Source organism: Oncorhynchus clarkii, chromosome 22 (genome assembly GCF_045791955.1).
Source record: "Oncorhynchus clarkii lewisi isolate Uvic-CL-2024 chromosome 22, UVic_Ocla_1.0, whole genome shotgun sequence".
In the NCBI taxonomy this organism is placed as follows: Eukaryota; Metazoa; Chordata; class Actinopteri; order Salmoniformes; family Salmonidae; genus Oncorhynchus; species Oncorhynchus clarkii.
In genome coordinates, this window is record NC_092168.1 from 19,817,003 (window position 1) to 19,961,181 (window position 144,179).

Sequence of the window (144,179 nt, forward strand, 5' to 3'; positions counted from 1 at the left end):
AAAACACATGAGAAACATACTGAACAAAAACACATGAGAAACATACTGAACAAAAACACATGAGAAACATACTGAACAAAAACACATGAGAAACATACTGAACAAAAACACATGAGAAACATACTGAACAAAAACACATGAGAAACACACTGAACAAAAACACATGAGAAACACACTGAACAAAAACACATGAGAAACACACTGAACAAAAACACATGAGAAACATACTGAACAAAAACACATGAGAAACATACTGAACAAAAACACATGAGAAACATACTGAACAAAAACACATGAGAAACATACTGAACAAAAACACATGAGAAACATACTGAACAAAAACACATGAGAAACATACTGAACAAAAACACATGAGAAACATACTGAACAAAAACACATGAGAAACATACTGAACAAAAACACATGAGAAACATACTGAACAAAAACACATGAGAAACATACTGAACAAAAACACATGAGAAACATACTGAACAAAAACACATGAGAAACATACTGAACAAAAACACATGAGAAACATACTGAACAAAAACACATGAGAAACATACTGAACAAAAACACATGAGAAACATACTGAACAAAAACACATGAGAAACACACTGAACAAAAACACATGAGAAACACACTGAACAAAAACACATGAGAAACATACTGAACAAAAACACATGAGAAACATACTGAACAAAAACACATGAGAAACATACTGAACAAAAACACATGAGAAACACACTGAACAAAAACACATGAGAAACACACTGAACAAAAACACATGAGAAACACACTGAACAAAAACACATGAGAAACACACTGAACAAAAACACATGAGAAACACACTGAACAAAAACACATGAGAAACACACTGAACAAAAACACATGAGAAACACACTGAACAAAAACACATGAGAAACATACTGAACAAAAACACATGAGAAACATACTGAACAAAAACACATGAGAAACATACTGAACAAAAACACATGAGAAACATACTGAACAAAAACACATGAGAAACATACTGAACAAAAACACATGAGAAACATACTGAACAAAAACACATGAGAAACATACTGAACAAAAACACATGAGAAACACACTGAACAAAAACACATGAGAAACACACTGAACAAAAACACATGAGAAACACACTGAACAAAAACACATGAGAAACACACTGAACAAAAACACATGAGAAACACACTGAACAAAAACACATGAGAAACATACTGAACAAAAACACATGAGAAACATACTGAACAAAAACACATGAGAAACATACTGAACAAAAACACATGAGAAACATACTGAACAAAAACACATGAGAAACATACTGAACAAAAACACATGAGAAACATACTGAACAAAAACACATGAGAAACATACTGAACAAAAACACATGAGAAACATACTGAACAAAAACACATGAGAAACATACTGAACAAAAACACATGAGAAACACACTGAACAAAAACACATGAGAAACACACTGAACAAAAACACATGAGAAACACACTGAACAAAAACACATGAGAAACACACTGAACAAAAACACATGAGAAACACACTGAACAAAAACACATGAGAAACACACTGAACAAAAACACATGAGAAACATACTGAACAAAAACACATGAGAAACATACTGAACAAAAACACATGAGAAACATACTGAACAAAAACACATGAGAAACATACTGAACAAAAACACATGAGAAACATACTGAACAAAAACACATGAGAAACATACTGAACAAAAACACATGAGAAACATACTGAACAAAAACACATGAGAAACATACTGAACAAAAACACATGAGAAACATACTGAACAAAAACACATGAGAAACACACTGAACAAAAACACATGAGAAACACACTGAACAAAAACACATGAGAAACACACTGAACAAAAACACATGAGAAACACACTGAACAAAAACACATGAACAAAAACACATGAGAAACACACTGAACAAAAACACATGAGAAACACACTGAACAAAAACACATGAGAAACACACTGAACAAAAACACATGAGAAACATACTGAACAAAAACACATGAGAAACATACTGAACAAAAACACATGAGAAACATACTGAACAAAAACACATGAGAAACATACTGAACAAAAACACATGAGAAACATACTGAACAAAAACACATGAGAAACATACTGAACAAAAACACATGAGAAACATACTGAACAAAAACACATGAGAAACATACTGAACAAAAACACATGAGAAACATACTGAACAAAAACACATGAGAAACATACTGAACAAAAACACATGAGAAACATACTGAACAAAAACACATGAGAAACATACTGAACAAAAACACATGAGAAACATACTGAACAAAAACACATGAGAAACATACTGAACAAAAACACATGAGAAACATACTGAACAAAAACACATGAGAAACATACTGAACAAAAACACATGAGAAACATACTGAACAAAAACACATGAGAAACATACTGAACAAAAACACATGAGAAACATACTGAACAAAAACACATGAGAAACATACTGAACAAAAACACATGAGAAACATACTGAACAAAAACACATGAGAAACATACTGAACAAAAACACATGAGAAACATACTGAACAAAAACACATGAGAAACATACTGAACAAAAACACATGAGAAACACACTGAACAAAAACACATGAGAAACACACTGAACAAAAACACATGAGAAACACACTGAACAAAAACACATGAGAAACACACTGAACAAAAACACATGAGAAACACACTGAACAAAAACACATGAGAAACACACTGAACAAAAACACATGAGAAACACACTGAACAAAAACACATGAGAAACATACTGAACAAAAACACATGAGAAACATACTGAACAAAAACACATGAGAAACATACTGAACAAAAACACATGAGAAACATACTGAACAAAAACACATGAGAAACATACTGAACAAAAACACATGAGAAACATACTGAACAAAAACACATGAGAAACATACTGAACAAAAACACATGAGAAACATACTGAACAAAAACACATGAGAAACATACTGAACAAAAACACATGAGAAACATACTGAACAAAAACACATGAGAAACATACTGAACAAAAACACATGAGAAACATACTGAACAAAAAAACATGAACAAAAACACATGAGAAACACTGAACAAAAACACATGAGAAACATACTGAACAAAAACACATGAGAAACATACTGAACAAAAACACATGAGAAACATACTGAACAAAAACACATGAGAAACATACTGAACAAAAACACATGAGAAACATACTGAACAAAAACACATGAGAAACATACTGAACAAAAACACATGAGAAACATACTGAACAAAAACACATGAGAAACATACTGAACAAAAACACATGAGAAACATACTGAACAAAAACACATGAGAAACATACTGAACAAAAACACATGAGAAACATACTGAACAAAAACACATGAGAAACATACTGAACAAAAACACATGAGAAACATACTGAACAAAAACACATGAGAAACATACTGAACAAAAACACATGAGAAACATACTGAACAAAAACACATGAGAAACATACTGAACAAAAACACATGAGAAACATACTGAACAAAAACACATGAGAAACATACTGAACAAAAACACATGAGAAACATACTGAACAAAAACACATGAGAAACATACTGAACAAAAACACATGAGAACAAAAACACATACTGAACAAAAACACATGAGAAACATACTGAACAAAAACACATGAGAAACATACTGAACAAAAACACATGAGAAACATACTGAACAAAAACACATGAGAAACATACTGAACAAAAACACATGAGAAACACACTGAACAAAAACACATGAGAAACACACTGAACAAAAACACATGAGAAACACACTGAACAAAAACACATGAGAAACACACTGAACAAAAACACATGACTGAACAAAAACACATGAGAAACATACTGAACAAAAACACATGAGAAACATACTGAACAAAAACACATGAGAAACATACTGAACAAAAACACATGAGAAACATACTGAACAAAAACACATGAGAAACATACTGAAACATACTGAACAAAAACACATGAGAAACATACTGAACAAAAACACATGAGAAACATACTGAACAAAAACACATGAGAAACATACTGAACAAAAACACATGAGAAACATACTGAACAAAAACACATGAGAAACATACTGAACAAAAACACATGAGAAACATACTGAACAAAAACACATGAGAAACATACTGAACAAAAACACATGAGAAACATACTGAACAAAAACACATGAGAAACATACTGAACAAAAACACATGAGAAACATACTGAACAAAAACACATGAGAAACATACTGAACAAAAACACATGAGAAACATACTGAACAAAAACACATGAGAAACATACTGAACAAAAACACATGAGAAACATACTGAACAAAAACACATGAGAAACATACTGAACAAAAACACATGAGAAACATACTGAACAAAAACACATGAGAAACATACTGAACAAAAACACATGAGAAACATACTGAACAAAAACACATGAGAAACACACTGAACAAAAACACATGAGAAACACACTGAACAAAAACACATGAGAAACACACTGAACAAAAACACATGAGAAACACACTGAACAAAAACACATGAGAAACATACTGAACAAAAACACATGAGAAACATACTGAACAAAAACACATGAGAAACATACTGAACAAAAACACATGAGAAACATACTGAACAAAAACACATGAGAAACATACTGAACAAAAACACATGAGAAACATACTGAACAAAAACACATGAGAAACATACTGAACAAAAACACATGAGAAACATACTGAACAAAAACACATGAGAAACATACTGAACAAAAACACATGAGAAACATACTGAACAAAAACACATGAGAAATATACTGAACAAAAACACATGAGAAACATACTGAACAAAAACACATGAGAAATATACTGAACAAAAACACAAATGCAACATGCAACAGTTTTAAATATGTTACTGAGTTACAGTTCATATGAGGAAATCAGTCAATTTAAATACATTCATTAGGCTCTAATCTATGGATTTCACATGATTTTCACTAACTTAGCTAGCAAATGCAGCTAGATAGTTTAGCCTACTGAAACACTCTGCTCAAACAAAGGGATGCTATGTTAGCTAGCTGGCTATGACTTTCCAACACAACACAACTCTTCCAAGTCAAGGTAAACTTTTGGTATTACGGATTTATTACCTCCGTTGCCCGCCGGTGTAACTAATTACACTAAGTACACTAACATTACTGCATAATTGTATGTAGTGGGTTTACTAACTTGTTAGTTCTATTAGCTATGCTGACTATGACTTTCCTTTAGCTAATTTAAGTGATAATGCCCGCTAAGCCGGTGTTTGGAGGATATATTGGCACGGGTGATGTTAGGCCCTAGATGAAGTCATGGGCCGGCAAACCGTGCCAATATGTCCTTCAAACACCATAGTCATAGATAACAGCTCTGACTCTTCTCCTATAATGCACAATGAGGTTGGAGAACACATGGCAAGGGATCTGAGAACATTCCTCCATAGATAATCTCGCCAGATCCTTCAGATTCTGAGGTCAACGCTTGTGCACTCTCCTCTTCAGCTCATTCCACAGGTGTTCTATGGGGTTTAGGTCAGGGGACTGGGATGGCCATGGCAAAACCTTGATTCTTTAGTCAGTGAACCATTTTTGTGTTGATTTTGGGGTGTGCTTTGGATCATTGTCCTGCAGGAAGATCCAACCACGGCCCAATTTAAGCTTCCTAGCAGAGGCAGTCCGATTTTGATTTAATATCTGCTGGTATTTGATGGAGTCCATGAAACCATGTATCCTAACAAGTTGTCCAGGGCCTTTGGATGAAAAACAGCCCCACAACATCAAAGATCCACCCCCATACTTCACAGTGGGGATGAGGTACTTTTCTGCACGACTATCTTTCTGTCTACGACAAACCCACCTCTGGTGTTTGTTTCCAAAAAGCTCTATTTTGGTCTCACCTGACCATAGAATCCAGTCCCATTGAAAGTTCCAGTAACGTTTGGCAAACTGCAGGCACTTGAGTTTGTTGTTTGATGACAGCAAAGGCTTTTTTTATGGCAACCCTCCCAAACAACTTGTGGTTATGTATGTGGCGTCTGATTGTAGTCTTGGAGACCTTCTGACCCCAAGACCCAACTAACATTTGCAATTCTCCAGCTGTGATCCTTGTAGATTTTTTGTCCACTCAAACCATCCTCCTCACTGTGCGTGGGGTCAATATAGACACACGTCCTCTTCCAGGCCGATTGTTAACATCTCCAGTTGCTTTAGACTTCTTAATTATTGCCCTGATAGTGGAAATGGGCATTTTCAACCGTAGAGCTATTTTCTTATAACCATTTTCTGATGTGTGCTGCTCAACAACCTTTTGCCGCACATCATTACTGTATTCTCGGGTCTTTCCCATAGTGATGGAAGACTATGTGAACTTGGCCTGTGTGTGACCTCATATTTATATCCCAGTGAAACAGGAAGTAATGGCTTACCACTTAAGTGTTCCTAATCACTCAGGTGAACTTAAAAACATAAAATATGAATGGGAATATACTTAAGTAAGATTTTACTCATAAGAATTTCTAGGGGTGCCACATATGTGGCACATATTTTTTGGAGAAAAATATTTATTTCATTTTTTTCACATACATTTTTTAATTAATTTTACTTCAATTAAATGTTTGATTTTTGTGAATATTTTGAATGAAAGACCAAGAGGATAAACAGCAAAGACATTGTTTTTGCCAAGGGTGCCAATATTAGTGGAGGGCACTGTGGCTGCGTTTGCTAGCTAAGTAAGTGAAAGTGAAAAAAATGATAATCTCTATCTCCCTATTTCTGTGTGCCAGATGTGTTGTTACCTACCCTTACCACCTGGGGGGCGGCCCGTCAGGAAGTCCAGAATCCAGTTGCAGAGGGAGGTGTTTAGTCCCAGGGTCCTTAGCTTAGTGATAAGCTTTGAGGGCACTACGGTGTAGAACGCTGAGCTGAAGTCAATGAATAGCATTCTCATGTAGGTGTTCCTTTTGTCCAGGTGGGAAAGGGCAGTGTGGAGTACAATAGAAATTGCGTAATCTGTGGATCTGTTGCGTTGGTCATTCAACATGCTGCAATAGAAATAAGGCCATGCTCATAAAAATGTCATGCTCATACATTTTTATCAAATAATCCTCCCACATCTTAAATGGCACTGAGTACCAAAAGTCCTCACAAGAATAGTAAACCAACTAAAATTCAGAAAAGTGAGGACATTTTGCAGGTTATTAAAAAGGCCATTTTAGGCTTAGGGGATAGGTTTAGGGTTAGAATGAGGGTTAGGGATCAGTGGGTAAGAGTTGGGTTTAGTTTCAGGGGTTAGGTTTAGAGTTAGAATTAGGGTTAGGGGTTAGTGGGTAAGAATTGGGTTTAGGGTTAGGGTTAGGGGTTAGATTTAGGGTTAGAGGTTAAGGAAAATAGGATTTTGAATGAGAATCAATTGTTGGTCCCCAAACATTCCTCACAAGTATAGTAAGACGTGTGTGTGTTTTTTTTGTGTGTGTATGTGTGTGTGTGTCCGTGCGTGTGGGAGGTCATGGGAGTCTTGGGATTGTGTGAAATCAGATTGGAGATGTGGGTGGGTTCCCTTCATTGGAGTATTCTCCATCTCATGCCATGCTGACTAATATCCATTCGTAGACAAATATGAGGTGAATCTTTGGCTAATTGTCCATTTTAGACAAAACATAGCAGTAGTTGTCTGCATCATCATTTCCTCATAGCAGAGTGAGTCATGATAGTCACACAGATGTCTTGTTAGGTCATAGGTCTGTCAAATTGACTTAAAATAACATGTCTTCATCATAATGAATGGGAAACTTGAGAAACTACACAGCAGGACACGGTAACTGAATAACTGTAGAAAGAACTGCTTTGCATTTGTAGAAATCTTGTTGCAGTTTTTTTTGATCGCATACAAGCACTACTTTGAGCAATGTTGTCGATTTTCAAAACAGTGTTCTCGAGACACAGAACTCTGTGGCCTTTTGCAAAACAGTAAATGCATTTTCAAAATGTAGTTGCCATTTCAAAACATAAATACATTCATCAACACTGTATGATACATTAATCACAAGAACACGGCTATCTGCAAAAAGATTAACACAAACATACATTTCTCTTGAGTCCAAGCAGGCAAAACAGAAAGTTCGATTTAACATTTTTTTTCCCAGTAGATCAATAGATTTTCTTTGCAGTCACTAAATCATGGTGATCAAAATTGGAAGTACAACTATCAAAAGGTGCAGAATTATGTGAAATTACTCTCATTTTATTCATTTTTCACCAAACAATTTCCTACAACAAATCAAATATAATTCCTGGTCAAAAGGAAAATGGAAAATAAACACATTGTGTGCAGGAATCATTCATCGGTATCATCACACTCCAATTCCATGTATTCATTACAAAGACTGGTCTTATAGGTTAGTAGAGATCACTCTGTCATGTTGATTGAGTTCGAGTAACAGACTGGAAGCTTCAAACGGAGGGTGGTGCTTGGAATCATTGTTCTTCCTTTGTCAACCATGGTTACCTGCAAGGAAACACGTGCCCGTCGTAATTGTGTTGCACAAAAAGGGCTTCACAGGCAAGAATATTGCCAGTAAGATTGCACCGAAATCAACCATTTATCGGATCATCATAAACTTCAAGGAGAGCAGTTCAATTGTTGTGAAGAAGGCTTCAGGGCGCCCAAGAAAGTCCAGCAAGTGCCAGGACCGTCTCCTAAAGTTGATTCAGCTGCGGGATCGGGGCACCACCGGTACAGAGCTTGCTCAGGAATGGCAGCAGGCAGGTGTGAGTGCATCTGCACGCACAATGAGGTGAAGACTTTTGGAGGATGGCCTGGTTTCAAGAAGGGCAGCAAAGAAGCCACTTCTCTCCAGGAAAAACATCAGGGACAGACTGATATTCTGCAAAAGGTGCAAGGATTGGACTGCTGAGGACTGGGGTAAAGTCGTTCCCTCTGATGAATCCCCTTTCCGATTGTTTGGGGCATCCGGAAAAAAGCTTGTCCGGAGAAGACAAGGTGAGCGCTACCATCAGTCCTGTGTCATGCCAACAGTAAAGCATCCTGAGACCATTCATGTGTGGGGTTACTTCTCAGCCAAGGGCTCACTCACAATTTTGCCTAAGAACACAGCCATGAATAAAGAATGGAACCAACACATCCTCCGAGAGCAACTTCTCCCAACCATCCAGGAACAGTTTGGTGACGAACAACGCCTTTTCCAGCATGATGGTGCATCTTGCTATAAGGCAAAAGTGATAACTAAGTGGCTCGGGGAACAAAACATCGATATTTTGGGTCCATAGCCAGGAAACCATGGCCAGACCTTAATCCCATTGAGCACTTGTGGTCAATCCTCAAGAGGCGGGTGGACAAACAAAAACCCACAAAATCTGACAAACTCCAAGCATTGATTATGCAAGAATCGGCTGCCATCAGTCAGGATGTGGCCCAGAAGTTAATTGACAGCATGCCAGGGCGGATTGCAGAGGTCTTGAAAAAGGAAGGGTCAACACTGCAAATATTGACTCTTTGCATCAACTTCATGTAATTGTCAATAAAAGCCTTCGACACTTATGAAATGCTTGTAATTATACTTCAGTATTCCATAGTAACATCTGACAAAATTATCTAAAGACACTGAAGCAGCAAACTTTGTGAAAATTAATATTTGTGTCATTCTCAAAACTTTTGGCCACGATTGTATACACCTCAATCCACACCAAAGGAAAGCTCTATAATGGAAGGTCACAATGTTGGATATGATGACTTAGAAGTAACCCAACTTCATTCTCTGCATCTCTGCATGCCCAAATGCTGTCAAAAATCATAAAGATTTGCCAGTCTCTGTTGCCTAGATCTTTCCCTATATTGTCCCTGATTGACTACAGATAAAGCTACTATATACAATTTTGAGTAGTATTATGTACTGATTACCGGAAGCATTGAACACATTTGCAACCTTTTCTCTTCTGATGAAAACAACATGTGTATGTGCGTGCATATTCATAGTGAAACATCTATGACCAAACTGGCTTTGACAGGTGCATTGAAAACTCTTTACCATTGCATGATCATAAGGTGAATGGTTTAGACTTCTCAGTTCAGTCCAAACCAGCTGACGCTTCCCCATGCATCATTGTAGAGAACTGTAAGAGTCCAAATATTGCCATCTCCTCCTCCAACCTATTTCACCACCATCCCCCATTGAATAATGTTCCGAGACCTCTACCCAACTAATACCCCTGCTTGCCCAACGTCCACACCCTGCCATCTACCCCACTGCCCCCTTACCTGATCCATGTCCCTCGTCTTTCCCACACTTCCAGCCCAGTGCCCCTGGATGCGGCTGGCATCTCTCTGGGATCTAGAGGCCGGGTCCACTGCCAACTGCCAAGCCCATGCAGCGCCATTCCCAACATGCTAGCAGTGCCAAAAAGACGCCCGGCGCTGCCGGCAGGGTGCGTTGTTTTAGAAGCCAAGAGACCATCGGGCCCCGAGGGATCATGTGTTGTGTCAACATGTCTACCCGAACCCAGTTTCTCCCTGGCACAGGACAATGCCAACAGGTGGACTGCGGCTGGGCTGTAGTGGGCCCTGCTTTGCCCTGTGCCAACTGTACTAAAGAAACAAAATGGAGGGTGGGTCTCTGCCAGCTTCCTGCTCCCATGGTTGCATTAACACAGACTGGCAGATATCTGGCTGCTTCAGTCACATGCAGATAGGGATGGTAGTCAGAGGAGAGTCTCCAAACTCTTTAACTCTGGTCTTTCGTGAGTCATTTGAAATGAAAACAAAATTAGCCAAAAGATCCCAGTAGAAAAAGGTGAACTCCTCATCATCGCTAGCTGTAATGTTACTGTGGAGCCGCTGGGGGGAAGTCTGTCTTTTCTCAACGACCTGTGACCCTGACCAATAGGACATCCCTTATAGACACCTCCTAACCCCACCTGCCATTCACCAACCTCAGTCTATAAATAGCCATAGTTTCATAACCACTGGCTTTGCTGAAGGGTTGAGTAATGATCACAAGAGCCCTGGGAATTGGAATGTCTATTTCAGTATGTCTGTCTACGCCCCACAGAGCTGTGTACAGAGCTGCACAGACACCAACAGCAGGTCACTGACTACCACTCATAGAAGTCATAGAGACAGGGACACAGAGGGACACAGTCCTTCAGTGCCAAGGCGGTGGCCAGTGACCAGCTGTCACTCAAACTCCACCCAATATAGCCCTGTTAAAAGGGAGACCAATAAAGCAAGCAGGAGGTAAAAACGAGAAGAGATATTTTAAAACAATATTTCATTTTAATATTCTCTGGTAGGCAATTGATATTAGTTGTATTCAATACATTTTGTTGCATTCCAGTTTTTCAGAGCTAATCCAGATTTTAGTTTGCATTCGTTAGAAATATCAAACATCTCAACTTCAGTCAACGTGTGCCAAACCTTAAACTTATCATATGCTTTTTAATACCAAGGTAATAGAATTTTAAACAATTATTATTTACACATAGATACAAAAATATATTTCACAAAAAAGTAGTATTGATACATTTACAATGACCATCTCTATACAATTACAAATATACTTATACTGTAAAAAGACATTTCTTAAATACTCTTCCAGCTCAAGTTATGTATAAAGGACGCACAGCCTGTCCCGTGTATGTGAGATGGTGTTTGTCTGTCTAACAGTGTCCCAATACTTTTACAAAGCTTCCTTTCCTTGTCTCCTTCTTAATCTCCTCCCCTAGTCTCCTCTCTTCCATGACTGCTAATAGTTTATAAACTGGGGCTGCGTACGAAATATCACTCTATGCCATATAGTGCAATAGAACATGAGGTTCCATTTCAGATTAGCCCATTCTTACCGTGCAAACCTAGAAAAAACAATCCAGTCCAATCAGCTCAGATCATGAGGGAAATGAGACGACGAGAAGGAAAGGAGACAAGGAGATGACGCTGTCTTATAATATTGGGACACAGACTTGAGATGAAGTTGCTCAGCAAGCCTGACGGTCACTGTGACTCTCCCTGTGCTATGTTCACAGCACTCCTGGTGTGTGTGTGTGTGTGTGTGTGTGTGTGTGTGTTCTGGGGTGCTGGACAGGGTGTCCCTTCCTCGCGATGGCTACTCTCCAAAAAAGGTCTCTGCCACTTCTCTTCTGCTCCGTGTCACATGCCTAAGGAGAGACGTTTGATTAGTAATGGACTGTAGACTCCTCTTCGTACCTCAGGACAGACGGATAGACAAATTCACACACACACACACACACACAGTGCTTAGCAATAGCCTCTCTGGCTCCTTGGCAGTCCAACACTATTCTTAGTTTGGAGGTGTGGGGCAGTTTTACTTGGCAGCCATCATTAACACTGTAGACCCTAATAAAAATGCCAGGCTCTGCTTAACCTGAATGACAAATAACTGACTGTCCCTTTACTTTACGTGACTTGCTGTCCCATCGCGTGGTGTGACTGAATGACTAACCGCCCCATTGGTTTGAATGAGGAACATTCAGTACTCTAACCGCCTGGCCTTCTCTGTTAAGAAAAGCATCATAACACTTCCATTGATAATTCCAATTCCGAAGCTGACATTTACAGTTGATATTCCACCCCAGGTTTTACGCTGGCACATTCCAATGTAACCGCCCTGATGCAAGTTCCAACACCCTGGACTACTGTAGTAAAGGATTGGTCCAAAACAAATAAACTGAGCTATGTTGGTCTGTACCCGCCACATAAACTAGGCTCTCTCTCTGGTTACATTCGTACATAGGCTGCTGCGTGTGTGTGTGTGTGTGTGTATGTGTGTGTGTGTGTGTATGTGTGTGAGTGTGTGTATGTGTGTGAGTGTGTGTGTGTGTGTGAGTGTGTGTGTGTGTGTGAGTGTGTGTATGTGTGTGAGTGTGTGTGTGTGTCAAGACATAATGACATGAGTGACAGCTGAAAGGGATATCTTCCCTTTCCCTCGAGGCCTTACATGGTCTATCCATACATCCTCATACATCCCCATACCCCAACCCTGTTTAGAGCTGACAGCTAAGAGCTTATTGTTTCGGAAAAACAGCAAGGCGTAACAATCATGTGGTGGTTAGCATATCTAACATAGTTAGCATAGAGAACACACACCCTTGACTGAGTAAATTGTAAAAAAATAATAATAATAATAATTTGTTCTAACATTTTGGTTTTGTGGAAACCCGTTGCCTAAAACCAACTCAAAGTATTTCAGTGTTCAATACTTAACGTAATAAAATCACATCATCACCGCCCATATTGTTATCTTTTTAAGTTGTAAATACTTAACTGTTTTGTGTTTTATGAGCTTCTTGGCATTAAATGGTGTTATGTAGTCTGAACTAGAACGCTTGAAGTTACTTGAACATGAGTATTTGTTGTAGTCAACATTCAAATGTAGGGTCTCTTTTACTTCAATGATTAACCTTCATTCCAATCATTTTCAAGGTTAAGTCGTAAGTAGTTCTGATTAGTCATTTTCAGTGATCGTGTCTTAATGTTTAACATTGCTTTATGTATCTGACGATTTGTCATTTTAACCCACCTTAGCGAGCATTGTTGAGCACAAGTACTCAGAGCAGTAACTGGATATAGAGCTGTAAGCATTACAGGATGATGCATTCGCCTCTGTCATTAAGACCGGCGCACATGACCTCGTTAATGGTGGGAATGGCTTGTCTCATTATTGAACCTCAATTTGTCCGACGGCTTTGATATCTGTTCATCATGATCAATTACATCTCGTAGCACAAAAAAAACTGCTTAATACTATATACTAGAAATATATTTGTCTTTCTTCGAACGTGCCTACAGCATTGTCTACAAGTATCATAAATCCTCTAAAAACAAAGCCGAGTGGCACTATGAAGTATTCATAACTTGCAAAAACGTAGTCATTCTATATCAGCACAACACAGATAAATCGTGTTTTTTACGCAAATATCAATGTGTCTGACTATTACTTTATTATTTGAAGTAAAGACGTAAAACATAATAGAATCAAGTAAGAACAACTTACAGTTTTGAATAAATGTTATATTGACTTTAAAATATTAAATCACGATAACTTCTAGAAATGGAATAACTAGATTAGCAGAACATAAATAAATGCAGTTATATTTTCTCAATCCCCTAATATTTGTTATCAGTTCTCAAAAACATGAAGTGATAACAAATCTTTTTGATATCTGAGTTTGTACTACTTTAATGATTTGAGTTCTACTGACCATTGGAGATGTTTGAGTTGCCACTACCTAATGTCTTTAATGAGTTAGGCAGTTACTTTTTACAGTGTACTGTGAATGGTGTAAGCTATTAGCGCTTACTTGCTAACGTCTTGTCAAGGTCAGCAATGAAGTCCTCCAGTTCTTTAGTGTCTCCCAGTTTGGCTGTAAACAACATAAAGAGAGGGTCAGATGATAGAGTAGAACAGAGTAGAACTGTATTGTCCACCTGCAATTGCATAACCTCAAATGAACATGCATCCTGTATTATGTGAATCGAGCATTACATGGCATTATCTACTACAAATATATACATACCTACTACAAAACTAAACAAGAAGAGTGAGTCACTTGAATGCTAATTAGTTTTGGAATAGCTGAGGATAGCTGAAGTGCTCTAAGCCTAAGGTAATAGGCCTGCCTATTGTAACATTGTCCTAAAACACACATCATGTTTAATCCTGCATCTATCCTTCTGTCTAAACAGGAGTGATACTGAGCTGCATTTTGGCAAATGTCTCCTGTTGTCAAACTGGGACAAGACTTTGCATACAGTATAGAAAAGTTGTAGGCAGAATGACGTGTGTGTGTAAAGGTGAGAATGCTGACGGTTGTGTGTGTGCACGCTTGCATTTTTGTGTGTGCGAGTGTGTGTGCGTGCATTCGTGTGTGTGTCGAGGCTCACCTTTGGGTGATGTGAGAGGTGGGGGGGAGGTGGGAGAGGGGGAAAAGACATTGGGAGAGTTCAGTCTCTCATCACTGAAACTGAAGCTGTTCCTGTTGAGCGACCCAGCGCCTGAGAGAGAGAAAGAGAGGAAGAGAGAGGAGGAGAGAGCGAGAGAGAAAGGGAGAGATTAAAAGACTGATCACCTTTCTGTATGCCCGAAGCAGCTGTAGGGCCTATTGCCACATCCATAAGTTTTACACACACACACACACACACACACACACAAGCAGACTGGGCTCCCTAACTCATAAGTTGACAGAAGTCATCTGGTTAGCGTGAAAGGGTCAGAGCAGGGACATGAGTAGAGGGTGGTGGGAAGTCAATGAGGGCCCCTCAAACAGGGACAAAACAAAATACCACTGTTTAACAGCTGGGCTCTCTCTCTGTCTCTCTCTTTCTCTGGCTCTCTCTATAACTATTGAGATGTAGCCCTAACCCTAACTCAGAGAGGGACATATTTCTCCTGGGTGATAAATAGTGTGTGCTTGATTTAACTCTGCCACGTCTAGTACACACACACACACACACACACACACACACACACACACACACACACACACACGTTACCACCCTCACTCCTGCATTCCCCCACAGTGGTAAAACTGGGTAAGTCAGGCTCTATGTGGTCAAAGCGTTGGCTGTGTGATTGCATAAGTGACATAATGAACACTTTGATTCCGCCAGTAGATATTTCAGCCGGCCACAGAACACGACAGATCTGTATCACTGTTTGTTTTTTTTCCAGGAAAGGAATGGTGCTGGGAGAAGGAGAGAGTAAGAGAACAGTTGTTTCTCCTCCGTACAGTATAGAAATGGGCAGTACCGTGGAATTCATTTCAATTCTACACAGCTGAGTTTTGTCCGACTATAAAGTATGTTATAAAGTCAGGGTGGGTACTGGAGATGGATGCACGTCCCAAAAACGAGTTGTTTTACTGTGGTACAATTCAAAGGTAATGGAACCCCTTTCTCAACTCCTGCTTAGATTGAGGTCTGCTGGTCTGCTACTTAATCCTTGTATTAACACTCTTGACAGGTCTGACTAGAAGTATGAGGCTAACTACTATAGCATAAGCAGCTTAACCTGCAAACCTCAAAATATATTTCTCTCTCTCTCTCTCTCTCTCTCTCTCTCTCTCTTTCTCTCCTCACTCAAGAGTTCCACTGGACCCTGACAGAGTGGCTCTGATGTACAGCACATACCTAGAGTAACCCCTGACCTCCACCTCTCAGCACCACATTCAAGTACACACACACACACACACACACACACACACACACACACACACACACACACACACACACACACAAAACCTTGATCTAGGTCCAGAGATCTTGGATTTAGATTGAGCTACTGCTGCATATTTGGCACACAAGCCCCCATATTCCAAGCCAGCCATGTCTCTGTGATAGCCTGTACGCGCTTAGATTTCATTGTCATAAGCAGCTATGAAGTCTCCCAGACGTCAAGCTGTGCATTAGCATACGGGGTGTTTGTGTGTGTGCGTGTCTGTGCTATGCCTCGGGCCCTAACCCAAATGTGATAACCTCACACAGTTACACATAGACAGAAATATGCTCCCGCTCCCCAAGTGAACATTGATTTAATTTCCCAACCACATGTGAGTGGGTTGGGATTTCTGTGGGAAGAGGTGAAAGGATAACTTCATGGTGCTCTGTAGTGTGTTCGACAAACTTCACGTCCTCAGGACGAGTTAGGAAGGGTAGTGTCCAGTTTTGCGTGTTTAAGACCGGGGCCTGGCATTCACAGAGAGAGTTCCTATTTCATTTCTCTGTTTTAGTAACAACTAAAAGACTACGTAATAATAGGTCGATTTAACGTTTTTACTTGAGTAATTACAGAATAACTATAGCATAACTACTGTACACAGATTTTGAGAGGAACCTAATGTGAAGGGTTACCAGAACATGTTATCTACAGACGAGTGTAAAAACATTAGGTCCAGGATTCCTGTGTGGGTCCTGTCCTCTCCATGGTAGTCCATTGACGAGTGACCTGTCTCATGCAGGGGAGAGCTATTGTGTGTAAGGACTGATGGATGGATGCATGGCTGAAAGAGAGCTGCACCCCAGAGTGGGCAACAATAGCAGAACTGTCAGTCTGTGATGTAGGTTAGTGAGAAGGCATTCTGAACATGAGGAGAGGCTGGCAGATACTCTGATCTGGGAAGAGAGAGAGCGAGAGAGCGAGAGAGAGAGAGAGAGCGAAAGAGCGAGAGAGAGAGAGTGAGAGAGAAAGAGAGAGAGCGAGACCACTCATTCAGTTGCACTGAGTGAGGATGGTTAGGGTTCAAATCAAATCAAATTTGATTTGATTTAGGGTTAGGGTTAGAGAAAGCATTTCCAAAGACAGAGGCATCCACGAGGCATGGTCTGTTTCAGAAATTGAAGGTTTCCAGTTCCAAGTCAAACATTGATGCTTATCAGGGAGTGTGTGGCTGTAGGGAGTGTGTGTGTGTGTGTCCCCGCCTGCTATAGGTTTTCAGCAGACCTGGAAGAGCACTTGTGGGACACATGACAATGTATAATCTAGCACGAATGGCAATTCTGTCAGGCACTATACGGAGTAAAAGGAATTGTGAGCCTCAAAGTGCAAACAGTAACATATCTAGGCTACTGATAGGTACTGTCACTACTTGAGAATGTGTGTACTGCTACTGTTGCCGCCCTGTAGGCTATGTAATTGTAGCCTCTGTTGGCCTTGTAGCTGCGAGGTCGTTGGTTCAAACCCTGTTGCAGGCATTCCAGCACAATTGCTACACTGTCTTTCGGGTATTAGGACAACTGTGTGTGTATGTTGGTGTGTGTCTGTGCGTGCAAGGTCCACTTACTTTCTGAGTCGCTGATGCCACTGTCACTGACGCTGGCACTGCTCCGTCTCTTCACGGTCTTCAGGTGCTCGTCGTACTGGAAGTGTCTCTTCTCCATCGGGGAAGTGAAATCCTCGATCACCGCGTCGAACTCACACAGCACGTCAGACAGATCATCCTCCTCAAGGAATTGAGCTGAAATAACGGAGGGAATAAGCATGTGTTACTATACTGGCTGGACTGGTATGCCTATCCCACAACCATTCTCAATCAAAATGTATTTTTCTTTACTTAATTTCAGTTAATAAAATAAATAGCTCTCTATTAATTTAGCCTATCCCATGCAACCTATGTTTTTGTGTCATTGAAATATGTGCAACACACATGTTACATTGGAACAATGTTACATTGTAACAGCTGGTGAATAAGAACCACACTTGCACGACTTCACATAACCTCACGGCTCCCTTTCTGAAAGGTCCAATAACGCCATGCCTGGTCAGTGTTCAGTGCATTGTCCAGTGGAAGTCGACAGAACAACAGATGAGATGGTCTAACTTACATTTGCCTTGAGACTTCAACTTTGGAGACTTCATTTTTCGTGTCTTGTGAATCTCAAAAGTATCCAGTATAATGAACTTGTTCGGGACGAAGTAAACTCCGCGGGTATCTCCAATAACAACGTGTTTGCACTCTGCGCGCTCTGTCCGCTACTAGTCCGCTAAAGCAAAGCGCTGTCCCTCTGACAAAGTGTCCGGCGTCTCAAGACTGGTTTTAAAGTCTCCCCGTCCCACAGCCGGGGCGGTGACTCGGAGGAGGCGGGAGAGAGAGAGGAGGGAGAGATAGGGAAAGGGAGAGAGAAATTCTTATTATTTTGGAATTTCTGTGAGTGTAATGTTTACTGTTCATTTTTATTGTTTATTTCACTTTTGTATATGATCTACTTCACTTGCTTTGGCAATATTAACATATGTTTCCCATGTCAATAAAGCACCTTGAATTGAATTGAGATAACGCACTGTGCATGATTTTACGGTAAAGGCCTATCATTGACCGTTTTCTATTCCTAGGATGATACTCCGCTGGTTGGCGTCATCCCCCCGGTAGCTATGTGTTTGTAAACAACTTGTGTGTGTCTCTAAGCGGTCAGAGATGTAATGCTTACCGGGCATACAGTACGTGTAATACTTTTACGTTTTATTTATATCCCTGACCCTGATATTTCCGTCTTCTATCACTGGGCAGTTTTTGAACAGAATGTGGTAAAACATTGTTAACTAATTAAACGAATTAACAATTCATTTAACTATGTATTATTTGAAATGTGGACAATGCCGATCTTCTTCAAGAATTGTTAATAGTCTCATTCATAAGTTAACAAAAAAAGTCTCTGTGCGATATCCCCTTTCAATATCTTTGTGTAGTCTATGTCAGAATGGACTGGAACTGGAATTACACATAAATCCGGCAACCTAATTGAGTTTCTGGTAGTAGGCTAATTCTAATTTGGAGCGACACCATGTGGTGTGAAGTAGAGTTGCAGCCCCTGGAGCTGGCTGATGTCTGCTGCCCCTCTAATAAAATACAGTACATCAAGAATCTGACCGAATATTCATATCCTATGGTATCTGATGTGAAATACGGTGTGATAAGCAGGATAAACAGTATTTCTGATATTCTGTTTTTGTTCTAGGGTAAGATTTCTTGCTCCTCATTTGTACTTAACCAAACTCCAATGATCTTTTTGTGTCATGATGATTTATTTACGGATCTTTAATGCAGTACAAAACACTTTTTTACATATCAAATCAATACATACGTCATAGCACTGTCAGTACACATTTTCAGATTGCTTATACACCACTGCGTCATAAAAATATGTGTCTTTAATAGGCTATATACTGTATAATTTAGATCACCCTTCATTGTATTGGCTTTTCACTTTGAAGTCTTTGCATGAGTGGCAGCAGCAAATATATCAGGTCTCAGAATGTGAAGATAGGCTCATTTGCTCGGCCACTTGGGCATCATTAGCATTGGAGAGCTGTGACAATGTCTGGGAGCCAGCCGCATTTCTCCTCCTTACACAAACGAAAATACTGAGTAGAATAATTATGGCCACCATGCCCAGTGGACCTGACTTGACATAAAGACTCACTCTGTCGATCCCAGACTCAGGTATCCAGCTGACATCCAGCTTGTTGTCCAGACTGAGGTGGGAGGTGGTGCAGGTGTAGTTGTGTCTCTCTCGCAGCTCCTCTGTGTTGACCTCCAGACTCTTTCTCAGCTGGTAGGTCCCGTCTCCATTGGGCAGTAACTGGCCCCCAGTCATGTCCTGTTCTACTATTGGCTGGCCATCTCTCAGCAGGGTCAGATTGATGTGGCGGGGGTAAAAACCATACGCCAGACAGCTCACACGGGCTCCTCCAGACATGGCTTTCTGTATGAGCCTGACTCTGGGACGCACTTTACGCATCACAAAGTTCTTCAATCTCTCCAGAAATTTCTTCAATGTTTTTATGCAAATGGGAAGGTAAATGGTCTGATAACGCCATTTTGCATATGTTTGATGCACCTCACTCCATGGCGACAGTAGGTTTCCGGAATTGTATGAATAATGTGTCATGTTGTAATATATTAAATCAGCTAAAATTGCATTGAAAGCATCTGTGGAGAGAATAAGGCCTGGTTCACCAGTATCCAACATCTCACAGCCAGCCATTCTCTGCTGAACATCTATAATCCCTGTGGAATTAAAGCGATACCTCAGGTCTGACAGTCGCCTTTTCATGCTGAGGAACATGTGTCCAAACACATTAGCTGCATCTTGGGCTACGTCAACCTCTGTTTCGTCTGGGGCGTAAGGTCCCTTGTGAATAAACTGCTCCGTGTTGGAGTCAAAGTAGCCAACTTGAATGTCATCCTGCATCAACACAACACTACACTCAGGGAAAGGTGCTTCTCCTGAGATACAAGTTGCGAATGCCAACAGAGAATGAGATCCTGAATGTGAGTGAAGGTGAAAACAAGATCAGTGAATATTTTTTACAATGTCTGAAAAGCTCCTAGAATCAATACTAAATGACATATGACAGAGAATAAAAAGTTCATCTTACCTGCGTTTATGATGGTGTATAATGAAAGAAAAAGCCAAAAGAAACACAGTTTTACCATGGTTCTGAATGTGTTCAATATTTTTCTGTACGCTCATATGCTTCTAGGGCAGCTCTCAAATAATTTGGCACACTTTCACTTTCACTAAGCCTTACAGACTTTCACTTTCTTGGCAAACGCCTAGTATATGCTGTCCTTGGAAAAACCTGCAATAAACTGTTTCTCAAACAGAATTCGGGATTTCAATTATGATAATGTAGGGGGAAAAAACATGTTCGGTCTGCCTATTAAAGTATTTTGTGTGTGCCAAGCTATTCTTCTGTTACATTAGGCTCTCATTTGACAAAAACTCTCCTTTGTGGTTTCTTATGTTTTGTATCACGGTTTGATTTGATCCTGTTTCCATTTCATGTCAAATGATTTCTGAGAGCTTGCCTAAGGAAATGATGTCACAATCTGGCCTTGTGTCCAGAGCCCAAGCCATGAAAACTAGACAGCTGTGCTATAGTAACTCCCTGTCATCTCCAGGCTGACCAGGGGCGGACTGCCATCTGGCATTTCGGGCAAATGCTAGATGGGCTGGTCGATTTCTAGCCCAGTGGGCCTGTCTTACTTGTATTTTTTTTGCAAAATGATAATTATCTGGCTAATAATGTGGGACTGAACAAATAACATTGGCTGGTGTGGGGGACCTGAGAAAAATATGGGCCATTGTGGGGCCTCAAGGAAATCAATTGTCCTGTGTAATAAAAATGCCAGAGCCGGTTTCTGGTCCCAGTCCGCCCCTGAGGCTTGTATATAGAATGACGCTGCAATGGATAGCTGCCGTTTTACGGGTTCCTGCTATTTTGTATATTTTTTTGCACTGATCCTAACTTTTTTTGTACATAATGTTCTACTTCACTGAGTCGGCAGCATAGGATACACTGCTCACAACAGACCAGGTCCTAATCGCCAAAACCCGTAAAAGGAAAACACGGCGTAAGAGAGGCCGACGTGTGGGCACCCTGACAAAATAACCTTTAGTTAATAAATAATCTGCCTCTACCCTCCACTCTATTGGCGTATGTAAAATCACTGGAGAACAATCTGGATGAGCTCCGTTCGAGACTATCCTATCAATGGGACCTGAAGAACTGTAATACGTTTTTCTGAGTCGTGGCTGAACAACAACATGGATAATGTACAGTTGAAGAAGGAAGTTTACATACACTTAGGTTGGAGTGATTAAAACTCGTTTTTCAACCACTCCACAAATTTCTTGTTAACCAACTATAGTTTTGGCAAGTCAGTTAGGACAACTACTTTGTGCATGACACAAGTCATTTTTCCAACAATTGTTCAGAGACAGATTACTTCACTTATAATTCACTGTATCACAATTCCAGTGGGTCAGAAGTTTACATACACTAAGTTGACTGTGCCTTTAAACAGCTTGGAAAATTCCAGAAAATTATTTAATGGCTTTAGAAGCTTCTTGACATAATTTGAGTCAACTGGAGGTGTACCTGTAGATGTATTTCAAGGCCTACCTTCAAACTCAGTGCCTCTTTGCTTGACATCATGGGAAAATCAAAATAAATCAGCCAAGACCTCAGGAAAAACATTGTAGACCTCCACAAGTCTGGTTCATCCTTGGGAGCAATTTTCAAATGCCTGAAGGTACCACGTTCATCTGTACAAACAATAGTACGCAAGTATAAACACCATGGGACCACGCAGCCGTCATATTATTGACTGTATGTTTGTTTTACTCCATGTGTAACTCTGTGTCGTTGTATGTGTCAAACTGCTTTGCTTTATCTTGGCCAGGTCGCAATTGTAAATGAGAACTTGTTCTCAACTTGCCTATCTGGTTAAATAAAGGTGAAATAAAATAAAATAAAAATATGGCTTAGGAAGGAGACGTGTTCTGTCTCCTAGAGATTAACGTACTTTGGTGCGAAAAGTGCAAATCAATCCCAGAACCACAGCAAAGGACCTTGTGAAGATGCTGGAGGAAACAGAAACAAAAGTATCTACATACACTGTAAAACAAGTCCTTTATCGACATAACCTGAAAGGCCGCTCAGCAAGAAAGAAGCCACTGCTCCAGTGGTGAGATGTTGCTTCATTTTATCTACATAATTTTCCTCCTCATGATTCCATCTATTTTGTGAAGTTCACCAGTCCCTCCTGCAGCAAAGCACCCCCACAACATGATGTTGCCACCGCCGTGCTTCACGGTTGGGATGGAGTTCTTCGGCTTGCAAGCCTCCACCTTTGACTGATTGAGATGTTGCTTCATTATATCTACATAATTTTCCTCCTCATGATTCCATCTATTTTGTGAAGTTCAAGCCTCCACCTTTTTCCTCCAAACATAACGATGGTCATTATGGCCAAACAGTTCTATTTTTGTTTCATCAGACCAGAGGACATTTCTCCAAAAAGTAAAATTGTTGCTTCATTATATCTACATAATGGTCGCAAATGGGTCTTCCAAATGGACAATGACCCCAAGGATGCTTCCAAAATTGTTGCAAAATGACTTAAGGACAACAAAGTCAAGGTATTGGAGTGACCATCACAAAGCGCTGACCTTAATCCTATAGAAAATTTGTGGGCAGAACTGAAAAAGGGTGTGCGAGCATGGAGGCCTACAAACCTGACTCGGTTCAGCTCTGTCAGGAGGAATCTGCCAAAATTCACCCAACTTAATGTGGGAAGCTTGTGGAAGGCTACCCGAAACGTTGGACCCAAGTTAAGCAATTTAAAGGCAATGCTAGCGAATACTAATCGAGTGTATGTAAACGTCTGACCCACTGGGATTGTGATTTTAGCACTAGCTGCTAAACAGAAGTGGGTGTGCGTTGAAGTTGGAGACTTTTATCTCCCTCACCAATTTTAAACATCTGCTATCTGAGCAGCTAACCGATCGCTGCAGCTGTACATAGTCTATCGGTAAATAGCCCACCCAATTTACCTACCTCTTCCCCATACTGATTTTATTTATTTACTTTTCTGCTCTTTTGCACACCAGTATCTCTACCTGCACATGACCATCTGATCATTTATCACTCCAGTGTTAATCTGCTAAATTGTAATTATTCACCTACCTCCTCATACCTTTTGCACACATTGTATATAGACTCCCCCTTTGTTTTCTACTGTGTTATTGACTTGTTTATTGTTTACTCCATGTGTAACTCTGTGTTGTCTGTTCACACTGCTATGCTTTATCTTGTCCAGGTCACAGTTGTAAATGAGAACTTGTTCTCAACTAGCCTATCTGGTTAAATAAAGGTGAAATAAAATAAAATAAAAATAAACAAATCTGGGTAGCCAGAAAGTAGAGAATTTCAGATGTCTAATTTAGAAGTGACAAAATCATAGATTTTCTGCATCATTTTTAGACAAAAAGTTTCAGAGTTTTGCAATGTTACAAAGATGGGAAAAGCTGTCCTTGAAATATTCTTGATATTTTCGTCAAAAGAGAAATCAGGGTCCAGAGTAAAGCCGAGGCCCTTCACAGTTTCATTTGAGACGACTATACAACCGTCAAGATTCATTGTCAGATCCAACAGAAGATCTCTTTGTTTCTTCGGACCTAGAACTAGTATCTCTGTTTTGTCCAAATTTAAAAGTAAAACATTTGCCACCATCCACTTCCTTATGTCTGGAACACGGGCAATTATGGGGCTTCACCCTGTTTCATCGAAATGTACAGCTGTGTATCATCCGAACAGCAGTGACGTTAACATTATATTTCCGAATGACATCACCAAGAGGTAAAATATATAGTGAAAACTTTATTTTGACTAATCTCTCATCATTGATTACATTGACTTATTTCAGAAATTTGAGTGTTTTTGGTCTAATGTTGTTGGGGCATATTATTCTGCTTTAATGTTACACCTGAATCACTACGATAAATATACTCGTTTTTCTTGAGTGTATTTTTAATAAAGCTGAGATGTGTAGGAATACAGCTGAAATTAGTCATTGACACAGACATGGTGGCGTAGCAGGACAATTTGACTGCAGTGAACCATGGAGTTGTGAGTTCAAATCCCAGGTAAGGACGTTGAATAATAATTACTGTATTAAAAAACATGCACAATGTAGTCAAATCTTTAAGTTGAAAACACTGTGTGTATCATAACAGATTTTTGTTCGCAGGGTATCATCTGTGAAATCTCATGCTTTAATCAACGTGAAACTTCATGTGAAATATCACATGAAGTATTCCAAAAACACACAGTTTCACATGATTTCACATGTGCAAAACATGTGGAATTTCTGTAAGGAATCACATCCTGTTAATTATCTATCCTGTTGCCTAGTCACTCTATTCCTAGTTATATGCACTGTACATATCTACCTCAATTACCTCGTACCCCTGCACATTGACTAGGTACTGGTACCCTGTGTATATAGCCGAGTTGTCATTACTCATTATGTATTTATTATTACTTTTATTATTATGGGTTATTACTTTTCTATTATTTCTCTACTTTCTTTCTCTGTGCGTTGTTGGGAAGGGCCTGTAAAGGAAGCATTTCACTGTTAGTCTACATCTGTTGTTTACGAAGCATGTGACTAATACAATTTGATTTGGACATTTCCAAAGCTCTCTCCTGTCGGGTTCTTTTGCAGACCCAGCTCTGAGACATTCACACCTCTGGTGTCTCTTTTAGCAGGCAGGCAAACGGACAAACAGGCCCTGTGTTTGCAGCTGCACTTGGCTGTTGACTCTGGGGCTCCGAGGTGTGACATACACCCCCACAGAGGGGATTATCAGAGGTGCAAAAGGTGACACCTTCACCCCACTGGGCTGGGAGATCTCTCCTGTTCACACGCCTACAATGACAGGGAGTCTCTACCATCCACCTTTTCTCTCTGTCTACTCACTCCCTCAGGGTCGGGGTCAATTCAGAATTTGACCAAATGATACTATGGTAGAATGTAGTATTTAGTATTATATAGGAGGTACTGTATGTTTTATGCTTCCACAGTTTCATACCACGTGCCACAATCCTAGAATGAGGCACAGTGACTGACAAAACATGCAATATTTATAATATGCAATAATAGATTTTTTATTGACAAAAACTAATTAAATACTCTGAGTACTACTTACATTATTTACATTACATTCATGTTCAATTATGATACAACATACAAAGTATAAAGACGACATAGTAAAATGCATATTGCTCTATCTGCTAAGCTTTAGGCTACTTTCTTATGTATAAAGCCGTATTATTGTCTGTATCCTATATGAGCTAAGAGCTGAATCCCAATCTGAGAAACGTGCACATAACTCATACTTCCCCCAAATTTCCCTCAAATTTCCCTTTGACATCAAATCATCATTTATGTGATGGTTTGAGTTACTGCACGCACCTGACGTTTGGATGTGCATGAAGATCTTCAAGTAGAAATGTGATTTGTGCATCTTGGATGGGTGTGTGTGTCCCTCATTCAAAGTCACAGCCCAGCAGTTCTATCCTGAGCGTGATGGAGGTCTTCCAGCTCTGAGGGATGACTCTGATAAAGCGAGAGAAGATTGGAGGATAAATGTAGTTCTTCACATGGCCATTGTTATCCGTGTTGCCGGGGAAAGTCTGCCGGGAGAGTGGAAGACAGACAGCATGTCAGTATTTTGAACTCTTCATGTAATAGTATTATCAGATGAATACTTATTAGCGATAGCTTGGGTAGAGAAGTAACAGCAGGACTGTAAAATAACCCTCAATACCATCGCTTAATACCATCGCTTAATACCATCGCTTAATACCATCGCTTAATACCATCGCATAACCCTTTTGCCTGACTTTTCCTACCTTTGACATGTTCTCATCATCGTCAGTGTACTTCATCCAGTGTAGTCCATCATCGCTGTACTCCAGAGTGTAGCAGATGACGTACATCTCTGTACCCAGGGACTTGGCCCCCTGCGTTATGATACCTGTGATCTTCTTTACCTGGGCCAGCTCCACCTGCAGCCACTGGTTCATGTTGTTATTCTGGGGAGAGACAGGCGGGACAGAGGGATGACTGACCTGGAATGGTGAGTGTGCCCACATTAGTTTATACATACATTGTGTGTGTGTGTGGTGTGTGGTGTGTGTGTGTGTGTGTGTGTGTGTGTGTGTGTGTGTGTGTGTGTGTGTGTGTGTGTGTGTGCCTACATGGATCTGTGTGTGTTATCGTACCTTGGCTTGCCATGCGTTGATGGTGCCCTGTGTGTTGAGTCGTGCCAGTGAGGCTTGCCAGGAACCAGAGAACCAGCTGGAGGCTGTAGAGCTGGCAGTGATACGATGGTCCTCTATCCGCCTGCTCTCCATACCCAGGGGCACTGAGCAACCTGATGGAGGGAATTAGAATACTTTCACTTTATTACACGTTTATTGGGAAATATTTGTGCTCGAACATAGGCTTGGATGCTAACATTACATTAAACAGTAGGAATGCTACCCATCATCATTATCATCATCATTATCATCATCACCATCAACAACATCCTAATCGCTCACCGTCCAGCTCACAGCCGTAGTACTCCATGCGGACCATGGGCGAGTTGTGGGAGTGGAGAGGGTGAAGTCTGATAAACCGACCAATCAGGGGAGGGAAGAGGGTGTTGACCTTCACCTGATGAGCTTCCTCGTTACCAGTGAACGTCTGGAGAATGGAAGAAAAACATTTGGATTAAAAAATATAGTCATATGTACTGTATCTCTGTATATTTAGCAGTCATAGCATTAAACAAATTCAAAAGTATCTATCAAAAGTATAATTTCAGATTACCAGAAGTATCTCTGATTTTTGACAATGTAAATATAATGCAGTGCATATAACTAGAATAAGAGCAATGTTAGAAAGTAAACACATAATCCCGTCACATGTGTTCCATTGCTCTCCAACCACGCTGTTCTATAATGTACTCCTCACCATCCTGAACTCGTTGCTGTCTCCCTTGTAGTAGATCCACTTCCTCTTGTCCGTGCTGTAGGATATGGTGTAGTTGACCATGTAGTGGGAGGAGAACATCTGCTTGGCGCCCTGTGTCGCGACCTGACTGATCACCACGGGCCTCTGAAAGTCTACCTACAGGTCAATGGTCACAGTAGGCATCACTACAGGTGTCACCAAATAGGTATCACCACCCAGGCTTAAGTTGAGACACATAAAACCTCACCTATCGAGTTTACAGTGTCAGGAAATACTCAGGACCAAGGCATGACACTCATGTCACCCCACATCAACAGAGTGTATCCTCACAAAGACGCTGTAATGATATGATTATGCTGCCACCTGTAGGAAACGTTGAGGATTGCAAGCTCACTGCTCACCAGCTACATAATATTGCAGACACCACATGTATTCCCTGGGAGGTGAGGTTATGTACCTGTATCCAGCTGCCTGTCTTGTCTGTACTCCATGCATTGTATTTGCCTTGGTTGTTCAGTCTGGCCAGATGGGGCTCCCAGTAGCCTGCATAAGGAGAAACAAGTTAGTTAGAGGGTGAAACCAGCGGAGGCTGGTGGGAGGAACTATTGGAGGAGGGGCTCATTGTAATGTCTGGAATTGAATAAATGGAACGGAGTCCAACATGTGGTTTCCATATGTTTGATGAGTTTGATACCGTTCCATTTATTCCATTCCAGCCATTACAGTGAGGCCGTCCTCCTATAGCTCCTCCTACCAGCCTCCTCTGGGTAAAACACTGCAACTGTTAAAGTGGCACTCCAGTCTCATTTTCACCTCATGTTGCCCTTTCCTGCAGTCAAATGACCTAGTGACCTCATGGGTGGAATGTTATTCATATTTTTCATAATTTCATCATTAGTAAACATAAAATTAAACCCAGAAAATCCGGTGTTTCTGTGTCAAACGGTTTTGTTACATTTCAGTCTTCTGTGATGTATATCAAGTGTAATATTGAGACGCAAACTCAAAATCTTACACCTTTCAACTCCATATCTAACATGGTACAGGTGTCTTCTTCGTTTTAAGCCCATAACCATGTGTGTGAGGTGTTCACTTTTGTTTCAAAGTAGATTTGTTTAAGACTACTAAGTGTGACCCTGATTAGCCCATTTACTAAACAAAAGGCACATCTCAATAGGTGGTCCAGGTATGTCATGGCACAAGTGGGGGATGGGCAATTCCTCTTTTGTGATCTATTGTTCCTCAAGCAAGCAGGGAGGCTGATGACATCATGGATTCAGACCAATTCCTTGAAGTGTCTAAAAAACACTATTTTGCTCAAAACACTTCAAAAAAAAAAATCCTTTAGTATTTATACTTGGAATGTTGCTTTTGCAACAGTAAAAGTTAAAACATCACTGAAGGACATCTAACTTGGAAGGCTAGATGTCAGTTGGTAGTATTATTTCTGATTAGGCACCCAACATCTAGAGGGCGGAGGGATACTGAGTGTAAGGATACCTCTTTTGTCGTTCGCTGTGATCTGGTTGTCTTTGACGCTCCCAGAAATCAGACCCAGTGGATGGTAACACTCTGGAAAACACAAATAGATTTTATTATGGGACTGATTCTTTGGGATACTAACCGTTGATATGACTTGGATTGAGTCAATTCACTCAATAAGCATTGACACTAGCAGTAAAAACGACTCTCTGGGAGTTGAGATGGACATCACACCTTTGCTGTTACATGTGGCATTGAGAAATTGGTACCATTAGCATAAGTGCTTTTGAGTGGGTCATACTATTATCTAGAACCAGGAAGAGGGTCTGCATCCCTCTCTGTTGGGAGAGTCCAACCTCTGACTCCAGCTGCCACAGCCCCGGCTTGGAAGGCAACATCTCCAGAGTTGCAAAGCCCCCTGGGAAACAAAACCAGAGCAGGTTAGTAGTGTTGAGGAAAACTCTTTCCAAGGATCAACTAGGGATAATTATCCAGTTATTAAGAGTTTATTCAAGCAATTGCAGACAAGATCACACTCGGAGAGGAACTCAAAGGATACAGAGTCACACAGTCATTATATACTCATACTTAGCTGCTTGCCTCTCCGAGGGGGAGGCAAGGTTACACGAGAGATAGCAGGACTTGGCTCCACTTCTTTCAAGCATTGTACAAACAAGAACAGGTTCTGAACAGAATCAGTTCTCACAGCCTACGCGACTAAGTGAAACAACAGTGTTTTCCCACTCAAATACACACAGTACATATAACACTTTTCAACTCAAGCATTTACATAGCATTAGAACCGTTTTGCCCTAAATGTGAAAAAATATGTCATCTATCCATCCAGTTAAGTTCTCACCAGGCAGCAGCGGGTAGACAGCCTGGGTGTGGTCCCTGGTCTGTTTGTGGATGAAGGTCTGGCCGTGGAAGTGGACACTGTGGAGGTCTCTGGGAGATCCCATGTTGAAGAGGTGCCAGCGGACCGTCTGGTTAGTGTACATCCTCAGACCCTTCAGACTGAAGATGATTCCGTTGATGGCTGCTCCCCCCCCACATACACACAACCCCCAACAAATTAACGATTAAACAATCTCTGTTTTGTAAATTTGTCTCTGTTGTTCATTACGCATATCATGATTTTACAACCAAAAATCCAAAATCAAGACTTGATCCAGGAGGGACCAGCCATGACCCACTAGTCAGTTATCCACCATTACCTTTCATTTAGTCAAAATGGTGTTAGATTAGAAGGTGCCTACCGCTGAATTTGAGGTTATCGCTGAAGTCATGGTCCATCACCCTGGCTCGTTTGTTCTTCCTCTCCATTATCTCATGGTTCTTCTCGTAGTACCAGCTCTTGGACTCATCGAAGGTCATGAAGAGGAGCATGAACTCCCTCATGTCCACTGCCTTCGTGCTCAGAGTGCCCTTACGACACACCAGCAATGGCCCAATCAGACCAGAGTTTATATCTTTCTCCTGGATGAGACGAGAGAAAACAAACAATCAAACACTAGATTATTGGAATATCCCTCAACAGATCACAAAGACACAACAGGTTAGTGTAGGAGATGCTTCAGAGGGTAAGACATCACACGTCAACACAAAGTTCAAAATCACATTAAATACCTCAGAAGCACAAAAGGGACTATACATAGAAAATAGTGATGTTGTATCAGCTACGTTAATTAACTAAACCATCAGAAGGTAAGTGTTTACTCACAGGGTTAACCCCAGAGTAGTAGGCCCAGGTGCGACAGTCTGACTCGTCTCCGGTGGGCCCGACATTGGCGTTGACCTTCCAGAGGTATGTGTATGTGGTGTTTGGCTGGACTTCGTTGTCATACTTGTACCAGTACTTGGACTCGTCCTCGTAGGACAACCCCTCTGTCTGCTTGGTGTAGGAAACCCCATTGGCGTGCAAGGAGTACGGGCGGCTGGCCAGGTTCCTGAAAAATACCTACAGACCAAGGACACACATTTCATTTCCTGAAAAATACCGTAATACCTACAGACCAAGGACACACATTTCATTTCCTGAAAAATACCGTAATACCTACATACCAGGAACATCAGTTTGATTACATGGTCCATTATTCATGATCATGGGCAAAACGCACCTACAGTAGATTCATGCAAAAGGTAGCCGTCAGGGTTTCCTGTCTTACCATTATGGTCTGCCCAACCTCTGCCTTGATGACTGGCCCCAGGATGCCCAGGTGTTCGTCCATCTCCCCCCGGATATCTGGCGTGCTGAACGTGCTGTCCAGGTAACCTCGGAACACTACCTTGGTGAATCTTGTGGACCTGTCGGCTTTCTGTGTCTTATCCATCCTCCTGTTGTGGAGAGACAATGGACAAAAGGTTTTATGGAACAAAAAAGAAGGTACGCATAAATCCAGTCAGAAAAAAATATCATTTGAGCACATAGAACAATAAACAAGGGACATTATGTTTTCCCAACACATCCCACACCTCAGCCCCATCCGCTCTTTTGTCCTTACTTCTGTCCATAGCCCCCGTAGTCCCACTGCACCTCCTCCGCAGTAATGAAGTATGTCCTCACGTTATCACCCGCCATTTTGAGGAAATATTTAGCATTCTCATCCAGAGTTAGGTCATGCATGTCCTCCTTCTCTTTGTATGGGTCAATGTAGTCGACGTACTCATACTCCTCTCTAGCGCTAACCGCTGCCATGTCTAGGACAGCATCCGGGTCATCACTGCCGTCACTCTGGACATAAATCTCATAGTCGCTGAAGTCGGGTCGTGGCACGCCAATCACAATGGCTTTGTTTGAGAAGTCCTCCTCGCTGGAAATGGGTCGGGTCCCTCTGGGGGTTTGACCGGTGATAGGAGGGGGTTTGAAACCCCTGGGGGAGAAACTGCGGCCTCTCGGAGGCTGGGGCTTGTACTCCTTCTTCTTCTTGGTTTTCATGGCATAGCCTTTACGGGGTCTTTGTCTGCGGTGGACGACCTTGATGTTGGGTTTCCGTATTTCCGGAGTTGGGCTTGGTTCCAGCGTATTTGGCGGCTCTGGGAGCTCGTTTCCAATATATTTTATCATGTGATCTGGCATCTCCATTGGGACCATCCCGTGTGTCCCCTCATAGCCCCAGTGCTCCCCCTGCAGGTCAACAGAGATGGTGCGGATGACCTCACTCCTGTTGTTTCTCAGGTAGATTACCACTTCCTCCTTGGAGCTCTCGGAACTCTGGGATAGAATCTCCTCCGAGCTGCTGTCTGGCTGCTGATTGGTTGACAGTGACAGATTGGCCGCAGCAGGATTAGCGTCAGTAGTCTCATTAGAGAATTCTGAGCTTTCTGAGGACAACTCTACAACGGCATCCGGCACAGCGGCGTTCTTTTCACTCTCAGAACTAGTCTCCTCTGATGAATTCCAGTGGTTCAAACCAGAAGTGTTTGCTGTGCCATTTTGTTTGGGCACTATGTCAGAGAATGTTTCAATGTCTGATGGTTGTGTGCCATTTTGTGGCACCACACTGCTGACGTTGCCAGGTGTGGATGTGGCGTCAGAGAAATAGGTACCATTTCCTTGCTCAGTGGTGGTGTTGGTGTCCAATGAACCGTTCACGGTTATGTTACCACTATCCTCAGTTTCAAGGTCAAAGTTGGTCATGTTGTGTTCTTCCACCAAGGTAAAAATGAACTCTGCAACTTCAGCACTCACCACACTCTCTGATTGGTTGGTTATATTCGGAGATGAATTTGAAGCTGTTCCGTTTTCATTGGATGGAGCGGTTGTAGACTCTCTGACCAGGAGTACAATATCGTTGCCGTCAATCCCCTTGTTCTCTTCTGTGGTGTTGGAAGAGGGGTCGGGAAGAGGCACAGAGTAAGAGAAGACATCGCCTCGTGTAATCCTTCCCTCTAACTCTCCCACTAATGCTTCAACTTTTGAGGTGCTATTCACAGTGGCCCAATCCCCTCTGATCTGCATCACTCTCTCACTCTCAGCCTTTGAGCTATTGTTGAACGGACCTGGTGAAGCTTTGGTTGCTGTAACTTCTGTACTATTGGTACTTACTGAAGTGATGTTGCTGTCGACAAATGATAAACTGTTGTTATGAGCTGTTATGTTCTTTGATTCAGTCTCAGCCATTGAAGAGCTGTTAAGATTTGAGTCTAACTGATCTGTGGTAAAGTTCAGCGCTTCTGTTGCATTCTCAATTATGCTCTTGTTCAACAAAGCCTTTGTCGTAAAGTTGCCCCCGTCAATCGTCTCCCTCTCGGCCAATGACGTGTTTGTAGGTGCATCGTAAGAGGATGAGGTGTGGTTTGCATTCGCGTCTCCGTCGGGATCAGGCACATCAGCGCTATCGTAGTCGTACGGAGAGAGATCCAACATCTCCACGTCCGTCTCATTCGTCTTTTTCTTGATTGACCTAAGATCCAGAAAATCGGCCCAGCCCGCTGTATAATCATCAACCTCCACCGTGTTCTTTTTCTCTTTCACCTCGTCCCTCTTCTCCTTATCTTTAGCCTCGTTAATGTCCATGGGTTTCCAGATGGAGAAGTCAGCGCTGACCTTCGGATCCGTCACTGTCGCCGCCACGGCCTCGTCTTCGTATTCATAGACGTAGTCTCGGAAGCACTCTACGTCTCTGAACTTCACACGCATTCCCTTGGTGGTCTCATGGGAGTTCATGGAAGCCAGCAGCCAAACACCTAACAAAAGAACAGACCATATTTAGTCCTTGAATCCTAACAAAAAGGAAACATTTTACATCATCTTAATCCTGTATTGTGCCTGCTGTAGAGTTGACGGTTGAAGACCCAAATGCATTTTCCACCACTAACCTATCTATTGCATCTTGTAGAACTACGGGTTAGAGGTTTGGAAGTTGAGTGTGCGGAGTGTATGGCCAGTTAACCCCGCTGACTCACCAATGTTATCCATGTTCATGGTGATGGTCTCTCCGGTCATGGGGAACAGGCTGAGGAAGTCCTCCGTCTGATCGTTCAAGTCGAAAGTGTGACCGTAGAAGGTTGCAGTCTGAATGTAGTCCTGCTCTCCAACACTGGACACGTGCCACGTCACGATCTCACCATTGCAGAAGCCCAGCAGCTGACCACTCTCGAACACGTAACCGTTAATCGCTGGGGGAGGAAATGATACCATTTAAGTCAATACAGGAAGTGGTCAGATTTGAGGAACATTATTATTCTGAATATGAAGCACAGTTTTTGACAGTGATAGGCAGTTGATTTTTATGAATGTGATTCTTCTATGTGGAGTGCATTCTAGATAGGAGGAAAGATTTAGTATGTGATACATTTTCTCAATTTCAATAATCTTCTGGCTGTCCCAGACCATTCCTGTCTCTAAAATGTATGAATTGTTTTGATGAAGGGAAGTGATACTCACTATGCATAACGTTTGATTTATAAAACTCTGGGTCTTCTTTCTTGACCTTTGCTGGTTCACTGTACGATACAATGTTGTCATCTAGATACCAGCTCTTATTCTCATCAAAAACAGTAAACATGGCGTGCTGTTCTTTGTCTGATTTCAGCTGCAGAGACAAAGCTTCATTTAACACTGTATATCCAAAATCTGTAAAAGTACATTGTATTAAATTCTGTTCTGGCATTAGTAGAGGAGAGAGGCCAGTTGCAGTACCTATGTAGTAGTAGTAAAATGTTATAGTAGTGCAGTAGTAGTAATGAAGTAGCAGTAGTATAGTACCTGCATGTTCCTTAGAAGTGATGTATTAGTAATTGAGTAGAAGTCGTACCTGCACATTCCTCTTGTTGAGGGACTGGCTCTTGCAGATGAGCAGAGGTCCAACTAGGCCTGAGGCGATGTCTCGGGGTGTGTTCACTGCACTGTGGTACATACGGGTCAGGCATTGCGAGTCGCCCGCCAAAGGTTCATCCTCTTCGATCACCTGCCACACATAGGTATGCGTCTCGCCAGGCTGAACCCCATGGGTCTGGTTACCTCCTGCCGGGTAGTTGGCCCCCTCTGCTACTTTGTCGATGGTCAGTCCGTGTGGGTAGATGCTGTACGGCCGTGTGGCCATGTTCTTAAAGACAATCTGTGAATGTGGGGAACAGTTGCTTGAGAAGGCACTGGCAAAAGACAATTGTGGACACAGTTTAGTGTTCATGCATGGAGAAGAAGGTAGAATACACATCTTAACAACTTAAGAATTTAAAAAAGTGGGCATTTGAAAATAGAACATTTTTATCTCACCTTGATGACATCATGGATCTGCGCCCTGATGACAGGGCCAATGATGCCCACCTCCATCTTCCTCTGTTTGTTTTCGGCCCTCTCAGTGAACTTGGCATCTTTGTACTGCGTGTACACTGCCTTCTTATATTTCTGGCCTATACGCTCTGGGCTTCGCTTCAAATACTTGAACTTGAAGTCTCTGAGAGAAACAGGAAGAGAAACGGATGTGATGTCACAGGAAGTCAGGTCACACTGAGATTAGTCAAGATCAATGGAGAATGGAGAATGGAGAATGTCAAAGTGGCGATCATGTCACAAATACAACGATGGTACTATCTATTACTGTATTAAGCTGAATTTGTTCCCAATTCTAAATTGGCTGAATTTAGTTTAGATAGATAAATCATTGTGGGCTAAAGTAAAGCGAAATGAGTAAGTCAATAAATATCTGTAAAGCTGTTCACCCGTCAATGTATTCTGGCATGTTTGGTGCGTAGTCCCAGACAACCTCCTCAGCTGCGATATAATAGGTCCACTCCTGGCTCTCTCGTTTCTGCTTGATGGTCAGCTTACGTTTGGGAGGGTTAAAGCCCTCGCAGCTCCTCACTTCTACAAAGCCATGCATACCAGCTGCAACAGCAGAGAAGTTAGTTTGTTCAGGAGGGTCATGTTGATTTAACATGTTGGGAATAGAACATTACACATTCAATCAATCAAACTTGATTCAAAGTGCATTTCAAAATGTCAATACACTACAATATATCTGAATAAACCTCAATCTGTTCTGTGGTCCATCACAGTAAATCTCACACCACACATATTCTCATAACCCATATGCAAATATAATACACACTTAGAATTTTTTTTTGCTATCTAGAACCTAAAATGGTTCTTCGGCTGAACTCTTTAAAATATGTATTTTTGGGTTCCAGGTAGAACTATTTTCGGTTATATGCAAAATCCTTTCCACAAAGGGTTCTACATGGATCCCAAAAGAGTTCTACCTGGAATCAAAAAGGGTTATTCTATGGGGACAGCCAAATAACTGTTTTGGCACCCTTTTTTCTAAGAGTGTAGCTCGGTTATATGAATGTCATCAAGCCATTAACACGCACCCTCCAGGTGCTTGCTGGTGTGTGAGGAGAGGAGCCAGCGGCCCGTGTTGACGGCGGTCATGTTGGCGCTGGTTGCAGTGCCAGCGATCAGGCCCACCGAGGAGACCCGATGGTCAGCCTGCTGCAGGACCTGCCCATTGATGTGCACCGAGAACAGCTCAGGCTCTGAACTCATGCCGACCAGGTGCAGGCTGACAGAGGTGTGGGCGCAGACAGTCAGACCTGGGGGGAAGGGAGGGACAGGAGGAGGAGATGGAGAGAAGACAGGGAGGGGGACAGACTTGAGGAAGGAATGAGCCCACTACACGCTCTATACCCATATAATCTGAGAAAGGTGGAAGCAATAGTTCCAAGCAACAACCAGCTGGGATGGAACAACTAAAGCAGACAACCTAAACTACCTAAAGCACAACAACCATTATCTGTAGATATCAGCAGAACTCAGAGTGATGAGAGAGGATCTGACTGACTGACCTGGCACTGATCCGTTGGTGTATCCATTGATTGTGTGTTTGATGTGGCTTTGAGTGGCAGTGGCACTGTCCATCTTTGGCTTATACCAGCTCTTACTCTCATCCAACACTCCCATGAGGAAGACGTATTCCTGGTGGAACAACACCTGTTCTCCAGACACGTCAAGACTACCTGGAGGGAGGTACAGAGGGTGGTTCAGTTCATTTATTTCTGGTTACTTACTGACATGGTTGTTTTGGTACTTATGCCACTGTGTCAGGAATAGGCCTCATACATTTCACATTTACATGTACATACCTGCTTTACAGATGAGCAGGGTGCCGATCAGTCCTGAGTTGTAGTCCTTGACAATGTCAAAGTGGGAGAGGTACGTGTAGGTGAGACAGGAGGGGTCTGCGGCCCGGGGGACAATGTCTGATGTCACCTCCCAGTAGTATGTGTGTTCACCTCCAGGGGGCACCGCATCGTCTTCCTTCTCAAATTGAGACGTGTTGTCAAAGTACAGGGAGCCTAAAGGGAGGGAGACATGTTTGGTTCATAATAATAAAATAAAGCAGAATGAGAAATAACTTAATTGCCATTTAATGATCAGAATTTGTCTTGATGTTGTACAAGGTTAAAACTTTGTCACCTGGCCTGATTCGCCTATACTCTAAATAAACATACAATTTACAGTGACCCCAGTTAACATTTAACAAATGGCTAATCTCCAAAATATGCAAACCATCTTCATAAAAAATGGTAGAATCTAGGAAAATCTGGGGAATTTAAGAGGTCTATTCACTGCCATCTTGTTACGATGTTACACAACCTTGCAATGGCACAATTAATTTTGAGTTAAGAATGAATTAAAGAGTAATAACACTACATCCTGTGCATTTACAAAACTCTTCTCTCAACCCCCCAAGGCTTTATTAGGGGAAATCATGGATTTCCACAGGTTTTTAGGGAGTATCCTTTGGACTTTAGGACTGGCTTATATGTTAATCTGTCTGTCCTGGTTAATATTAATGAAAAGGCCAAACACAGCTGCTTGTGTTGCACAACATGTGTACTTAACTGAATGAATAACATTCAAAATGCCCTAAGTCCCCCTTTTCCAACCACATCAATGACTGTCTAGGCCACAGGATGGGTGAATCTGTCTGGGATAGAATACCTCACTGTTTCCACATAGTTACCACAGTCATAATGACAACAACCATGGCTAGACTTGTAGATTGTTGGACATTTCCCGACAAATTTTAATAAATGATATCTGTAGAATTCTGGACGAGAACACTTAGTGGGAATACCTGTCAAAAAAAATCCCAATTTAAAAGTAACCACCAATGAGCTCTGATAGGCCAGTTAATACAGACGACATCATTGGTTTGTACCCACCCTCTGACTGCTTCCCGTAAGCGATCCCGTGGGCATGGAGGCTGTAAGGACAATCCGCCATGTTCTTGAACATGACCACAATGGTCTCTCCCTCTTGACCACGGATGGTGGGCCCAAGGAGCCCTGCAAAACACAACAAAAACACATTGGTTAAGAGGGATGTTCTTGCTGCTAATTTAGTTATTTTTTCTGAACAGTCAAAATCGTGTGTTCATGAAATTGGATGATATTTGGATGAAACCAGATCAAAGTATGATGAGCAAAGTATGAAAAATGACTGTTGCTTCTAAACTGATCAAGTTTGACGATAAAGTTACTGGTCCCATCCCCCATGTCAAACACTTGGGTTCATTATTAGGGTGATATTTTAATACACCTATGGTAACATGATATTCTCTTACCTAATTTAAATAAGTAACACTTTGTAACCAACATCAGAGATAGCGTCTTGGCAGAGGGGAGTGGTTTATATAGTTCTATAGCTACCCTACTGGTGTCAAAAATTGACTGTAGGGTGTTAGCAAAATAAAAGTTTACATTATTCATATCTGGCAAAGATACTTATATGTTTTCCCTTTCATCTGTGTCTGGTGTTAGCTAGTTATTGGCTAGCTAGGTCTTCATCTGTGTCTGGAGTTAGCTAGTTACTGGCTAGCTAGGTCTTCATCTGTGTCTGGTGTTTGCTAGTTACTGGCTAGCTAGGTCTTCATCTGTGTCTGGTGTTAGCTAGTTACTGGCTAGCTAGGTCTTCATCTGTGTCTGGTGTTAGCTAGTTACTGGCTAGCTAGGTCTTCAGCCAGCATGGAACAAAAGGGGGCGGGGGTCATTCAAAACGCTGACGCAGTTGTCAAGTCAACACATCCGTCAGTGCTTCTGTGAAACGCATCACAAGAGATATGCGAAATGGGAGATGTTTGAGTTGCTTTGTGCATCACCAAATTTACATGATGATTTTACCGCAACACTACTTACTTAATCCATGTTGCTTGACATAGGTGTCTCATAGAGTTCATGAATATAAGCTCCCTTCCCACTCAGCCAGTCTTTTGAACTTCCTGGTAGTTAGCCATTGAATAAAAAGTACTATCCAAACCAATATTATTGGTGATATTTTAGTCACTCAAAATTATGTTTTACTTGGGAATCAGAATGGCTGTGAGGGACCTTTAAAAGCCTACACATTCGTGGTGGTGAACTCAATATCATCCCGTACAATGCAAAGCACTTTGTGACTAAAGGCGCTATAGCACACAGCAAATTGGTGTTTATTTTTCAGTATAACATTTCTAGTCTTCATTCAGGAGTTAAATTCACACTGTAAGAGTGAAATTAACACTCAGTGTTGGTGTTAATAACCAGAGTTATTGTTTTATACTGTGGAGATTAAAACAGTCCCATCAAAACCACACCTATCATTATTATATTTCTCAGCATGCTACTGCAGCTAGTTTTTTTTTAGGATTGTTTTTAATATCTGTGCTTTTGCATGTACAGTACCAGTAAAAGGTTTGTACACACTTACTCATTCAAGGGTTTTTCTTTATGTTTTACTATTTTCTACATAGTAGAATAAAACTATGAAATAACCGATATGGAATCATGTAGTAACCAAAACAGTGTTAAACAAATCAAAATAGATTCTTCAAAGTAGCCAACCTTTGCCTTGATGACAGTTTTGCACACCCTCTGCATTCTTTTCCAACAGTCTTGAAGGAGTTCCCAAATACTGTATGCTGAGCACATGTTGGCTGCTTTTCCATAAATTTGAACAAGTCACACCGTTTAATTTAAATGCATTCCAGGTGACTATCTGCTAACGTTTCCGTCCCGGAGCTAGCACCAACTAGCCTGGGGCTAGCCCATGCTAGACTCATCTCCCGGCTCACTCCTGGGCTACAATATCCGACCCCTTCTACTGCCGGTACGGGGCACGGAACCCCACTGATCCTCTATGACTGGAATACTGACATAATCTGCCCGGGGATTCCAACAAGCCCCTCAGGTGCGACACCCACTGAAGGCACATTCTGCTAACCTGCTATGCCTGCTAGCTACCTAGAGCTACTTGGAACCCTACTAACTCCCCGACCGGTCTATCGACGTCACCGCACGAAGAGGCAAAAACAGACTTACCCCCATCGCGACGTCCCCCAAAGGCTAACTTGCTAGCCCCGGTCTACTAACTGCTAGCTTGCCTGCCCCGGTCTGCTAACTGCTGGCCCCTGCTAACTGCTTGCTTGCTAACCCGGTTTGCTAACTGCTAGCTTGTTTAGCCCCGGCATACTAACTGTTAGCGTGTTAGCATCAGCCTGCTAACTGTCTGAATCGTCGTGCGTCGATCACCATAGCAGCATCCACTCGTAGCATGCGCTCCATCAGGTATATCTCACTGGTCACCCCCAAAGCCAATTCCTCCTTTGGTCGTCTTTCCTTCCAGTTCTCTGCTGCCAATGACTGGAACAAACTGCAAAAATCTCTGAAGCTGGAGACTTATATCTCCCTCACTAGCTTTAAGCACCAGCTGTCAGAGCAGCTCACAGATCACTGCACCTGTACATCCCCTCATCCCCGTATGTATTTATTTATCTTGCTCCTTTGCACCCCAGTATCTCTACTTGCACATTCAACTTCTGCACATCTACCATTCCAGTGTTTAAATTGCTATATTGTAATTACTTCGCCACCATGGCCTATTTATTGCCTTAACTCCCGTATCTTACCTCATTTGCACTCACTGTATATAGACTTTTTGTTTTCTTTTGTTCTACTGTATTATTGACTATGTTTGTTTATTCCATGTGTAACTCTGTGTTGTTGTATGTGTCGAATTGCTATGCTTTATCTTGGCCAGGTCGCAGTTGCAAATGAGAACTTGTTCTCACCTAGCCTACCTGGTTAAATAAAGGTGAAATAAAAATAAAATTAAAATAAAGCTGTTTAGAGACTGCCAAGAGTGTGCAAAGCTGTCATCAAGGCAAAGAGTGGTTACTTTGAAGAATCTCAAATATAAAATATATTTGGATTTTTTTAACACTTTTTTGGTTACTACATGATTCCATATGTGTTATTTCATAGTTTTGATGTCTTCACTATTATTCTACAATGTCAAAAATAGTCAAAATAAAGAACAACCCTGGAATGAGTGGGTGTGTCCAATCCTGAAAGTTGTTCTGAATGCAAGTTGCAGGTGAATAAAAGTTCCGACCATTGGATATCTTAACTCTGTCTGGATTCCTATAGGTATTACGTAACACTTTACAAGCCAGCATAATGTGACTTTCAGGCCTGCTGTGGCGGGTTAACCAGAGGTTTCATAACACCACTGTGTTAGGATAAAACTAGGTAATCAAGTAAGCCAATAAATAAGTGCTTATGATATATGTAATGTATTGTTATAGTTTAATTTTAATGATGACATTTATCCAGGAAATAACTTGGTGAAAACCACAGGCCTTTAGCAGGAAATAATTCTACAACCATGTCTCTGTCACTAACAAGTACAGTCATGGGTGTTAACTCTACAATTTACTCAAAAAGAAAAGGAACCCTGGGAAATATGCAAATGAGACTTTACACCATACAGTGTTAAAACAACAGCCAAAAATGATTTACTGTAAAACTACAGGTGTTCATTTCTTACACTGAAAAAGTGTAACAGAGTCAGCACTTAGCAAAGGGAGTCCATTTTACGCCAAATCAAGTGTTATGCTTTACACTGTAGCTGTTGCGTATTACGCTACAGTAGAGCTAAGCAAACACCAGAATCGAGTTCCTTTGAAAACTTTAAAAGTAAAATGAGGAACACTGCAATAGAGTTAAATCTTTAAAACTTTCTAAATTATTATTTCAATACCAGTTCAGTTCATTGACAATAGTGTACATTTGACACTTTCAGAGTTAAATTCACACCATTGATTTTGCTGTGCAGTTAAAGGTGCTATTACAGAAACTCAGTTCATCATTCAACATGATACATTGTCATTGGGTCAGAAAAGAAGATGGAGTAGAAGGTCCAATGAAAATGTAATGTCCTCTTTATTCCAACCACTCTGAAAGACACACATACAGTACATGCAGACAGGAGTACATGTATCTTATCATGTTTATTATGTTTATCAGTCATGAGGGAACTTGAGGTGGAGTTGTGACTGTATGGGCAAACAGGAACATTCACTAATGAAAGACAGTCTGTATGTGGGATAGCCCAGACTCATACACATAATTTACCCGACAACGGTGAAAACGCCAAAGCATAAACATAATTTACCTAGCCAGGAAGGATGGGTCTTGGCCTGCTTGAATCCCTTCTCATACTCCCTGTAGACCGCTTTCCTATAGGAGGGGCCAGACCTAGACAACAATGGAAAAACACAAACGGTGAATGAACAGAAAAGGACCCAATATAAAACATACAGTGGGTGATATAGAAAGACAAATTCTACACATAATTCAGTAACTTAAATACATAATTATCATGTACATCCTTTTATATTCCCCAGTCTAGGTTCACACCATAAAGGTGATAATAATCAAGAACTTAGCTGGAGATTGTAAATGTACTGACTTTACATTAAAACAGAAAACATAATTATTAAAGCCTAACTTTTTCCAATGAGGACAATATTGCCTTCTAAGCAGACTGTACTCGTCACATAATTGATGGAGATACTTGACATACACACAATGATATAAAGAAAGAACAGTACGTTTTCATTTTTGTCCCATGTTCCATTCAATGGAACACAAGTGAGAGAGCACTGTGGTGCTGCCATGACCTATCCACCTGATCAAACAATTACACGATACACCCTCCAAGAAGACAAGAGCCAAATCAACTCAGTAAATCTGTAATGTAGTCAACAGCATATGCCAACCACTTGAATTAACACTGCTCTTAGCGAGGTCAAAAAGATTCAACTTCACATGCAGGACCCAATACAAAGACAAAAGGTCACAGAAAAAAAGGAATATAGTAAATCTCATATAAAGCTATTAACTAGTTTTTAGTTTTACCTCTGTGGTCCATTAGATGTGTAGTCCCAGTCTATGTTCACAGCAGCAATATAGTAGTATCTCTTTCTGTCTGAGTGCTGTTCTGCTGTTGTGTGGGACAGTAGAACCGAGAAGAGCACCAGGAGAGGCAGGAGACGGTGAGTCCATTCCCAGGAACGAAGCCTCATATCTGGGGTTGGAACTCCAGGTGTGGACAGTCTGTCTGTTCTGGATGACAGGAAACTGTTATCTGACAAAAAGAGTCCACTCTGTGCTTTATCACAGGACACAGACAAAAGCACACACGCACACACAGACACACACACAGACACACACATAGACAAACAAACAAGTCCCAGCCAGGGCATTGCGCAGTGTTCCAACGTATTTTTTCAATCTTGTTAATTGAAACCACATGATTTACTGTTAGTCACTCCTAGCGAAGCAATTTCCTTCACACATGTTACTACGCACTGGAGATGACACTCTTGTTTTGATATTTATTCAGAACTGTTCCAGACCTCAGACTTTAAGATAATAAATCATTCCTTACTGTGCACCATGGGTGTCCCACAGATGCATTCCCAAAAAGTTTCCATGATAAGCCTGGACCTGTTCATTCATCACCAGGGACAGATAGTTCAGCAACAGCCCATGCACGACAATGGTTGGAGAAAAAGGGAAGAATGGCAAGTGTAGGGAACCAGGTCAAAATTCAACTAAAAGGCAACTTGCGATTTCTCCTCCGGTTGTCATACCTGTGTTATACCTGAGCCTGTGTTACTACCTGCACAAATCCCTATGCAATGAGTATACAGAACTTACTAAAGTTGAATAATCAGTCATATATTTTTTAACAAAAGGAAAGACAATGGCAAACTTGCACTCATACCTTTGTATAACTATTTTTGTTTCTTGCTAGACAGTGGACCTACTAAACAGCACAGTGTTAACAAGGGATTGCATAATCACAGACATTAGTCTGAATTTTAATTCAGTATACCAATCATAGTATGCAATTAAGCTGCAATACATACCTTCTTGGGTGACCAAACAAAATTCACATAAATGTAGTTATAGATATGTCATTATCGTTGAAAGCAAGTACTAAAAGCGGTAGATCTGTTCTATGTGCGCTATTTCTATCCCTCCCGTTTTTAAACTTCGGTTTTACGTATTTAACTTTTGTTTTTGTACACCAGCGTTAAACAACTGAAAATACAATATTTTTGGTTACGGAAAATATATTTCACATCGGTTTGGATTATACAATGATTCTCTACACTATACTTGCTTGTTTTGTCACATAAACTAAAAATAGGTGAACTATTAAAATTTTAGCAGCCAGGACATGGCGAGGGATTTCTGAATCGCGCATCTTCTAAATACGTTAAAACATGACGTCGCCAATCCCCGTTTCATACCCATTGCGCTTGCGCGCGTCCAAGGCTACCAGGAAGCAAACCCGTAGCAGTTTGACTGTGTACAATGTGTAGACAGAAAGCTGTAGAAAATGTACGATTTCTAGTAGCTAAGTACAAACTCTTGCTTTTGGTTGAAATTTTAACAGCAGGATTTCGTAGCCTACTCTTCATAGAGAAACGTTAGTTTTTGTGGACATTTTCGAGGGAGTGACACAGTGGCAGTGCTCGACAGTGCTGTATGCGTTGTTTACATTCTTGAGACACCACCAAGCAATCAAGCAGCTGGAGGAAGCTAACTAACTAACTAACGTATCTAGTTAAACTGTCACCACAATAGAAATTATGTGAATCAAAATACAGCTTGATAAATGTATGACTTGTATGTATGACTAGGCTAGCTAACTATCGCTTTTAGTTTGTGATAGGCGTTTGATGACTTGCCCATGCACCTGCATTAGCTAGAATAGTACTGCCTGCATTTAACATGTTGTCCTAAAGTACAGTAAGCCTATTGCCATTACATATTGCCATTGCATTTGGCTATATGCAAACATGCCATGCACACATTAGTCTTCATATACAACTTGTCCTATAACAGGGTGTTTTAATGAAAATGTAGCATGACCTCTATTCATAATTTAAAATAGCCACAATGTGACCTTTTGTTCATTTGTTTGTTTTGGTAAACATTACTTTAGCAACCATTTCAGCTAATGTAATAATAACTGCAGTTGAACTGTGTAACTATACTCTGGAAGAAAACCCTCTGTGTGTGTCTCTTGTGTTTGGCCCTGTCTGGCTCTCACATGCTTCTAATCAGCTTGACCAACAGGAAGATTCCGCGAAGAGGTGATAACCGTGGCTACTTTAAGGACAAAACTAGTTACTGTATATAGCCTAGGTCATGTCCTGTGGCTTTTAGAGAGGAGCAGAATAGTTAGACCTGTTTGGGATGTTGTGTTAGTAGAGGGAGAGTGGAAGTGGAAGGAGTTAAATGTGGCTACTATCTGGGCCTAATTGTACTGCTGTAGTCAACTGTATGTAGAGTGATGTGAAACTAGCAGGGTTCGAGTAGGGTGGATTAGGCTGTGAACAGTTTCTCTCAGAACTGGGGTGTGTGCTTCTGACACTGAAGGCTTAGCTTACCGTTGTTGTCTTTGATTTCTCTGTTCTTACTGTTTTTTTCCCTTCTTATTTTCCCTCCTCTGAGTGCTCTGCCTACATGTCGGCTCTTGGCCTGCATTCATATACCAGCTCACAGTGGTTTTGTTGTGTGTGTTTCAGTGAGCCAGGATCCCTGCGTGTGTGTGAGCCCACACCATGGCGTGCTGCCAGCTGTGCTCCAGACTGTGTCCCAGGCTGTGCTCCCGCTCCTCTGCATACACTCTGGCCCTGGGCTTGGGCTTCGTCACCCTGGGCACCTCTCGCATCCTGCTGCTCAAGTTCTCTGCCAACACACGTTAGTACTACATTATCATTCATGGACTTCAGTTTGAATCGATGGTCTTATGTAACTGTTTTTTCTCTTCTTTGACCTATAGAGAACAAGTATGACTTCCTCCCTGCGTCTGTCAACCTGCTGGCAGAGGGGCTCAAGCTGCTCTTCTGTCTTGGCATGTCTCTGAGAGTCATGGTCAGAGGTAAGAGATGGGCACTGAGGGAGAGGGCGCCATCTTGTCCAATGTCATAATTCAGAATGTTTAGAGTTGTTGTTGTTGAGCAAGAATGTACCTGAGAGAAGGGAGATTAAAGTGTATGTATTCCAGAGGGTCGTTCATGTCGAGAGCTGGGCTGCTCCTCGGGCTCTGCCTTCCTGAGTTTCATGAAGTGGTCCGTCCCCGCCTTCCTTTACTTTCTGGATAACCTCATCATCTTCTACGTCATGACCTACCTACAGCCTGTGAGTTTAATAATAACACACTGCAGTGTTTTAAATGCTAATGTTAAAGCCTCGGTTGTCTCTGATTCCTTTCCCCCACAGGCCATGGCAGTGTTGTTCTCCAATGTTGTTATCCTGACCACAGCTATCCTGTTCAGAGTTGTGCTGAAGTAAGTCACAGTTTTGTTCTGGACATAGTGTTCTGTACTGGACCTATATGTTTGTTTACATAGCTGATAGTGGCACTTGAGGTAAAAGTTTCCCCCTAACTACTGATCTAGGATCAGCTTACCCTGTTCTGTTTTTAGCTCAATATCAAATCATTTCTGGGTAACAATTAAGTACCTTACTGTGATTGTTTTCTATTAAAATGGTCAAAAATAAACAAAAATAGCTTCTTAGCAAGGAGCAATTTAACTAGGACTGTCTGGGAGTGGTGAGGGGAAACCTAGCTGTTATTGGCAGAGAGGTTTGGTACTCTTTGTTATTGGTCTATTAACTAATTTACCACCTGGTGATGTCACTAGACAGTTCAAAACTACATCCCACCACAACTGGCTGAAATTTCAGGTGCTTTTCAAACAGATCTTAGTGGCGCTACCGAGTGGTGCAGCGGTCTAAGGCACTGCATCTCAGCGCTAAAGGCATCACTACAGACCCTGTTTCGATTCCAGGCTGTATCACAACTAGCCGTTATTGGGAGCCCCATAGGGCGGCGCACAATTGGCCCAGTGTCGTCCGGGTTAAGGTTTGGACGGGGTAGGCCGTCATTGTTAATAAGAATTTGTTTTTAACTGACTTGACTAGTTCATTTAAAAAATTACACTTAAAGGGCTTTATCGTCATTTTCACAGTATTACAGGAAAATCATGTTTTTGACTGCACTGGTCCTTTTTAAAGCTGGAATCTGTACTTTGTGAAACTGACACCACCGTTTGCGATATTACAACAACAAAAGTTATTTCAAACAACATTTATTTTTTATTTTTTTACCACAATACTGGATGCACCTCTCTTCCGTTTCATTAACAAAAACAATAACAGCTTTAACCATTATTGAGGAAAAATCATAAACTGATTTAGGGTCAGCCTATGTTGAAGGGCTCATCTCTGACCGCTGCTATTCCCCTCCTCTCCCCTAGGAGACACCTGTCCTGGGTGCAGTGGGCCTCCCTGGTCATCCTCTTCCTGTCCATTGTCTCCTTGACGACGGGGTCGGGAGGCAGCCAACGGGCCATAGCGATGCCGGGCCTCCACCCCAGCCCCCTCTCCCCACCCACCAACAGCTGCCTGCTCTACACACAGCTAGAGGAGCAACGAAGGAACGACAGGTTGTCAGAGCGATGGATGGGAGGGAAGGAGGAAGGGAGGCAGTCAATGTGGAATTCAGCACTCCTCTGTACAGTGTCTGTATTAGGACATCTTCACACATCCTGCATGACACCACAAGTCTCCTTTCCCTGTCAATAAGTCAGTCTAAGTAAGTGTTCCTGCTGTCTCCCCTCCCTCCCTCCCTCCCTCCCTCCCTCCCTCCCTCCCTCCCTCCCTCCCTCCCTCCCTCCCTCCCTCCCTCCCTCCCAGTAACTCCAGCACATGGAGCTCAGTGCTGCCGGGACAGGCTGAGGCGTGGCGGGGGAGGCTGATGGGGACCCTGCGCTCTCTGGGCATGGGTCACATCCTCCTGGTGCTCCAGTGTTTTATCTCCTCCATGGCCAACATCTACAATGAGAAGATCCTCAAAGAGGGAGACCAGCTCCAAGAGAGCATCTTCATCCAGAACAGCAAACTGTAAGAACTCATGTGAATGTTGGCACACATACACTCATGCATGAATGCAGACATATGACACACACGCACATATTCACACAGCTTTCAAACATCCCAATAACCACCGAACTACACACAAACACCCACTCTGTCTAAAAATCTGTGTATGTGGTTGCAGGTACATGTTTGGCATGCTGTTCAACGGTCTGACTCTGGGTCTTGGGGGCGAGGCGAGGGGTCTAACCGTCCGTTGTGGCCTCCTTTACGGTCACAACGTCTACTCACTGGGACTGGTGCTGGTCACTGGTAGGACACACGTACACACTGGAGCTACTGTTGTTGAATTAACCCCATACAATGTAAAGGACTGGTTCATTCATTAGCATGAATAGGTACAGTATGTACTGTGCATATGGTATATGCATTATTATTGATTCACTATTCATTACTAATATATTGATCCGTTATTCCTGACAGCTAGGGTCTGTCGGTGGCATTCATCCTAAGGCAGATTTATTAGGAATGCATTATTATCAATATAAACATTATTATTAATACATTACGAAATGTATCAGTAGCTTCCCTGGGAATGTCAGTGGCGTTCATCCTGAGGTTGATTATTGGCGGACTGCATTAGCATCGAATAGTCCCTGCGATATGCAACTGTTCAGGGAAGTCAGGAACCAATACACGCAGCAAATTTGCATCCTGTAGCTCTAACTCCAAAAAGTTCTGGGACACTAAAGTCCATGGAGAACAAGAGCACCTCCTCCCAGCTGCCCACTGCACTGAGGCTAGGTAACACGGTCACCACTGATAAATCCATGATAATTGAAAACTTCAACAAGCATTTCTCAACGGCTGGCTATGCCTTCCTGCTGGCTACTCCAACCTCGGCCAAGAGCTCCGCCCCCCCCCGCAGCTACTCGCTCAAGCCTCCCCAGCTTCTCCTCTCCCCAAATCCAGATGTTCTGAAAGAGCTGCAAAACCTGGACCCGTACAAATCAGCTGGTCTTGACAATCTGGACCCTCTATTTCTGAAACTATCCGCCACCATTGTCGCAACCCCTATTACCAGCCTGTTCAACCTCTCTTTCATATCGTCTGAGATCCCCAAGGATTGGAAAGCTGCCGCAGTCATCCCCCTCTTCAAAGGGGGAGACACCCTGGACCCAAACTGTTACAGACCTATATCCATCCTGCCCTGCCTATCTAAGGTCTTCGAAAGCCTAGTCAACAACAGATCACTGACCATCTCGAATCCCACCGTACCTTCTCCGCTGTGCAATCTGGTGTCCGAGCCGGTCACGGGTGCACCTCAGCCACGCTCAAGGTACTAAACGAAATCATAACCACCATCGATAAAAGACAGTACTGTGCAGCCGTCTTCATCGACCTGTCCAAGGCTTTCGACTCTGTCAATCACCATATTCTTATCGGCAGACTCAGTAGCCTCGGTTTTTCTAATGACTGCCTTGCCTGGTTCAGACCGAGTGCAGACCGAGTTCAGTGTGTCAAGTCGGAGGGCATGTTGTCCGGTCCTCTGGCAGTCTTTTATGGGGGTGCCACAGGGTTCAATTCTCGGGCAGACTCTTTTCTCTGCATATATGAATGATGTTGCTCTTGCTGCGGGCGATTCGCTGATCCACCTCTATGCAGACGACACCATTCTGTATACTTCTGGCCCTTCCTTGGACACTGCTATCTAACCTCCAAACAAGCTTCAATGCCATACAACACTCCTTCCGTGGCCTCCAACTGCTCTTAAACGCTAGTAAAACCAAATGCATGCTTTTCAACCGTTCGCTGCCTGCACCCGCACGCCCGACTAGCATCACCACCCTGGATGGTTCCGAGCTTAGAATATGTGGACATCTATAAGTACCTAGGTGTCTGGCTAGACTGTAAACTCTCCTTCCATACTCATATCAAACATCTCCAATCTAAAATCAAATCTAGAGTTGGCTTTTTATTCCACAACAAAGCCTCCTTCACTCACGCCGCCAAACTTACCCTAGTAAAACTGACTATCCTACCGATGACCATCTGATCATTTATCACTCCAGTGTTAATCTGCTAAATTGTAATTATTTGCCTACCTCTTCATACCTTTTGCACACAATGTATATAGACTCTTTTTTTTTCCTTTTTTTCTACTGTGTTATTGACTTGTTTATTGTTTATTCCATGTGTAACTCTGTGTTGTTGTCTGTTCACACTGCTATGCTTTATCTTGGCCAGGTCGCAGTTGTAAATGAGAACTTGTTCTCAACTAGCCTACCTGGTTAAATAAAGGTGAAAATTATAAATGCATTATTATTGATCCATCATTATCAGTATGTACATTATTAATATATCAAATGTTTTATCCCAAGCTGCCCTGGGCCTGTCGGTGGCGTTCATCCTGAAGTTCAGAGACAACATGTTCCACGTGCTGACAGGCCAGATCACTACAGTCCTGGTCACGGCCCTGTCCCTCTTCCTCTTTGACTTCCACCCCTCGCTGGACTTCTTCCTGCAGGCGCCAGTGGTGCTGCTCGCCATCTTTGTCTACAACGCCAGCCGGCCCAAAGACCCTGAGTACGCCCTGCAGCGCGAGAAGCTGCGCGTCATTAACGGAGAGGTGCTGCAGAGGTCGCGAGGGGTGAGGACCCCTTTTTTTCCCTTCATCAATCTACCCCAAAATGACAAAGCAAAAACAGGTTTTTAGACATATTTGCAAATGTATTAAAAACACTGATATGGTATTTACATAAGAATTCAGACCATATAATCAGTACTTTGTTGAAGCACCTTTGGCAGCAATTACAGCCTCAAGGCTGAATTTGGGGAGTTTCTCCCATTCTTCTCTGCAGATCCTCTCAATCTCTGTCAGGTTGGATGGGGAGCGTCGCTGCACAGCTATTTTCAGATCTCTCCAGAGATATTTGATCGGGCTCAAGTCCGTGCTCTGGCTGGGCCACTCAAGGACGTTCAGAGACTTGTCCCGAAGCCACTCCTGCGTTGTCTTGGCTGTGTGCTTAGGGTCATTGTCCTGTTGGAAGGTGAACCTTCACCCCAGTCTGAGGTCCTGAGCACTCTGGATCACATTTTCATCAAGGTTCTCTCTGTACTTTGCTCCATTCATCTTTCCCTCGATCTTGACTAGTCTCTCAGTCCCTGCCGCTGAAAAACATCCCCACAGTATGATGCTGCCACCACCATGATTCACCGTAGGGATGGTGCCAGGTTTTCTCCAGACGTGACACTTGGCATTCCGTTCAATCTTGGTTTCATCAGACCAGATAATCTTGTTTCTTATGGCTAAAGAGTCCTTTGTCATGTGTCTTTTACTGAGGATTCGCTTCCGTCTGGCCACTCTACCATAAAGGCCTGATTGGTGGAGTGCTGCAGAGAGGGTTGTCCTTCTGTAAGGTTCTCCCATCTCCACAGAGGAACTCTGGAGCTATGTCAGAATGACCATCGGGTTCTCGGTCACCTCCCTGACCAAGGCTCCTCTCCCCTGATTACTCAGTTTGACCGGGCGGCCAGCTCTAGGAAGAGTCTTGGTGGTTCCAAACTTCCATTAAAGAATGATGGAGGCCACTGTGTTCTTGGGGACCTTCAATGCTGCAGACATTTTTTTGGTACCCTTCCCCAGATCTGTGCCTCGACACAATCCTGTCTCAAAGCTCTACGGACAATTCCTTCGACCTCATGGCTTGGTTTTTGCCTCTGACATGCACTCTCAACTGTAGGACTTTATATAGACAGGTGTGTGTGCCTTTCCAAATCATGTCCAATCAATTGAATTTACCACAAGTGGACTCCAAGTTGTAGAAACATCTCAAGGATGATCAATGGAAACGGGATGCACCTGAGCTCAATCTTGAGGGTCTAAATACTTATGTGAATAAGGAATTTAAAAAAAACTGTTTTTGCTTTGTCATTACAGGGCTTTGTGTGTGGATTGATGAGGATTTTTTTTTTTTAAATCAATTTCAGAATAAGCCTGTAACCTATCAAAATGTGGAAAAAGTCAAGGGGTCTGAATACTTTCCTAATGCACTCATTCAAGGGTTTGTCTTTATTTTGACTGTTGTCTTCACTATTTCTATAATGTAGAAATCAAAACTATGAAATATCACATATGGATCATGTAGTAAACAAAGTGTTAAATAAATCAAAATTCTTTAAATAGGCACCCTTTGCCTTTATGGCATCTTTGCACACTTGGCATTCTCTCAACCAGCTTCATCTGGAATGCTTTTCCAACAGTCTTGGAGTTCCCACATATGCTGAGCACTTGTTGGCTGCTTTTCCTTCACTCTGCAGTCTGACTCATCCCAAACCATCTCAATTTGGTTGAGGTCAGGGGATTGTGGAGGCCAGATCATCTGATACAGCACTCCATCACTCTTCTTCTTGGTAAAACAGCCTTTACACAGCCTGGCGGTGTGTTGGGTCATTGTCCTGTTGAAAAACAAATTATAGTCCCACGAAGCACAAATAAGATGGGATGGCGTATTGCTGCAGTAGCCATGCTGGTTAAGTGTGCCTTGAATTCTGAATAAATAAATAAATCACTGACAGTGTCACCAGCAAAGCACCCCCATACCATCACACCACCTCCTCCATGCTTTATGGTGGGAAATATACATGCGGAGATAATCCGTTCACCCACACCGCGTCTCACAAAGACATGGCTTTTGGACAAATTTCCACCAGTCTAATGTTTATTGCTCGCGTTTCTTGGCCCAGGCAAGTCTCTTCTTCTTATTGGTGTCCTTTTAGTAGTGGTGTCCTTGCAGCAATTTGACCATGAAGGTCTGATTCACACAGTCTCCTCTGAACAGTTAATGTTGAGATGTGTCTAATACTTGAGCTCTGTGAAACATTTATTTGGGCTGCAATTTCTGAGGCTGGTAACTCTAATGAACTTATCCTCTGCAGCAGAGGTAACTCTGGGTCTTCCTTTCCTTTCCAGTATCAACATAGCTTGATGGTTTTTAAAACTGCACTTGAAGAAACGTTCAAAGTTCTTGAAATGTTCCGTAATGACTGACCTTCATGTCTAAAAATAATGATGGACTGTTGTTTCTCTTTCATTATTTGAGTTGTTCTTGCCATAGTATGGACTTGGTCTTTTACCAAATAGGGCTATCTTCTGTATACCCCCTCTACCTTGTCACAACACAACTGATTGACTCAAATGCATTAAGAAGGAAAGAAATTCCACAAATGAACTTTTAACAAGGCACACCTGTTATTTGAAATGCATTTCAGGTGACTACCTCATGAAGCTGTTTGAGAGAACGCCAAGAGTGTGCAAAGCTGTCATCAAGGCAAAGGGTGGCTACTTTGAAGAATCTCAAATATATTTTTATTTCTACACTTTTTTGCTTACTACATGATTCCATATGGGTTAATTCATAGTGTTGATGTCTTCACTATTGTTCTACAATGTAGAAAATAGTCTGAATAAAGAACAACCCATGAATGGGTAGGTGTTCTACAACTTTTGACCGGTAGTGTGTAGACAGACAGACAGAACCCACTCTCACACATATACAGTGTGACACAGGCAAACACACATGCACACTGAGGGCAACCATGATTCTCATTTGTGTGTAATAATGATTTAGACTGTGGGGAATCCAATGTGATTCTGTGTAATGAACAGAGTTTAGATTCCCACCACAGCCTTAGCCCTGGGTAACTGCATTACAGTAGGTACATAGATGTATTAAATTAGGTTGGTTAGAGTATGATGATAAGTAGGAGGTTGTCTGTCTATGGAGGCTCTGTGTGGAAGTTGCCTGTAGACATAAATCTAGGATCAGCAAACCTTCCTCAAATCCTTAGTGTGGAAATGGCTATTAGGTAAACGCAGTCAGAAATGTGAAAAGATAGTGACATTACATAGACTGTGTTGTGAGAATCCCCCATAAGAGGGGAAGCACACCAGAGCAACGGACGGTTAGGGTACTTAAAAACAGTGTGTGGCCGTCCTATCGCCTCTGACTGCAGAACACTGCCTCTGGCCGTTAATTTCCTGTCGATTCTATTAAGGATGGGCACAGTTAATCGAATATCAGGATATCTGAACATATGTTAGCATTCGACTACTTGAGTGAGTGTTTATTTACATTATTTATTTATTGTAGCCCTATTTTGACATTGAACAAGCTTTGTTATAAATTAGATTATCCTTGTTACCTACAAGGATATACCATGACATTTGAAATACTTAATAAAATAAACTTTTGAATATTGTTTTTATAACTGTGCATTGCCACTTTTCGCCACTTGAAATAGCAATTACTGGCGAGCCCCTAAGAGTTTCCAGAAGACCTGACACAGATCAATGCAAAACACTCACCAGAACCTTTTTGTAAGACAATCAGTTCTATCGTCTCTTTTACTGTTGCTTTGAACCCAAAACTACGGAGAAAAACCGCCTTCTGTTGTTTTACCTCTGCATTTGCTTCATTCTAATTGATCAAGAGAGTCATTATAATTATCTGGATATTCCCCAAAATATCCTGATATTATTTGAATAGTGAAATAATATAAAATGCCCTTCCCTAGATTCTACATGGTTTTTAATCGCCGTTGTTCATCGACACCCAGCAGGTAAATGCTGGGTGTCGAAAGACATTCATCTTTCTGGTGTTATTCCTCTCTAATCTCCACCATGCTTCCTTTGTGTTTGTGTAGGATGGGGAGGAGCTGGAGAGGCTGACCAAGCCAAACACAGACAGTGAATCAGAGGAGTCTGTCTAGCCTCCCATAATGACTTCACAATGGCTCAACCCTGTGATGTCATCAGTGTGCCTGACTGTGACATCACAATGGACAAACTGTCAGTCCTGAATTATGACTTTGCTATAACCTGGCCTGTGACATCATCAGCCTGTGACATCAGAATGGACATGCTATGTATTATGACATCAGAGCGGCTTGGCCTGTGGTTTTGTTGGCCTATAATTTATTGTACATCATAGATGCGGTAAAGAGGTCAATGGAACTCGACACAAACATGGAAATGCCATGGAAACGCATGGGGGAAAAGATCCTGAGTCTCTTCATTTCCCCCCAGCAAAATTATCCTACATTTAGGCTATTGTTTATGTGTATTCCACACTACGGTATGTTGAGTATAATGCGTGTATGGATGTCAATCCCAATACATGTTCATGTCAACACCAATCAACTGCATTGCAGGTAAAAACGACTTTGACTACCATGACCGATTTCTATATGCTAGCTATGCTACCAGCTAATACGAACAGGAGTTAGCATTTAGCAGTCACTTCTTCTAAGCCTGAAAATAAACAACTTTTAAATGTTATTCTGCAAAAACTGGCAAATATATCAAAATCCAATTTTAGTAGCCACATTGTGGGCTTTGTTCACAAATATTCACTTTGTTAGATCAGACTTGTTGAATGTGCGCCAATCCGGCATCCTTCTTTCCCCCAAGGTCTGCGTTCCATTGACCTCTTTACCGCATCTATTCAGAAATGTGCTTGTTTGTGTATGAAATATGATATACAAATAATATTGTAATGGAAGAAATGCTAAATATACAATTTTGTATACGTTGTTGTATTTAAAATAATGCAATTGCTGTTATTGACACAGTGACAAGGGTTACAGCTGTCAGATGTTGAGAAGTTGATATCTGCCAGTATGATCTTATTATGTCTCTGTTTTTATTATACATTTGTTTGCATTATGTTGGTGGCTATTAAGAAATCTACTCAAGGCTGTTGGATGTTTGGGAGGTAAGTTCGTTTTTCTAATGGCCAACTACTCAGTTTGTCTTAACGTTATTAAGTACTCACAAAGACCATACAGTACTAGCACACGGACCATGTGATTTCTTCTGGTCTCAGTCCATGTTCAGAAAACCCAATCTGACTGTAAAACATGTAAGATTGTGTTTCACATTACTCACTGATTAAGAATTGGCTTCTCTAGTGGTTTACATGTGTTCAACAGTGTTACTCCTCTCCTGTCCATGCTTATTGTGCCATATAATTTACACTTCTATCATGTATTCAAAAAAGTTTATTGTGAAGTTATGTTATGCATAACATAAAATTGTTATGCTGTATGCATTTAAGGCAATTTACACCTGATTCTTTATATTACTATTCATGACAGTGCATAATTACAATTTCTCAAACAAACAGTCAACAGATTATCAAATGAACATTAAAAACTACTGCCAAAAATACAATTTTTTGTCTAGTTCACTGACTGTATTTTTTCCATTCTGTTGATCTGTTGTAATGTTCGAATTGAACCAACAGGGGGTGGTGTAGTATAATAAATGGTTACTGTGCGTAAAGAACCTCTGACAAGACAATAATACAAATTACTGAGATGTGTATTAACTCCGAGAAACTGTTGATAGTAAACAAAGTTTTATTTGTCATAAAGCACCACAGAGTATAAATAAGAACAATGTGTAGCAACAGGAAACTTTACAAACGAGTTGAAAATTCATCTTAGAAACAGACAGTTATAGCTCTGATTTTGATAGCCTCAAATAAAACCGCCTCAAATAATAAATCCAATAAATACAAAAGTTTTGACTTATCTTTACGCTTGTATCTACAATAAGGTCCAGACTGTGAAAGTGAAAATTAACATTTGGTCAGGAATGGAATTGAAGTAGACTGATGGAAAATGTGAAATGTTGAAAAGTTTTCAATTGTAATTCTTAATACACAAGAACAAGACTGATATAAAGAAAGATTGAGATTGATGACATCGCTATCCAATCCTTTATTTCCTTCTAGTACAAAACCAGGAAGTACAGAGCTAACCCCTTACTCTTTAACCCTGTGCATAAACTTCCTGAAAACACAATCCACTAATAAGGAGGCGAGACAAAGTTTATACCCCTGCCCCTCACACACACACATGCCCAATTTTAATTCAACCCCTTTCCCATAGCCCTAGATACTTACTGCTAACTTGTAGATCTGATTCAAGCAACATGGTGACAATCCCATCTAGACTACCAGAGGGCTTGCTTACACCTATCTGATCCATTCAAATCTACAAAGGGCCATCAAAAAGCATCTATGAGATTAGGCAACATACTCCTTAGTAACCATATCATTGCTGATAGACTATTGACTATTGACACCCTCTCAACGACCCCTTTAGTAACCGTATCCCTGGTGATAAGCGTCCTGGTAACCGTCGTAGCCATTGTGATGGTATCCATAGCCCCCGTACTCGTCTTCGGGGCAGCGCATGCCCAGTGACTGCTGGATGGCCATCTCCTGCCTGCGGAGCTGCATGGAGTCCACCAGGTCGTAGATGTTGGCCATGGACCACATGGGGCTCGGGTACCACGACTTGACGTTGCCATCCTTTCCCACCAGCAGCATGGAGAAGTATTCTGGGCTGATCTGGAAGTAGTTGCGGATGTCTTTGACCAAGGCGGCCGAGAGGCCCTCACGTTCCACCGTGGCGCTGCCTGAAAGGGGGAGAGAGAGATGGAGAGAGTCCGTCAATAGGCTTTGGTGTGTTTGATATCTTTTACTTAAAAGAGGCATTCTCGCTCCATGGCCAAGCTGCCTCTTTAGAGCTAGAAAGGATTAGCTTGTGTTAATACTGCTATGGAAGAATTGAATTTCATATTATCCATTTAATGTGAAAGTGTTTGTGGATTCATTTCGTTGTCTTTTGAAGGTTCCGCTAAATTCAGCGCCTCTGCTCCAGCCCCATCATCTTCCCCTGCAAAACTACCCCTTCACTCAAGGAAAGCATTGACGGGTATTCCGGGTCCGTTTGGCTAAAAGAGACCTTTATTTAGCTCGCAAACAGCTCTTTGTTCAGTAGTGCTTAAAAATACCAAATCCATTATGTAAAGCCTAGAATGTTACCTGCAATTATGTCACACATCATGATATGCAAGTACAATTTTTACCTGACCATTTTATTAGATGACCTGCAAAAAAAAAATATATATATGTTTTGAATGCAGTAAGGAATTACAATCTTCAGAGAATGTTTTTATAACGTATCTGCAGATAATCGTTATCGGGAGCTCAAAACTCAGTAGTAACAGTATGTAAATAAGGGAGCCAATTGAATGGCTCTCACAGATGCGAGTCGGTTCCCGACGTTCACCAAAACGATCAGTTCAAAAAGAGCTGTTTGTTCGCGAACGACCCATCACTAAAGGAAAAGTCCACAAGAAAACTATTTGGCAGGCTAGAGAAATTAAAGGGAGGGTTTACATATCTCCTCCCTAACACTCCGGCCACAGGAGCTGTCTGCGTGCTTGTGCAGCAGTCAGGTGTGTATGGATGGAGGGCCGTGTGTGTGGTGTAGGCAGCAGCATCAGCAAGTTTTTGGGGGTTGGGTCCCCTACCACAGAGGAGACATCAAACAGGTAGCATGGGGAGAATACAGGAGACGCAGCTGGGCGATAGGGACTTGGACTGGGGGAGACAGCAGGAGTTAGGGCTGAGGCTGGCCTACCTGCCTGCTGTGTCAATAAAACAACATCCGAAATTCAACATCGTGGCTGTATGAACTGAAGATTAAACTAAACATAACACATACAGCCCCATTGACCTTCCACTTGTCTTGTTTTGTTTGGTTTAATCTTCATACAGCCATTTCCCGTATGCAGTTTGCTACAGTTGAAGTCGGAAGTTTACATACACTTAGGTTGGAGTCATTCAAACTCATTTTTCAACCACTCCACAAATTTCTTGTTAACAAAATATAGTTTTGGCAAGTCGGTTAGGACATCTACTTTGTGCATGACAAGTCATTTTTCCAATAATTGTTTAAAGACAGATTCTTTCACAACTCACTGTATCACAATTCCAGTGGGTCAGAAGTTTACATACACTAAATTGACTGTGCCTTTAAACAGTTTGGAAAATTCCAGAAAATTATGTCATGGCTTTAGAAGCTTCTTGACATCATTTGAGTCAATTGGAGGTGTACCTGTAGATGTATTTCAAGGCCTACCTTTAAACTCAGTGCCTCTTTGCTTGACATCATGGGAAAATCAAAAGAAATCAGCCAAGACCTCAGAAAAAAATGTGTAGACCTCCACAAGTCTGGTTCATCCTTGGGAGCAATTTCCAAATGCCTGAAGGTACCACATTCTTCTGTACAAACAATAGTACGCAAGTATAAACACCATGGGACCACGCAGCCGTCATACCGCTCAGGAAGGAGACGCGTTCTGTCCCCTAGAGATTAACGTACTTTGGTGCGAAAGGTGCAAAGGACCTTGTGAAGATGCTGGAGGAAACAGGTACAAAAGTATCTACATTGGGGGAAAAAAGTATTTAGTCAGCCACCAATTGTGCAAGTTCTCCCACGTAAAAAGATGAGAGAGGCCTGTAATTTTCATCATAGGTACACTTCAACCATGACAGACAAAATTAGAAAAAAAATCCAGAAAATCACATTGTAGGATTTTTAATGAATTGATTTGCAAATTATGGTGGAAAATAAGTATTTAGTCAATAACAAAAGTTTATCTCAATACTTTGTTATATACCCTTTATTGGTAATGATAGAGGTAAAACGTTTTCTGTAAGTCTTCACAATGTTTTCACACACTGTTGCTGGTATTTTGGCCCATTCCTCCATGCAGATCTCCTCTAGAGCAGTGATCTTTTCGGGCTGTTGCTGGGCAACACGGACTTTCAACTCCCTCCAAAGATTTTCTATGGGGTTGAGATCTGGAGACTGGCTAGGCCACTCCAGGACCTTGAAATGCTTCTTACGAAGCCACTCCTTTATTGCCCGGGCGGTGTGTTTGGGATCATTGTCATGCTGAAAGACCAAGCTATGTTTTATCTTCAATGCCCTTGCTGATGGAAGGACGTTTTCACTCAAAATCTCACGATACATGGCCCCATTCATTCTTTCCTTTACACGGATCAGTCGTCCTGGTCTTTTTGCAGAAAAACAGCCAAAAAAGCATGATGTTTCCACCCCCATGCTTCACAGTAGGTATGGTGTTCTTTGGATGCAACTCAGCATTCTTTGTCCTCCAAACACGACGAGTTGAGTTTTAACCAAAAAGTCATATTTTGGTTTCATCTGACCATATGACATTCTCCCAATCTTCTTCTGGATCATCCAAATGCTCTCTAGCAAACTTCAGACGGGCCTGGACATATACTGGCTTAAGCAGGGGGACACGTCTGGCACTGCAGGATTTGAGTCCCTGGCGGCGTAGTGTGTTACTGATGGTAGGCTTTGTTACTTTGGTCCCAGATCTCTGCAAGTCATTCACTAGGTCCCCCCGTGTGGTTCTGGGATTTTTGCTCACCGTTCTTGTGATCATTTTGATCCCACGGGGTGAGATCTTGCGTGGAGCCCCAGATCGAGGGAGATTATCAGTGGTCTTGTATGTCTTCCATTTCCTAATAATTGCTCCCACAGTTGATTTCTTCAAACCAAGCTGCTTACCTATTGCAGATTCAGTCTTCCCAGCCTGGTGCAGGTCTACAATGTTGTTTCTGGTGTCCTTTGACAGCTCTTTGGTCTTGGCAATAGTGGAGTTTGGAGTGTGACTGTTTGAGGTTGTGGACAGGTGTCTTTTATACTGATAACAAGTTCAAACAGGTGCCATTAATACAGGTAACGAGTGGAGGACAGAGGAGCCTCTTAAAGAAGAAGTTACAGGTCTGTGAGAGCCAGAAATCTTGCTTGTTTGTAGGTGACCAAATACTTATTTTCCACCATAATTTGCAAATAAATTCATTAAAAATCCTACAATGTGATTTTCTGGATTTTTTCTCCTCATTTTGTCTGTCATAGTTGTACCTATGATGAAAATTACAGGCCTCTCTCATCTTTTTAAGTGGGAGAACTTGCACAATTGGTGGCTGACTAAATACTTTTTTGCCCCACTGTATATCCACAGTAAAACAAGTCCTAAATCGACATAACCTGAAAGGCCGCTCAGCAAGGAAGAATCCACTGCTCCAAAACTGCCGTAAAAAAGCCAGACTACGGTTTGCAACTGCACATGGGGACAAATATAGTACTTTTTGGAGAAATGTCCTCTGGTCTGATGAAACAAAAATAGAACTGTTTGGCCATAATGACCATCGTTATGTTTGGAGGAAATAGGGGGAGGCTTGCAAGCCGAAGTACATCATCCCAACCGTGAAGCACGCGGGTGGCAGCATCATTTGTGGGGGTGCTTTGCTGCAGGAGGGACTGGTGCACTTCACAAAATAGATGGCATCATGAGGCAGGAAAATTATGTGGATATATTGAAGCAACATCTCAAGACATCAGTCAGGAAATTAAAGCTTGGTTGGAAATGGGTCTTCCAAATGGACAATGACCCCAAGCATACTTCCGAAGTTGTGGCAAAATGGCTTAAGGATAACAAAGTCAAGGTATTGGAGTGGCCATCACAAAGCCCTGACCTTAATCCTATAGAAAATTGAAAAAGCGTGTGCAAGCAAGGAGGCCTACAAACCTGACTCAGTTACACCAGCTCTGTCAGGAGGAATCGGCCAAAATTCACCCAACTTATTGTGGGAAGCTTGTGGAAGGCTACCTAAAACGTTTGACCCAAGTTAAACAATTTAAAGGCAAAGGCAATGCTACCAAATACTAATTGCGTGTATGTAAACTTCTGACCCACTGGGAATGTGATGAAAGAAATAAAAGCTGAAATAAATCATTCTCTCTACTATTATTCTGACATTTCACATTCTTAAAATAAAGTGGTGACCCTAACTGACCTAAGACAGGAAATTGTTACTGGGATTAAATGTCAGGAATTGTGAAAAACTGAGTTTAAATGTATTTGGCTAAGGTGTATGTAAACTTCCGACTTCAACTGTACATATAGGTGGTGTGGAGACAACAGGGTTCTTACCGTTGATTGGATAGAGCTCTAGGACTCCTCCCTGGTCCACTGCCTCCATGCCAACCAGCTTCAGGATGGAGATGTGTCTCAGGCCTGGGTCACCATGGAAACCACCACCACATAGATGAACAAACAGCAGAGAGGACATAATAGCGCATTAGAACAACAAAATACTATTTGCATTGCCCACCCCCTCTTTTTCGCCTCTGCTACTCTCAGTTATTATCTATGCATAGTCACTTGAATAACTCTACCTACATGTACATATTACCTCAATTACCTCGACTAACCGGTGCCCCCTCACAATGACTCTGTACCGTTACCCCCTGTATATAGTCTCGTCATTGCTATTTTACTGTTGCTCTTTAATTACTTGTTCCTTTAAAAAAAAAATCTTATTCGTATTTTTTAAACTGCATTGTTGGTTAGGGGCTTGTAAGTAAGCATTTTACTTTAAGGTCTACTACACCTGTTGTATTCGGCACATGTGCCTAGTACAATTTGATTTGATTAGTTTAGAAAAATGTATGTTATTTATCTTTGTGCAGTCTAAGATTAATCAACCAATCAATATACATGCAAAAACACAGATATTGAAATAAACAATTCTGAAAATCAACCTGCAATAGAGCATGCTGGGAAATATGATAATGGTGTGCATGGTTTTGAGTGTTTCACTCTACACAGAGTATTGACACACTCACAATCAACTCTGGTTATTAACACCAATACTGAAGTTCTCGTGCACCACTGATTGTTCGTTTTTTTTAATCGCTTTGGTGCTATTTTCATGTGGTGATTTTTCAAAACTCTTAGTACAAAACTCCAAACTGGTAACACAGCCAGTCTTACATTCAAAACCTTTCATTGTGCTTAGAAGGCATGTTTCACCACACACCGAAAATATAATGAGTACATTGGTTGAATCACCAAAACACAACATAATGACATCTTCTCAATGTAGTTATTTGACCAACCAGTTAACCCAGTAGCAACACATTTAAGACCCATGTTTCAAAATGTCCCTTTGAATGTAGTATGCTAAAGAACATTAAATTACATTACATTACACTGTTTTCACATTAGGCAATACACTTGCACTACCCATAATATTTGACTCAACATCAAATGTCCATAATTTCCATCTTATGTGTGATGAAAGGTGTGATCATTGAATACATCTTTCAAAATGTAATCAAATGAAAGAAACAATGTTTAGCAAGTATTAGTTTAAATCAAGCCTGTCTTGAACATTTGGCCATAGGTTGTTATTGAAATCCCAGTAAATATCATTGTTGGTTAAGGGCTTGTAAGTAAGCCCTTACAGACCCTTATAAGAATTTCACGGTAAGGTCTACACTTGTTGTATTCGGCGCATGTGACAAATAAAGTTAGATTTGATTTGTTCATGCATCCCGGAAAAACGTTTTTGCATGGTCATTCCTAGCCTGACATACAGTACCAGTCAAAAGTTTGGACACACTGTTACGCCCGCGTGGTAAGCGTTCATCTTTCTTTATTTTGATGAACACCAAAAAAAAAAATAGATATACAAACGTAAAGTTCTGCAGGCTATACAGCAACTAACAAAATCATCATCCCACAACTGAAGGTGGGAAAAAGGACTGCCTAAGTATGATCCCCAATCAGAGACAACGATAAACAGCTGCCTCTGATTGGGAACCATACTAGGCCAACAAAGAAATAGAAACATAGATTTGCCCACCCAAGTCACACCCTGACCTATCCAAATAGAGAATAAAAAAGGCTGTCTAAGGTCAGGGCGTGACACACACCTACTCATTCAAGGGTTTTTCTTTATTTTTAATATTTTCTACATTGTAGAATAATAGTGAAGACATCAAAACTATGAAATAACACATAACCACCCCCCCCCCCCCACCTAAAATCCGTATGGCCTTTCTCTTGCTCTTTTTGTTACTATTATCTTTTACCAGATCTAATGTGTTATATTCTCCCTCATCAATTGTGTGGGTGCGTGTCTCTGTCCCTGAATGCGTATGCACATGTCTGCGAGAAACAATTATAATGGTCCTCCTCAATCTCAGTGACTGCCAACACTTTTATTATGACTACTAAAGTATATGTGTTTACCTATCAATCTAAAATGAAACAAATGGATAGAGAGCCTAATGTTCTTCTGTATGAGATCGGGACTGAGTGGAGGCTGTTGTAAATCTAATATGATTTACACAAACGTTGAACCACAGGGAGCACTGTGTGTGTGTGTGTGTGTGTGTGTGTGTGTGTGTGTGTAACAACCCCTAGGCACTAGACTAGTCACTTCCTGTAGATGGGATAAATATTGTTTAAGGAATATGATAATAACTCAACAATTCCTTCTTATACTCACCCAGGTTGCAGGCTTGGCTGGTCAGTGCATAGAGTTGCTGCTGATAGGCCCATTCCTCATCGTTGGGGGCGGAGATTACAAACAGGCGACGCCTCCAACGGAACCTGAGAACCCAAAGACGGAACTAGGATGAAAGATGTAGGAAGATTATACAGTCATGTCATCAACCAAGTCACTTTCTGTCCAAACTCCAGACCCTTTGGCTCACTGTCATCAGACTGGAATTTAGTCTCTATTGCAACAAACCACAGTCAATAGTCAATCAATCCAAGACAATGTGTTAACATAGAGTACTAGAAGTACAGGCTCGCGCATGCTGTCCACCATCAGAGCCAAGTTTAGCTCATAAAGAACTGTTGAATTTGTGGTGCAGGTGATTTAGTGTGAATATTCATGTCGACTACAAATTCTGACCACAGCCTCCTCAACAAGACCCCTGCCTGGCTTGAGACAATGTTCTCACTGGCTATGAGCTAATGACTGTTTAAAATTCCAGACGCTGCCACAGCCATCAGCAAGAGTAACGTGCACACACACTACCTGGAGAGGAAGTTCTCCAGTGATCTGGGTTTGTCCTCCTTCTTGCAGACAACTCCGTCTCTCTTCTGCTGTTCCATCTCTCTGATGCGAGAGGAGAAGGTGTCGATGTAATCAAACACAGCCTTCATGGCGATCGGGACCTCGTAGGATTGCTGTTAGAGGGACAAACACACATCATCAAAAAAAAAAGTGTTGTGAGTGTTATATCGGATTCTAGTGGGGTTAACACCAGTGGGATTGAAATCGACACCGCCTGCAGTGAATAAATGGGATTGAAATTGACACCACCTGTGGTTAATAAATGAAGTGTTAACCAGTGTTGTCACTCGACTGTTGAGTTCATTTCCGTTAATTCTCTCAGAGTGAAAGAGACATGGGACATTATATCTCCCAGCATGCTTTGTTGCAGGTTGCTTTTTAGAATAGTTTTAATGTCTATGTTTCTGCATGCACAATGATTGATTCATTGATCTTATACTACACAAAGATAAATAACATAAATGTTTCTAAGCAAATCCAATCTGTAAGTGGTTGGATTTATTTAACCCGTTATTGAGATGGTTTAGGTAGTCTCATTGATCAACCTTTCCTACCATGGCAGTAATTTTAACTGCTGGTTGCGGGGGATTAAAAGTTCAAATTCTTCAATAGTCTATGGCTGGATTTGAATAGGAATTATGTAACACTTTGGAAGCCAGCATAATATGACTTGTTGATATGGCCAGCAAAGCAGGAGTTTCAGACAACTGTGTTAGGGTGAAACTTGAATGTTGAAGTATGGTATAGTCAAAAAAGTAATTTATTGTGATAAATAATTACATTTTGATGATAAAATATACATTTAGGCACTCACTGAAAGCCATCGAATGCAACAATCATGTCTCTGTCACTAGCAAACACATTCATGGGTGGTACAGGTACCTCTAAAATGAACTTGAGTGGCACCCTTGAAAATAAATATGCAAATAAGGCTTTACACCCTACAGTGTTAAAAGAACAACAACAAATTGTTACGGTAACACCACAGGTGTTAATGCCCTAACACTGAGGAAGTGTAACAGCATCTGCCCTAATAAAGTGTTCAATTAAGTCCAAATTTGCAACACCCATGGTGTTAGGGACCCAACACTCTTGGGGTGTTAGTTCATCAACACTTCGAAAAGTGTTAGTCATATACACACTAAGAAAGTGTTGCATTTAACACTGTGGGCTTTAAAATTCTGATCTCGAATTTGCTCAGTTCAGAATGTGATATTCCCCAATGTAGCATTACACACTCACAGAAGCACAGGCACACAAACTTTCTAATGGATCAGGTGAGGGTCTGCTGCCATGGATACAGTCTCCCTCATTGTTTTTCTCATTCCCTGTCACTCCTCTCTCTCTCTCTCTCTCTCTCCCTCCCTCCCTCCATGTGCCCTGTAATGTTAATAGAATTTCCTGTCTGTACTGACAGCATTAGAGGGTTGCTTGCACACTGGCGTCTTTGTTTAATCCGTCTGAAAACAGCCTGGTGGTTTACACACACACACACACACACACACACACACACACACACACACACACACACACACACAAACACACACAAACACAGCTGTTGGGAGAACGTCATGATGTGTGAATTAAACCAGTGTTTAATCACGGCAGGATGTTTACAGTATGGCGAAGGCAGGTCAGGCAACATGAGTCTATGTCTAATTGGCCAAACAGAGAGGTTAGGTGTTTGTGCTCCATTTAGCTCACTTGGCAAAATGGTTGGGTTGAGTTGTAGACTTTAGTTCTAAACGGAATGGTCCAAAAAGTGCGGACTCCGACAATCCGGTGTGCCAGATTGCAAAATAATGCACGCCTAGTAAGACAGAGAAAAAAAGAGAGAGAGAGACAAAACCCACCTTGGCTCTCATGTCAGTGTCAGTGAGAACCATGTAGAAGTCGTTAAATGTCATATAAAACTCCTTCCTGAGCTCTGTGATCAGATCCTGGTTCACAAGGTCCTCCTGACGAAGACCCGTCATAGGCTTGTCGTTCTCTGGGAGGGGAAGAGAAAGAGAAGGGAAAGAAGAGAGCGAGAGAAAATTGAGAAACAGACAACCAATTAAAATGTTGTTTAGTACAATTTAACAGACTCCTGTCCAGAGCAACTTACAATAATGAGTGCATTTTCAGATAAGGAAGCTAAAACAACTGCATAGTACAACCAGAGTCATGGGGAAACAGGGATTGGACATCCCACTTCCTACCAGAGACTGAATGGGTTGACACATGACTGACGACCAGAAGGCGTGTTTCCCTCATAATATTTAGGAGAGGTGTAGTCGTGGCCTTATTAGTTGTTATTGGTTACACCTATCCCTGTCTCTTCAGTTCTGCAAACATAGAGGTAGGGTAAGGAGGGGACTACTGGGGGAATCGACGGTTGATTTTGGGCGAGCGTCTGTTTGAGGTAAAATAGATCTACCACCCAAAAGGAGGGCAATGGTGTGTTTACTCTAGGCTTACTGCTTCCTCTGAGGACACACACACACACACACACACACACACACACACACACACACACGAGTGCGCACGCATGCACACACACACACACTGAGGCCATCTCTATTACCAAACATTGGCAATAATCTGTATCAAACAGAGTGAGAGGGAGATGGCTGAGGAGGAAGAAGCCAATCTAGATCGTTTGTCTTATTTTTATTTCCTTTAACTCTTTGGAATGTCTCACTCCCTTTCAACATGGATATTCCTTAAAAAAAAAAAAACATTCAACCATAATTTTCTCCTGATTCCCGAATGCTTGTTGAGGCAGACCGGATTGCATCTCAGACTGCATTCCAGATCTCGCTCTGTTTTCCTTTGTTTTGATTGGAATCCCACCCCAAAGACCACAGCTGTCTTCAACATGAGGGTAATGACAGAGGCCATTTGTTGACTTATTGTACGTTTTGACTGGAAACCCATCAGTCTCCACAACAAGGATTTTTTTATAAAACCCAATGTTTCCTGATGTGATTGAGAGGATAAGGACTCCACATGTCTGCTTTGTACTATAAAGAGAACTGGTCACCTTTTGAAAGCATACAGCAATATACATGAAGATGCTTTCAATCCACAACCATCCTCCTTTCTACAGAAAACAAATGCCGTCTTCCTACGGATTACATATACAGTATCTGTAGCACCATGGTTTCTAAGGCAAAGCGGTGATCCATCTATCTATCCTGAACAGGAATATACTCAGGCAGGAAGTTGGCTTGATCACATGGCTTAGAGGAGCTAACACACTAGCACATTTGGTACCTTGGAAGTTGTGGGAACGTATGTTTTTGGTTTTCCATTGGTACTGAGAATGAAGCCATAAGTTTCCTGACTTTTTAGGATGCAAGGAGGTTCTGAGAACGTTTCACTATGGTTCCCTGAAAGTTTTCTTGAGAAGTTTTCTTAACATTCTGATGACGAAAATGATTAGTTATTTGAAGGTAATTAAATAACGTTCTGAGAACATGTTTCCATAAGACTTTTAATAACACTGCTAGCTTAATTTGTGTTAACTGTTCTGAACTCCAAGCACAGCTAGGACACATGGACATTCATTAACTTAGGCATTAATCATGCATACCCATTTATTTTCTATTGTATCAAAGCCTCAGTGAGATACAAACCTACAATCGTCTGTTCTCTATTCATGGAAATAGTCCACTGCGCCACCAGGATGGAGCTAGCATGCCATGTTTCTTTTAACTGATACAAAGCTGTTCATTTTTGTCTATTCAAACGGAAACAATTTCAAAGGAAACAAGCACTCACACATTAAGATCAGGTGTGGCCAATAAGTGGGCGCGGCAAACACACCTGGAAACAAGATACACCGAGGATAGAGAGAGTTTTGTTGACACTTAGAGCGGAATTTACAGGTATATGTTTTTAAATAACATTCTTAGAATGTTCTTTGAAAGTTACTAATGTTTTTTATGGAAAGTTTTCTTTAAATAGAACCACGAGGAAACCTGCAGAAAAAGTTATGCTGAAGTACTGAAATTCACACAGAAGCACGTTGTTTCTTAACGTTCTTTAAACAATTTGAGAACATTCATTTAAATAGAACTATGAGGAAACCTTATGCTGAAGTACTGAAATTCCCACCTAAGATACATGGTTCTCAGAACGTTATGTGCAATCTGGGTATCCTGCACCATTCCCAGAACATTGTGCGAAGGTTGTATGCAAAATAACTATCGGATAACCCATAACCCCACTCCAAGAAACAAATGGTTCTTGAACATTATGTGCTAGCTGGGACTGTAGCTACCGCTTACACAGCCCACAGCCCTTAATCACAGCACCCTGTACGTACACACACACACACACACACACACACACACACACACACACACACACACACACACACACACACACACACACACACACACACACACACACACACACACAAATGTCTGCATTACACTCAAAGGTATTACATTACAGGTCTGCATTACACTCAAACTCATCCAACACAGGGAACCTTTTTCCAGCATACAGCTGTGAAAGGACCATTTACACACGGACACACACACACCCGCACGAACACACACACACCCGCACGAACACACATTAACCCTTGGAGCGATGCTCGGAACATAAGACTAACCACTGTCCGGTTCATAACATGGGTGTGTGTGACATCACCTCAAATCACTTTCTGGCATTCCGTCTGTGGAACATGTCGTTGTGTAGAATCAGAGAGAATAATAAAGTTTTATACAGTAGGGCTGTGTCCTGACATTAACACATCCTAACTATAGGCTGGAGGCACAATTCAAATCTCCATAAAACTACAAATATTGTCGCTTGCCAAGCCCAATTTACAACGCAAATCTCATAAGACGCATTTGTAATCTTGAGCCATCTGAATAAGTAGCTTTGAAGAAAGTCAACAAAAGGGAGACTAATTCATCTTGAAGATAAGCCATGTAAGCTAACCCAAGACACATGAGTGTGTGTGTGTGTGTGTGTGTGTGTGTGTGTGTGTGTGTGTGTGTGTGTGTGTGTGTGTGTGTGTGTGTGTGTGTGTGTGTGTGTGTGTGTGTGAGAGAGAGGTGACCTAACTCTCTAGCTTACACATTAGCTGCAGAGGAAGCAGACTTCCCCCTTTTCACCAATGATAAACTAGGAAGGTATTCAGCCGGGATCGCCCCACACCACACATACACACTGGCGGACTTACCATTAGGCAGAAGAGGCAATTGCCTCAGGTCTCACATTATCAAGGGGCCTCATGACCTGGGCATAAAAAATAAAAATAAATATATATATACAAATATTACAATAGTTTCTCTGCTTGAGGCCCCCCTCATGCTCCGCTCGAGGCATAATACATAAATAATAATAAAATTCCCCTTCAAAAGCTGTCTGTTTAAGCTAGAGATATGCATGGGCTGGATCTTAATCCACTGCAAACGCCGATGTCTGACTTCCGCATCGGTGATGGAAGGTGGCAAAGCTACAGAGGTGTTTCTCTGTAGCTTTTTCTCATGAAAACGGCTGTAGTGATCGAACGGTTTAGCCAATAAATGATTATGCCCCCTCTATGGAAAGGTGAGACTCTCACAAACACAAAGCCCCCCCCCCCCCCCCCAGTGAAAGCCTTTGTGCACCATTAACTTTCATGTCTGGGACTCAGGAGGCTTTTTCATTGCGTCTCACCAAAATGTCATTGCAATGGCAGTGTCATCCTGTTCACAGTGTTATTGTTCGAGCCTCTCTTATTGTTTGCTGCAGACTCACTCCAGACACCTGCTAGCCTTCTGTTCTATCAGAGGAGTTTAGGATAGCAGGGGTAAAATCAGGACAGGGCAGTAACAGCAATACAGGACACCTACTGTAACTTAAGGGCTCAATTCAATCCGTATCGCCGAAGTTCAGCGCTATAGCGCGTTTGAAATCTAAAGGCAATGTTCCCACGTCCGCGGAGACTGCATTTACTTAGTGGGCTGAATCAGAAATGACCTTTCAATTTCAAGTGTACTATAGCTGATGCGGACTGTTCTGTCCTGTACAGGCTACGTGTCGTAACAATAAAAAACATTACATTTATATAGAGTTTTCAAGGACCCAAAGTCACTTAAACTTTTCCTTTCCTGCAATAGTGTGTTAGTAGAGATGTGTACATACCCAGCTGGTAGTGATCTATCTTCATTGTAGAGTTGACAGAGCCAAAGATGGTGATGATGGAGACTTTCCTGATGGCCATCTCACACACCGTCTCCAGGTACTCATCCCTCTGTTGCACATACATCGTGCTCTCCTCACTGGGGGCTGTTATGATCTGGAGACACACACACAGAAAGAGACTGGGTTAGACTGTGTTACACACACTCACACACACACTGCTGTGGCGATTGTGTTTATAATAGACAGCGGGGGAGGGAGAGGATGGGGGACTGATTTTACTACCCTGCCCTCGGCAACACTCCGGTGATAAGAATCTAGACAGGCTGCAAAACACTGGTTCTTACCACAAGTCGTCTCCTGTTCTCAAAGTAGTCCAGGAAGGATGCCAGGGAACCTTTAGGAGGCGGAGCCTTCTTGGTGGGTTTGTGGTACGCCTCTTTCTCGTGATTCTTCAACGCCTTCTTTCCGTTCTTCTTCCCCACCTTCGCTCCTCTCCTCTCTGCCTTGTCCCTCTTGGTGACCTTTTCTGGTTTGCTGTTCTTTTTCTTCTTCTTCTCAGTATTGTCGTGTTTTCCCTTGCCCCTCTTGGTTGGGCTGACCTCTGTGTTGACCTCTGTCTCTGGGTTGCTGGAGGTGGGCTGGCTTGATTCATAATTCTCCTCATACTCATTATTCAACACCTGGAGAGGAGAGAGGAGAAGAGGAGAGGAGGGAAGAGAAAAGGAGAGGATAGGAGAGAAGAGGACTTTATTGATCTCCAAAATCAAGCCTGGTGCAACAAAAGCAACAGAGAACAACATACAGCAACATTCTGTCTCAACATCAATGTAATAAGTGAAATGTAATAAGTCAACTTTTTGGGGGAGGCAGGGTAGCCTAGTGGTTAGAGCGTTGGCCTAGTAACCAAAAGGTTGCAAGTTCGAATCCCCAAGCTGACAAATCTGTCGTTCTACCCCTGAACAGGCAGTTAACCCACTGTTCATAAGCCATCATTGAAAATAATAATTTGTTCTTAACTGACTTGCCTAGTTAAATAAAGGTAAAATAAAAAAACTGCATACCTTCCCATGCTTCCTTTTGGTGGGTATCACTCCGGCCGGCTTACGGCTGTTGTGGTTCTTCCCCTCCTTGTCTGTTCGGTTGTCCCCAGACGTGGTGGTCTTGGGTGAGTACCTCGCCCTGTCTCTCCCCTTGTCTCTGCGGTTATAGGGCTCAGGCGTGGTCCTAGGGGCAGGCAGCCAATGAGGGGTGGTTTGGGCTTTTGTGGGTCTCTGGGTTCTGGTGGTAGTGGTGGTGGTCTGTCGTGTGGTCACAGGACGTTTAGTTGTGGTTGTTGTGGGCTTTGGTGTGGTTGTTGCTTTCGTTGTTGTCATGGTGGCTTTTGTCGTGGTCGTCGTGGGTCTTGTTGTTATCGAAGTTGTCATTGGCCTCGTTGTCGTTGACCTCGTGGCAATGGTGGTGGTTGTTGTGGGTCTCCTCATTGGCTTCCTCGCAGGCGGCTTCCTCTCTGGGGTCGGGTCTACCTGTCCACCTGTTTCAACTTCCATCCCTGAGTCTCCACCCCTCCCACCCACTTGGCCCTCTACTCCCGCCCCTTTACACTTCTGGACGAATCCCTTCTGTCGGATCTTCTCCAGCTTCCTCATTGGTGCCTGGTCGATGACCTCGTACATGGCCTCCAGCCTGACTGGATAGGGGTACCTCTCCTCCACTTGCAGTGTTTTCCTCAGGAGCACCATACCGAACTTACCTGGACAGGACAGGGTGACAGGTTTAATTTACTGAGTAAAGTAGACTAGCTAATATGGCTTTGGCCACAAGCAACATGCCGAAACGAGAAAAACTCACCAAGCACGCTGTAAGCATCCCAAACTTACCTGTAAAGACTCAGATTTATGTTATTGCCCTCACAAATTCATTTTCACTGCTTGTCAGCATAAAAAATGCAGTAAACATACAAATAGCCAACATCACACCAAGTACCCCCATAACCCCCACTCCTAACACCAAGCAGGTGTTGACAGATCTGAATGGCAGGTTCAATCTAGCCCCCCACAGAGATTCTCTCAGATCTGATAACACTGAAGGTGTAGGGCTAGGGGATGTTTCCAGGTGGGCCAAGCCTACCTTTCTCCAGTTTGAGGAAGGTCATGAGGCGGGGGATAAGCACTTTGTCCAAAGGTTCCTCCATCACCTTCCCCTCGCTGGTGATCCGCCTCACCTTCCCACCCATCTCCCCCTCCTGGTGGAATATCACGATCTGCTGCACGTGCCTCTCTGCCAGCTCGCAGTACACGTCTGGCTTCAGCAGTGTCATCATCAGCCGGTAGTAACCATCTGAGTCATGTGGAGCAGAAATCACCAGGACTCGGTTTTTCCCTGCAAAGCTTGCCAGGAGGTTAGGCGAGCCTGAGCTGCTTGGCATTCGAGTCTGTCTGGCCCTCGCCCCGGGAGTGCCTTCATCCTGAAGCATGCCAGACTGGAGGGGAGCCATCTTCCCAGCTACCCTCCTCCCTGCTGCCCTTGCCAGCGCTCCACCTCTCCTGCCCTGTCCAGACCCAGTCCTGGGCTGAAGAACAGAGACCTGGTCCGCCTGCATGTCCTCGTCGAGCCTGGCGCTGATCCCGGAGGGCACCGAGGGGGAGCCGGGTCCTGGGCGGGTTCCTCCCACGCCGACAGTGCGCTCTCTGCCGGCTGCGCCGAGCTGCAGACGCCCGGTATTGAGTTTGGTGCGTTGGCGCAAAGGAAACCGTCTGAGGTGGGCCTGTTTGTCGGCGTGTCCTGCCCACGCTAGCAGACACAGCAGGGACAGACCCAGGACAAACTCTCCCCGCATTATTGTAAACTGTTAGTTACAATAAACAACAAGAAAGAGAGAAGAATATCCAATAGTGGACATGGGACCTGTGTGCGTCTTTAGAGCATTTATGTTCAATAAATAAGAAGTCCAGCGCAGTAAAAAAAAACAGAGTGCAAGAGAGAGGCCAACACTTTATTATTGTGTTTTAAAGCATGCCTTTACTTTTTGCAGTGGAACACCAGCCAAACCCCACTTCACCAGCCTGCGATCAACCTGAGAGAAGCGTGAAAACGCAGACAGGAAAACTCACCAGAGAGGTTGGTTCTAAAATATCCAAACCAGGCACCAATTGACGGAGTCAGCAATTCCTGAAAAACATTCGGGGTATTTAGAAACCGTTAATCCAAACTTCCAATTTCAGTTCTCAAAATAACCACACAAATTAGGAAAATACGCAGACTTTGCCAATTCTGGAAAAAAATGTCATACCATTTATAAACTCCGAGTGTACGCGACATTTTAACATCCACAAGTAAACAGATATACAGCACGGTCTCGAAAACAAATCCGTGTTATTTTATTCTCGGACCTGACCATTATTTAAAAATATAGTTTTTCCCAACTATCAAAGTAATCCAACTTAAAAGCAGGGCGTTTTACGCATAGCAAACCTAGTCCGATTTCAAGAGGAAAACCTGCACAGAGTGGCTCTTCTGTATGGGTAATGCGTCTCCCTCTTCTTTCTCCCGAATCCCCAACTTAAACTACAGAAGCTAGTAATGTCGACACCTTTAAGCCTGCCCTGCCTCAGACTCTCCTCGCTGGCGCAGTGGCGCTATACCAGCCTGGTCTCATAGACTAGACGTAACATAGTAAATGTAAATCTAGGAGACAAACATTTGTGTAACATCAAGACAAATCAAATCAAATTGTATTAGTCACATGCGCCAGATACAACAGTTGTAGATCTTACAGTGAAATGCTTACTTATGAGCCCATAACCAACAATGCAGTAAAAAAAAAAACAAGAAAAGAATAAGAGATGAAAGTAACAAGTAAAAAAGTAAGAAAGTAAAATAACAATATGGAGACTATATACAGGGGGGTACTGATACAGAGTCAATGTGCGGGGGCACTGCTTAGTTGAGGTAGTATGTACATGTATATAGAGTTATTAAAGTGACTATGCATAGATGACAACAGAGAGTAGCAGTGGTGTAAAGAGGGGGAGGGGGGGTAATGCAAATTGTCTGGGTAGCCATTTGACTAAATGTTCAGGAGTCTTATGGCTTGGGGGTTGGAGCTGTTTAGAATGTTTATAGGTGTATGTAGCCAAAATGTATCTATGATCGTACGCTATCCATTTATGTTTTTTGTATGCTATTTTAATATGAGAATTAACCAATGATATCAGGTCACACCCGGCCATGATTACAGACACCTGTGTGTCTTTTTACACTATATAAATGAGTCATCCCGCAGTGTTTGTCATTATACCCTGATGAAGACAGCTTGTCTGTCAAAACGTTGGACGTAAATACTTTTGCATCTGAGCTCCTAGAGTGTGCGGCTCTTCTTTATTTTTTTAGAAGCCTCTTGGACCTAAACTTGGCGCTCCGGTACCGCTTGCCGTGCGGTAGCAGAGAGAACAGTATATGACTAGGGTGGCTGGAGTCTTTGACAATTTTTAGGGCCTTCCTCTGACACCGCAGTATAGAGGTCCTGGATGACAGGAAGCTTAGCCCCAGTGATGTATTGGGCTGTATGCACTACCCTCTGTAGTGCCTTGCGGTCAGAGGCCGAGCATTTGCCATACCAAGCAGTGATGCAACCGGTCAGGATGCTCTCAATGGTGCAGCTGTAGAACCTTTTGAGGATCTGAGGACCCATGACAAATCTTTTCAGTCTCCTGAGGGGGAATAGGTTTTGTCGTGCCCTCTACATGACTGTGCTCGGACCATGTTAGGTTGTTGGTGATGTGGACACCAAGGAACTTGAAGCTCTCAACCTGCTCCACTGCAGCCCCGTCGATGAGAATGGGGATATGCTCGATCCTCTTTTTCCTGTAATCCACAATCATCTGCTTTGTCTTGAACACGTTGAGGGATAGGTTGTTGTTCTGGCACCCCATGGCCAGGTCTCTGACCTCCTCCCTATAGGCTGTCTTGTCGTTGTCTGTGATCAGGCCTATCACTGTTGTGTCATCTGCAAATTTGATGATGGTGTTGGAGTTGTGCCTGGCCGTGAAGTCATGAGTGAACAGGGAGTACAGGAGGTGACTGAGCATGCACCCCTGAGGGGCCCCTGTGTTGAGGATCAGTGTGGTGGATGTGTTGTTACCTACCCTTACCACCTGGGGGCGATCCATCAGGAAGTCAAGGATCCAGTTGCAGAGGGAAGTGTTTAGTCCCACGGTACTTAGCTTATTGATGAGCTTTGAGGGAACTATGGTTTTGAACGCTGAGCTGTAGTCAATGAATAGCATTCTCACATAGGTGCTCCCTTTGTCCAGATGAGAAATGGCAGCAGGGCTTGCAATAGAGAACGCATCATCTGTGGATCTGTTGGGGCGGTATGCAAATTGGAGTTGGTCTAGGGTTTCTGGGATGATGGTTTTGATGTGAGCTATGACCATCCTTTCAAAGCACTTCATGGCTACAGACGTGAGTGCTGCGGGTCGGTAGTCATTTAGGCAGGGTACCTTAGTGTTCTTGGGCACAGGCACTATGGTGGTCTGCTTAAAACATGTTGGTATTACAGACACGGACAGGGAGAGGTTGAAAATGTCAGTGAAGACACTTGCCAGTTGGTCAGCGCATGCTCGCAGTACACTTCCTGGTAATCCGTCTGGCCCTGCGGCCTTGTGAATGTTGACCTGTTTAAAGATCTTACTCACATCGGCTGCGGAGAGCGTGATCACACAGTCTTCCGGAACAGCTGGTGCTCTCATGCATGTTTCAGTGTTATTTTCCTCCAAGCAAGCATAGAAGTAGCTTAGCTCGTCTGGTAGGCTCGTGTCACTGGCAGCTCTCAGCTGTGCTTCCCTTTGTAGTTTGTAATGGTTTGCAAGCCCTGCCACATCCGACGAGCGTCAGAGCTGGTGTAGAACGATTCGAAGTTAGTCCTGTATTGGTGCTTTGCCTATTTGATGGTTCGTCGGAGGGCATAGCTTGATTTCTTATAAACTTCCGGGTTAGAGTCCCACTCCTTGAAAGCGGCAGCTCAAACCTTTAGCTCAGTGCAGATGCTGCCTGTAATCCATGGCTTCTGGTTGGGGTATGTACTTGCGATTACATATACGAAACGTAACATATCATACTAATTGGAGTGTTCCGGATATACTATATATCTATATATTTATATATAGCTATATATTTACTATAATACATCTACCCATGAGTCCAGGTTGGCTATACAGGACCATCCCCTGGACACCTGGTTGCCAGTAGCAGTCTAAATTCCATTCACTGGAAATGTTGCAGTCTTTCTTTTAGTCTTTTAGGAAATCCGTAGTGAAAAAACGACTTTTATAAAACACAAAATGATACACAAAATGCAATTTCTAATTTATGAATTAAGTTTGCATTTACTGCTAAATTTAATTCAATTTAAAGTTTGGGACTTTACCACAACTGGCAACCCCGCTGGAGAAAGCTCTCTCGGAAGATAACTGACCATAGAGAAACAATTTATTTGTTTTGGTATGATTTTATTTTTCCAAACAATATTAACATAGACAGACAAAAGACAACAGACAACAGACAGACCCACACAAACATCAACAACATCACCCCTGCCCAGACCCACATGCTCCCACCTCCTCCATCTCCTGCACCTGCAAGACTCTGTTCCACATGACTACTCATCCCTTCTCTGTCTCCCACACCCTTTCAATATTCAAATAATAATGCATTTGATTCTTCCACTGTCACAACAGTGGAGGATCACTTGATTTCCATAGCAAATCTCAGAGTCAAGTTCCTCCCATAAACTCTAACAAGGAACAGCTTGTATTTCCCTCCCCTTGCCCACAACATCCATTCCCTTTGAAATGTTCCAAAATAGCCGGTGCTTTCCCCTTGCAGGACTTTTTCCAAATGGTAGCATAATAAATAAGCGACGCAATTAAAGTTGGATGGACTTGGGTCATCTAAGAACTGAAAGCTGTGGTAAGTTTAGACTCTGAGACTTTGGCAGTTCATCTTTTCTCATCTAAACGGTATACATTATTGCACCGAGTCAAGTTGTATAGTTATGATAAAGTATCATTACAGTGCATTATAACCTCTTTATATGATTCTCATTTACTCCACAATCGTTTTTCCAAACGCTCAGCTCATTGAACAACCGGATTTGTAGCCACGCTTAGCCTTACTTCTCACGAATCCCTTAGATATGCATTTTGACTATAGCCAGCTATACTTCCATAACCTGTTCCATCAGACAGTATAAAAGAGCAACAGAGGTTTTATAGCAAAGAACACAATTATTGACCTCAGTACAAACACATAGGCACATGTTCACTATCATTATTTATCCTGATAATAGTAATAGGACTTTATCGGTTTAAGAATTCTGATGCTCATTGTCGTGACAAAGGGGGAAGCAGCTGGGAATGATGAACATTAGTCTCCTGTCTTTTCCACTGATGTTCAACTAATTAAAACTCTCCCAGTGAACCGTCTGATATGGGCCAAACATATACCTCAATATGACCACTCTGAACCTCAATACACAAACACACACACATGCACGCATGCACACACACACAGATGGATGGGCAACGTGAAAATATAGAGCACTTTATCATTGAGTCCTTGGTTCTCAAGCAAGGTTACTTATGATGTGATAATGTAGTTTGGTGAACCATCTATACTATGGATAGCACACTGAACCACCAAACTCCATCCTTACTCTTAAACCTCAGATGTACATTCTATACCCCAATGTGTTGCCAGTCCAGTATAAGTAAACATAAAACACACATTCCTTAAGGGTTCGAAAGGAGAGGGGACCTGATCTTGTGGTCCACATCAAACACACCTTTACATCCACTGAGCCAAGACCATCTTAAACTGAGGTATGTAGGGCAAACACACACACACATAAACACACATAAACACACATAAACACACACACACACACACACACACACACACGCACACACACACACACACACACACACACACACAACCCCCCCCCCATGCTCTGCTGACCAGTGTAAACGTTTTATAGAGGATATGAATGGAGACTATCAATATCCTGACGAAGAGTTTTATTCACCAGCACTAAATCTAAGCAAGAACTGGGGATGTCAGCACACACACACACACACACACACACACACACGCATGCACACGCACACACACATGAAAGACCCTGAGTTAAACATGAGAAGCGCAGATGGTGGTGTGTGTGATTTATGTGTGGTGTCAGTAGTAGGATACAGTTTGATTCTAACACAGGATTTGTAGAAGAGAGAAGCCAACCAAAATACTGTCTTCATCCACCTCCATTATCTCAACCAAAACATACACAGATGTAAAGAGCACACTGAGATGTAAGGGAATAGCAGGAAAGGAAGCTTTACAGGGTAGTGTTCATTTGGGCACACCGTAGCAAAATGTTTCAAAATGGAAAATGAAAACTAACATTTCTTATATGTCACAACTTCCGCCGAAGTCAGTTCCTCTCCTTGTTCGGGCTGCGGTCGACATCACCCGTCTTCTAGCCATCGCCACTCCACCTTTCATTTTCCATTTGTTTTGTCTTGTTTGTCCGCACACCTGGTTTACATCCCCTCATCACTCTACGTGTATATTATCCTCTGTTTCCCCCATGTCTGTGTGTGTAATTACGTTTGTTGTGTGACGCGCCAGGCTGTTTTTTTCCGGGTATTGTTTTGAACCCGTGGTATTGTATTGTTGTACATGATTTTGTGTGACCAGTGCGCTATTCACTTTTGCCTTTGGCTGGAGTGTTGTGATGCTGTTGCGACCGACTGATTTGCTTCTGCCAATTAAAGTGTGCCTGTTCACTCATCTCTGCTCTCCTGCACCTGACTCTAGTTGACCAGTTGCGCACACAGTCTGACATTATAAGAGAAGTTCAGATGGTATCTTCTTGTTTCACTCCATTTCCAAGGACTTTACCTAGAGAACCTGACCCGGAACCAATGAAAATATAATCATGCCATGTCCCTGGCTTCCCAACAAGATCTCACGGTTTGACAGATTTTACTACAGATTCTGATGTTTGTCCACGTTTCTCCAAAAGTCACATTTCGTAGTTGGACACCCTGGGTTGCTCCTCCTGCTGGACCATGGGTGGCATTATTCCAAATGGTTAAGTTAAAGACATGCTCCGGAACTTTGGCGACTAGTATGTACACTGAACAAAAATATAAACACAACATGTAAAGTCCTGGTCCCGTGTTTCATGAGCTGAAATAAAAGATCTCAGAAATGTTCTGTACACGCAAAAAACGTATTTATCTCAATTTCTTTGCACAAATTTGTTTACATCCATGTTAGTGGGAATTTCTCTTTTGCCAAATAATCCATCCACCTAACAGGTGTGGCATATCAAGAAGCTGATTAAACAAAATTATCATTACACAGGTGCCCCTTGTACTGGGGACAATAAAAGGCACTCTAAAATGTGAGTTTTGTCATACAACCCAATGCCACAGATGTCTCAAATTGGCATGCTGTCTGCTGGAATGTCCACCAGAGCTGTTGCCAGAGAATTTAATTAATTGAATTTCTCTACCATAAGCTGCCTCCAACTTCGTTTTATAGAATTTACGTCCAACCGGCCTCACAACCGCAGACCACGTGTAACCACTCATCTGTGTGCTTGTCGTCCTCACCAGGGTCTTGACCTGACAGCAGTTTGGTGTTGTAACTGACTTCAGTGGGCAAATGCTCACCTTTGATGGCCACTGATATGTGGCCATCAAGTCTGCTCTTCACAGATTAATCACGGCTTAGTAACTTGTGTGGGTGAGTGGGTGAGTGGTTTGCTGATGTCAACGTTGTGAACAGAGTGCCCCATGGTGGCGGTGGTGTTATGGCATGGGCAGGCATAAGCTACGGACAACGAGCACAATTGCATTTTATCAATGGCAATTTGAATGCACAAAGATCCCATGATGAGAACCTGAGGCCCATTGTCATATCATTCGGCCGCCTCCATCACTTCATGTTTCAGCATGATAATGCACAGCCCCATGTTGCAAGGATCTGTACACAATTCCTGGAAGATGAAAATGTCCCAGTTCTTCCATGGCCTGCATACTCACCAGACATGTCACCAATCAAGCATGTTTGGGATGCTCTGGATTGACGTGTATGACACTGTGTTCCAGTTCTGGCCAATATCCAGAAACTTCGCACAACCATTGAAGATGAGTGGGACGACATTACATAGGCCTCAATCTAAAGGCTGATCAACTCTATGCGAAGGAGATGTGTCGCACTGCATGAGGCAAATGGTGGTCACACCAGATATTCACTGGTTTTCTGATCCATGTCCCTACCTTTAAAAAAACAGTTATCTATGACCAACAGATGCACATCTGTATTCCTAGTCATGTGAAATCCATAGATTAGTGCCTAATTATTTTATTTCAAATGACTGATTAAACTGATGTACTTTTAGAACTACTCGCTAAAAAGTATACAAAAGTACCAGAGAATCTCTTTAAAGGTTTGGGATAGGGTTAAAAACAACAACTCTGTAGTTAAGTTTTAGCATTAAATCTAAACGGTTAAATTAAGGATTAAGATTTGGGATAGGGCTAAAACTAAAAAACTAAAACTAGTGCCTATCACTGAGCTTGAACACTCAACCCTCGGAGATGGAGCTTGCGTCCACAACACCCTAGCAAAACCCAAGCCTTCTTGATGGTAATTGCGCTCCCCGTTGCCTCTAGTGGCCAGTTTTGAAGGTATTTCCCAATGTCCTGGGTACCTGGATGGACGTCGAAGTGGATCTTGTCTTTCAGCTCACTAGGGGTCAGAGTTCATCTGGGGTCAAGCTGAGGTAACACCTTTATTTTCCTGACTTGGACTAATGCTGACTGGCCTTTTCCAAGCTTGGTCAGCCTGTGTGCATGTGCATGTGTGAGTGTGTGTGTGCACTAGTCTGCACTAGTAGCCAATGCATTACTAGTCTGGAATCAGTCCCTAAACGTCTGCTCAAGCCCTTGATCCATCTGTTTCCAGCCCTATGTTTGTGTACATATTTGCGTGTGCATGTGTGTATGCGCATGCATGTACTGTGTGTGTGCTTGTAACCTCTGTAATAAAGACTGGATGGGAATTCAAGTACATACACTGCTCAAAAAAATAAAGGGAACACTTAAACAACACAATGTAACTCCAAGTCCATCACACTTCTGTGAAATCAAACTGTCCACTTAGGAAGCAACACTGATTGACAATACATTTCACATGCTGTTGTGCAAATGGAATAGACAACAGGTGGAAATTATAGGCAATTAGCAAGACACCCCCAATAAAGGAGTGGTTCTGCGGGTGATAACCACAGACCACTTCTCAGTTCCTATGCATCCTGGCTGATGTTTTGGTCACTTTTGAATGCTGGCGGTGCTTTCACTCTAGTGGTAGCATGAGACGGAGTCTACAACCCACACAAGTGGCTCTGGTAGTGCAGCTCATCCAGGATGGCACATCAATGCGAGCTGTGGCAAGAAGGTTTGCTGTGTCTGTCAGCGTAGTGTCCAGAGCATGGAGGTGCTACCAGGAGACAGGCCAGTACATCAGGAGACGTGGAGGAGGCCGTAGGAGGGGAACAACCTAGCAGCAGGACCGCTACCTCCGCCTTTGTGCAAGGAGGAGCAGGAGGAGCACTGCCAGAGCCCTGCAAAATGACCTCCAGCAGGCCACAAATGTGCATGTGTCTGCTCAAACGGTCAGAAACAGACTCTGTGAGGGTGGTATGAGGGCCCGACGTCCACAGGTGGGGGTTGTGCTTACAGCCCAACACCGTGCATGACGTTTGGCATTTGCCAGAGAACACCAAGATTGGCAAATTCGCCACTGGCGCCCTGTGCTCTTCACAGATGAAAGCAGGTTCACACTGAGCACATGTGACAGACGTGACAGTCTGGAGACGCCGTGGAGAACGTTGTGCTGCCTGCAACATCCTCCAGCATGACCGGTTTGGCGGTGGGTCAGTCATGGTGTGCTGTGGCATTTCTTTGGGGGGCCGCACAGCCCTCCTTGTGCTCGCCAGAGGTAGCCTGACTGCCATTAGGTACCGAGATGAGATCCTCAGACCCCTTGTGAGACCATATGCTGGTGCCGTTGGCCCTGGGTTCCTCCTAATGCAAGACAATGCTAGACCTCATGTGTCTGGAGTGTGTCAGCAGTTCCTGCAAGAGGAAGGCATTGATGCTATGGACTGGTCCACCCGTTCCCCAGACCTGAATCCAATTGAGCACATCTGGGACATCATATCTCGCTCCATCCACCACGTTGCACCACAGACTGTCCAGGAGTTGGTAGATGCTTTAGTCCAGGTCTGGGATGAGATCCCTCAGGAGACCATCCGCCACCTCATCAGGAGCATGCCCAGGCGTTGTAGGGAGGTCATACAGGCACGTGGAGGCCACACACACTACTGAGCCTCATTTTGACTTGTTTTAAGGACATTACATCAAAGTTGGATCAGCCTGTAGTGTGGTTTTCCACTTTTATTTTGAGTGTGACTCTAAATCCAGACCTCCATGGGTGGATAAATTTGATTTCCATTGATAATTTTTGTGTGATTTTGTTGTCAGCACATTCAACTATGTAAAGAAAAAAGTATTTAATAAGACTATTTTATTCATTCACATCTAGGATGTGTTATTTTAGTTTTCCCTTTATTTTTTTGAGCAGAGTAGTTCAGTTGGAGTCGATATAGGCTGATTCAAGGTGTGTTTGCAGTCTTTTTAGTGGGCTGAAAACCCAGCGATTCTCGACTACATGCTGGTTGTAATTACAGAGTAAGGCATGGGGAGTTCTCCTGATGGTCTCCGTATGTTTGATTCTAAAGAGGAGGAAGGAAACTGGCCTTTGGATTTTCAACAGGTCAGCACAGCAACATGAAAGCTTTAATATGGGTTGTCCCGTAATTGTATCAAACATACGGCCTTCTGGCCTGTGTCAAGGTTGACTTGCTATCCACAGACTCACTTTCTGAAATGGAATTGAGTGTACTATATAGAGAATAGGATGTAATTTTGGAAGCAGCCAGCGACATGTTGACTTTTTTAGTGTCCAATCAGCTTGAGTTATCCACAGTGATCTGCACTAACACATCAACAGCAGTAATTCGGTTTTGTTGACCCAGCATGTCTCTTTCATATACATTATGAACTTTCATTTCACTCTTTAATCACTGACCTCTCCTGCTGTCCAACCTGACCCCTGGCACATCAGTAAGAGGGGACTACTTTCAGTATAAAACACACAAACACAGCTTTTTCCAGCTCACAGGGCTATAACAGTGAGTAGTACAGATGGGTATTTACCCTGTAAAATTATCAGTCTGTTTATAGTGCCAGCCTGCCTGCTGTTAAATGTGTGTGTGTGTTATCCAGATTTTACTGCTGTCTGCATCCAAAGATACTTTACTGCATCATCCACCTACAATGGGGCATTGTGCGATTGACTGGGTTTGAAACAGGGCCGCATGCGTACCACATGACAGTGTTAGGCCGGGGAGCTAAAGCCCAGGCATTAGCTTGGGGTGCTAACACAAGTCTTCGGGTCTCAGGCAAGATTACCTCCCACCCAAAAAAGAAAAAATAATACAAATGAAGAAAAAAAATGTATACATTTATATATATTATTTATAAACTAAAGAAATAAAATAAATGTATGCATTTCTAAATAAATACCCCCTGGTCTTTTCTATATGTCATCCTTTTGTAGATCTCAGCATTAAACATTCTGGTTTATATTAGAAATCTGCACAGTTTGATCAATTTAGACATCTGTGGAATTTCCAAAGATCAAGGGGGAAACTCACATTATCCCCCACTTTCTCTCTCTCTCTCTCTCTCTCTCTCTCTCTCTCTCTCTCTCTCTCTCTCTCTCTCTCTCATTATTTTTTCTTTGTAACTCCATATCTTTCTACCCATATCTTCCCCCTTCTCTCGCTCTCCATATATTTCTCTTCATCTCTTCCCCCCCTCTCACTTTCTACATTGTTCATCGGAGTAATCTTGCCCTATTTTTCTAACTCAATCTGTGTGTTACACTTTTTCCACTTCTGCAGATGACCTCATGTGGGAACACAGAGCAGCTGTGTGTGTGTGTGTGTGTGTGTGTGTGTGTGTGTGTGTGTGTGTGTGTGTGTGTGTGTGTGTGTGTGTGTGTGTGTGTGTGTGTGTGTGTGTGTGTGTGTGTGTGTGTGTGTGTGTGTGTGTGCGTATACAGTGCATTCGGAAAGTATTCAGGCACCTTTAATTTCTCCACATCTTGTTATGTTACAGCCTTATTCTAAAATTGATTACATTTTTTTTCCCCCTCATCAATCTAAACTTTACAATGTAAGGTAACACAAAGTAATTTAGTCTCAACAGCCACACCATTCATTACCAAATTCAGCTGAGGTCTAGAATTTAGGGAATAATTTGTAGCAAATACAAAAAAAACCTAGTTTTATAGATGTTCAGGACCTGTTTATTACTGGCCACCCATTCCCAAACAGACTGCAACTCTTTGTTAATGGTTTCAGTGACTTCATTAGCTGTAGTTACTGATGCATACTGTATGTGTGTGTGTTTGCTAAGTGTCTGTAAGGGTTCTGTGCCCAGTTTCCTGATAATGATTCAACTTAGGCCTACGAGTGTTTTAACATACATCTTTCCAACAACGGCTGAAGACACAGAAAGAACGTTTGCTAGGTGCGTCGTTGGAGAATGTTTCAAAACTGTTAGGATTGAAAGAAAGGCACATTGTAAAACATTTCCTGTAAAATGTACAGTAACTTCCTGGCAGCAATTTGCCAGTTAGTTACTGTAATTTATCTTACGGGTACAGCTACTGTAATCCATTTTATGGTATTGTTACCAAAAATGTTACTGTAATCTAATTTACAGTATATTCCTAATGTAATTCATGTTTTGAATACGTTTGAAAGTCACCTGTGAATTACCATGTTGACAACTCTACCATCAAATCCACATGTAATACCAGGGTTGATAAATAGGCTAGGATCTGGTAACAACAATTGTAACAAGGCACACAACAGTCATTTTCAATGAGCTTATATCTATGTTATGACCTGGCTCAAAGGCTATACCAAATCAAGTGTAATGTAAGGAACATGCTGTTACATAGGATCTACTTGTAATTATCATGTACCTCCCCAGGAGCAAGCGACTGAATGTAAAGTGAAACCCAGTAAGGTATAACCATTATAATGACTATGTAGTTATAGTGTAACAACCTTTGTAGTTACAATGTAACAACTTTTGGCATACAATAGGCGAACCAGGAGAAATTAGGAGACAGGAGAACATTAGGTATAACCCATTTAGTTACTGTCGTGGAAATTATCACCAGTCAATCTTAAATGAATCGTTCTTTATTATCAGCAAGCTGGTACCAACAAACTTAATGCACAATAGCACACGTCGGTCGGGAGCTCCGCCGGGGCAGTCCCGTTAGTTCTCTTATATACTGCTTACACAGGTAAGTTATATTTGCATGATTTACATGATTAATTATTAATCATTAATTCATCATTAATGTTTGGTTCATGCATATGACTGACCAATAACTCACGAGGCTTCCTCTCTCCAAGCTGAGACCTTGACCCGTAGCACTCACGTCCGGTGCCATGAAGTGATTTGAAAGGGTGGTAATGGCTCACATTAACACCATTATCCCAGAAATCCCAGAAGCACTCAGATTTGCATGCCACCCAAACAGATCCACAGCTGACGCAATCTCTATTGCACTCTACACTGCCCTTTCACTCCTGGACAAAAGGAACACCAACACCAAGACAAAGGAACACAAAGGAGATGACAAAGGAGATGATTGTGGACTACAGTCATAGACTGTTCTCTCTGCTACCGCATGGCAAGTCTAAGACCAAACGGCTTCTCAACAGCTTTTACCCCCAAACCATAAGAGTTCTGAACAGGTAATCAAATGGCTACCAGACTATTGTGTGTCCCGCCACTCCCCAAACCCCCTTCTACGCTGCTGCTACTCTCTGTTTATCATCTATGCATAGTCACTTTAACTATAAATTCATGTGCATATTACCTCAATTCGCCCAACTAACCGGTGCCTGTATATAGCCTCGCTACTGTTATCTTTCACTGTCTTTTTACTGTTGTTTTTATTTCTTTACTTATCTATTGTTCACCTAATACCTATTTTTTACTTGAAAATTGCACTGTTGGTTAGGGCCTGTAAGTAAGCATTTCACTGTTAGGTCTACACCTGTTGTATTCGGCGCACGTGACAAATAAACTTAGATTTGATTTGATTTGAAACTAAGATACTCCCCTTCAATTTTCAAAGAAATGTTCTGGGTGTACTGCCAAATTGCTTATACGTATAGTGAGGATTCCTCCCAAGCACGATCAATCAGTCACTTGCATGAAACCAGTCTAATTAGTTATTAGAAATTATTCTTACAATTGTATTTTATTTGTTAGGATCCCCATTAGCGGATGCCAATGGCAACAGCTAGTCTTACTGGGGTCCGACACATAACGAAAAATACATTACAGACAAAAGACTTTACAATTTACATACATTTAAAAAATGAACATGCCGTGTGTGTGTGTGCGCATCTGTCACGACTTCCGACGAAGTCGGATCCTGTCCTTGCTCGGGCGGCGTTCGGCGGTCGACGTCACTGGCTTTCTAGCCATTGCCGCTCCATTTTCTCATCGTTCCATTTGTTTTGTCTTGTTCCCTGCACACCTGGTTTACATTCCCTAATCACACTGCATGTATTTATTCCTCTGTTCCTCCCCCCATGTCTTTGTGTGAAATTGTTTTGCTACGTGTTTAGTGTGACGTGCCAGACTGGTTTTTCCCCCCGGGTATTGTATTTTGACCCGTTGTATGTATTTGTCATACATTTGTATAATTGTGAGTGTTTTCGTGCTTATTGGCATACCTGTGGCTGGAGGATTTTTGACGCAATTGCGTCTTTCTTTTGTGCTTTTGCCAAATATAAGTGCCCCTGATCACAACTCACTGCTCTCCTGCACCTGACTTCCTACCAGTAGCGCACAACCTTGACAGCATCTATCAGTTACACATGCATGTCATTACAAACACACAACAAGTAGGTCACATGGGGGAGAGGCGTTGTGCTGTGAGGTGTTGCTTTATTTGTTTGTTTGGTTTTCATTTGCGCTATGTAAGATGGAAGGGAGTTCTATGCACTCATGGCTCTGTATAATACTGTACGTTTTCTTGAATACAAGAAGTGGCGGTCTTTCCTCAACTCTTAGCCAAGAGAGACTGGCATGCATAGTATTACTATTAGCCCTCTGATTACAATGAAGAGCAGGACGTGCCGCTCTGTTCTGGGCCAGCTGCAGCTTAACTATGTCTTTCTTTGCAGCACTTGACCATATGTGTTACGGCTCTCGTCGGACGGCATGGACCAAAACGCAGCATGGTAAGTGTTCATGATTCTTTATCACTCAAAAACACTCGAACAAAATAGCAAAGTGAAAACGAACAGTTCTGTAAGACAAATAAACTATACAGAAAACAACTACCCACAAAACACAGGTGGGAAAAAGGCTGCCTAAGTATGATTCCCAATCAGAGACAACGATAGACAGCTGCCTTTGATTGGGAACCACACTCGGCCAAAAACAAAGAAATAGAAAACATAGAAATAAAGAAACTAGAATGCCCACCGTAGTCACACCTAACCAAAATAGAGAATAAAAGCCTCTCTATGGCCAGGGCGTGACAATATGACTGGCAGTGGTGTAAAGTACTTAAGTAAATGAAGTCGTTGTTTGAGGTATATGTACTTTACTATTTATATTCCTTAAGAAAATATTGTACTTTTAACTCCATTCCTTGACACCCAACAGTACTAGTTACATTTGGAATGTTTTGCAGGACAGGAAAATGGTCCAATTCACGCACTTATCAAGATAACACATGGTCATCCCTACTGCCTCTGATCTAGCAGACTCACTAAACACACATGCATAGTTTGTAAATGATGTCTGAAAGTTGGAGTGTGCTTCTGGCTGTCCGTAAATTAAAAAAATAAGAAAATGTTGCCGCCTGGTTTGCTTAATATAAGGAATTTGAAATAATTTATACTTTTACTTGAACTTTTGATACTTAAGTATATTTTACACCAAATACTTTTAGACTTTTACTGGGTGACTTTTACTTGAGTAATTGTCTATTAAGGGATCTTTACTTTTACTCATGTATGACAATTGGGTACTTTTTCCACCACTAATGACTGGACAATAATCAGGATAAGATCAAACTAGAGCCTGCAGGACTTGCTTTGTGGAGTGTGGTGTCAAAAAATCAGATTATCTCTATATTACGGACAGACCTATCCCCATCTTTACAACCATTGAATCTACAGTTTACAATCTAAGGTAACACTAAGTAATTTAGTCTCCTCAATTTGTTCAACAGCCACACCATTCATTACCAGATTCAGCTGAGGTCTAGAATTTAGGGAATGATCTGTAAAAAATACAATGCTCTTAGTTTTATAGATGTTCAGGACCTGTTTATTACTGGCCACCCATTACAAAATTGACTGCAACTCTTTGTTAATGGTTTCAGTGACTTTATTAGCTGTGGTTGCTGATGCGTACAGTAAATTCCAAAAGTATTCAGACCCCTTCACCTTTCCCACATTTTGTTACGTTACAGCCTTATTCTAAAATTGATTAAATCGTTTTTTCCCCTCATCAATCTACACACACAATACGCCATAATGACAAAGCAAAAACTTTAAATTTTATTTTTAGCAAATGTATTAAAAATAAAAAACAAAAATGTATAATTTACCTAAGACCCTTTATTCAGTACTTTGTTGAAGCACCTTTTGCAGTGATTACAGCCTTGGAACACCTGTATTTGGGGAGTTCCTCCCATTCTTCTCTGCAGATCCTCTCAATCTATGTCAGGTTGGATGAGGAGTGTCGCTACACAACTATTTTCAGGTCTCTCCAGAGATGTTCGATCTTATTCAAGTCCGGGTTCTGGCTGGGTCACTCAAGGATATTGAGAGACTTGTCCCAAAGACACTCCTACATTGTTTTGACTGTGTGCTTAGGATCGTTGTCCTGTTGGAAGGTGAATCTTTGCCCCAGTCTGAGGTCCTGAGCGCTCTGGTTTCATCAAGGATCTCTCTGTACTTCAGGTGATTAGCGGTGCCTGGTTTCCTCCAAACATGACATTTGGCATACAGGTCAAAGAGTTCAATCTTGGTTTTATCAGACCAAACTGGAAACCATGCTGGTACAGGACTGGAAACCATGGGTTGGTGCTGGGTCTGGTGTTGGGACTGGGGACCGGGAACCAGGAACTGAGAACCAGGGACACTGGGGCTGCTGCAGGTGCTGGGTTGGGATCTGGGTCTGTAGAAGGGAGGAAAGACAACCTGAGGAGCAAGCAGACGGGCATGTGCACACACACATGCACGTATACATACCTGATCCCCAGCACCATTCAGAAGGCTCAATGTACATAGTTTGAAAGATTATTCAAATTATTCAAGCTATGCACATTACACAGACATCCATCTAACTCATTTGAAAATGTTTTCTCAATGACCCCTGTATAGTTTGCGGAAATGTGATCCTCAGCATCTGTAGGGGAGGAATACACACACCACTATCTTTGTGGGGACCAAAATCTTATTTTCCCTAACCCTTAACTTAACATTAACCCTAACCCTAACTGTAACCCTAACCTTAAACCTAACCCCTTAGCCTAAAATATACTTTTTTCTTGTGGGGAACGGCAAAATGTCAATGTTCCTAGTTTTACAATCCTTTTGAGGACTTCGGTCCCTACAAGGATAGTAAAACCAAAAACACACATACAAATACACGCACTGTTGAATAACAGAAGAATAACTTAGTTAAGTACCGTGTCATCTGAATGACCTCCCCTGGCCACTGTAATACAGCTGGAGGAAAACAGAAAAAACTAATGTTATAATCTGTCTCTCAAAACAAAGTGTGTGTGTGTGTGTGTGTGTGTGTGTGTGTGTGTGTAAAGTACTTACACTAATGTTATGATAGAATAGATAGCCTAGAATAGAAAATAATAAATACATTGTCCACACAATGTTGGAATCCAATTTATTCCATTGAAATTGGCCCTTAGGCTTACAGTCAATCAAACGCTTCCCCAAATGGTGATATTCATTCTAGGCATTCCGTTTCTATGCCCAGGAGAATAGTTATGTTGCTGCACAGATCGAATAATGAGTAGCAAACTTCAGATCACTGGAATTATTAACCTTGGGTTGTAGTCACACACACAAACACCTCTGAAACTACTATCAGCAGATGTGTGAGGCAGATGATCAACAAATCAAATCAAAGTTAATATTATCCGGTGCCCCGGACGTACGCTGAATACAACAGTGAAATGCTTACTTACAGGCCCTAACTAGCAGTGCAATTATTAAGCAAAAAATAGGTATTAGGTGAACAATAGATAAGTAAAGAAATAAAAACAACAGTAAAAAGACAGGCTATATACAGTAGCGAAGCTATAACAGTAGCGAGGCTACATACAGACACCGGTTAGTCAGGCTGATTGAGGTAGTATGTACATGTAGACATGGTTAAAGTGACTATGAATATATGATAAACAGAGAGTAGTAGCAGCGTAAAAGGGGGGGGAAGCGTGGTGGGTGGCGGGACACAATGCAGATAGTCCGTGTAGCCAATGTGCGGGGGCACCGGTTAGTCAGGCTAATTGAGGTAGTATGTACATGAATGTATAGTTAAAGTGACGATGAATATATGATAAACAGAGAGTAGCAGCAGCATAAAAGAGGGGTTGGGGGGGGGACAATGCAAATAGTCTGGGTAGCCATTGATTTACCTGTTCAGGAGTCTTACGGCTTGGGGGTAAAAGCTGTTGAGAAGCTTTTTGGTCCTATACTTGGCACTCTGGTACCACTTGCCATGCGGTAGTAGAGAGAACATTCTATGACTGGGGTGCCTGGGGTCTTTGACAATTTTTAGGGCCTTCCTCTGACACCGCCTGGTATAGAGGTCCTGGATGGCAGGCAGCTTAGCCCCAGTGATGTATTGGGCCGTATGCACTACCCTCTGTAGTGCCTTGCGGTCGGAGGCTGAGCAGTTGCGTACCAGGCAGTGATGCAACCAGTCAGGAAGCTCTTGATGTTGCAGCTGTAGAACCTTTTGAGGATCTGAGGACCCATGCCAAATCGTTTTAGTTTCCTGAGGGGGAATAGGCTTTGTCGTGTCCTCTTCAAGACCGTCCTAGTGTGTCTGGACCATTCTAGTTTGTTGGTGATGTGGACACCAAGGAACTTGAAGCTCTCAGGGCGAGTGTGGGAAGCAGGCACAGGATACACTGGTCCGTAGAGACGCATTGGAGATTTGGGACGTAGAGCTGGCTCAATGCGTCCTGGCTGGATGCCCATTCTAGCCCGGCAAATGCGAGGAGCTGGAATAGAGCGCACCGGGCTATGAATGCGAACTGGAGACACTGTGCGCATCTCTGCATAACACGGTGCCTGACCAGTCACACGCTCCCCACAGTAAGCATGAGGAGTTGGCTCAGGTCTCCAACCTGACTCAGCCAATCTCCTCGTGTGTTCCCCCCCCAAAAAAATCTTGGGGCTGCCTTTCGGGCTTCCGTGCTAGCCGTGTCCCCTCATATCGTCGCCGTTCCTCCTGTACTTCTCCTCGTAGTATGGCCGTTCCGCTTTCGCTGCCTCTATCTCCTCTTTAGAAAGGCGATACTCCCCCGGCTGCGTCCAGGGTCCTGCTCCATCCAGTATTTCTTCCCATGTCCATACTGACTACTCCTCCTGAACATGCTGCTTGGTCCTTTCAGGGTGGGTTCTTCTATCACGGTCGTTGTAATGGAGGAAACCAAGGTGCTGCGTGATATGAGTACATACTACTTTAATAAAGAAAGAACACTGAACAAACTAACAAAAACAACAAGGCAAACTGTGAAGCTAATATGAGTAGTGCAGACAGGCAACTAAACATATAACAAGAACCCACAAATACCCTACCTAAATATGGTCCCCAATCGGAGACAACGATAGACAGCTGCCTCTGATTGGGAACCAATTCAGGCCACCATAGACCTACCTATACCTAGACTTACAAAACCACTAGATAAACAAAAAACCATAGACAATACAAAAACTAACATACCCACCCTAGTCACACCCTGACCTGACCAAAATAATAAAGAAAACAAAGATAACTAAGGTCAAGGCGTGACAGAATATGTGTTGTTATTAGGCCTACTGTTAGAAGCTAAAAGCTAGCAGTTTCTTACTGGCAATAATCTCTCTCTCTCTCTCTCAATGATGTATGATTTCACTGTAAAAACATTTCCATTTATTCATAAACGCCATCTGATTTCCACCACAAAGCATGACTGAGTAGTACCCAATTCTCTCTCTCCCTCTGCCCATGCCGCTGGACCAAAAGCTGAGAGGAAGTTTCAAAAGTAGCCTAATTTTGAGAGGGGAATCTTAACCAACCCCAATCAATGTCGCAGTCTGTGTCCAATATTCAGTGATTATTTTATTCAATCCATACGGTCGCTCTCTAGCTACAACCCCCCCTCTTTTATTCTCTCTTTCTTTCTCCCCACTCCTCCCTTCTCTCAACACACATGCAAATATCTGTAAGGTCCCTCAGCCGAGCAGTGAATTTCAAACAGATTTAACCACAAAGATCAGGGAGGTTTTCCAATGTCTCGCAAAAAAGGACGCCTATAGGCAGATGGATAACAATTAAAAAAGCAGACACTGAATATCCCTTTGAGCATGGTAAAGTTATTAACCAGTCATTACAAAGATACAGGTGTCCTTCCTAACTCTTTTGCGGGAGAGGAAGGACACCGCTCAGGGATTACACCATGAGGTCAACGTTGACTTTAAAACAGTTACAGAGTTTAATGGCTGTGATAAGAGAACTGAAGATGGATCAACAACATTGTAGTTACTCCCCAATTACTAACCTAATTGACAGAGTGAAAAGAAGGAAGCCTGTACAGAATAAAAATATTCCATAACATGCATCCTATTTAACATTGGCATGCTTGTAATTTAACATTGGCATGCTTGTAATCGTTAAGGATCGTAATCGTTTGCTCCTGAGTTGCGCAGCGGTCTAAGGCACTGCATCTCAGCGCTAGAAGCGTCACTAGAGTCCCTGGTTTGATTCCAGGCTGTTTCACAAATGGCTGTGATTGGGAGTCCCACAGGGCGGCGCACAATTGGACCAGCGTCGTCTGGACTAGGGTTTGGCCAGGGGTAGGCCGTCATTGAAAATAAGAATTTGTTCTTAACTGACTTGCCTAGTTAAATGAAGGTAACATTCAAAAAAACCATTTGTTTAAAGGACTGGGGAGTTTTCAGGATAATAAAGAAATGGGATGGAGCTAAGCACAGGCAAAATCCTAGAGGAAAACCTGGTTCAGTCTGCTTTCCACCAGACACCTGTAACGGTTTTCTTGACTTGAAGGAGAGGCGGACCAAAATGCAGCGTGGTTTCTATTCATGGTTCTTTAATAAAGACTCTACACATGAACAGACTAACGAAACAAGAAATGTGAAAAACCAAAACAGCCCTATCTGGTGCAAACACAGAGACAGGAACAATCACCCACAAACACACAGTGAAACCCAGGCTACCTGAGTATGATTCTCAATCAGAGACAACTAATGACACCTGCCTCTGATTGAGAACCATACTAGGCCGAAACATAGAAATACCAAAATCATAGAAAAACAAACATAGACTGCCCACCCCAACTCACGCCTTGACCATACTTACTAATGACAAAACCAAGGAAATAAAGGTCAGAACGTGAAATCACCGAGGGATGAATTCACCTTTTGTTTTCACCAATTGTTTTGACTTCAATCTAATGTATGGCAAAACCTGAAAATGTTTGTCTAGCAATGATCAACAACCAATTTGACAGAACTTGAAGAATTTGGAAATAATAATAGGCAAATGTTGCACAATACAGGTGTGAAAAGCTCTTAGAGATTTACCCAGAAACACTCACAGCTGTAATCACTGCCCAAGGTCTACAACATATTGACTCTGCGGTGTGAATACCCTAGGTAAATTAGATATTTCTGTATTTGATTTACAATAAATATGCAAACATTTCTAAAAACTTGTTTTCAGTTTGTCATTATGGGGTATTGTGTGTAGATTGGTGAGAAAAATCCATTTTGAATTCAGGCTGTAACACAACAAAATGTGGAATAATAAGTCAGTGTGAATCTTTTCTGAAGGCACCGTGCCCTGTTCTAACATACATCCTTTGGCCTGATCTTATCCACATTCTGATTGAGCCAACATTGTCAGACAGGTCTAGACCATTAAAAGACGCATTGTGATCAGATCTTCTTGACCAACTCTGGAGGTATTCGGGCACGCATTGTGTCAGGATATCGTAGCCATAGCCTTCGAAAATTCATAGGTCATAGGTCATAGGTACGAGGCAGAGCCGAGTACCGTAGATCCGTACAGCCATGCTAAAAAAAGAGTTGTTTTGCACAACCTTGAGTGTACAATTGCTTTTCTACAATGGGTTACCAATTAAATAAAAATGTTATTTTGATAACTGTATTCATAAGCTACTATTTCATCTGTCCAATGGTTGCTAGCCAAGCCAGCTGACCGTTCATTTTATTGGTTAGGTTGCCAGAGACGCGACCCTTTTGTGAAGTATTTTTGTTCTATATCTATGGACGCAACCCAATAACTGGTTCTAACTGTTCCGTTGCCATGCTGACTGGCAACGCTCTTATCTCATGCTTGCTAGATAGCCAACTACAGTCACGTCAAACCGTGCAACTAGAATAACAGCAAAGTAGCTGCATTTCATCAAGGGGAGATAATGTCTAGATGCTTTTTACAGTGGAAATCAAATGAATGAATTCGCTAGCTGGGCTGATAGGACAGCCAATTTTTGCATCATAGGCTTACCCGTGCTAAACAGATTTTTTTAGTATGGCTTAGAGAGCGTATCAACCAATCACAATGCTTGTTTTGACCCACCCATTGTATAATTCAGAGGTGGACCTGGGAGAAGCAAAGGAGGACTTGGTTCTTTGAGACAGATATCATGTCATTAGAGTGAATGGCCTACAGCGAGAGAGAATTTTCAGCTGTGGTAGATCTGTACTCACTGGTCAGATGTAAAGACCACCTTGAAAGACAACTAATATTGAAATAGGACATTTGAAGAGTTCCAAAACCGTGACAGTATTTAAAACTTGCATACGTGTGTGTGCGCACACGGGTGCCTGTGTGTTTACGTACCTATGGACTACAGTGTTTAAACAGGACATTCCACAGCCAGGCATAAGGATAACATTCCCTGCATGCACAGCTATTGGGGGACTGACCACCGACACCCCAATACCCACCAACCTACAGGCCACTTTCACAGTAACACTCACACAAGCATGTTGCCACATGCAGTGAGAGGTTGTTTACACAGTCCATATGGAATAGTAAGATAGACATTTTTAGCAGTCGTTGGCCACTTGTGCACTTGACCACTTAGGCTATTACTTTTCCATGACAATGGTCAGTGTGTGTAGTTATGAAAGAACTTGATCGGTGTAAGTACAATGGTGATGCTCCACTTACCCTTCCAATAAGAGTTAGAGATCTTCTGCTTTATTGCTTATCCCTCTCCAATTAATTTCGGTCTGGAAACATTGAAGGGCTTGTGCACAAATGGGCAGACAAATGGAGGACCTGATAGCTGGCCTCTGCCTGTCTGTTGCTAGTTCATGTTTCATAGTTCACCTCTGTCTTCTTGACAGGTCATCGCCGGGGGTGTATGCATGTGTGTGCCCTAACAAAAAAAAACATGCAAAACAGAAAATTGGATATTGTAACGGGTGTCGTCTGGGGAAGGAGAGGAGGACCAAAGCGCAGCGTGGTAAGTGTTCATAATTTTAATTAAAGAAAGCACTGAACACTGAATCAATACAAAAATAACAAAATGAATGAAACGAAACAGTCCCGTCTGGTGACATACACACGTAACACAAAGACAGAAAATAAACACCCACAAAACACAGGTGGAAAAAGGCTACATAAGTATGATTCTCAATCAGGGGCAACATTTGACAGCTGCCTCTGATTGAGAACCATACTAGGCCGAACTCAAAAACCAACATAGAAAAACAAACAGACTGCCCACCCCAACTCACGCCCTGACCATACTAAAACAAAGACAAAAACAAAGGAACTAAGGTCAGAAAGTGACAGATATGGAGTTTCACAGGCTGTGCCCGGTGCACATAAGAATAACTGGACTGATAAACATTCTATAAATATTTATTACACTATAAACAGATGGGTTGAAAGAGGTTAAAATACAGACCATGCTAAAATGTTATTAAAACAACAAAAACCTTTCCTGCAGAGCATATAGCATGTTGACCTCTTCCAAGTATTTTTTGGCCAATGTTCAAACAGACCACCTTTCAAGACACAAAAAGAAAAATTCAAAACAAAGACAAACTATATTTATTAAAATGGTGCCAGAAGAAATGGCAGCATTTTTACGGGCGCCTAACCAATTGTGCTATTATCAAATCAAATCAAATGTATTTATATAACCCTTCTTACATCAGCTGATATATCAAGTGCTGTACAGAAACCCAGCCTAAAACCCCAAACAGCAAGCAATGCAGGTGTAGACGCACGGTTGCTAGGAAAAACTCCCTAGAAAGGCCAAAACCTAGGAAGAAACCTAGAGAGGAACCAGGCTATGAGGGGTGGCCAGTCCTCTTCTGGTTGTGCCGGGTGGAGATTATAACAGAACTTGGCCAAGATGTTCAAATGTTCATAAATTACCAGCATGGTATAATAATAATAATAATCACAGTAGTTGTCGAGGGTGCAACAAGTCAGCACCTCAGGAATAAATGTCAGTTGGCTTTTCATAGCCAATCATTGAGAGTATCTCTACCGCTCCTGCTGTCTCTAGAGAGTTGAAAATAGCAGGTCTGGGACAGGTAGCACGTCCGGTGAACAGGTCGCCTAAGACAACGCTACAGGGAGACAGGATGGACAGCTGATCGTCCTCGCAGTGGCAGACCACGTGTAACAACACCTGCACATGATCGGTACATCACACCTGCGGGACAGGTACAGTATGGCAACAACAACTGCCCCAGTTACACCAGTATCCCTCCATCAGTGCTCAGACTGTCTGCAATAGGCTGAGAGAGGATGGACTGGGGGCTTGTAGGCCTGTTGTAAGGCAGGTCCTCACCAGACATCACCGGCAACAACGTCGCCTATGGGCACAAACCCACTGCCGCTGGACCAGACAGGACTGGCAAAATGTGTTCTTCACTGACGAGCCGTGATTTTGTCTCAGTATGGGTGATGGTCAGATTTGGAATTACACGTTTTGTTACATTTACATGCCTAAAATGGATTTAAATTGATTTGAAAATGTGAGAATGTGTTTGCTATTGGAATAGCAACAAACAATTTTCTACAAAGAGAGGACTTTGAATTGAGCACTCAATAGTCTGAGATTGGGCCTCCCAAATGGCTCAGTGGTCTAAGGCTTTTTGCTGTGCCACTAGAGATTCTGGGTTCGAGTCCAGGCTCTGTTGCAGCCGGCCGTGACCGGGAGAACCATGTGCGGTGCACAATTGGCCCAGCGTCGTCCGGGTTAGGAGAGGGTTTGGCCGGCTGGGATGTCCTTGTCCCATCATGCACTTGCACTTGCGACTCCTATGGCGGGTTGGGCACCGTGCATGCTGACACAGGTGCATGGTGTTTCCTCCGACACATTGGTGCGGCTGGCTTCCGGATTAAGTGGGCATTGTGTCAAGAAGCAGTGTGGCTTGGCTGGGTTGTGTTTTGGAGGAGGCACGGCTCTTGACATTCGGAAAACCACATGTCTGACTTGTGAAAATGTAAAGTTTTTTCCAAATGACATTCTTCAAGTGATTTGTTCGCATGTAAAAAAATCTATGTGAAACTTCACGTGTCCAAAAACCAAGTCTGACTGGTGAATCTTTTTTTCACGTGATTTGTAAACCACGTTGTTTCTAACAAGCTTTTTCACACATGATTTTTGCACATGTTTCTTTTCATGTGTTTTTTGTAAGGGTGTTTATGTGTGTGCCAGAGAAACAATAACAGCAGCCATTTTCAGAGTGCCTATTTATTCTCAGTAACATTTCCTTGGCGGGGCCTGGGTACACAAACTAAAAAACACAGTAAAAGTAAACATTTTTAGGGTGTGTGTAAAGGATGTGAAAATATAAAGTCTCACCCTCTCTACAGAACCGTATGTTGACCAAGCGTATGTTGGCTACTTGTTAAAATGCTCATATATTTGCTTGTAGCTTCATGTGTTTTCTTTCCACCATAGCCGCAACGTTCAAAAGGAATGTCAAATATAGAATAAATATAGATTATTTACATTACATAGAAACGACCACATGAACCATTTCAGAGGAAGGGGGTTGCTGACTGACACTCTCTTCCTGTCTGGTGTGAACTGAGGACTCATCAGACAGTGACAGGTTCAAACACACACATACACACGGACGCACGCTTGCACCACACACACACTCTCTTCCCAGAGCCTTAAAACAATCCCGGCGAAGCATGACAGTTTGACTTTGAGGAGGATTTAGTGTGATCTGTTTGCCCAGGCCAGTCCAGAGCCCCACACAGACAAAAATCAATGGTGTACCTTTAGCTCTGAAAGTGTCAAATGTACACTATTTTCAGTGAACATATGAGTCACACTGAACGGGTGTTAAAATAACACTCCTGAAGGTGTTCAAGATTTTACTATGTTGCAGTGTTCCCCGTTTTTACTCTTAAGAATGAGAATATCGTGCTATTCACCCACTATTTGTTGGGTGTGGAGATCAAAGAAATTAAAGTGTGGCGGAAGTGTGTCTACAGATACGCCATATTCTGACCTTGATTTAATTCCCTCATTATTCCACCACCTTTAAGCGTGATGAAATTATGAATAAGGTTGAGCAACCTGTGGGTTCCAAGTGGAACAACATCTACTTTCTTTTTTTCTGATAGAAATAACACCATTCTTCATGCACTGTAATTTACAAAGCTAACATGGAATTGTTTTAAGATGGTCATACCAAGGATCATTTAGCTGTTTGATTTGGAGTATTAGGACCCCTTAAGGTATCAAAAAAATCAATTTTTTAAATTATTTGATGACAATTTTAATTTGTCGTTATTGCTGTTGTTCTGAAGTGTCTTGCCTATATCTGAGCGATATCAGAAAGATCAGGAAACATGTATTTAACTCCTTATTTTAGGCACTTAACTATCTCCATGTACACTGCGTATACAAACATCAAGGACATCTGCTCTTTCCATGACAGACTGACCAGGTGAATCCTGGTGAAAGCAATCCTCCCTTATTGATGTCCCTTGTTAATGTTAAATCCACTTCAATCAGTGTAGATGAGAGGTTAAAGAAGGATTTTTAAGCCTTGAGAAAATTGAGACTTGGATTGTGTATGTGTGTCATTCAGAGAGTGAATAGGCAAGACAAAAAATGTAAATCTCTTTTAACGGGGTATGATAGTAGGTGCCAGGCGCACCGGTTTGTGTCTAGAACTGCAACACTGCTGGGTTTTTCACACTCAACAGTTTCCCGTGTGTATCATGAATGGTCCACCAACCAAAGGTCCACCACTCAAAGGACATCCAGCCAACTGTGGGAAGCATTGGAGTCAACATGGGCCAGCAGTCCTTTTATCTACCAATCAGTGCTGAAAATGAGATTAATATGTTTGTGCATGACATCAGCAGCCTGGGGGTCCAAAATAACATAACTTGTGTATTTTAACGGCAATAAACCCATCCATTTAAAAATGAATTTAGTATATGTCAGTCTAGCAAACCAGGCAACTAAAAGCAACTTTCTAAACAATGTTTTGGTTCGTTTCTAGCTTGTTAGCTAGCTAGCTAATGTCAAGTTAGCTGGCTAGCCAGTTTAAATAATGATCATATCATAGCTGACAACACCTTCATTAGAGCTAATTTGTATTCATTATTACAGGAAAATAAACTAACAACACGATCATTATTTACAAGTTAATGGCAAGATAATTAAAGAAAATAGCTGACGGTTGTGAGTGTGATGAAAATAAAATCAGGGCATTCTACCAGAGAATTCTAGAACTTGGACACTGTCTTGTTGGCCTAACATTATATCCTAATTTGACTTTGCAGGTCATGTTGTTCTTCACATTACCGTCTCTGGTAAACACACAACATATCAAATAAAATCTAAGTTTATTTGTCACATGCACAGGATACAGAAGGTGTCAATGTTACAGTGAAATGGTTACTTATATAGTGGAGACTTTTGTTTAGACATGTAGCTAGCTAGCTAAACAATGAACCATAATCCCAACTCATAACGTTACTACCCTGCATGAATCTGCAGGATGCTAAAGCTAACCAACTAGGTTTAATGTTAGCTAGCTAGCTAACACTAGGCTATAACTAGCAATGCAAATGGCTTTCTGAGATATAAATAATATTACTCTACAGATCATACACATAATGTTAGACACGTTTAACTTGCAATGAAAATGTATAAGATCTGAAAATGTAGCTAGCTAGACTCGCTTACCCATATACATGGAGGAACGCTTCTTCCTCTCTGTCACGGATGCCACGGTTGCCGTGGAAGATGTAATCCGGAGACAGGTGTTCTCTTATTGACTCCCACCGCATATTTGCAATCAAACGCCAGAATGTTCTAAATCTCCTTAGCTATCATTCTCTGCTTCCACCAGGTATTCCACTGATTTCCAAACACTTTTGCAGTTATTTGTGATATATTTAAAACTAAAGCTGCATTAGAAATGATTACCTACACATAATGAGCAGCTCATGTTATAGACAGAAGCATGCTACATGGCAGACCTATCCGAACTCATCTCTCGGCATATCCGGCCAATCCAATCAGGGCTAGTGTGAAGGCTCCTGGCTTTTTCTGTGGCTAGAGCAACTAGGCTCGTAATTTAACAATTATATTCGTATTTACAGATGGAATTCAAATGTGTGATTAAGGCACATGAAAGTTCACATGTTCCAGAAGGCATTTCTGCCAAAATATGCATAAAAAAAGGTTTATGTTCAAATGCCTCTCCTGTGCATTTGAACATGTGACATGCGACATATGCCTAGCTTCCTGAAACTACTCCCATTTAGAGGTATGGCTTTAGATAAATGTACTGAAAGCCATATTGAATGAAAACGCCATAAGAAAATCTGTTTGCCAGCAAGTGGGAGGGTTTTCAACTGTTTAATTAACATTTTACTGCAGTGGGCTAAATCAGAGTCACACAGAGTGTTTCTTGGTAGTTTTAAACAACTCTGCATTGCAACATAAGTATACACCACACACACATGGTTATGGGCTTAAAAAATAAGACCTGTACCATGTCAGATATAGAGTTGAAATGTATTACATTTTGAGTTTACATCCCAGAATTACACTTTATTTACGTACATCACAGATGACTGAAATATAACAAAGCCGTTTGACATAGAAACACTGGCTTTTCTGCATAATAAAAAAAGTGTATTCATTATGAAATTATAAAAAATATTATTAACATTACAGCCATGAGGCCATGGAGGGTAATTTGGTCCTTTGACTGCAGTAAATGGCTACATGTATTCAACACGCGTAAGGGAACCCTGTCTGTAAAACCCATTACTCACCTGCATAAGGTAAGTCTGAATACCCACTACTGAGACGCTTTTAGGAAAGGTGTGCATAGGGAAGGTGTACATTTCTGTTTGAATCGGGCCCATGGTGAATAGGTCACTCCACTCATACAGACTGATGTCTGTGAAAAGTGAATGGGGTCCTAATACCATCTTAATGAGAGGAGAGAAGGAAGAGAAAACACACAAATGTATGCAAGTCACCAAGGTTCACACACAAGCAGGCAGACATTGCACCCAGGAGAAGATGGCAGATTGTGATTTTTTGTTTGTTTATGTGCATTGTATGTAACACATTTTTTAAACTTATTTTGTACATAATGTTGCCCCTACCGTCTCTTATGACCGAAAATAAATTCTAGACATCAGGACTGCGATTACTCACCACGGACTAGCAGAATCCTTTTTTTCCTTTCACGGCTCTAACGAGCCCGATACGAAGGATACACTGCTTCCATGGGAACAGGCCCCTGAGTGATCTGAGTGAAGAGGAGGTAGAGAAAGAAGGGCCGAAGATCGTGCTGCCTTCTGAGAATTCATAGGCGATCCCTCCATCCTGCTAGCATATGTGCAATCTTTGGACAATAAAATCAACGAGTTACACGGAAGATTAAACTACCAACGAGACATTAAAAGCTGTAACATCTGATGCTTCACGGAGTCGTGGCTGAACGACAACAACATCAACAGACATTTTGCTGGTTATACGATGCACCGGCAGGATAGATCAGCGGCGTCTTGTAAGACAAGGGGTGGCGGTCTATGTATTTTTGTAAACAACAGCTGGTGCACGATATTGAGCTATTGCTCGCCTGAGTGTCTCATGATAAGCTGTAGACCACACTACCTACCGAGAGAGTTTTCATCTGTATTCTTTTTAGCTGTTATTGAGCTATTGCTCGCCTGAGTGTCTCATGATAAGCTGTAGACCACACTACCTACCGAGAGAGTTTTCATCTGTATTCTTTGTAGCTGTTATTGAGCTATTGCTCACCTGAGTGTCTCATGATAAGCTGTAGACCACACTACCTACCGAGAGAGTTTTCATCTGTATTCTATGTAGCTGTTTACATACCACCACAGTCAGAGATAGCATTGAATGGGACGGCAGGTAGCCTAGTGGTTAGAGGGTTGGGCCAGTAACTGAAAGGTTGCTAGATCGAATACCCAAGCTGACAAGGTAAAAATCTGTTTTTCTGCCCCTGAACAAGGCAGTTAACCCATTGTTCCTAGGACTTCATTGTCAATAAGAATTTGTTCTTAATTAACTGACTTGCCTAGTTAAAAACTTAAATATGACTATTTCTGTCATTTGAAATTGCAGAGCGCGAAATTGAAATGACAGAAATAGTCATATTTAACATTCATGAAAATATAAATGTCATACATCAATTAAAAGCTTAACTTCTTGTTAATCCAGCCACTGTGTCAGATTTCGAAAAGGCTTTACGGCGAAAGCACACCATGCGATTATCTGAGGACAGTGCCCAGCACACAAAAGCATTAAAAACATTTTCCAACCTGGCAGATGCGCCACGAAAGTCAGAAATAGTGAAAAACAAATCCCTTACCTTTGAAGATCTTCTTCTGTTGGCACTCCAAAAGGTCCCAGCTACATCACAAATGGTCGTTTTGTTCGATAAAGTCCATCTTTATGTCCCCCAAAACTCAGTTTAGCTGTTAGCAGTTTAGCTGAATCCCAAATGTTACCAATACACTTCTCCAAACAAGTCAAACAATGTTTATAATTAAACCTCAGGTACCCTAATACGTAAATAAATTATCAAATTTAAGATGGAGAATCGTTATTGTCATTAAACAACAAAGCATTCACTAGAACCTATAAAAAACACTACAGCCAAAATGGGAGCCACTTAGAAAAACTACAAATTCTAGCTAATTTTTCCAAAAACAAGCCTGAAACTCTTTCTAAAGACTATTGACATCTAATGGAAGCCATAGGAACTGCAATCTGGGAGGTTTTCCCTTCATCAAAGATGAAAGCCAAAGGAATCAATGGTGGGCTGAATTTCTTTTTCTTCTGGATGATGTGTCCTCGAGTTTTCGGTTGCCATATCAGTTCTGTTATACACACAGACATTATTTTAACAGCTTTAGTGTTTTCTATCCAAATCTACCAATTATATGCATATCCTAGGTTCTGGGCCTGAGTAACAGGCAGTTTAATTAAGGCACGCTTGTCATCCAGACATCAAAATACTGCCCCCTAGCCCAAAGAGGTTTTAAATAAAGGTAAAATAAATCAAGGTAAAATAATTCTGCCATAAGAAAATGCTCACCCAGAGGCGGCACTCCTAATAGCCGTGGACTTTAATGCAGGGAAACTTAAATCAGTTTTACCAAATTCCTATCAGCATGTTAAATGTGCAACCAGAGGACAAATAACTCTGGGCCACCTATACTCCACACACAGAGACGTATACAAAGCTCTCCCTCGCCCTCCATTTGGCAAATCTGACCATAATATCCTCCTGATTCCTGCTTACAAGCAAAACTTAAAGCAGGAAGCACCAGTGACTAGATCAATAAAAAAGGGGTCAGAGGAAGCAGATACTAACAGGACTGTTTTGCTAGCACAGACTGGAATATGTTCCAGGATTCCTCCGATGGCATTGACGAGTACACCACATCAGTCATTGGCTTCATCAATAAGTGTATCGATGACGTCGTCCCCACAGTAACTCTACGTTGTGGCGAAATCTGCACGGAGCCTTCACCGTGCACTGCCACTTTAAGAGCGCATGAGCAGTAAGGAAGGAGGAAATGAAGAGAGCTCATTCAGCTCTTTGGGGAGGGGCTCTTTGGTGGCGCGACAGTTTGATTGTGTGTGCTGTGCTGCAGAAGTTTTGTTTGTTTTCAGCGTGTGTAGTTTATAGAGTGTTTAACTCAATCATCGGTGTAATCGCTCTAGGTTGTGGTTGTTTTCGTTTGGGACCACGCCCGTTATGGATCGCATGGATTAGTAGCAACATTGTTGCGAAGCTTTAACATACAAACCAACAAACCATCGGACAGTCAGACAGTACACCTGCACGCCTGAAGACCACAGCTAAGATCTCTCTTGTTCTCTTTCTCTTTTTCTCTTCCCTCTATCGTTCCAGTACTTTACCCTGCAACAGACTCTCTATTTTTCCAATGCACTTCCCATTGAAGTTCATTAGAGCTGGACTATTATTGCCCTGCCAGAAGTATTTGGACATTTTAGTTAAAAGGGAGGTTGCTTGCAAGTTGTGTATTGTTATGTGAACTGTATTGAGGTGTACTAATGACATGTGGCCGAGAAGACTGTGGACATTTTTAAGGCCTTTGTTGTGTCGATGAACACCCCCCACATTCATACCCTCTGCACTCATCCAATTGAAAATAATACAGATTATTGCAAATCCTATGTTGATGACTGGGTTCGTTCTTGTATGAAGTTGCTGTTGAATTGCTCTGCCATTATTAGTATTAGTATTATTGTATGAGGTATTCTTGTTTGGGTTACCCCTGTGCTGTGATGTGGGTTTTATATGGCGTGTATTCTTTTTTCTCTCCACTGGCTATCTGGTAAACAGGCTACCCTCTAGGCAGTCTCTTCTGCTGATGTGTGTGGGTCTGGTAGTGGTACTCTCTCTATTCTACTCTTTTCCTTTCGGCATGGTTAATACCTGCCTGGCGCCCAAACAAAATCTTTCTTTACCCCTCTCTAATAAATACCGCTACAGAATTGGCGCCCGAACAGGGACTTGAAGAGAAACACCCATGACACCATCCACACAAGGTTGAATCATGTCTTTTGTTGGAACCCCATACTGTGTCAATGTGGACACACCTGATGGTAATCATGTTCGGGATTCTTTCATTGTGGAAGGACTCGATGAACTAACGGAGTTGGATAGCACTGAACCTAATCCCCAGGTTTCTGGCTCACCTATAACATCACCATCATTACCCTCCCCTCAAACCCTTCCGGTTACCCTGTCCAGAGAGACTGGGAGAGGTGTCTCTGTGATCTCTGGACAACTGGAACATCAATGGACACACACCAATCATAGTTTGACAATGCAGGAGAATGCCATTCGCAAACTCAGTGAATGTGTGGAGGCTCATCAGACAGATGTGCAGCGGAGGTTGGATTACCTTCCCTGTCAAATGAAGGAAAACCAACAACAAATTGTTCAGAGACAGAAATATTTACAAGATTCCCTGAAGCAGGATATTCAAGGCAAACTGCACCGGTTCAAAACACAAATTGAAACTAACCATCATCAAGTCATAATCTTTCTTGAGGACGAACAAAAACAGAGAGCAGAGGATTCAGCCTCTGTTGTGAAGGGAGTGTGTTCTTATCTGAAGGAAGTTATGGAGGACATGAAGAACTCTCTCACAGGGGAACTACGATTTTTGATTGAACAGACTCAAAAGGACACTGTTAATGAGATGGAAAAAGCACAGAAGGCCACAGACCTTCAACTGGAAGGGCTGCACCAGGAGGTAATGCAGTGCTTTCCCTTCTGGACAAATCTTCTGCACCTCCCTCAGCTTTTACCTCTGCCACTGGCTTGGCCAGTAATGGAATAGGAACAGGTAGCACTACAAAAACCCCTCTGAAGATACTGTTAAACAACAGAACTCCCGCTGCCACTGTCATGCCTCCTCTAGAGCGCTCCCTCCCTATTAAACTACTTTTCCCCACTTTTGGCAGTCCAGAAGATGATGTTGATCCACTGTTTTTCTTATCTAAGTGTAATGATTTTCTTTCTATCCGGCCCCTTACTGACTTGGAGGTTCTTGCCACCCTCCGCAGTGTTCTCCATGGTACAGCAAGAGACTGGTGGGAGATAGCCTAACATAACATGTGTCAACCTGGGAGGAGTTTCAAAAAATATTCCTCTTAGCCTTCCTCTCAGAGGACTATGGGGATGAACTGGCGGAACGTGTTCGTAACAGAGTCCTGGGTGAAGCAGAGCCAATACGGGACTTTGCCTTCTCCTATCGAGTTCTATGTAGGAGATGGAAGGCTGACATTACTGAGCAGGAGATGGTCAAACTCCTTCTTAAGAACATGGTTCCCCGCCTTGCTAGTCAACTTCGAGAACGTGTGCAGAACGTGGATGATCTGGTGCGTCTTGGGACTCAGTTGGAGAAGGACTGGAAGCACCACCTCCAAACTAAAAACCCTGTTCACTCATCCCAGTACACCCATAACTCTCCTGAGGCTAAACCGTCTCAGATATTTGTACCCAAGATCCAGGACAAAAGTCCAGTTATGTGTTGGAGGTGTAAAGTCCAACATCCTCCAGATTCTTGCCCGCTCTATGTCCAGCGTCAGGATTCAGGAAAAGGTCAGAAAGGACCGAAGACTTCAGTCTAGACAGGCGTGGTGGCTTGCATACAATTGGGTCAGCCTTAATGCCCACCATGAAGCCTTTAGACAGCACAGCTAGCGGTCTTATTCCTATTCCGCAACAACTATTGGTTCCTCTGACTGTTAGGAACTGGAGAGGGAAGGCCATAATTGACACAGGGGCATCTTACACCCTGATGCAAGAGGCCCTGTGGCAGAACATGGCATTACCTCATGAGGAGCTACGAACATGGGAGGAGGGACCATTGTACTTGGCCAATGGAGAACCTACCACTCCCTTGGGCTGGATTAGTATAATAATAAAACTGCATGGTGAGACTATTAACCTTCCTGTGGCAATTCTTGCAGATTCAAGCCTTGCATTTGCTGTAGTCCTTGGCCTAGACTTCCTGTTCTTCAGTGGACTGACCATCTCTATGTCCGAACCCTCCTATCGGCTACACTCTGACTATTCCCAGCCTCATCCATTTCAACCTAGTAATGCACTGATTTCAGGCTGGAGCCTGCTACATTATGCAGAGTCCGGACAAGGTCAAGTCAGAGACAGAGAAAATATAAAGAGACAAAGACAAAAACATGTTCCACCAGTGAAGTCTGAGAACCCAACTATCACCCTGATTACCGCCGTACCCCCCCTTCTATCCGAGAGCAAAAGCAAACCTGATGCTGATTTCTACATCAAACAAGCAGTGGAACAGGCATGTCTGTCGGATGATGAAAGGTGGCAGCTCTCCCAGATGTTGGACGTGAACAGTGAGGTCTGTACTCTTACACTCGGCCGTACAACCGTATTCAAACACAAAATCTATACCCGGCATGAGGTCCCCATTAAGCAGCGTCCCTACAGGCTGTCCCCCGCCAAACTGGCAATTCTCAATGAACAGCTCAAAAGCATGTTGGAGAATGGAATTGTGGAACCTTCTTTTTCCGGATGGGCTTCTCCGGTTGTCCTGATTCCTAAGAAAGATGGTGGATATCGATTCTGTGTGGACTACAGGAAGCCGAATGCCATAACAGAAAGTGATGCCTACCCTCTACCAAACATAAATGACATACTGGAATCTCTGGCAGGAGCATCCATCTTTAGTAATCTGGATCTGAATAGTGGCTATTGGCAGGTGTCAATGGATCACGCTAGTCAGGACAAGACTGCCTTTGTCACCCCTGCTGGTTTGTACTCCTTCAAAGTCATGCCTTTTGGTTTGAAGAATGCTCCAGCAACCTTCCAAAGGTTGATGGAGACTGTCCTGGGAGATCTGAGGGGTAGAAATTGTCTTGTGTATCTGGATGACATCATAATCTACTCCTCCTCTGTTGCGGATCATCTGCAAGACATTCAGTCCGTCTTCGACAGACTAAAGGCTGCAGGTTTGACCTTGAACTTAAAGAAGTGTCGTTTCTGTCTGCCAGAACTCAAGTTCCTTGGTCATGTGGTTAATGCTGAAGGTATCCATGCAGATCCAGCCAAAGTTGCAGCCGTGCAGGAATTCCCAATTCCCACATCCCTCAAGGCTGTTCAGCGGTTTCTGGGTATGGCTGGATGGTACCACAGGTTTGTGCCTGACTTTTCAAAGGTAGCCAAACCCCTCAACCACCTTAAGAAGAAAGGTGTGAAATTCCAATGGACCCCTGCATGCCAAGGTGCATTTGAAGCACTCAAAAACAGTCTAATTACTCCTCCAGTGCTTGGACATCCTAACCTGAATGCTCATTTCATTGTGTACACGGATGCAAGTCAAACAGGACTTGGAGCAGTCTTGGCTCAACAAACAGGACTTGGAACAGAAGAAGTTCTTGCCTATGCAAGTCGCACCCTTAATTCAGCCGAGAGGAATTATTCACCGACTGAAAGGGAGTGCCTCGCTGTGGTCTGGGCTTTGGAGAAATGGAGCTACTACTTGGAGGCAAAGATCTTCACCGTTGTCACAGACCATGCTGCTCTGCAGTGGGTTCTGGCATCAGGCAAGACCAACAGCCGTCTTATTCGCTGGTCTATCAGACTGCAGAAGTTTGACTTCATCATTGAGTATCGCAAAGGAAAACTGAACGTTGTACCAGATGCCCTTTCTCGGATTACAGAGACTGCCAATGTTTGTCCTCCCTTGTGCAGTACTTATACTACCGCTAAATGTCTGGATGATTCCTTTCCTCTGGATGATGAGAGTGTATGGAGAGCACAGCAGAAGGATGCTGCCATCATGGCGATCCACAAGAGTCTGTCTGAAGAAGACTCCAAGAGTCGCTTCAATGATAAGTATAGCATAATTCAGGATAAAGTGTATCGAAAAACTCCAAGAGGAGATGGAATACACAGCACCCATTATCGTGTCTTCATTCCCTCTACATTGTGTGACCAGATAATCCAAGCTTATCATGCCAATCCCATGAGTGGCCATCTTGGAGTTTTTAAAACTTATCGAAGACTACAAGAGGTGGTTTACTGGCCAGGCATGTGGGTTGATACCCAGAAATTTGTACAGCAGTGTGAAGTCTGCCAGAAATACAAACCAGACATTGGCAGACCTGCCGTGAAAATGCAGCAGACCGTGGTGAACCATCCAAATGAAATGTTGGGAATTGACCTCATGGGACCTTTTCCTCCCAGCCGGGGGACACTGAATTAATTTTTATTGGTGGTAGTGGACTACTACACACACTGGGTGGAGTTGTTTCCCCTCCGCAAAGCCACTGCATCAGCCATTGCTCTAATTCTGCGAAGGGAGGTTTTTACCAGATTCGGAATTCCCGACCAAATCCTCTCTGACCGAGGTCCGCAGTTCATATCAGGAATATACAAAGAGCTCTGTACCTACTGGGGTGTAATTGCCAAGCTGACCACAGCCTACCATCCTCAGACCAACCTGACCGAGAGGGTAAACCGAACCCTGAAGGGGATGATTGCTTCATTCGTGGGGGATCAGCACACAAGGTGGGATCAGCATCTTCCAGAATTTCGCTTTGCACTGAACTCTGCCGTGCAGGAGACTTCTGGGGTCACTCCCGCCGAACTCCACCTGGGAAGACCACTAAAAGGTCCGATGGACAGGGTCTTGCAAAGTTCGAATGTTTCACCTGACTGCCCAGCGTTTGATGCCGTACAACACCACCACACCTTGCTAGCCAGAGTGGAGGCCAGCAAAACCAAAGCCAAACAACGACAGCTGAGAAACTATGACAAACATAGACGAGACGTGTGTTTTCCACCCCAGTCTCGTGTCTGTGTACGTTCACATCATCTGTCAAAGGCATCTAAGAAGTTCACTGCCAAGCTAGCTTCGAGATGGAAAGGTCCATACCGTGTAGTGCAGCAGTTGGAACCAGTGAACTACTTGGTCTGTTTGGAGGACACTGGGGAAGATGTCAGGACAGTGCATGTTGTTGACCTAAAGCCCTGCTACCCTACGGCAGAAGAGCTGGATCGCAGACAAAACCAACACCTGCAGGACCTCTTCGTGGAGGACTCTGATGAGGAGGACTTCCCTGGTTTTGTGTAGCAGGAACATGAACCTGTCAAAGCCTGCATCCTATCTGTTTCTACAGGCATTGTTTTTTCATGGGGGGAGGAGTGTGGCGAAATCTGCACGGAGCCTTCACCGTGCACTGCCACTTTAAGAGCGCATGAGCAGTAAGGAAGGAGGAAATGAAGGGAGCTCATTCAGCTCTTTGGGGAGGGGCTCTTTGGTGGCGCGACAGTTTGATTGTGTGTGCTGTGCTGCAGAAGTTTTGTTTGTTTTCAGCGTGTGTAGTTTATAGAGTATTTAACTCAATCATCGGTGTAATCGCTCTAGGTCGTGGTTGTTTTCGTTTGGGACCACGCCCGTTATGGATCGCATGGATTAGTAGCAACATTGTTGCGAAGCTTTAACATACAAACCAACAAACCATCGGACAGTCAGACAGTACACCTGCACGCCTGAAGACCACAACTAAGATCTCTCTTGTTCTCTTTCTCTTTTTCTCTTCCCTCTATCGTTCCAGTACTTTACCCTGCAACAGACTCTCTATTTTTCCAATGCACTTCCCATTGAAGTTCATTAGAGCTGGACTATTATTGCCCTGCCAGAAGTATTTGGACATTTTAGTTAAAAGGGAGGTTGCTTGCAAGTTGTGTATTGTTATGTGAACTGTATTGAGGTGTACTAATGACATGTGGCCGAGAAGACTGTGGACATTTTTAAGGCCTTTGTTGTGTCGATGAACACCCCCCACATTCATACCCTCTGCACTCATCCAATTGAAAATAATACAGATTATTGCAAATCCTATGTTGATGACTGGGTTCGTTCTTGTATGAAGTTGCTGTTGAATTGCTCTGCCATTATTAGTATTAGTATTATTGTATGAGGTATTCTTGTTTGGGTTACCCCTGTGCTGTGATGTGGGTTTTATATGGCGTGTATTCTTTTTTCTCTCCACTGGCTATCTGGTAAACAGGCTACCCTCTAGGCAGTCTCTTCTGCTGATGTGTGTGGGTCTGGTAGTGGTACTCTCTCTATTCTACTCTTTTCCTTTCGGCATGGTTAATACCTGCCTGGCGCCCAAACAAAATCTTTCTTTACCCCTCTCTAATAAATACCGCTACAACGTACATAACCCCAACCAGAAGCCGTGGACTACAGGCAGCATCCACACTGCACTAAAAGCTAGAGCTGACGCTTTCAAAGAGCGGAAGCTTATAAGAAATCCCACTACGCCCTCCAACGAACCATCAAACAGGCAAAGCGTCAATACAGGACTAAGATCGAATCGTACTACAATGGCTCTGACGCTCGTTGGATGTGGCAGGGCTTGCAAACCATTACAGACTACAAGGGAAGCACAGCTGAGAGCTGCCCAGTGAAAAGAGCCTACCAGACGAGCTAAACTACTTCTATGCTCGCTTCGAGGCAAATAAAACTGAAACATGCATGAGAACACCAGCTGTTCCGAAAGACTGTGTGATCATGCTCTCAGCAGCCGATGGCCGGATTACCAGGACGTGTACCGCGAGCATGCGCTGACCAACTGGCAAGTGTCTTCACTGACATTTTCAACCTCTCCCTGTCCGGGTCTGTAATATCAACATGTTTAAAGCAGACCACCATAGTCCCTGTGCCCAAGAACACTAAGGTAACCTGCCTAAACGACTACCGACCCGTAGCACTCACGTCTGTAGCCATGAAGCGCTTTTAAAGGATGGTCATAGCTCACATCAACACCATCATCCTAGAAACCCTAGACCCACTCCAATTCACATACCGCCTCAACAGATGATACCACCGCACAGATGATGCAATCTGCCCTGTTTCCGGCGCCGACAGAGATGGCCGCCTCGCTTCGCGTTCCTAGGAAACTATGCAGTTTTTTGTAATACAAGCATTTCGCTACACTCGCATTAACATCTGCTAACCATGTGTATGTGACAAATAAAATTTGATTTGATCTCTATTGCACTCCACACTGCCCTTTCCCACTTGGACAAAAGGAACACATATGTGAGAATGCTATTCATTGACTGCAGCTCAGCTTCAATACCATAGTACCCTCAAAGCTCATCAAAAGTCTAAGGACCGTGGGACTAAACACCTCCCTCTGCAACTGGATCCTGGACTTACTGACGGGCCGTCCCCAGGTGATAAACAACATATCCATCACACTGATCCTCAACACAGGGGCCCCTCAGGTGTGCTTGCTCAGTCCCATCCCTGTTCACTCATAACTGCATGGCCAGGCACGACTCCAACACCATCATTAAATTTGCCGCTGACACAACAGTGGTAGGCCTGATCACCGACAACGACGAGACAGCCTATAGGGTGGAGGTCAGAGACCTGGCTGTGTGGTGCCAGGACAACAACCTCTCCCTCAACATGATCAAGACAAAGGAGATGACTGTGGACTATAGGAAAAATAGGACCGAGCATGCCCCCATTGTCATTGATGGGGCTGCAGGGAAGCAGGTTGAGAGCTTCAAGTTCTTGGTGTCTACATCACCAACAAACTTTCAAGGTCCAAGCAAACAAAGACAGTCGTGAAGAGGGCACGACAAAACCTATTCTCCCTAGTGAGACTAAAAATATTTGGCATGGGTCCTCAGAACTTCAAAAGGTTCTACAGCTGCACCATCGAGAGCATCCTGACTGGTTGCATCACTGCCTGGTATGGCAGCTGCTCAGCCTCCGACCGCAAGGTGCTACAGAGGGTAGTGCGAACGGCCCAGTACATCACTGTGGCCAAGCTTCCTGCCGTCCAGGACCTCTATACCAGGCGGTGCTAGAGGAAGGCCCTTAAAATTGTGAAAGACTCCAGTCACCCTAGTCATAGACCGTTCTCTCTGCTACCGCATGGCAAGCGGTACCGGAGTGCAAAGTCTTGGTCCAAGAGGCTTCAAAACAGCTTCTACCCCCAAGCCATAAGACACCTGAACATCTTGTCAAATGGCTACCCAGACTGTTTGCAGTGCCCCCCCTCTCTCACCCCCTCTTTACACCACTGCTACTCTCTGTTGTCATCTATGCATAGTCCCATTAATAACTAAGCCCACATGTACATACTACCTCAACTAACTGGTGCCCCCGCACATTGACTCTGTATCAGTACTCCCCTGTATATAGTCTCGCTATTGTTATTTTACTGCTGCTCTTTAATTACTTGTTACTTTTATCTCTTATTTGTATCTGTATTTTTTTAAACTTCAAAAAAAAAAAGTTAACATTTCACTGTAACACCTGTTGTATTCGCCGCATGTGACTAATAACATTTGATTTGATTTGATTTGAAACAGGCACATAAACACACACATACACACACTCATACACACGCCTACTCTCGTCACCAAGGTACACACACACACACACACACACACACAATCATACGGAGGTGCAAAAACTCAATGTTCAGCCAAGTGCTACAGAGGGATTGTCCCATCATCGGTCTCTCATGAAAAGTGCTCTTTCCATCCCCTTAGGTCTTAGCAGGGCAAGCCCTGAGTTGTCACATTAGATTATGTACTCTGTAGATTTAAGAGACAAGCATGTGTTTTTACCAGGGATATATATTTAGTCATATGAATGCTCTGTATTCAGTGGCTTTTAGAGACCTTGGGTTTGGAAATGAGAAACAGACTGGAGTCAACAATATAGCTTTATCTATTCTGTATGGTGCAAAACATAATTTATTAATTAATTCATATTCAACAACATGTTATTAGGCTCCTAGTTTACACACCACATAGATTCAGCCCATTCACCCCTCCAGTTGCTGCCCTCAGCATAGGCATCTGGTGTTTTCTCATGTGTTCAGTCCTGGTAGAGAAAATGACAACATATGTCCAGCAGCTCCTGAGGCAGTCTGAGGGCTAGATTTAGGTTTGATAAATCAATCTCTTTGATGAATCAGCTACTTTCTTTTCTTTGATAAATCTGCCCCATATATACTCTTATCTTCTCCCAACCATAAATACATGACCCATACAGATTAAGGTCCCTAATTTGATCACCCTGTTGCAGGACAACATTGCTGAAATGAAGAACATGCTAAACGTGTAGCGTATTTGAAGTTTGAAAAGGCTTCTGAAGTTTGTAATTGCAACTGAAATTTCAGAATGTATCAATGCATCAACCCAATGCAAAAACGTCCATTAAATATATTCAACATAATAATTCACATTTCCTCTTGATGCAGGATTATTTTCCTGCTGTAGCAAACTGGCTCAAATTAAGATCCTACATTTGAATGTAGTCCTCTTTCCCCTCAACAACACACCTGCCCCATATCATACTGTACTGTACTGTATGTATTCCCCTCTCCCCTTAACCCCAAATACCTGACACATATGTTTCTCACCTACACTCCAAATGCCTGACCCATAGTGCAGGTTATGTGCCCTAAACCGAAACCCCAAATACCTGCCACATCTGTACTACTCAAAATGCCTGGTCCATATGTGTTCGCCTCAACCCCAAATACCTGCCTCATTCAGCACCACATGGCAAGTTTACGGATGGATGCTTGGGATATATGTGGGTCATTCATTTTTCACACAGGGATGCCGTCTGACTTGGCGGACAGTGAAAGTGTTCCCAACTGGGCTAGAAATGTGGGAGATGTCTGGCTATTGGGCCACAGTTTGGGCCCTGATGTTGCTTACGATAACCCACCTGTTATGTCGGAGTCAGTGAAATTGATATTGTGTTTACGAGTAACATCATAGAGAAATAGCATATATAAATAGAACAGTAGTGGTCCATTAACAGAGCCTTGAGGAACTCCAAAACTTGTTAGATTTGTCAGAAGAATTTCCAATCATAGAAACAAATTGATACCTGTATATCAGAAATGATCTAAACCAAAAATCCAATACTACATATGGTTGACTCTACATCTGTTAAAATACTGACGCTACAGACAATTTTGTGAGATGACCGATTTTCAGGATGTCTCATGGTCTGACAAACACTGCTCTAGTTCTGTCACCTTTCACAGGAGATGATTGAGACATAGATTGAAAAAAAAGAAGATATCTCCAGCTTAAACTGACAGATTTTTATTTGGATTTTTGTATTATGCTAAGTTGATTTCCACAGGGGCGCAGACATTGACTCTATGGGGTTAACAACGGTTGGCATCCAATATGTTGCATTACCTCCTCCAACTGGACTCTAGTATAAATCCATTATACTTTGTGATAAAAAAAATGGTTAAAGGGAGATTTTATTTGATTTACGCTGCCAACTCACCCTGCACTTATTAAAACCCACCACCCTATTCCACGATTTTAACCAACGGCCTGGGAGGATGGGACACCACCACTCAACACACCCTGTAACGCTTCTGAAGTCAAATCTCATACACCCAAGTACTTCTCTACAGCGGCCACCACAATATCTATTTTCTGTGACTTACGTTGCATCTCTGCAGTACAGTTAATAAAGATTGCAATGAACGCTAAAGAAGCCAACCTTACTGAAGCATATATCACTCATTGGCCTATCCCTCTGGGCTGGCACACATCTAGTACTCGCAGGGATCCACTCAGAATCCCTCACTCTTGATCCATCCTCCTCGACTTGCCGCTATGGAACCCTGACTCTCTCTCTCTCTCTACCGCATCTGCTGTCTTGACCTATGAATGCTCGCCAATAAAATGCCAACTCCTGAGGTACTGACCTGTTGTACCCTCTACAACCACTGTGATTAGTATTTGACCCTGCTGGTCATCTATAAACGTTTGAACATCTTGAAGAACAATCTGGTCTTAATGGCCATGTACTCTTATAATCTCCACCTGACACAGCCAGAAGAGGCCTGCCACTCCACAGAGCCTGGTTCCTCTCTAGGTTACTTCCTACGTTCCTGCCGTTCTAGGGAGTTTTTCCCCTGCCAAAGTGTTTATAAATCTGCATTGCTTTCTGTTTGGGGTTTTAGGCTGGGTTTCTGTATAAAAATAGGAATGCAAGGCCTTGTCGTTGGGTTTTTTATAGACATTTTTGGTGATTAACTAGTAATGCCTTGGAGATCGATCAGTCGATAACGATTGACCGGTTGGTGACCACTGCTTTTCATAATATCATAGAAGCAGTGTTCTGCTAATCTAACAATGATCACCATTCACCTTTCATTGTCATTCCCAGCTAATGCAGATACATTGCCTATCAGCATTTTGTCTTGTGGCAGGGGGCTACCCTGGCAAACATGTCAAAGTGGTCAAACATTCCTATGTGGTGTCCTGTATACAACCAGAGTTCCCTGATCCTGGTGCAGAATGCAAAGGGTTTCTTCCTACCCATATCGACTGATACCATTCAATTCAATATGTAAAAAATGCAACACAAGTAAAAGTTTTGTCTAGTAAAATGTTTATGCCGAGTGCCAGATCTCTCTCCATTCAGAGACATTAGTATCATACACGTCTGTCAGTCTGGACTTCACATCATCTTGCAAGTCTCCATGTTCTGGCTCCATACATGTTTCTGTGAACAAATACACACATAGGCACAGTTATATTACCAATGGCAGTTAGGATAGGTGTTATCTGACACACCAACAGGTACTAGGTTGAAGTTTGAACAGGTCAGAGTAAAACCTACCCAACTCAAACAACCGAGGCCGGCATCTGGCAAAAGCATCTACAGTCCTCTCAATCTGTAGAATAAGCAGAGAAGAGGCAGAGTTCATAAGTGACACATACAGTGGGGCAAAAAAGTATTTAGTCAGCCACCAATTGTGCAAGTTCTCCCACTTAAAAAGATGAGAGAGGCCTGTAATTTTCATCATAGGTACACTTCAACTATGACAGACAAAATGAGAAAAAAAATCCAGATAATCACATTGTAGGATTTTTAATGAATTTATTTGCAAACTATGGTGGAAAATAAGTATTCAAAATGTGATTTTCTGGATTTTGTCTGTCATAGTTGAAGTGTACCTATATATGATCAATGGAAACAGGATGTACCTGAGCTCAATTTCGAGTCTCATAGCAAAGGGGTCTGAATACTTATATAAATAAGGTATTTCTGTTTTTTGAGGGATGAGGACATTTTTTAATTCAACACCATTTTAGAATAAGGCTGTAACGTAACAACATGTGGAAAAGGGAAGGGGACTGAATTATTTTCCCGAATGCACTGTATGTTTGTTTGTAAGACGTCATCTATCCTAACTGCCATTGGTAATAGAACAGTAAATGTGCATGTGTTCACAGATGCATCTATGGAGCCAGCACTTGGACACTTGCAAGAGGATCTGATGGAGTTCTGACTGACAGAAATTGTACTTGTCACATGCGTCGAATACAACAGGTGTAAACCTTACCGTAAAATGCTTACTTACAAGCCCTTAATCAACAATGCAGTTTTAAGAAAATAGAGTTTAGAAAATATTTATTAAATAAACTAAATTATGAAAATACAATTAACATAAAAAAGTAACACAGTAAAATAACAACAATGAGGCAGGTGGTACCAGTTCCGAGTCAATGTGCAGCGGTACAGGTTAATCGAGGTAAAGTGAATATTTATAGATAATAAACTGTGAGTAGCAGCAGTGTAAAAACAAAGGGTGGGGGGGATGTCAATGCAAATAGTCCAGTTGGCCATTTGATTAATTGTTCAGCTCATGGCTTGGGGGTAGAAGCTGTTAAGAAGCTTTTTGGAACTAGACTTGGCGCTAAGGTATAGATTGCCGTGCGGTAGCAAAGAGAACAGTCTATGACTTGGGTGACTGGAGTCTTTGACAATGTTTTGGAGTTTGCCAAAAAGCACCTAAAGGACTCCCAGACCATGCGAAACAAGATTCTCTGGTCTGATCAGACCAAGATTGAACTATTTAGCCTGAATGCCAAGCATCACATCTTGAAGAAACCTGGCACCATCCCTACGGTGAAGCATGGTGGTGGCAGCATCATACTGTGGGGATGTTTTTCAGTGGCAGTAACTGGGAGACTAGTCAGGATTCTGGGAAAGATTAATGGAGCAAAGTACAGAGACATCCTTGATGAAAACCTGCTCCAGATCGCTCAGAACCTCAGACTGTAGCGGAATGATAAGGCTAATTTAACCAATTCTGGGGTTTTATTCACTTTCCTGCTGGGTTGACCAAGCAGCGGGATCTTTTTTAATGTAATCCATAGGTTATTTTCAGGTGTAGCTTTCAGGCTTTGAGGTACGTTTTAAAAGGGCAGTGGCCGTGCTGACAGCGTTCCTCAACCCCTACCAGTTTTTCAACTGGTTGTTCAGTACAGCACGCTTATCTCTCTCTCTCTCTCTCTCTCTCTCTCTCTCTCTCTCTCTCTCTCTCTCTCTCTCTCTCTCTCTCTCTCTCTGTGTGTGTGTGCTTACCAATTTTTTTTTCTATTTGATACACTATATACTGTATATTATAATAGGCCTGTGTGCATGACTTATTTAACCCAATGATTGGATAAAAGGCAAACAATTGCCCCATTGCTTAATGAGTGTATATCAATCTAAAAGAAGCATGAATTTGCAATTCACTACAGCTTTTTATTAGTGGGATGTTAAGAAATGAGATGTAAGTCTTTCCACTCTCAGTGACATCAGTAAAGAAGGCACACTCTTAGAATATACTGTATCATAAGGCTTGTCTTTGAGAGCTTAGTTGTACGCCAACACCGTGGTGTTAGGAACCTCCGACCTAGCCTCTGCCGAGTCCCCAACAACCAGATGTTCCAGTTTTCAGGGGAAATAGAAATAGAGTCTGTGACTCAACTTCTGCTTTTAGACTGACAAGCATCTTAAATCCTTCTCCATATTTCTTGGATTTGTTGAACAGTGCAGAAGAGTCACCTTCCCTGACAGGTACATTTTTTTCTTCCCATCAAAACCAGTGTGGTCTTATTTCACACCTGCTACATTCAGAAACTACAGCTCGTATCCTGTTGCCAGACTGAGGAAATGCAACTATTTGTTAATCACCCACAACCTGCATTCAGAATGACTGCTAGGCTAGGGAATAATGGGACAACATTTTCTAAACTAGGACAACCATCTCAGTAATGGGTGCAATAAGTACAACTACTGGATTAGTTTATACAGATTGGATTAGTTTATACAAATGTATGTTATTTATCTGTGTGTAGCATAATATTAATCAACCATTCACTATCTGTCAGGGCCATCAATGCAAACACAAATACATTAAACAAACAATTCTGAAAATCAACCTGCAATTGAGCATGCTGGGGCATATGATAATGATGGGTGTGATTTTGAGTGTTTTACTCCACACAGTTAAAATGACACGATCACACTCAACTCTGGTTATTAACACCGTCACTGAGGTTCTTTTACACCACTGAGTGTTGATTTAACTCCTGAATCAACACTAGAAATGTTATACTGAAAAGTCAACACCAGGTAAAACTGGCCAAATTGCTGTATACCATAAAATATGGTTCATAGTCTCCTACTCTCTGCTCAATAAAGTCACTGAAAATACTAATTTGAACGACAGACCATGGCAAAGATATCGCCTATGTCAGTACTGTATATGTAAAATGATTAAGGGAATACCAGACACATACATAAATATTCCCATTTACAGTTTAAAACATTCTCACACCTATTCTTTTACATTTATCAGATTGCTCAAACTCCTGACATTAAAGTTGCAGGTAAACATTAATGCTCAGGCACAATTGAAAATGAAGGGGGAAAAAATACTATAAAAAGCTTATTCAGATTCATAAAGGTTCTACTCGACATATTTCAAATACATGTAACAGAAATAGTGTCCATCTCTGTGTCTATCTATCAATCCAAGACTGAGGTTACCATCTGGTCATTGAGACTGTGCTTTAGCTTAAAACACAGTTCTATAGGAGAGGAGTTGGCCAAGGAGACAGGTGTTACTTCACACACTTGTCAGTCATTGCCAAGACAAGCATGCTTTGGCCTGGAGTCAGACGTTGATATGATATGAAGACTTACATTTGTCCTCTTACAGTTCTTACAGCACATTTCGATTGCAATACTCAGCCAGAAAATGCAGAGAAGTACATTTCAGAAGGTGTCAATCACGAAAAAGTCACGAAAGCGTCAAACATTATTTAAATACGTTTGAACAACTCCCAACACCCCAGTTCCTTTCCTTGCTGTAGCGGTCCTGGTTGGAATGCCAAGATTCCTGAGGGTGAATTGGCTGGAGCAGGGAGGAGTGGGTGGGTTATTCCCGTACTGAGTATTTTTCTGGACTTTTTTCCCTGGTTCCCAGGCAGCTAGCAGGCACTGACTCTGCAGTCTGGAGCTGGTGGATGTGAAAGAGTTTTCTGAAAGGATCATTTTACTTTCCGGAGAGGAGGAAAGAGACATGTTTCTTAAGCCATTCACTACCTGTCAGAGCCTTCTTTGAAAGGTTCTCTTTGGGCACTCTTTGAAAGGTTCTGAAAGGATACTACTCTAAAGCACCCTACTCTGAAGTCCATACTCTTCAATTCTAGTCTTTGAGTATACCTGCACTATTGAATTTATAACCCAAGGATGACCGCCGGTCAACGCCACAATCGGGGGAAAATTGTCGACTGCAGTTGAAAACCCTCCGACGAACACAGTCATTTTCTGTTCTGACATCCATATTAAGAAGAAGAACAACTAAGAAATCTGTAGAAAGATAGCCTCTATGAGAAGACCTGTGGGTCGTGGACTTCTATCCAATAGTGTCTCAGTCAGAGTCGGGCGTCAGTTCAATCACATCTCTCTCAGGCCTGTGACTTGAGCCATTGTAGACTGGGAAGACAGTTTGGCGAATGTCAGCAGCAAAAACGCCACAGCAGCAAAGTGACAGACAGTGCACCTGCCCTGGACGGACAAATTGAAGGGTGGCGGAGGAGAGGAGAGAAAGAATGTCTCTGGCAGAGTTGGACACTTTCTACATCATGTCTCTCCCATCGCCGCCAATCACAAACACAGATGGATGGTTGTGCTGATGACCTGAGACACAGAGGCAGACGGGTGATTCACTGGTTCAATAAAAAGCCTGTTTGTGTTTCAGAATGAATTTCACTTATCTACTGATATTACAGTCATTATTTTTGAAGCCATGCTTTTTTAAACGTTAGTTGGCAACACATACAGTATTCCACTCAGGTCCTGTATTCACAGCGGCTCAGAGTAGGAGTGCTGATCTAGGACCAGGTCCTCACTGTCCATGTAATCTTATTCAGTATGATATAAAAGGGAAAACTGTTCCTAAAGTATGTTTTCCTTTGATCAACATTTTCTAGCTTTTGCCTCTATTTGAGTGTGGGCCAACCAAACACACAAGTCTTCAAAGACTAGTGAGCTAAATGTGATTGTGGAGTCAACACAGCCTGTGCTATATGCGTAGGACATACACACAGTCACAGACACACAAAAGCTCACAAACATGCATAAAGGCAACACATACACACACGCTAGTTTACATGCACCTTAGCCAAATACATTTAAACTCGGATTTTCACAATTCCTGACATTTAATCAGAGTAAAAATTCCATGTCTTAGGTTAGTTAGGATCACCACTTTATTTTAAGAATGTGAAATTTCAGAATAATAGTAGAGAGAATGATTTATTTCAGGCCCATTCCTCCTGACAGAGCTGGTGTAACCAAGTCAGGTTTGTAGGCCTCCTTACTCGCACACCCTTTTCAGTTCTGCCCACAAATTTTCTATAGGATTGAGGTCAGGGCTTTGTGATGGCCACTCCAATACCTTGACATGGTTGTCCTTAAGCCATTTTGCCACAACTTTGGAAGTATGCTTGGGGCCATTGTCCATTTGGAAGACCCATTTGCGACCAAGCTTTAACTTATCTCTTGAGATGTTGCTACAATATATCCACATACTTTTCCTGCCTCATGATGCCATCTATTTTGTGTAGTGCACCAGTACCTCCTGCAGCAAAGCAACCCCACAACATGATGCTGCCATCCAGATGCTTCATGGTTGGAATGGTGTTATTCAGCCTGCAAGCGTCCCCCTTTTTCCTCCAAACATAATGATGGTCATTATGGCCACACAGTTCTATTTTTGTTCATCAGACCAGAGGACTCGTTTTACTGTGGATATAGGTACTTTTGTACCTGTTTCCTCCAGAATCTTCACAAGGACCTTTGCTGTTGTTCTGGGATTGCGTTGCACTTTTCGCACCAACGTACATAAATATCTAGGAGACAGAACGCGTCTCCTTCCTGAGCGGTATGACACCTGCGTGGTCCCATGGTGTTTATACTTGCGTACTATTGTTTGTACAGATGAACGTGGTACCTTCAGGCATTTGGAAATAGCTTCTAAGGATGAACCAGACTGGAGGTCTACAATTGTCTGATTTCTTTAGATTTTTGCATGATGTCAAGCAAAGAGGCACTGAGTTTGAAGGTAAGGCCTTGAAATACATCCACAGGTACACCTCCAATTGACTTACATTATGTCAATTAGCCTATCTGTTACGGATACAGGTATCCTGTGTCTGTGTATGTATCCTGTGTTCTTTTCTCTCCTTCTCCCCTCACAGATGAAAATCATCACTCCCCAATCAGTCACCAATCAATCATCAATCAGAAGGCACACCTCCTCCTGTTTCCTACCCAATCACAGTTAATTTCCCTTGGTTTAAAACCCCTGTCAGTTGTTTGCTCTAGAGCTCAATCTCTCTGTAAATGCCATGTCTGTAGGGTTCTCTGTTTCACGCTCTCTTTATGTATTGACCTCTCTTTTGTTTGAGCACCTCCATATCACTTTGTCCTCACCTGTGATTATTGTTTGCTGGTGGGAAAAGGGGGAAACAAGACAAGTCGCCCATGGGCATACACTACCCGTAGGTAAACTTTGTTAAATACACTAGTTAGAACTGGGTGGACCACCCACTGTATTTTTTTGGTTAGTTAGTTAGCTGTTGTTGAAATAGGCTAGTCTAGCTTAGGGGTGTTTTTGGATGCTTATTGTTTCTTTCCTTGGGTCCAGCTCAGCCCCTTTTCCTGCTCCCCCATTACCGTGTGTTCACTAATAAACCCTGAGTTTGACGGTAGATTTCAGTTGTCGTGGTTATTTCGTTCACACTTTTACTTTGTCACTGTTATAAATTGCATGAGTTATGTTACGGGTCTCATTACCATCCCCCCCTAGACTGTCGGGCCAAAAGGGATTTGTAACACTATCAGAAGCTTCTAAAGTCATGATATAATTTCCTGGAATTTGCCAAGCTGTTTAAAGGCACAGCCAATTTAGTGTATGTAAACTTCTGACCCACTGGAATTGTGATACAGTGAAATAATCTGTCTGTAAACAATTGTTGGAAAAATGACTTGCACAAAGTAAATGTCCTAACCGACTTGCCAAAACTATAGAAATTTGTGGAGTCGTTGAAAAATGAATTTTTATGACTCCAACCTAAGTGTATGTAAACTTCCAACTTCAACTATGTGTAAATCAAACACAGCTAAAAACAGTGTGTTGTGAAAGTATTCACCCCTTGGCATTTTTCCTATTTTTGTTGCTTTACAACCTGGATTTCAAATGGATTTTTGGGGGGTTTGTGTCATTTGATTTAGACAATATGCCTACCTGCTGTACAGAAATATTTAAGTCATACCACAGATTCTCAATTGGATTGAGGTCTGGGCTTTGACTAGGCCATCCAAGACATTTTAAATGATTCCCCTTAAACTACTCGAGGGTTGCTTAAACTACTCGATCGTCACTCAATGCCTAGGTTTACCTCAACTGTAATCAATATCATATCTTTGTCTGTACATTATGCATTGAATCTATTCTACTGCACCCAGAAACCTGCTCCTTTTACTCTTTGTTCTGAACGTACTAGACGGCAAGTTCTTATAGCCTTTAGCCGTAACCTTATCCTGCTCCTCTGCTCCCCTGGTGATGTAGAAGTTAATCCAGGCCCTGCAGTGCCTAGCTCCACTCCCTGGGGTGGCAGGGTAGCCTAGTGGTTAGAGCGTTGGACTAGTAACCGGAAGGTCACAAGTTCAAACCCCCGAGCTGACAAGGGACAAATCTGTCATTCTGCCCCTGAACAGGCAATTAACTAACCCACTGTTCCTAGGCCGTCATTGAAAATAAGAATTTGTTCTTAACTGACTTGCCTAGTTAAATAAATATAAACAATAAACTCATTCCCCCGGCACTCTCAATTGTTGACTTCTGTAACTGTAAAAGCCTTGGTTTCATGCCTGTTAACATCAGAAGCCTCCTCCCTAAGTTTGTTTTATTCACTGCTTTAGCACACTCTGCCAACCCGGATGTCCTAGCCGTGTCTGAATCCTGGCTTAGGAAGGCAACCAAAAACCCTGAAATTTCCATCCCTAAATATACAATTTTCCGACAAGATAGAACTGCCAAAGGGGGTGGGGTTGCAATCTACTGCAGAGACAGCCTGCAGAGTTCTGTCTTACTATCCAGGTCTGTGCCCAAACAATTTGAGCTTCTACTTTTAAAAATCCACCTTTCAGAAACAAGTCTCTCACCATTGTCGCTTGCTATAAACCATCTTCTGCCCCCAGCTGTGCCCTGGACACCATATGTGAATTGATTGCCCCCATCTATCTTCAGAGCTCGTGCTGTTAGGTGACCTAAACTGGGACATGCTTAACACTCCAACCATCTTACAATCTAAGCTTGATGCCTTCAATCTCACACAAATGATCATGGAACCTACCAGGTACAACCCCGAATCCGTAAACACAGGCAACCTCATATCATCCTAACCAACCTGCACTCTAAATACATCTCTGTCTTCAACCAGGATCTCAGCGATCACTGCCTCATTGCTTGCGTACGTATTGGGTCTGCGGTCAAATGACCACCCCTCATCACTGTCAAACGCTCCCTAAAACACTTTAGCGAGCAGGCTTTTCTAATTGACCTGGCCCGGGTATCCTGGAAGGATATTGACCTCATTCTGTCAGAAGATGCCTGGTTATTCTTTAAAAGTACTTTCCTCACAATCTTAAATAATCATTCCCCATTCAAAAAATGTAGAACCAGGAACAGATATAGCACGAGGTTCACTCCAGACCTGACTGCCCTTGACCAGCAAAAAACATCCTGTGGCGTATTGCATTAGCATTGAATAGCTCCCGCGATATGCAACTTTTCAGGGAAGTTAGTGACCAATATACACAAGCAGTTAGGAAAGCAAAGGCTAGCTTTTTCAAACATAAATTTGCATCCTGCAGCACAAACTCCAAAACGTTCTGGGACACTGTAAAGTCCATGGAGAATAAGAGCACCTCCTCTCAGCTGCCCACTGCACTGAGGCTAGGAAACACTGTCACCACCGATAAAACCACAATTTAGAATTTCAATAAGCATTTTTCTACGGCTGGCCATGCTTTCCACCTGGCCACCCCTACCCCGGTCAACAGCCCTGCACCCACCACAGCAACTTTCCAAAGCCTCCCCCATTTCTCCTTCACCCAAATCCAGATAGCTGATGTTCTGAAAGAGCTGCAAAATCTGGACCCCTACATATCAGCAGGGCTAGACAATCTGGACCCTCTCTTTCCAAAATTATCAGCTGAAATTGTTGCAACCCCTATTACTAGCCTGTTTAACCTCTTTCGTATCGTCTGAGATCCCCAAAGATTGGAAAGCCACCGCGGTCATCCCGCTCTTCAGAGGTGGAGAAACTCTAGACCCAAACTACTACAGACCTATCTATCCTACCCTGCCTTTCTAAGGGCTTCGAAAGCCAAGATAACAAAGAGATCACCGACCATTTTGAATCCCACCGTACTTTCTCCGCTATTCAATCTGGTTTCCAAGCTGGTTATCGGTGCACCGCAGCCACGCTCAAGGTCCTAAACGATATCATAACCTCCATCGATAAGAGACAATACTATGCAGCTGTATTTATCGACCTGGCCAAGGCTTTTGACTCTGTCAATCACCACATTCTTATCGACAGACTCAACAGCCTTGGTTTCTCAAATGACTGCCTCGCCTGGTTCACCAACTACTTTTCAGACAGAGTTCAGTGTGTCAAATCGGAGGGCCTGTTGTCCGGACCTCTAGCAGTCTCTATGGGGGTGCCACAGGGTTTAATTCTTGGGCCAACTCTTTTCTCTGTAAACATCAATGTCGCTCTTGCTGCTGGTGATTCTCTGATCCACCTCTTTGCAGGTTATACCATTCTGTATACATATGGCCCTTCTTTGGACACTGTGTTAACTAACCTCCAGACAAGCTTCAATGCTGTACAACTCTCCTTCCTTGGCCTCCAACTATTCTTAAATGCAAGTAAAACTAAATGCATGCTCTTCAACCGATCACTTCCAGCACCTGCCCCGTCCAGCATCACTACTCTGGACAGTTCTGACTTAGAATATGTGGACATCTACAAATACCTAGGTGTCTTGTTAGACTGTAAACTGTCTTTCCAGACTCACATTAAGCATCTCAAATCCAAAATTAAATCTAGAATCGGCTTCCTATTTCGCAACAAGCATCCTTCACTCATGCTGCCAAACATACCCTCGTAAAACTGACTATCCTACCAATCCTTGACTTCAGAGATATAATTTACAAAATAGCCTCCAACACTCTACTCAGCAAATTGGATGTAGTCTATCACAGTGCCATCCGTTTTGTCACCAAAGCCCCATATACTACCCACCACTGCGACCTGTATGCTCTCGTTGGCTGGCCCTAGCTTCGTAATCATCGCCAAACCCAGGTCATCTATAAGTCTTTACGTAAAGCCCCGCCTTATCTCAGCTCATTGGTTACCATAGCAGCACCCAACCGTAGCACACGCTCCAGCAGGTATATTTCACTGGTCACCCCCAAAGCCAATTCCTCCTTTAGTCGCCTTTCCTTCCAGTTCTCTGCTGCCAATGACTGGAACAATTTGCAAAAATCACTGAAGCTGGAGACTCATAACTTCCTCACTAACTTTAAGCACCAGCTGTCAGAGCAGCTCACAGATCACTGCACATGTACATAGCCCATCTGTAAATACCCATCCAAGTACCTCATCCCCATACTGTTATTTTTATATTTTTTACTCCTTTGCACCCCAGTATCTCTACAAGCACATTCATCTTCTGCACATATACCACTCCAGTGTTTAATTGCTCAATTGTAATTATTTCGCCACTATGGCCTATTTATTGCGTTTACGTCCCTTATCTTACCTTACAGTGCCTTGCGAAAGTATTCGGCCCCCTTGAACTTTGCGACATTTCAGGCTTCAAACATAAATATATAAAACTGTATTTTTTTGTGAAGAATCAACAACAAGTGGGACACAATCATGAAGTGGAACGACATTTATTGGATATTTCAAACTTTTTTAACAAATCAAAAACTGAAAAATTGGGCGTGCAAAATTATTCAGCCCCCTTAAGTTAATACTTTGTAGCGCCACCTTTTGCTTCGATTACAGCTGTAAGTCGCTTGGGGTATGTCTCTATCAGTTTTGCACATCGAGAGACTGAATTTTTTTCCCATTCCTCCTTGCAAAACAGCTTGAGCTCAGTGAGGTTGGATGGAGAGCATTTGTGAACAGCAGTTTTCAGTTCTTTCCACAGATTCTCGATTGGATTCAGGTCTGGACTTTGACTTGGCCATTCTAACACCTGGATATGTTTATTTTTGAACCATTCCATTGTAGATTTTGCTTTATGTTTTGGATCATTGTCTTGTTGGAAGACAAATCTCCGTCCCAGTCTCAGGTCTTTTGCAGACTCCATCAGGTTTTCTTCCAGAATGGTCTTGTATTTGGCTCCATCCATCTTCCCATCAATTTTAACCATCTTCCCTGTCCCTGCTGAAGAAAAGCAGGCCCAAACCATGATGCTGCCACCACCATGTTTGACAGTGGGGATGTTGTGTTCAGCTGTGTTGCTTTTACGCCAAACATAACGTTTTGCATTGTTGCCAAAAAGTTCAATTTTGGTTTCATCTGACCAGAGCACCTTCTTCCACATGTTTGGTGTGTCTCCCAGGTGGCTTGTGGCAAACTTTAAACGACACTTTTTATGGATATCTTTAAGAAATGGCTTTCTTCTTGCCACTCTTCCATAAAGGCCAGATTTGTGCAATATACGACTGATTGTTGTCCTATGGACAGAGTCTCCCACCTCAGCTGTAGATCTCTGCAGTTCATCCAGAGTGATCATGGGCCTCTTTGCTGCATCTCTGATCAGTCTTCTCCTTGTATGAGCTTGAAGAATTTTGAAAAGAATAATGAGCAAATACTGCATAATACAGGTGTGCATGAGACCCAAGAAGTCTTACAGCTGTAATTGCTGCCAAAGGTGCTTCTAACATGTATTGACTTACTTATGCAATGACTATATTTTAGTTATTTTATTTATCTTAAAAAATGTATGATATCATTTTTCTTCCACTTGACAATCGTAGTTTGAGAACATTCCAAGATTTGGAAGACACATACACATTACCAGGCAACTAGTAATGTGTACGTTTTCCCTTGGGAAACACAACTACCGAATCGTCCAATGATGGGATTTATAAATAAATGATCTGGGCTCCCAAAAATACTTTACTCTATAATATATACAGTACACATTCTGAGCTAGTCATTAAAAAAGTATGAACCACAGATATACAGTGCCTTCAGAAAGTATTCATACCCCTTGACTTATTCCACATTTTGTTGTGTTACAGCCTGAATTCAAAATTGATTCAATTGTTTTTTATCTCACCCATCTATCTACACACAATACTCCATAATAACAAAGTGAAAACTTGTTTATTGAAACTGAAATACAGAAATATCTTATTTACATAAGTATTCACACCCTAGAGTCAATACATGTTAGACCTTTGGCAGTGATTACAGCTGTAAGTCTTTCTGGGTAAGTCTCTAAGAGCTTTGCACACCTGGATGGTACAATATTTGTCCATTTAGGGGTTAGACGGAGACATATTGGCCTTTGCGTCGGACTCATTAAAGAAAACGAGGTGAGTAATCGCTGTTCTGATGTCAAGAAGCTCTTTTCGATCATATGAGACTGTAGCAGCAAAATGATGTACAAAATACGTTACAAATAATGAGAAAATAACTAACAAAATAGCACAGTTGGTCAGAAGCCCGTAAAACGTCAGCCATCCCCTCGGGAGAAATTACTACATTTGGGTGACAACTAAACCAAAAATTAGACGTTGTTTTTTTCATTGTAATTTGGTTGTGTTTTTAAATGTTGAAAGCATAGTGATAAAACATTGAAAAATGCAGGTAAGGGAGATAGCGAATGGCAAGATAGGTAGAGATAAAATGGTCATGGCTCCATTCACATGTATTTGACATTAGTCTATTTGAGTCAGGTCTGAATCAGGCCATCTGATTGATATGAATCAAGAAAGAGCACATGTAAATTAGAGGATTCTGCCATCTAGTGGTTTAGAGACGCCAGTGGCCTGAATCCTTTCCCTGCAATGTCCCATAAGGACCAGGCAAGGGCGCCACTTCTGAGTTCCCATTGTACAGGTTACAGAGCAGCGGTAAGGCTTCATTCTAACACTGTTCCAGTAGCCAGCCAGCCAGCCAGCCTGCCAGCCTGCCTGCCTGCCTGCCAATTAACTATTCTCTGTCATCTTCTGCTTTTGTAGTAATATACTGTAACTACAGTTACAGTCTGTTTAAATTGCCGGGTGTGTGTCACTGTACGTCTATGAAGAGGTGAAGATTAGGCTAGGAGGCATTTTAAAGCTCCCACAGATCATCGTTAGGAGACCGCAATTTACTCTCTCCGTCCATGTTAGCACACGTCTGCTAGCATAACAGTCCTCTCTCTCACACACTGCTGGAGGGGAGAGTGAGGGAGGAGGAGAGAACAGGTGTAGACTGGGAATGGCAATACAGTTGATTTCATTTGAATTATGATTATGAGCTCTGGAAAATTGTCTTCACCAGAGGAAGACCTTAACAAACACTTTTCTGAATTTCAAATTGACCTCTAGCCCCCAGGGACTCAGAGCATTAGATAAGAGCAACTGTAAGTGCTTCACCTGTCCTTCATAAACTGGGTGGAATTTGCACCATTACTTACACTTACACAATAGTTTCAGATCAACAGGAGTGCCTACGGGCATTGGTTGTGGTCAAAAGTTGCTGTGGTCAAATGTGAAGGAGAGCTGTTAGGGGTGTCATTCCAAGACTGACCTGATGGTGGCGGTGCTGTTCACCAAATGGCTTCATGTGTCCAGCCCTATCACGGATGGGCAAAAATAACAAAATACCATAAAGATGAAATGCATCAAAAAAAACCACAAAATACCTGTATAAACTACAAAATACTTTTATTTGTTAAATACTTGCATTTTGTAATGTTTTTAATTAAAATGTATAATTAAAATGTATTTCAAACTATATTTGCAGGTAGCCAGCCCGAACAGCAACATATTCTGTTACAGTTACAAAAACATTTCTTGCTAAGACTGTGATATATTGTTGTTTATCTACGTTAGTTAAGCAAGTCACTCTGGATAAGAGTGTCTGCTAAATGACCTAAATGTATATGAGAAAAAGAAAATACCAAAATAAACTGCAAAGCACACTGGGTATTATTATTTGCCTGGTTTCGGGGCGGAATAATACTCCTCACGCGTATTATGTTCCCTTTTATATTTAAATGTTTGTAATTTAGCAGATACCGACCGGATATGAAACCCACATTACCCATCTTCCCCAAGATCGTGTCACTGAGATAAAGGCTAGCTCTGGGAGCTAATAAAAGTTACAAGGTGTGAGGCAAGGTTACTGATCACGCCAGTGTAGTTCACTAAACCTCCTCCACTACGACACATTCAATGAACCGTATAGAGTTGTCATTGTAGCCTACCTCTGTTGGACTAACCATGACTAATGCTGAAGCCATGCAAAATCAATGTGGATATCTCTTAAGCTGCCCTCCACCCACATAAACAAACATGATTTTTCTATTGTTTTCCCACATATTTCTCCAACCACCCACACACACACGGGCTCACACACGCACACACACACACACTCACATTGGCTGTTATTGAGAGATAAACAGGACGTGTTGAATCACATCCTGGGTTATCACAGTGTTGAACAGGGGTGCATTCCTTGAAATACCACCAAAAGGTGAACCCCAGGGTTGAGTGGTGGTACTTAACAAAAAGCATGCCTGTGATTGTCTGTGGCTTGTGACTCAGCTCTTCACATGGTTAGAGTTCATCTGTAAAAATGTGCTGCATACCCTTTCAAAGTACTGCAGCTATAATGCAGGAAGACACGTGACTAAACAATAGGAAGAAGCCGCCGTCCACACACTCAGATCCATGCAACTTCCAGTTTTACCATGCCTTTGATCACAATAGAACTTCCTCGGAGTGGTTCTATGCTCTGCTCAGATCACTGCTAGTGTAATGAAAGTGCAACACCATGCGTGATGAGTAGCCATGTCTGAGAACCCACAAGATAACGCACTCATTAGCTCAGCCCACTAACAACGTCTTGTGGCGTGTAAACGACCTGGAAATTAGACTTTGGTCAAACAACCCATTTCACATGCTTGTTTTTTCAGAGTAAAAATAGCTCTAGGCCGTGTGATCAATCAGAGTGATCTGATAGGCTGAGACAAAATGTTTCCCAAGGTCTCGACATGGGGACTACACACACTTATGCAAGCGATCTGACACATGCACGCGTACACACACACACGCACGCACGCACGCACGCACGCACACACACACACACACACACACACTGGAGACGTTGGCTGGGCGGGGAACTGGAAGGGGGAAAGTGTGTGTGTGTGTGTGTGTGTTGGCGAATGGAGGTGTACAAGGGGAATCAAAATAATCAATATTACAGTGTGTGTGTCTCTTCATAGTCCGCGTTGTGCCGTGAGGTGTTTTTTAAATCAAATTTTACTGCTCGCTTGAGTTACTAGTGGAATGTGGAAGAGAATTCCATGTAGTCATGGCTCTATGTAGTACCTGTGCGCCTCCCAGAGTTTGTTCTGGACTTGAGGACTGTGAAGAGACCCCTGGTGGCATGTCTTGTTGGGTATATATGGGTGTCGGAGCTGTGTGTTATCAGTCTGAACAGACATAATCTGGTGCTTTCAACATGCCAATACCTCTCACAGAGTAGTGATGCAGTCTATGTCTCCTCTACTTTGAGCCAGGAGAGATGGACTTTTATGTTATTCAAATTAGCACCTCTGTGTACATTTAAGGGCCAGCCGTGCTGCTCTGGGTCAACTGTTAGAGGATTCTGTTGAACGGATTCTAAACAGCTTCTACCCCCGAGCCATAAGACTCCTGAACAGCTAATCAAATGGCCACCCAGACTATTTGCACCCCCCACGCTGCTGCTACTCTCTTATTATCTATGCATAGCCACTTTAATAACCCTACCTGCATGTACATAATTACCTCAATTCCCTCGACACCGGTGCTCCCACAGATTCACACATTGACTCTGTACCGGTACCACTTGTATATAGCCTCGCTATTGTTATTTACTGCTGCTTCTTAATGATTTGTTTTTCATCTCTTACTTTTTTCTGTTGGTATTTTCTTAAAACTGCATTGTTGGTTAAGGACTTGGTAAGTAAGCATTTCACTGTAAGGTCAACACCTGTTGTATTCGGCGTATGTGACAAACAACGTTTGATTTGATTTGATTTGACGTCAGAGGACGTAAAGCTGTAACACATATGTTAATTCAGACTGTGATCGACAATGTCAAAAGCTGCACTGAAGTCTAAAAAAACAACTCCCAACATCGTATTAACGATATTAACTATTTCAGCCAATCATAAGTAATTTGTGTCTGTGCCCGTACATATTGCGTTTCCTTCCCTATAATTGTGCTAAAAGTCAGTGAAATAGCATCGTATCTGGTCAAACATAAAACAAATTTGAGTGGAATGACTTTTGCTTCCCTCTAGGCCTGAGGGCACACATTTTGCTGTAGGCTTAGATTGAATAGATGGCAATATAGTTCGCTAGAATTCTCAGTAATTTTCCATCCAAGTTGTCAGCACCAAGTAGTTTGTCATTATTGATAGACAATAATTGTTTCTCTTCCATGCATGAGAGTTAAGTCTCATGCATGGAAACACTGAACAGGTGAGACAGTTACAGTCAGTTCTATCCATTATCCCATTCCACTCTGTCCAGACTTATCCTCTCCAAGCTGATCCAGGAGATGGGTTAGGACTTGGTGAGACTGTGGTTGGTCCTGCATAATGTGGTTCCCATGTCTCTTCCAGGATTTAATGGTCTGACAAAGAGGGAATATGACAACTTCTGTTCACTTTATGACATGATGGGCGGCTTTTTGAGCTTCCCTCAGGTCTCATACCAAGGAATGTGTGTGCGTGCGTGCGTAGGTGCGTGCACCACTCTCTATTCCCACCAGGTCTGTGTTACATAAACTACTGAAACAAGCGGTTTGTGTTGAAATGGCAGGGCCCAAGATAAGATCTGCTAGAATGCTCAAGAACCCACTGCTATGGAGGACAAATGCAGGGTTGTGTTAGAGGTATGTTGACTCTAACCTGGAGAGGATTCCAATATGACAACTCCAGACCTCTGAGAGGGAAGGAGGGATATATCATATATCACTAGGGAGAATGTTTCTCTGTCTAGGATGAAACACACACATGCACGCACACCACAGGAGGTTGGTGGCACCTTAGAAAAGGATGGGTTCGTGATAATGGCTGGAGCAGAATAGATGGAATGGTATCGAATACATCAGACGCATGATTTCCATGTGTTTGATGCCATTCCATTTGCTCCGTTCTGGACATTAGAATAAGCAGCCCTCCCTTCAGCAGTCTCTTGTGACGCATGCACACACACAATGGAGGCTGGTGGGAGTAGCTATAGGAGGATGGGCTCATTGTAATGGCTGAAATGGAATTAATGGAATGAAGTCAAACGTGGTTTCCATATGTTTGATGTGTTTGATACCGCTCCATTTATTACATTCCAGCCATTACATTCCAGCCTATAGCTCCTCCCTCCAGCTCCTCCCACACACACACACCGGGGCATGGGGTGGGGTCTTCATGCAGCAGCCCAGTTCAAAGGTCAAGCTACTGATTTGACACCTCTTCTAAATAACACACACACTATGTCACCCTTTAGATACCACCACCCTCCCCTTCGAAAACAAATTATATTCTCTCCGCCTCTCTTCCTCCCCTTTAAGTTCCTCTACCAATTCTCCCTCTTCCCCCCCTCTCCACTTTCTCATCCTCCACTTTCTCATCCTCTCCATGTCTCCCCTTCTCATCCTCATCTCCTCTCTCTTTCTCCCTCGCTCTTCCTCTCCCTCTGTCCCACTCTTCCCTCTCTCCTTCTCTTCATCCTCTTCTCCCCCCTCCCCTGCTGAAAACCCCCCTGCATAGACCAGCATACATTTCAAGATGGCCTAGCTGGTTATGCTGGCAGACCAGCATGGTCAAGGTCAAGTTGGTCTGACCAGCATGGTCTAGCTGGTTATGCTGGCAGACCAGCATGGTCAAGGTCAAGTTGGTCTGACCAGCATGGTCTAGCTGGTTATGCTGGCAGACTAGCATGGTCTAGAATCAAGGGGGGGGGGGGCAATTCCAGTCCTCAAGGGCCTGATTGGTGTCACAGTTTTTCCCCAGTCCCAGCTAACACACCTGACTCCAATAATCATCATCATGATCTTCAGTTTAAAATGAAATTTGATTAGGACTGGAGTTGCCCACCCCTGGTCTAGCTGGTTATGCTAGCAGAACAGCCTTCATTGTATTTTCACTGGTGACCAGCTTTCGTTGTTTTTTCCACTGGCAGACCAGCCTTGGTTGTGTTTTTCTCTGGTGACCAGCCTTGGTTGTGTTTTTCTCTGGTGACCAGCCTTGGTTGTGTTTTTCTCTGGTGACCAGCCTTGGTTGTGTCTTTTCTCGTTAGACACTAGTGACCAGCATAAGAAAAACCAGCATCAAGTCACATTATGCTGGTTTGCAAAGTGATGTTTAATTTCTATTGGAATCCAGACAAAATGGGATGCCTGCCAGGGTTAGAAAGATACATTTGATAAATCATTTAAACTGGAACAACCATTTCAGGAATGGGTGCAATAAGTCCAACTAACAGATTGGATTACTTTAAAAAATGTTTGCTATTTATCTTTGTGTAGCATAACATACATTTATTGATTAATGCATCAATCTATATACTGTACATGCAAAAACCCAGATATTGAAACAAACAATTCAAAAATATATAATAGCATTAGAGCCTGCTGGGAAATATGATAATGCTGGGCATGGTTTTGCAGAGCAGCAGAATTCTGATTACTTGGGAGTCAACTTCACTTGGGATTTGAACTCACAACCTTCCAGTTACCCGCAACCTGCATTTCCTGCAGGTGTGACAAAGATTGTTAAAAGATTTGTCACTACGGCGGAACCATTTTGGGTACCACATAAAATCCGCTGTATTTATTAAGGATCCGGATTTACTGCGGGCTTCCTGGAATCCAGCAACATTAAGGCAGTTATATACAACTTAAAATACTACATGACATTACATTTCACAACACAAGTCTGTTCCCTCAGGCCACTACTCTACTATCACATATCTACAGTACATAACTCATGTGTACGTGTGCGTAGAGTGAGTGTCTTATGTGTGTGTGTGTCTGTGCCTGTGTGTGTGTCTTTTCACAGTCCCGCTGTTCCATAAGTTGTATTTTTATCAGTTTTTAAAAATCTGATTCTACTTCTTGCATCAGTTGCCTGATGTGGAATAGAGTTCCATGTAGCCATGGCTCTATGTAGCACAGTGCGCCTCCCATAGTCTGTTCTTGACTTAGGGACTGGGAAGAGACATTTGATGGCATGTCTTGTGGGGTATGCATGGGACACATGGGTGTCCGAGCTGTGTGCTAGTAGTTTTAACAGACACCTCAGTGCATTCAGCATGTCAACACTTCTTACAAAAACAAGTAGTGATTAAGTCAATCTCTCATCCACTTTGAGCCATGAGAGATTTACATGCATATTATTAATGTTAGCTCTCTGTGTACATTTAAGGGCCAGCCGTGCTGCCTTGTACTGAGCCAATTGTAATTTTCTCTTTGTTGGTACTTGACCACACAGGAATCCAGGTGCAACAAAACTAGAGAGCCTGTAGGACCTGCCTTGTTGATAGTGTTGTTAAATTTGTACTTGTAGGGTAGGGGAAGCCTTTTGAGTTCCATTTAGAACCCTCTAATGAAGAACCCTCTGGTTCCAGGTAGAACCAATGACAGGTTCTACGGTTATACTTATAGGATACTTCAGATGTGCTTATGGCACACACTGTTTAAAAGTACCTGTAACTTGACAGTAAGTTATTGGCTACTGAGTTGCAGTAAGAAATACAGTATTTGTACAGCTGAATTAAGGTGTTACTGTTGTAAAACTTGTTTTTGTTTACCTTACTTTCACTGCACTTTGTTATTGTAAAATTCACAGTAACTTACTGATCTCTGTCATGCACCTGATGGTGTAGCAGGAAGGTCAGTTTGCTGCCAACCTGGAGTTTGAGGCCAGGTGAGGTTGGCTCCCATGTGTGCTCACCACAAAGCATGCTTAATAGTAGTCACCTAATGTTATAATCCTTCTTGTAATAATCATGTACCCTAATTTTGAGGGTGTGTGGTTCTGTGGCAGTCGGTTTCGTTCAAGATGAAGGAGGATGATCTTTTTTTTTCATGAGCATGGCCTTATTTCTATTACAGCATATTGGATGACTGTCATTCATATCCATTAACCCAGTTTAATGTAACATCAATAGATTTAGGCTACTACATTATACTAAAATGTTCCCTGTACGCATCATTAGGTTGCTACAACCTAGCCTATGAATGAAAGTTTACAATGTAGGTGCACAGGTCGAGACAATTTCGAGTAATCAAGGTGACAGACACATTCAATACCAGTTCTGTACTCTAGCACTTTGAATTTGAAAGGATACAATGACAATGAGGGTGAAGTGCAGCACTGTCAGCTTTCACTAACGACACAAATGAATACACCTGCCTAACGACACACATCTGTGAAGCCAATTCAACAAATACTTGTAGTACCTTAAAATGGGGGGCCCTTGTACAAAAGGTGCTGTCATTTCTAAACCTCAAATTAAAGCTGACAGTCTGCACTTCACCCATTGCCATTGTATCCTTTCAAACTCAAAATGCTAGGGTACAGAACCAAAATAACAAAAAAATGGTCACTGTCCAATGAATTATGGTGCTCACTGTATAATTCCTTCTAGCATCTATCTTCTTGCTCTCCTCCGCTCACCTTTTCCCTTCGCCAGTGGACTTCAGTGCACAACACATCAGCTGTCTGTGACCAGGCGGAAAAAAAACATTTCAAAGACAAACCTTCATATCATGAACGCTAACTGCTACACATCATAGTCAACATAGCTATTTAAACTAACGTGTTAGTAAACCCGCTACAATCATGCAGTACAGTGTATACAGTTAGCAGTAAGCAGTTTAGCAGTTACACCGGTGGGCATACATTTATAAAACCAAAAGCTTATCTTGACTTGGAAGAGTTCCAGTGTTGGATAGCCATACACAGCTAGCTAACATATTTTGCCTCTCTCTTTGAGCCGGGTGTTTGAGTAGTTCAAACCAGCTAGCTGCATTTGATGCTAGCTAAGCAAGTGAAAGTGAAAGTTTAAAAAAATATGTTCTCTCTTTCTCTCTTGTTTCTCCTTAATTTTGGAAGAAATCTATTTGTTCAGAACTGTTCAATTATTGTCTTTCTCTCTCTTTGAGTCAATGACTCATCACACGTTATGCACTGCAGTGCTAGCTAGCTAGCTGTCACTTATGCATTCAGTACTAGATTAATTATCTGATCCTTGGGTGGACAACATGTCAGTTCATGCTGCAAGGGCTCTGATAGGTTGGAGCATATACTCCTGAAGTTGTCATAATTACTGAGTAAGTCTATGAAAGGCGATGAGAACCATTAGCCTCCTAGGTTTTGTGTTGAAGTCGTTGTACCCAGAGGAGGATAGAAGCTAGCAGTACTCTGGCTTAACCATGGTGATACCCTACAGAGTACTGCTGAGGGTACTTCAGACCTTCATTTCAAAACAGTGTGTTTAAATCAATTATTTGGTGACGTGAATATATTTAGCATAGTTTTATCTAACATAATACATTTGAAATATATAACTATTAAAATGTTTCTGAAATTCACTGAGGAGGATGGTCCTCCCATTCCTCTTCCGAGGAGCTTCCACTGGTGTGGATACAGTTGAAGTCGGAAGTTAGGTTTCAACCACTCCACAAATTTCTTGTTAACAAACTATAGTTTTGGCAAGTTGGTTAGGAGATCTACTTTGTGCATGACACAAGTAACTTTTCTAACAATTGTTTACAGACAGATTATTTCACGTATAATTCATTGTATCACAATTCCAGAGGGTCAGAAGTTTACATACACTAAGTTGACTGTGCCTTTAAACAGTTTGGAAAAGTCCATGATGTCATTACTTTAGAAGCTTCTGATCATTTGAGTCAATTAGTGGTGTAGCTGTGGATGTATTTCAACACCTACCTTCAAACTCAGTGCCTCTTTGCTTGACATCATAGGAAAATCAAAAGAAATCAGCCAAGACGTCAGAAAAAAAATTGTAGACCTCCACAAGCCTGGTTCATTCTTGGGAGCAATTTCCAAACGCCTGAAGGTACCACATTCATCTGTACAATCAATAGTACGCAAGTATAAACACAATGGGACCATGCAACCATCATACCGCTTAGGAAGGAGACGCGTTCTGTCTCCTAGAGATGAATGTACTTGGGTGCGAAAAGTGAAAATCAATCCCAGAACAACAGCAAAGGACCTTGTGAAGATGCTGGAGGAAACAGGTACAAAAGTATATATATCCACAGTAAAACGAGTCCTATATCGACATAACCTGAAAGGCCGCTCAGCAAGGAAGAAGCCACTGCTCCAAAACCGCCATAAAAAAGTCTACAGTTTGCAACTGCACATGGGGACAAAGATTGTACTTTTTGGAGAAATGTCCTCTGGTCTGATGAAACAAAAATAGAACTCTTTGTTCATAATGACCACCGTTATGTATTGAGGAAAAGGGGGATGCTTGCAAGCCGAAGGTATACCATCCCAACTGTGAAGCACGGGGGTGGGAGCATCATGTTGTGGGGGTGCTTTACTGCAGGAGGGACTGGTGCACTTCACAAAATATGTGGATATATTGAAGCAACATCTCAAGACATCAGGAAGTTAAAGCTTGGTCGCAAATGGGTCTTCCAAATGAACAGTGACCCCAAGCATTCTTCCAAAGTTGTGGAAAATTTGGCTTTAAGGACATCAAAGTCAAGGTATTGGAGTGGCCATCACAAAGCCCTGACCTCAATCCTATAGAACATTTGTAGGTAGAACTGAAAAAGCGTGCGTGAGCAAGGAGGCCTACAAACCAGCTCTGTCAAGAGGAATGTGCCAAAATCCACCAAACCTATTGTGGGAAGCTTGTGGAAGGCTACCTAAAACATTTGACCCAAGTTAAACAATTTAAAGGCAATGCTACCAAATACTGAGTGTATGTAAACTGACCCACTGGGAATGTGATGAAAGAAATGTAAGCTGAAAAAATAATTCTCTCTACTATTATTCTGACATTTCACATTCTTAAAATAAAGTGGTGATCCTAACTGACCTAAAACACTGAACATTTACTAGGATTAAATGTCAGGAATTGTGAACAACTGAGTTTAAATGTATTTGGCTAAGGTGTATGTAAACTTCTGACTTCAACTGTATATGTTCTTGGTAATACAGATGCACTTGGTGGCACTACTGAAACATTAATGCACTTCTGCCCAAAAGTTTGCAAGTTCAAATCCCAAAAGCCTTTATGCACACTTTACATTAAATGTCCCTGAGCACTACCATTTAATTTTTTGTATTTTTTTTTACTAATTCAATTTGTTGCTTGGACTTATTGCACCCGTTACATAAATGGTTCTCATTTATTCATTTTTCTAATCCTGTTAGTTATTCTGATTGTTGGTGAATAAAAGTTACAATTTTTTTCTATTGCCACTCAGGCTTGATTCCAATAGGAAGTTGACATCACTTTGCAAGCCGGCATTTTGAATATGCTGGTACGCTGCTGACCAGTGTCAGAAACACACCGAAGGCTGGCCACCAGCTAAAACACAACGACTGCTGGTCACCAGCAAAAACACAATGAAGGCTGGCCACCAGCTAAAACACAACGACGGCTGGTCATCAGAGAAACACAATGAAGGCTGGTCACCAGCTAAAACACAACGAAGGCTGGCCACCAGCTAAAACACAACGAAGGCTGGCCACCAGCAAAAACATAATGAAGGCTGGTCACCAGAGAAACACAATGAAGGCTGGTCACCAGTAAAAACACAATGAAGGCTGGTCACCAGCCTATGCTGGACTATGCTGTTTTTTTCAGCAGGGTCTCTTATCCTCTCTCATCCTGTCTCCCACTCTCTCCCACTCCTCCTCCCCATCTCCCCCAAGCCTGTGGAATCCCAGCCCCATCTACCTAAGTGTCACTGAGGAATGTTCCATCATTGAAATGGGGGAGAATGGCTGTGGCTAATATATAACCAATTACCCCGGGGACATTTCCTGTTTGTCCTTTGAGCTCCACCACAGCCTCAAAGTGCCAATTAGGCCCGGAATGCCAGAACATGGCTACTATTTGGCAGGGGTCAGCGCACCAGTGACCTCACATTCTAAAGGACTATTGTTCCCAGGCCCAGAGAGACTCCACAAGACACACACAGATAGAGATAGAGAAATGCACACACACACACACACTGCCCTGGCCCCTGGTGGACCGACATCAAGACCCCGCTTTGTTTAAATAGCATTTGCCCGCACAGGCACCCTCCATGCAAGGGATTAAACAAGGTGTGTGTCCAGCGTAGAATTGCATTGTGAATGTTTGGCAGATATTAGATTGGCTGATGGAGCCCTTACGGAAAAAACTCATGAATTTCACATATGAACAGATGATCTCATATGATTGCATGTGATTTAATTTGAAGTTAATGTGATAACATAAAACTACACCTGACAACATGTGAGCACGTGTAAGAACATGATCTTATCTGAAATTAATGTGAAATAAATGTGACAATATGGGGATGCAAAAACTCAAATTGTGATAACATGAAACTACACGTGACAACATGTGATAACATGAAACTACACGTGACAACATGTGAGCATGTTAAAACACAAGCTCATGTGAAATAAATGGGACAACATGGGGAGGCAAAATCTCAACATGTGTTACTATAAATATGATACTGTATTTTATAGCTAAATTACTGTGTTAATGTGAAAGGACACTATGATGCTGTATCTTGATTACTTGGGAATCACCCTGCCTCAGGATTTGAAGTCCTCACCTGTTGGTTGCTAGCTACAGTACCTGAAGTTCCTGCTGTGCCACCAGGTCAGTGGAAATAATGGAGATTGGCTATATGTTTATTGCCAAGAATACACTTCTGCATTTTGAACTGGCAACTTCTTGATAGAGAGTACATCAATGTTTCTGCAGTGCCACCAGGTTCTTACTTATTGCTTGGAAAATACACAACATGACCAAATGTATGACCAAAAGACACCTGCTCGTCGAACATCTCATTCCAAAACCATGGGCATTAATATGGAGTTGGTCCCCCCCTTTTTGATATAACAGCCTCCACTCTTCTGGGAAGGGTTTGCACTATATGTTGGAACATTGCTGCAGGGACTTGCTTCCATTCATCCACAAGAGCAT

At 42.3% G+C, this 144,179-nt stretch overlaps 5 protein-coding genes across 8 annotated transcripts; 1 reads left to right on the forward strand and 4 right to left on the reverse strand.

The window, feature by feature from the left end:
- Positions 1-11,456: 11,456 nt before the first annotated feature.
- Positions 11,457-18,756, reverse strand: LOC139380538 (regulator of cell cycle). The gene is made up of 5 exons (XM_071123283.1): positions 18,536-18,756; positions 17,995-18,168; positions 15,101-15,211; positions 14,518-14,580; positions 11,457-12,354 (listed from the first exon to the last, which is right to left on the reverse strand). The coding sequence occupies exons 1-5, from the start codon at positions 18,567-18,569 to the stop codon at positions 12,347-12,349; spliced, it is 390 nt and encodes a 129-aa protein (XP_070979384.1). The 5' UTR covers positions 18,570-18,756; the 3' UTR covers positions 11,457-12,346.
- A 956-nt stretch (positions 18,757-19,712) lies between these two features.
- LOC139380537 (major histocompatibility complex class I-related gene protein-like) lies at positions 19,713-21,211 on the reverse strand. Its single transcript, XM_071123282.1, has 2 exons — positions 21,090-21,211; positions 19,713-20,976 (listed from the first exon to the last, which is right to left on the reverse strand). Exons 1-2 carry the CDS (start codon positions 21,145-21,147, stop codon positions 19,952-19,954), a joined length of 1,083 nt encoding a protein of 360 aa, XP_070979383.1. The 5' UTR covers positions 21,148-21,211; the 3' UTR covers positions 19,713-19,951.
- Positions 21,212-26,153: 4,942 nt separating this feature from the next.
- On the reverse strand, positions 26,154-45,073 carry LOC139380539 (coagulation factor V). Of its 2 annotated transcripts, XM_071123284.1 has the most exons (26): positions 44,709-45,073; positions 44,225-44,283; positions 43,693-43,899; positions 42,947-43,029; positions 38,680-38,802; positions 37,594-37,806; positions 37,297-37,467; positions 36,823-37,044; positions 36,172-36,337; positions 35,726-35,906; positions 35,265-35,567; positions 34,895-35,042; positions 34,414-34,626; positions 32,010-34,194; positions 31,674-31,842; positions 31,229-31,465; positions 30,765-30,984; positions 30,365-30,544; positions 29,807-29,923; positions 29,524-29,595; positions 28,481-28,566; positions 28,024-28,179; positions 27,609-27,753; positions 27,288-27,439; positions 26,916-27,098; positions 26,154-26,696 (listed from the first exon to the last, which is right to left on the reverse strand). In XM_071123284.1, the coding sequence occupies exons 2-26, from the start codon at positions 44,251-44,253 to the stop codon at positions 26,550-26,552; spliced, it is 6,108 nt and encodes a 2,035-aa protein (XP_070979385.1). In that variant the 5' UTR covers positions 44,254-44,283; positions 44,709-45,073; the 3' UTR covers positions 26,154-26,549. The 2 variants fall into 2 exon arrangements, with proteins under 2 accessions (XP_070979385.1, XP_070979386.1); XM_071123285.1 differs by lacking the exon at positions 44,225-44,283 and having other exon boundaries at positions 44,709-45,054.
- Positions 45,074-45,097: 24 nt separating this feature from the next.
- LOC139380544 (solute carrier family 35 member A5) lies at positions 45,098-56,965 on the forward strand. Of its 3 annotated transcripts, XR_011628444.1 has the most exons (11): positions 45,098-45,186; positions 46,380-46,554; positions 46,637-46,735; positions 46,862-46,995; positions 47,077-47,144; positions 48,117-48,305; positions 48,556-48,762; positions 48,920-49,047; positions 51,117-51,385; positions 55,441-55,732; positions 56,245-56,965. XR_011628444.1 is itself a non-coding variant. In XM_071123293.1 (10 exons), exons 2-10 carry the CDS (start codon positions 46,416-46,418, stop codon positions 55,504-55,506), a joined length of 1,299 nt encoding a protein of 432 aa, XP_070979394.1. In that variant the 5' UTR covers positions 45,098-45,186; positions 46,380-46,415; the 3' UTR covers positions 55,507-56,965. The 3 variants fall into 3 exon arrangements, 2 of the variants coding, with proteins under 2 accessions (XP_070979394.1, XP_070979395.1); XM_071123293.1 differs by having other exon boundaries at positions 55,441-56,965; XM_071123294.1 differs by having other exon boundaries at positions 45,103-45,186; positions 48,565-48,762; positions 55,441-56,686.
- Positions 56,966-57,138: 173 nt separating this feature from the next.
- Positions 57,139-75,262, reverse strand: LOC139380542 (coiled-coil domain containing 80). The gene is made up of 10 exons (XM_071123290.1): positions 74,986-75,262; positions 73,824-74,864; positions 72,758-73,446; positions 72,041-72,376; positions 71,697-71,850; positions 67,421-67,557; positions 65,529-65,680; positions 64,989-65,092; positions 62,624-62,707; positions 57,139-58,222 (listed from the first exon to the last, which is right to left on the reverse strand). The coding sequence occupies exons 2-10, from the start codon at positions 74,530-74,532 to the stop codon at positions 57,903-57,905; spliced, it is 2,685 nt and encodes an 894-aa protein (XP_070979391.1). The 5' UTR covers positions 74,533-74,864; positions 74,986-75,262; the 3' UTR covers positions 57,139-57,902.
- Positions 75,263-144,179: the final 68,917 nt, after the last annotated feature.

What these genes read in the sequence shown, in the direction of transcription:
- LOC139380538 (XM_071123283.1), bottom strand. Translation starts at nt 18,569, where the DNA reads ATGAAGTCTCCAAAGTTGAAGTCTCAAGGCAAAT. An exon ending in GTTGAAGTCTCAAGGCAAAT is followed by an intron (nt 18,169 to 18,535) that starts GTAAGTTAGACC and finishes CCGTTATTTCAG; the next exon opens with CTCAATTCCTTGAGGAGGAT. An exon ending in ACCTCTCACATCACCCAAAG is followed by an intron (nt 14,581 to 15,100) that starts GTGAGCCTCGAC and finishes TGTTGTTTACAG; the next exon opens with CCAAACTGGGAGACACTAAA.
- LOC139380537 (XM_071123282.1), bottom strand. Translation starts at nt 21,147, where the DNA reads ATGGTAAAACTGTGTTTCTTTTGGCTTTTTCTTTCATTATACACCATC. An exon ending in ATACACCATCATAAACGCAG is followed by an intron (nt 20,977 to 21,089) that starts GTAAGATGAACT and finishes ACTCACATTCAG; the next exon opens with GATCTCATTCTCTGTTGGCA.
- LOC139380542 (XM_071123290.1), bottom strand. Translation starts at nt 74,532, where the DNA reads ATGCGGGGAGAGTTTGTCCTGGGTCTGTCCCTGCTGTGTCTGCTAGCG. An exon ending in CCAAAAGGAAGCATGGGAAG is followed by an intron (nt 72,377 to 72,757) that starts GTATGCAGTTTT and finishes TCTCCTCTCCAG; the next exon opens with GTGTTGAATAATGAGTATGA. An exon ending in AGAGCTCTATCCAATCAACG is followed by an intron (nt 58,223 to 62,623) that starts GTAAGAACCCTG and finishes TCCCCCTTTCAG; the next exon opens with GCAGCGCCACGGTGGAACGT.
- LOC139380544 (XM_071123293.1), top strand. Translation starts at nt 46,416, where the DNA reads ATGGCGTGCTGCCAGCTGTGCTCCAGACTGTGTCCCAGGCTGTGCTCC. An exon ending in CAAGTTCTCTGCCAACACAC is followed by an intron (nt 46,555 to 46,636) that starts GTTAGTACTACA and finishes TTTGACCTATAG; the next exon opens with AGAACAAGTATGACTTCCTC. An exon ending in TGCTGCAGAGGTCGCGAGGG is followed by an intron (nt 51,386 to 55,440) that starts GTGAGGACCCCT and finishes GTGTTTGTGTAG; the next exon opens with GATGGGGAGGAGCTGGAGAG.
- LOC139380539 (XM_071123284.1), bottom strand. Translation starts at nt 44,253, where the DNA reads ATGCATCTGTGGGACACCCATGGTGCACA. An exon ending in TGGGACACCCATGGTGCACA is followed by an intron (nt 43,900 to 44,224) that starts GTAAGGAATGAT and finishes CCTGTCATCCAG; the next exon opens with AACAGACAGACTGTCCACAC. An exon ending in AGACAGGCAGCTGGATACAG is followed by an intron (nt 28,180 to 28,480) that starts GTACATAACCTC and finishes ATTGACCTGTAG; the next exon opens with GTAGACTTTCAGAGGCCCGT.